This window comes from Eutrigla gurnardus (genome assembly GCF_963514095.1).
Source record: "Eutrigla gurnardus genome assembly, chromosome: 15".
Lineage (NCBI taxonomy): Eukaryota > Metazoa > Chordata > Actinopteri > Perciformes > Triglidae > Eutrigla > Eutrigla gurnardus.
The window spans coordinates 20,382,073-20,513,514 of record NC_139938.1 but is presented as its reverse complement, the minus strand read 5'-3'; the positions used below and the strand labels follow the sequence as shown (position 1 = coordinate 20,513,514).

At 42.2% G+C, this 131,442-nt stretch overlaps 10 protein-coding genes across 15 annotated transcripts in view; 5 read left to right on the top strand and 5 right to left on the bottom strand.

Annotated features, from left to right (window-relative positions):
- The window catches only part of klf8 (Kruppel like factor 8), a 43,404-nt gene extending 29,785 nt beyond the window's left edge, over positions 1–13,619 (bottom strand). For 2 of the 3 annotated variants that reach the window (XR_014598414.1, XM_084028798.1), the window contains exon 1: positions 13,188–13,619. Coding sequence is in view for 2 of the 3 variants with exons in the window: in XM_084028798.1 (XP_083884924.1) it covers positions 13,188–13,214 (27 nt within the window). In the remaining variant the exon portion in view is untranslated. The remainder of the gene's footprint in view (positions 1–13,187) is intronic. The other variant, XM_084028799.1, reaches the window with a different exon arrangement.
- An 865-nt stretch (positions 13,620–14,484) lies between these two features.
- rbm41 (RNA binding motif protein 41) lies at positions 14,485–19,132 on the top strand. The gene is made up of 7 exons (XM_084029019.1): positions 14,485–14,538; positions 15,635–15,751; positions 16,818–17,019; positions 17,412–17,616; positions 17,985–18,487; positions 18,682–18,829; positions 18,945–19,132. The coding sequence occupies exons 1-7, from the start codon at positions 14,531–14,533 to the stop codon at positions 19,064–19,066; spliced, it is 1,305 nt and encodes a 434-aa protein (XP_083885145.1). The 5' UTR covers positions 14,485–14,530; the 3' UTR covers positions 19,067–19,132.
- Positions 19,133–23,352: 4,220 nt separating this feature from the next.
- On the bottom strand, positions 23,353–25,737 carry cldn2 (claudin 2). The gene is made up of 2 exons (XM_084028814.1): positions 25,290–25,737; positions 23,353–24,444 (listed from the first exon to the last, which is right to left on the bottom strand). The coding sequence occupies exon 2, from the start codon at positions 24,434–24,436 to the stop codon at positions 23,615–23,617; it is 822 nt and encodes a 273-aa protein (XP_083884940.1). The 5' UTR covers positions 24,437–24,444; positions 25,290–25,737; the 3' UTR covers positions 23,353–23,614.
- Positions 25,738–28,970: 3,233 nt separating this feature from the next.
- On the bottom strand, positions 28,971–34,556 carry LOC311025916 (hepatic and glial cell adhesion molecule-like). The gene is made up of 7 exons (XM_084029074.1): positions 34,389–34,556; positions 32,257–32,598; positions 31,057–31,338; positions 30,859–30,955; positions 30,697–30,770; positions 30,488–30,555; positions 28,971–30,070 (listed from the first exon to the last, which is right to left on the bottom strand). Exons 1-7 carry the CDS (start codon positions 34,477–34,479, stop codon positions 29,924–29,926), a joined length of 1,101 nt encoding a protein of 366 aa, XP_083885200.1. The 5' UTR covers positions 34,480–34,556; the 3' UTR covers positions 28,971–29,923.
- On the top strand, positions 32,489–37,951 carry styxl1 (serine/threonine/tyrosine interacting-like 1). Its single transcript, XM_084029071.1, has 9 exons — positions 32,489–32,610; positions 35,093–35,348; positions 35,808–35,869; positions 36,056–36,155; positions 36,235–36,368; positions 36,921–37,066; positions 37,154–37,248; positions 37,512–37,624; positions 37,805–37,951. Exons 2-9 carry the CDS (start codon positions 35,141–35,143, stop codon positions 37,934–37,936), a joined length of 990 nt encoding a protein of 329 aa, XP_083885197.1. The 5' UTR covers positions 32,489–32,610; positions 35,093–35,140; the 3' UTR covers positions 37,937–37,951.
- Positions 37,952–39,691: 1,740 nt separating this feature from the next.
- Positions 39,692–47,054, top strand: LOC311025424 (transmembrane protein 120A-A-like). Its single transcript, XM_084028319.1, has 12 exons — positions 39,692–39,857; positions 41,292–41,410; positions 41,669–41,800; positions 42,403–42,462; positions 42,552–42,647; positions 42,794–42,883; positions 42,960–43,025; positions 43,697–43,758; positions 44,102–44,194; positions 45,013–45,077; positions 45,915–45,983; positions 46,348–47,054. The coding sequence occupies exons 1-12, from the start codon at positions 39,780–39,782 to the stop codon at positions 46,459–46,461; spliced, it is 1,044 nt and encodes a 347-aa protein (XP_083884445.1). The 5' UTR covers positions 39,692–39,779; the 3' UTR covers positions 46,462–47,054.
- Positions 47,055–62,484: 15,430 nt separating this feature from the next.
- Positions 62,485–102,401, top strand: mcama (melanoma cell adhesion molecule a). The gene is made up of 16 exons (XM_084029341.1): positions 62,485–62,602; positions 86,387–86,520; positions 86,724–86,952; positions 87,045–87,115; positions 87,202–87,289; positions 87,608–87,790; positions 88,271–88,398; positions 89,128–89,275; positions 89,355–89,470; positions 91,868–92,009; positions 93,001–93,131; positions 93,719–93,860; positions 93,963–93,998; positions 95,942–96,071; positions 96,959–97,076; positions 97,785–102,401. The coding sequence occupies exons 1-16, from the start codon at positions 62,536–62,538 to the stop codon at positions 97,785–97,787; spliced, it is 1,866 nt and encodes a 621-aa protein (XP_083885467.1). The 5' UTR covers positions 62,485–62,535; the 3' UTR covers positions 97,788–102,401.
- LOC311026036 (E3 ubiquitin-protein ligase CBL-like) lies at positions 100,886–116,821 on the bottom strand. Of its 2 annotated transcripts, none has more exons than XM_084029339.1 (15): positions 116,216–116,821; positions 113,749–113,996; positions 111,065–111,211; positions 110,829–110,985; positions 109,915–110,036; positions 109,529–109,666; positions 108,967–109,054; positions 108,752–108,883; positions 106,674–106,880; positions 106,483–106,599; positions 106,114–106,406; positions 105,873–106,034; positions 104,890–104,996; positions 104,612–104,797; positions 100,886–104,435 (listed from the first exon to the last, which is right to left on the bottom strand). In XM_084029339.1, the coding sequence occupies exons 1-15, from the start codon at positions 116,357–116,359 to the stop codon at positions 104,071–104,073; spliced, it is 2,613 nt and encodes an 870-aa protein (XP_083885465.1). In that variant the 5' UTR covers positions 116,360–116,821; the 3' UTR covers positions 100,886–104,070. The 2 variants fall into 2 exon arrangements, with proteins under 2 accessions (XP_083885465.1, XP_083885466.1); XM_084029340.1 differs by having other exon boundaries at positions 104,890–104,993.
- Positions 116,822–117,513: 692 nt separating this feature from the next.
- alkbh4 (alkB homolog 4, lysine demthylase) lies at positions 117,514–120,377 on the bottom strand. Its single transcript, XM_084028665.1, has 3 exons — positions 120,223–120,377; positions 119,609–119,809; positions 117,514–118,836 (listed from the first exon to the last, which is right to left on the bottom strand). The coding sequence occupies exons 1-3, from the start codon at positions 120,340–120,342 to the stop codon at positions 118,309–118,311; spliced, it is 849 nt and encodes a 282-aa protein (XP_083884791.1). The 5' UTR covers positions 120,343–120,377; the 3' UTR covers positions 117,514–118,308.
- Positions 120,378–121,109: 732 nt separating this feature from the next.
- lrwd1 (leucine-rich repeats and WD repeat domain containing 1) lies at positions 121,110–131,024 on the top strand. Of its 3 annotated transcripts, XR_014598473.1 has the most exons (17): positions 121,110–121,155; positions 122,057–122,139; positions 122,277–122,511; positions 123,056–123,175; positions 123,312–123,458; positions 124,052–124,144; positions 124,256–124,615; positions 125,023–125,140; positions 125,237–125,346; positions 125,433–125,643; positions 126,012–126,084; positions 126,246–126,389; positions 127,007–127,110; positions 127,383–127,544; positions 129,439–129,548; positions 129,894–130,797; positions 130,871–131,024. XR_014598473.1 is itself a non-coding variant. In XM_084029862.1 (16 exons), exons 2-16 carry the CDS (start codon positions 122,060–122,062, stop codon positions 130,044–130,046), a joined length of 2,217 nt encoding a protein of 738 aa, XP_083885988.1. In that variant the 5' UTR covers positions 121,110–121,155; positions 122,057–122,059; the 3' UTR covers positions 130,047–131,024. The 3 variants fall into 3 exon arrangements, 2 of the variants coding, with proteins under 2 accessions (XP_083885988.1, XP_083885987.1); XM_084029862.1 differs by having other exon boundaries at positions 125,240–125,346; positions 129,894–131,024; XM_084029861.1 differs by having other exon boundaries at positions 129,894–131,024.
- The last annotated feature ends 418 nt before the right edge of the window (positions 131,025–131,442 follow it).

Sequence of the window (131,442 nt, the reverse complement as noted above, 5' to 3'; positions counted from 1 at the left end):
TGAATTGCTGGTGACGTTCCAGGATGCACCCCATTAATCCCGCAGGCACTCGGCAAAACGCCACAAATATGATCCGTAGGTTTTAGTACGTTTAGTGTTTTTATTGGAAAGTTTAGAAGCGGAGGATAAAAAACACGCCCAAACACCTGAAGGCCGTCGTCCAATTAGAGACGAGACAGGTTCAGTGCAGGTCAGAGAGATCGGGGGCCTCGATATTCAAATATATATGTTTTAAAAGGCCTGGCATCAAACGTGGCTGTCATCTGTGACACCTCGCTGATTGGGTCAAACTGGCCAATGACATTTCATCAGTGTGATGAGTCATCACCTTCAACTCATTTAGGTGTTTCCCTACGTGGCTGTAATACATGAGGAGAGGAAGAGGAGGAGATAAAGTAAAGGGAGAGGGTAGCAAGGTCGGTTCCCATTGGAGGGTCCGAACATTGCACAACTTCTGTAACTGGAATCCCTCACACACAAACACAGATGCGCGCACACACACACACACACACACACACACCCCTCCCCTTGCAGCCTCGGCCCTGAGAAGCGAGAGGACCCCCTCTGAGGGAAGGAGGCTTCCAAGCAGAATGAAGGAGAAGTCAACGTGTGTGTGTGTGTGTGTGTGTGTGTGTCAGGGCGGGGCTTTAGTTAATAAGTCACAGAGATGAGACGGCCAGTTTTGGTCGAGCCACGCCACTAAAAGTCTGTTGTGTAACTTCCTGTGTGTAACATGCTGGCAGGTTTTTATGCCACTCATGTAAAAATGTAACAACAACAACAACCGGCCGTCATGCTGCGTTCAGGTAACAGCGGGGCGATTATGTTTTTTTATTTTCTTAACTATTCTTTAGGGAGCGTCTATAACAATCAATCCCGAGGGGAACACCAGCTGTTAAAAAGTGGTTGCCAGGCAACCAGGTAGCACCTTTTTCCGGTTGCCCAAATAGAAAATATGGTTGCCATTTTTTTTTGTTTGTTTCTTTTAATCAGTTGAATCCATTTGCACGTTCGTTTGTGATGACGTGACAAATATTTGAAAAAGGATGCACTTTTTTTATACAAGTGGCCAATTTCTATAAAATGGTTGCCAATGGCAACCTGGAGCCCTACTGCCTTAGAAATGTGTTAAATTCGAACGCTCTCCCTCTCTCTCTTCATACGTTGTTTGTGTGACCGCTCGCCACATCGGGGGCCGAGGCCCCGGGGTCCATTAGTACCAAGCGGCGCCGTCTCCACATATATTGTGCTGCGAAAGAGGGAGCAAAAACTCCCCGACTGTAAGAGAGAGAGAGAGAGATGAAAGGGGGGGAGGAAGTGGAGGGGAGAAACTGAAAAGTCAAGTCGGTGTAAAATGAAAAACACAAGAGAGAGGAAACTGGAGTAGAAAAGAGGAGGGGAACGTTCTCACACAGCTGTGACCTTAACAAAAAGTTTTGATGTCTCCTTCCCTGCCCTTCTTACTTCTTTGATGCCTCCCTGCCCCTTTTATCGCCATGGTAACTATGTGATCTTGTTGCTAAAATGATGAATATCTATTAACGTAAAACAGCAATGAAACTTCTTTCTTTGTGACAGAGGACAAACTTATCTCCGGCCCTCGACCGCTCCCCGATATCCTCCCTTCCTCCACCCTCCCTCCAGCTGGGGCCGCACCACCGGCCTCTTAAAGGGCCAGCGTCCTCCACCAAGGCCCGGTCACAGAGGTCAGAACTAACAAAGTTGTACATTACTTCTGTTGTCGTCTTACAACTTACACTTTTCACGGTGTGTTTACACTTCGTGGAAGTTAATTGTAACTATTTGGTCGAACCGAGCATTCAGTTGTAGTTAGCTCCGCCCACTCATGTCACGACTGGTTCTAAGAAAAAAAGACCAAAACAGGATGGAGACGAACAAAAAACAAACAAAAAAAAACAAGATGGAGAAGCCTACCTCAAGATGCAGACGGCCAAATAAAAAAAAAAAACAGATGGTGATGGCATAAAAACCAAGTCAGTCGACGGGTCAAAGGTCATGGCTGTTCTACTGTCTGTCTTGCAGACAACATGAAATTAAATGAGATGGAGACAGAGTTGAAGAAGTTGTGAGACGTCGAGGAAGAAGACAGATGGAGGAACTGGAAACACATTTGATGATTCATTCTGCTCCAGCACTAAAACATATTTTGTGTTAAATTGAATTTTCTCTTCATTCACTGTCATTTCCGTTTCTCCCCTTAAATGCAAATGCTTTATAGCACTTTTTTGTTCTCTTTGCCACAACAGAGTGGCTGTTTTTTTTCGCGTGGATAAGCGAGCAGGGTTTTTTGTCTGAATTTAGGTGCAGTCACGCCTTCCTCAGTGTTAAACATCGACAAAATAAATCATACAAACGTATATTTAAAGATGTACTAATACGCTGTCATTCCTTTTCTTTCATGTAACAAAAGCTGCACGCACGTTTTATTCAGACTTCACAAATCATCGTTATTATGATTCTAATCGTTTTATTCTGAAAAAAGCTGCTGGAAACGCCAAACAATCGGCCCCATGCTCTTCCAGACAGAAAAACCACAACATTGAGCTGATAAATCAAGTTTGCAACGGCCTCATATCCAAAAAAAACAGAACTTTGAGCTAAAGGAGGTTGACGAGCTGCTTTCACTGTTTGAACTTATCTTCAATTATTTCAGCCTCACGCGGGGCACCGTTTGTCGACTCATACTGATTGCCGATTGGCTCTTTCACGCCCCGATAGATTCTGCTCGTTGGCAACCGGCCATACGACCCGCCTCTGTGGCAGACTCTACCGAGTCTATGAAGTTTCTATCGGGTCTCTCTCAGGTCTCTACCAAGTCTCTATTGAGTCTCTACAGTCTCTATCGACTCTCTCTCGACTCTCTCTCAAGTCTCTATGGAGTCTCTACCGAGTCTCTCTCGGGTCTCTGTCGACTCTCTATCAAGTCTCTATCGAGTCTCTCTCTTGACTCTCTCTCGACTCTCTATCAGTCTCTCTCTCGGGTCTCTGTCGACTCTCTATCAGTCTCTATCGAGTCTCTCTCTTGACTCTCTCTCGAGTCTCTGTCGAGTCTCTATCAAGTCTCTCTCTTGACTCTCTCTCAAGTCTCTGTCGAGTCTCTATCAAGTCTCTCTCTTGACTCTCTGTCGAGTCTCTGTCGAGTCTCTACCGAGTCTCTACCGAGTCTCTCCTTCTTTTCCTGTAACGCGTTAACCTTTATTTTATCAATGAGTTCAAAAAGCGGCGTCGTGCTGCCGTCCTGTGATTTCTTAAGACGTTGGTTAGAAAAAACGAAACAACAACACACTTACAGACTGTTGTGTGTTTACATGCAGAGCAGAACTGGGTGTGTCTCCATCTGGCTGGCAGAGAGAGAAAGAGAGAGAGAGAGAGAGAGAGAGAGAGAGAGAGAGAGAGAGAGAGAGAGAGAGAGAGAGAGAGAGACGCTGCCTGGCTGTTATCACACCACACCCTGCTGACGCAAAGCTGCAGCCTGGACTTCCCTACACACCCTCTTATCCGCACAAACACACACGACACACTTAGTGTGCTCTAAGTTAAATACATATAGCACACACATACACACACACACACACACCACAACGTTGTGGTCTGAACACTTCCCTAAAGCTCACAGAGAATTAACCTCAAAGTCTCTTACACCGTCAGTATTTCAGACTTTGTTTTATATATATCCTTGATTTCCTTATTGATGTTTAAATACCTCTTTGTGTCTGAATGTTTCACATTTAAAGGTCCCCTACATCGTTTCAGGGGTTCCTACTGTCATGGTTTTCATCCTCTCATTTCAGACCGCTCATTCTCCCCCCCCCCCCCCCCTTTAACTCTCCTGACCTCCCGCTCACCTGGCGTCAGTCCCCATCAGCTTATCTCTACGTTAGGCCGCCTGTAACCTGCCTGAAACTAAAACAAGTCACTTCAGTGACTCGGCTCTGCAGCGCCATGACAACGAAATCTAAAAAAAAGTTGGGTTCAGCCTCAGCAGGTTTCAGACAAAATGTCTAAACGCCGAAATCTGCAGACTCATTTATTTGTGATTGGTTAATGGGTCCACGGGTGCGTTTAACGTCCAGGATTGAAGATATAAGAGCAGCGAATGGGGGAAGAACTGTGTTTCTCCTCCTGCTATTAAAACATAAAATCTAACTTCCACTTTTCCTCGTTACTCTGCTCTTGGTCTTGGTAATGTGTGTTTTTTGTTCACACTAATGTCCGAGAGCAGGGCGTTTGGCGGCGCAAAAACATGACATCATCACTTCAGCGGACGATGTATCTTCAGTGACGCGTGTTTACACCAAGGGGCCCAAATGTGTCATATCATCATATCACATCAATCATATTAGGAACTGGATCGTGAGTTATGAAGTCACTTGTTTTTGCTGAAAAATGAAGCCAACGCGAGAGTGCCAAAACTGCAGTTCCACAAATTACCACTAGAGGCCGTCTCCATAGATCCACATAGACCGTGTTAAAATGTTTCACTTTACTGCAGTAAAAAACACGTTCTGGACCCTTTAGCTACTTTCCTTCCACCAGGGTGAACTTTTATACAACTCACCGGTTTAAAATATATCACGGCTGAAAGTAAGCGGCTGCCTTGAGTGACAGCTAGGTGTCTGCTAGCTGCTAGCTCTTTGCCGACCAGGAATGTGGACGGATGCTCATTAGCTGACCTCCGTCATGTTTGACCCTTGTTCCCACTTCCAGTTCAAATAACCCAAAGTGGGTTTACTGGTGTGAAAATAGATACTGTATTTAATAAGTGCGTGTGTGTGTGTGTGTGTGTGTGCGTGTGTTCGTTCATCTAGAAAGCCTGACCTAATTATCTGATCAGCTCTCTCTCTCTCTCCCCATCATCGTCATTATGTCTCTCTATCAGTCCCGTAACCTCTATCTGTCACACACAAACACACACACACACCCTCTTCACCACTTTCCTCCTCCTCCTCCTCCTTCACTCCCTCTCCTCATTTTCCAAACCTCCCACATCCCCTTTTCTTTTCATTGTCGCCGTTTTTGGCAGCGCGGCCGTGGTTGCCATGGCTACGGGATTCTTTCCCTCCGTTAATGACTGTGGCGTGGTTGGTAGGGGGTCACCCTCCTCCTTCTCTACCACCACCACCACCACGGCATCAGGGCCTAATCTGAGGTGACACGGCCAATATCCTCTAACACACACACACACACACACACACACACACACACACACACACACACACACACACACACACACACACACACACAGGCATGCAGCAAACATTCACAGAAGAATGTGTGTATGTGTGCGTGTGTGTGTGTGCGTGTGATTGCATGCATGCTCCATGCAGGCCCCACCCCTCCCCACTCTCTCACCACACACACCCATTCACAGCCACACATTCCCAACAGAAGCACACACTGAACTCCACTCCACTAACACACACACACACACACACACACACACACACACACACAAACACACACACACACACTTCCTCTCCCCTAAACATCCAGTTCTTTGCTTTTCTTACATCTTTTACAGTCCTGAGCTCTGAATTAAAGGTGTTTTGTCCAAAAAGTCGCTCTGCAGGTGTCTGACCATCATCACAGCGTCGCTGGTCGGCGAAACCATGTGATTAGCTCTTCAGGTAATTAAAGTGGCCTCACCAGGGACTGAAAATCACACTATTGCTGTGGGCCGATAATTCCTAGTCGGTATTCCCAAACTCACATTCTAAATGTGACCTGGCAGCAAACAAAACAGGACAGAAAAAAACAAGCTTAAAGGTGAAAAGCAAGAGTATAAAGGTGAGTTTTGAAGGATGTAAGACATTGCGGATACGACTGGGTGGGGCATTCCAGGGGGGGGGGGGACGCTGCAGCAAAAGGCTCTATCGCCCCGGGTCCCAGGTCTGGATCTTAGCCCCGATGTGGAGGAGGTTGGCATTGGTGGACCGGAGGCAACGGGTCAGGGGAGGAGGAGATGGAGGAAAGGGAAGGTGGGGGTGGGGCCAGGTTGTCGAAGGTTGTGAAGGTGATGAGGAGTATTTGTCTTTTTACGTTCACTTACAATTTAACTGTTATGTTTCTGGGGGAAGATTTTTTATTCCTGTCGCAGTTTGAAACAGTTTGAAACGACATCATCAGGTTTCGACCCTCTGCATAAAAGTGGGAATTGAAGGTCATTCTGCTCGTTGGTCACTGCGAAACGCCGGCAAACTCCCAACTTTTAACCTGTCTGTCTTCTCTAGAAAGCTACACTCTGGTGGGAAAGTGTGCATGCTTACATACTGCCACAGTGGAATTCCCACTCGACACGCATTCCTGAATGAATGATTTCGCTAAGCTCGTCGACTTGATGGTTCGATGGCCTCTCTCCTTGCTGTGGTCCGATACCGCCGGACGACCTCCAGTCTCCTGCAAAATTGACCTTCCACACGCAACTTAAAAGCAACTCTCGATTATGTTTCCAGGGGGGAAAATTATTTGTATTTATTTTTAGGTATTCACAATGCAGTTTTGTTATGTGGGAACATTATTTTGAGCCACAAAAGACTCATATTTTCTTCCAAAAGGGGTTAAATGAACTCACAGAACTGTTGGATAAACCCTCGTTATCGACCACATGACATGTAATCTGCATTCACAGTAAACGAGGGCAAACAGAGGACCTGACACAGAATATAGCCGCAATACAGAATGAGAAGAGAGACACGAGCCGCTATAAACCACAGTGCTAACAAAGCTGTGCTTTCTGAAGCAGCAGCTCACATGATGAGAAACTCCCGGCAGCTTCATGACCTTCAGATAAACTCTCTTCCTCCCGTCAGAGCCGCCATTGTTTATCCAGAAGAGCCAAACCCAACAAACGGCTCCACTAACTGCTCTGACGTGGGCCGACGCCCTGAAAACCAGCTAGTTACATACACAAACACTGGAGCCCGTCAGCAAGCAGCTAGCTAGTTACATACACAAACACTGGAGCCCGTCGGCTAGCAGCTAGCTAGTTACATGCACAAACACTGGAGCCCGTCGGCTAGCAGCTAGCTAGTTACATGCACAAACACTGGAGCCCGTCGGCTAGCAGCTAGCTAGTTACATATACAAACACTGGAGCTCATCAGCTAGCAGCTAGCTAATTACATACACAAACACTGGAGCCCGTCAGCTAGCAGCTAGCTAGTTACATGCACAAACACTGGAGCCCGTCGGCTAGCAGCTAGCTAGTTACATATACCTACACTGGAGCTCATCAGCTAGCAGCTAGCTAGTTACATACACAGACACTGGAGCCCTTCGGCTAGCAGCTAGCTAGCAAACATTCAATCATACTCAAACACACACTCGACAACATGGTTTCATTCTGAGTTTAATTTATCTTCCAAGCATAGTCCCACATTTGCGTTGCTAAAAACATGACAAATATCTGCAGGGTCAACAGGAAGTTAGCATCGCCGTCGCCAATAGGGATTTGTCCGTTTTACATTTTGGAGTATTGCAATAAATGTATGTTTGGGAAATTGTGAAAAATCTAATTTAAAGTCATAGCAATTTGTGGAATTTGCATAAATGTCACGTAAATAGTCCCGATTAAAAATGTTGACAGTATTGTGTCCTCAATAACACAACGAATAAACATTATAGGCTAACATAATTGTTTCTGCTTTTTGAGCAGCACAAACATCACCTCTCTTGTGTCGGGGGCAGACATCTAAAAAAGACAGAAATGTGAAAACCTCAGCAAACACGAAACAGACAGAAATTCACCATGACGACAAGATGAAGGGTCAGAACATGCTGAATGCGTGTCCTCGTCGGTGACTTTCATTTAACAAGTCTGCCGATCAAACAGCTGAACGAAGCTGTCAGAAAATAACTAAGAAAGCTGGTGAATGAATGAAGCAGCAGGCCGGTTTACGTTTCTGTCCTCCTGCACACAATCAGATCATATTTTTAAATCAATAAACTGTTAATGTCCAAGTTTGATCACAACAACACCTAATATACAAATAATATAACCGTTAATGGAAATTTACTTTGTGTAGCAAGTAAAAGTAAAAGTAGACGAAGTGCTTTTGTTTTGTTTGAGTTGGTTGGAAATCTTTCTTCCCTTCTTGTTTTGTTGAATTTTGTTTTAATTGACATTTTACGTACAGTCAACACAGGTGTGTGTGTGTGTGTGTGTGTGTGTGTGTGTGTGTGTGTGTGTGTGTGTGTGTGTGTGTGTGTGTGTGTTGGTGATTTACAGACCAGCAAAGGGTGGACAGAAAACTATCTCCTACTTCTTCTTCTTCGTTGGTGCCAGTAGGTGCGGCAGCGAAACGCCAACTACTTTCTTATCTGTCAAGGTCAAATTCCAAAACATTTCCTGGTTCCGGTTTCACCAAATGTGAAGATTTGCTGCCTTTTATTCTGTTTTATATCTATGTCAATTGAATTAGAGCAACAAAATCCATCCATATCCATTCATATCCATCTACTGATTACTTAGTTGCCAAGTATTAAATTAATCTGCACCTAGTTTGATAATTGAAATGTCAAAATGCTCCGATTGTCAGCTTCTTAAATTGTGAATTCTGGCTTCTTTCCTCATCTGAGACAGTAAACTAAATATATTTGAGTTGAAGCAACACAAAACACATTTTTCTGACATTTTATAGACCAAAACAACAAATCGATTACACAATTGACTGACAACAATCGTTAATTGCATCACTTAATTGAATATCTTTGTGTTTTTGGGCTGTTAACAGGACAGAAATTGTCATTTTAAAAATGTCGCCATGAAATGATGCACTATTTTTAGTTTTTTAGAAGACTTTTTTTTTTTTTTTTTTTTTACTGCAGCGGTGCATCTTGGAACAAGATTCAGACCTGGAACTGAATCCACACAAAAAACGGGTTGACAGGGAACTATCTTGTTGTTATTTATCTCTTTAGACTTTAAAAATTTGTTCAATTTGCACCGATAATTGAACACATCACTGACGCCGGCTGTGATTCGCTGCAATTCCACTGCTTTCAATTTGCGCCCTGATAACAAGACGACACAATTCATGCATTTTCCTTTCAGTCCAGGTTCTGAATCCTTCAAGCTTTCAGCATGTTTGCGTATTGAACTTATTAGTGATCTCATTAGTCACGGTGTATCATTTTGGTATTGTGACGAGAGAACGAGCCGGCTCTGCTCCGCTCTGCCTTCGCCACATAAAAACGGAGCTGTGTCTCTATAAATAGCCTTAAAGCCCCGGGGCAGGCCAGCCTGAGCAAGGCCGCCCAGCAAACACAGAAAAAAAACACCGTGACACCACCACCACCAACGACACCCCCCCTCAAACTGCACCGCTCTGCTGAATCCGGGGCGACGAAGTCCGCTAGCCCTCCTCCAGACGCCGCCGGCTAACAGCCAGTTAGCAACAAGTGGTCTTATTGGATTAATGCAGATAGTGGGGGACCAATCAGAAGCAAGATGCACCCCCCACCCCCCACCCGCCCCAGTTCTGAGATCAATAAGATCCTTATTGTGACAAACAACGTCGTCATGGAGACGTCACCCATTGCTGGTTGCAACCAGTGAAAGGAAGTGACCATATTTGGACTGTGGAGGAGCAACGGGTGGATCCGACGCAGCAACCTTACTGGATCTGGATCCTGGTGTGAATCTGAAGGTTAGCTTCATAATTCAAGGTCAACTTTACAGCTCAGATTTTGCAACCTGGTTTCAGGGGTTTGCTCCCATTCAGCTACATGGACACTGATGATGGGGTCGAAGGTTTTTGGGGACGAGATCAGGACACATTTGCAGATCGAGTTCTTCCACACCAAAACCAGGTTTTTTTATTTGACCGTGTCTTTGTAATAAACGGCCCGCACATTTGTAATGAAAAGCACGGATCTGACACCCCGACCAGGGTCACTCAGGCGGATGTCTATATATATATAATATATATATATATATTCTGCAAACCCAAACATGTTTTTGCAATTGTGTCTCTTCTGTGACTCTCTTCTTTATCTAAAAGACGGGAGTTTCATGAAAGATGTCCCAGATTCACCCGAACATCACACGTACATTGATTATTTGTGTGTATAATGTGCGTGTGTGTGTGTGTGTTACACACAACATCCACTATCTCAGTCACTTCATCAAACTTTGTCCACCATAGTTAATCATTGCCTACTGCGAGGCATCAGGTCACTCTCTCTCCAGTTTGCTCGCTCGCCCTCACACACACCTAAACACACACACACACACACAGGCAGACTTTGTATTCATGAAGGGCCCTTTTCCTGCTGATGCCCTACCCAGGAATGTACAGCTGACCCTGCTCTCAAGTCTACAGCCCAGCTGATCCTGGACACTACACACACAACTGCGCTGCTAAAAAACTAAACCTCCAAAAACGCACACGGCCTTAAGTGTGACGACAGGAAAATGTATTTCCATCTCCTACAGCGTAATATTAATCTGGGTCAAAGGTCAAAGGTCAAATGAGGGAAAAAAGTAAGAAAGTGAGAAAGAAGGAGAAAAACAATTAAAGGTGTAATATGTATGAAGTGACTGTGTGGTCCTACATTTCCATCTCACCTGTCGGCACTTTAACGCCATATTACACCGATTTATGGCGTCTGCTGCGCCACATCATTCACAGGAAATTACCCGCCAAATTAAGAGCGTGTAAATAAACGTCCACCGACCGGCTGATGGATGTCACGTTTAAGTGTCGTTCCTCTGATCTCTCGTTGCGGTTCATGGAAAGTGCTCAGTCACTAATTGTAAACCTCCGTCGCCCAGGCAACGGGTTCCCCCACCGATGCACAGGATGTGAAGGAAATGACTCTTTCAAGTTAAAAGAAGAAGACTAGCCCACACCACACGATAGGAGCTGATCGGTTTTTTTTGGGGGGGTGGGGGTTTGAGTTTGAGCAGGCTGAAGGATAAGTGGATACGACTCTTAAAGCGACTCTTCTTCGGTCACAAGGATCTACTGGTTTCTACTCTTGGGTTAAAAGCCTCCATTGAGTCGGGCCGGTCACATGATTGCCCCGCAGCCCCAAAGTGCCCTGACCCCTCAGAGACCTGCAGCCTGTTATCAACTCGCTAGCGTTGCTAATCCACCTTTAGCTGAAGCTCGGTTGGGGGGAAAGGACACTTAAAAATGAGGAAGTGTTGTTCGCAACAAAAAATAAAAAAATAATAATATTTACATTAAATTTAAAAAAACTTCGCCCAATGACAGCTGGGATCGGCTCCAGCCCCCCCGTGACCCTAAAATACAGGATAAGCGGTAGAAAATGGATGGATGGATGGGAATAAAAAAATATTGATAATAATTCAAATAAATAAATGAAAGTATAACATTTTAAAAATGTATATATATATATATATGTATATTTGTTTTGTTGATTTCCACTGATGGCAACTAAATGCCAAACAAAAACAATCTGTTGTAAATTTCTCAAATATCAGTCTGGCAACCGTCACCGCCAAGCCCCATTTAATTTAATTTGTTGACTTTTAGTTTATTATTAATCAGTTAAACAGGAACATTTGGCTCATTTTCGGTTCCAGAGTCGACACCGCTAATGAGATCATTTCAATTCATCCGCTCTGAGCAGCGTTTGTGTGACTAGCTGACCTCCCATTACTCCCGTTTCCCCGTCTGACCATCAAAATAAAAATAAATAAATACATTTATTACAGTCGACACTTGTAAACTGCACGTTAGAATATCCTCTTGAAAAGTGTGGTGTGAGGCGTTGTACTTCACTATAGTGAATTATAGGCTGAATTCATTTGGTGGTTGAAACGGCAGGTAAGGACCAGAGAGACCGAGCCACACCTGGCTGCCACGCCCCATTCAGGTGTGCACAAACACACCTTCACCACAGTCAACAACGTTTAAATTTACTACACCGGAGCATGAGCCTAAACACAACTGTCAATCACGTGAAAATACAATTATTTATACACATGTACGCTCGATATTTCCAGGTTATAGCTTCTCACAGTGTTCTTCTATTTTCGTAAAATTGTAAATTGTATTCATTTTGGAGGGTTTTCTACTGTTATTTGGACAACAAAAAAACCTGACCAATTTAAAGACATTTAAAACTATTTTCTGACATTTTACATTAACAAAGAAATTGTTTAAATCAAAATAAATCAACAACAAAATAATTAAAATAATTTTAAACGATTGTTAGTTGTAGAGTAAAAGGGTGAAGAATAAGTCAGAGCTGCCATTACAAAAGATTCAAGTACAGAAGTAAAAAACAAACAAACAATAGAGCCAGAGTGACACTGCAGAGTGTGTGTGTGTGTGTGTGTGTGTGTGTGTGTGTGTGTGTGTGTGTGTGTGTGTGTGTGTGTGTGTGTGTGTAGCATCAGGACAAAGTTCACCACTTTATTGAGGAACTTGAACGCAGCACGTTGTCAAATAGTGACATTGTCACATTTGACCTTCCCTATGAAACCATATTTTATACGCAAAACAAGTGTACAAGTCGTGCACTTGTTTTTTGTTTTTTTTTTGGTGGGGGGGATGGGGGGTGCTCCTTAGCCTGGAGGCAGCAGCTAGAAGTGCACCTAGCTGCTTGCTTTCCCATGACCCTCAGAGAGAGAGAGATAGAGAGTTAGAGAGTGAGAGAGAGAGAGAGAGAGAGAGAGAGAGAGAGAGAGAGAGAAAGAGAGAAAGAGAGAAAGAGAGAGAGGGGGGGGGGGGGGGGCTGCTGGCCCTTTAAAAAGCTAAGATGGCGTCCTACGAGCCCGCAGTTACTCTGCCTTCCGCTTCCTTCCTGCCTCTCGAAGATCACAGAGCATTTAAAATTGAACCTGAACTAACCTCTCTCTCTCTCACGCACACACACACGCACGCACGCACACACACACACACACACACACACACACAGAGAGAGAGGTTTCCGTATTACTCTATAACATCACGTTTCTGATCATGCAATAAGGTCGCTGTTACAAAAACTCACAAATAAGCTGCAAGGATACACTTGTAAATTACCTGTCATGTAGAATATATATATATAATATATAAATACATATATATGACATTATAATTGGCACATGTTGAGCTGAACGCTGTCAGCTTAGTGTGTGCATGCAGGTCATCAGCACACACACACACACACACACAGGTTTTTGTTGCAAAGTCAATAACGGTTGCACTTACTTTCTTGTTTCGGGTCTCCGTGTGCATCTCGGTTGCCGGAGCCGGTGCGGCGGCGGCGAGGAGGGGTGGAGCAGCGGGGGTACCAGGAGAGGGAGGGGGGGTCGGCTCGGGCTTTTGGGGTGTAGCTTCTATCTGAATACGAACCGGTAGGGGAGACAGGAGGGGTTCTTTTAGGGGGGTGTGGGTGGGGGAGGAAGAGGAGGGGGGAGGCGGGTTTCGTTTATTCCCACCTTTACAAGTTAAATTGCCGGGGACACAGGAACACGATTCCCTGCCTCTCTTCAGTGTTTCAGTTCATATCCGCAGCGTCGAAGGCTTCCCTTTTGCCCCCCCAAAAAAACACTCACACACAGATACAGCCAGTCTCTCTATGTGTCCTCTCTCTCTCGGCGTGTTGTTGCCGTGTATTCAAGGGCTGGGCTCTCTCACTCTCTCTCTCTTCTCGTTGCTTTTTTCCCTCCTCCGCCTCTCCCTTTTGCTTGTGACCCCACCCTGCGTCCCCCACCCCTCATCTCTCTGTCAGTCAGGAGCTTGCGCAGCCCTGCAGCCCTGCAGAGGAACCGGAGCGGAGCCGAGACCCGACACCGGCTGTAGGGAGCAGAGGCAGAGGGAGCTTGCAGCACTAATATGCATGGGGGGGGGGGGGGGGGGGGTTGTTGTTGTTGGGTTTTTAATTGCACGAATCCACGTATCTATTATGTTGCAGCAGCTTATTGCTCAGAGATGGGTGAGGAGAAAGCGCCCATGTCACCTTACTGACGTCACCCGAGGCAGCAGGCTAATTGAGGACACACTCTAGCTGGGTGGGGAGGGGGAGGGTGAGAGCGATTTGGAGTTTATATATCCAGCGAAGAAGGGCTTTGCAGCATTGCATTAGATATGACCACCACCACTGCACGGGCAGCAAGATAGATGGAAAAGGAACGGCAGCCAAGTATATACTGACACCGGAGGCTTCAACCACACCCTCCCTCCACCAATAAAGCAAGCAAGGGTGTGGTGGTGCGTTTTATTCTTCATCGCATATTTCACGACATAGAAAAAAAAAGAAATAGATGCAATCGATAAAACAGCTGAAAAACACACAATTGTTAACAATATATTATTTGTAATAGTTGTCGTTTCACCACTAACTCCAGTACACGTATATTTATATATTTATTTATTTATTATTATTATTTATTTTAAACACTCCATAAATCGAACTGTGGCATCGTATCCCCGAATAAGAGCCAGCAAACATCTTTTTCAGTTCATTATTGCTCGTGTTGGGGTTTTTTTACTTCATTTCCCATGATGCCACGCGCGGCAGGAAGTTCGGAAGCGGAAGCGGAAGCGCAAGCATGCGAAGGTAAACAAAAACGTCTCGCTATCAGCGTCCGTAGTCTCATATACTGGTTTAATGGGAAGTGATTGTCTCATGCAGTGTTACAAAAAACACATAAACATACGTTTAAAGATGTTACGTACTCGTTACCTTGTTCCCTCAGTCCACGTCGGGCTCCCCGCTGTTGTCATGGAGATAGCTAGAGCCGGCTAAGCTAGCTAGCTTGCGACTGTTGTGCTTTTTGTAATTCGCGATTTTATTTTAAAAGAAGGGAACTTTTATACAACTGATACTGGTTATATGACGTGATATATCTCACTCCAATCCGTCCAATACCCCCCCCCCCCCCCCCCCCCCCCCCCTTAATTGAGGTCTTAATTTATAAAACGGACTGAATAACTGTTAGCTAATAGCTAGCCTTTTCTCAATTCCCTTCACTGTTGGATTCAATAATGTAGCACGTAATGTGTTTTTTACTCCGATAATAATCGATACTATTAATATCGGATTACACAAGTATCGATTCCTACAGTGCCATTGTTTTTTCTTTACATGTGTCGCTAAAAAATACAGTTTTACACAGATGTAGATGTCAAATTCATCTTTTAAAAGGGAAACTTTTATTTCAGTTTACTTTTTTTATATTACTTAAATATTTAGTGGTCTTACACTCCATCAGACAATCTAAAATATTGTTGTCTTTTTTGTTTTTTTTTACCAAAATATGTATCATATAAACACTCTGCAGTTATGTTTCTGTGGATTTTTTTTTTTTTTTTTGCATTACTTTAGACAACTTAAATAAAAGTGTTATTGAGGTTGTTTGTATTGTTCTAATCTTTATTTTTAAAATTCTTTCTTATCATTTTTTTGTCAGTTCCCCCCTGTGGTATTGAAAATGGTATCTAGTATTTTCCTGTGTATCGGTATCGAGTTTCATATTATAGTATTGTGACCTTTTTACTGTTAAAAAAATCCTAAGTAGAGTAAAGACAAGATAGAAGTTTAGTTGTGTTCCCTAACTCTCTACTATCAACCTCCACCAAATGGCAGAATACCGTCCCATGTTCCATAGTGCCACGTTGTTAAAGATGGTGTTTGTGTGCTGATGTGTTGTCAGAGTGAGCCGACAACCGTGTGAGGATGGACCGCTGCTGGAGGAGCAGGAGACGGAAGGCCAGCGGCAGCTGCACGGCCTCCTTCTGCAGCAGCTCCACACCGACGTCGACATCCAGCGGTGAGAAACATCAGCGCTTCATTTTTCAATGTGAACTCAACACTATACAATAGTATTTTTATATTAATGTTTATATACTATACTATATATTTTACTTGTCTTAGCTGTAACTTCCTCTGTTTTGCCTATTGCTGCTGTAATACTAACATTCTCACTATGGACTAGAATATCATCTTATCTTAAAATTAATGAAAATACACATTATATTCACGGTCCAATTTAGTAGGGGGCGACCGATGTGGCTTTTCAGGTCTGATACCGATTATTACAAATCTAGGAGACCAATAACCGATATTTGAAACCGATATATAGTAAAAAAAAAAAAGTCCATATTTAGAATAACACAAACTTTTAACACCAAACTTTCTTTAAATTCTTTAAATAAGTCACAGAATATTTTAACGTGACCTGAACACAAAAATTGCAGCGAGCTATCAGCAGCATTATTATGAAGATGAACAAACAAACAAATACGTAAATAAAAGAGTTGAACCTGAAGTTTTATACCATAAAAATGCTGAATATCGGCCGATAATAGGATCCACCCCTACAATTTAATTTAACATCCTATGGTGCATTCGTTGTACTTTCAGCCGACTAGATTTTTGCCACCGTGTTGCAGAAACCCACTGAGCTTGGGAGCAAGTTCCAGATCCCCAAAATATACTACAATACAATGTGGCAAAACATTCTGTATCCTTACTAATAACAAGCAAAAAATACCCTATAATAAACTTTGAGAGCTCGACGGTGTAGATTAACGTTCCTGTCAAACTATAATACAGGTCTATAATAAACTTGTGGAGCTCGGTGTGAAAAGTAAGCAGCGCCTGCAGCTTCGTTCCCACCGGAGCTCTCTGTGTTACTGTGAGGTGCTTTGGATGAAAGCGTCCATCAAGTTTGCTTTTCTATGTTGCCGTTCACGGCGTCCCTCAGGGAAGCCTGGAGGCTTTCCTTTAAAACAGAACCCTGACGTTTTCATCAGTAAGGATCTGATTGTAAAAACGTCAGAAACCACTCTTTAGCATTCTGCAGACTTTGTGTTGACGTTTCATCTGTCCAACAGATGTGTAGCCAAGAAGCAGTGCTTCGCCCCGGCGGCGCTCTATCGGCCGTTTGGGCAGCAGGCGGCCGGCGTGCGGAGCCTCTCCCAGTTCCAGGCCCTGCAGGACGGGGAGAGGAAGCTGGCCAGCCTGCGAGAGCAGGGTCTCACCGACACGGAGATCCAGCTGTGGCAGAGACGAGACGAGCCGGAGGCAGCGGACAAGGTAGGAACCTGCTGGGGTCCAAGTCCTGGACAAGGTAGTAAACCTGCTGGGTTTCGAGTCCTGGACAAGGTGGTAAACCTGCTGGGGTCCAAGTCCTGGACAAGGTTGTAAACCTGCTGGGTTTCGAGTCCTGGACAAGGTAGTAAACCTGCTGGGGTCCGAGTCCTGGACAAGGTAGGAACCTGCTGGGGTCCAAGTCATGGACAAGGTAGTAAACCTTCTGGGGTCCGATCGTCAATAAAGTGTGGAAGGCTGGAAATGACCAGATTTTTTTATGCTTTTATGTTCAAACAACAAATGAATCCTCTACTCAGTGATTGTGTAAGTCAGATAATCATTAAATAAACACTGATACCTGTACTAATACAAACTCTGACCTTTGATCCCTGCAGCCCCACGGCGTGTTCGCTGCTCCGGGAGCTAAGCAGCAGCGTCTGCAGGTTATCCGGGACAAGATGGAGGCCCGGGAGGAGCTGCTGTCACGGCCGCAGCGCTTCGCCGCCAGCCGGCCGATGTCACGCCGCGAGATGGAGATCGAACGGGCGCTCTTCCAGGGAACGGACCGCCTCGGTTTCCTCGCCGCGCTCTACCACAGAGGTAGAATAGAGCGCTTGAAAGTGCTTGAAATGTATGTTCTATGTGATGACTTATATGATATCACACAGAGAAAAGACAATATTATTATAAATATTAATTGAATATTTATTTATTAATGTTATTTATTAATAACATCTCATTTAATGTGATGAACAAGTGCAATAATAAGTAGACTGAATACTGAGGATTGTGTTGGATACAAATATGTAGTTTACCACAGCTGGAAGGTGCTGGAAAAGCATGGAAATGCACCTTGAAATGCTTGAAAAGTGCTTGAATTTGACTTTGGAAAACCCTGATTAAAAACACTGCTGTTGTGTCTCTGAAGATCTCACCTGTGTTGTTGTTGTTGTTGTTTACCCTCGCAGATGAAGATACCCAGGAGAACCAGGAGGGGGCGTCGTCCTCTGATCCGATGGACTCTCTCTACAGGGACGTTCTCAGTAAAGGGAGAAAACCAGCTTCAGAAAGAACTGGAGCATCAAACCCGTCTACGCACAGACTTTTAACCGACCAATCACAGGGCTCACAGAGAGACAACAGCCAATCACAAGACTCCTCCGACCATCAACCAGAACTGAAGGCTGAAAGCTTGTCGGTGTGGTCAGAGTGGATTTCAGAGCCCACAGACCTGCAGCTCCTTCAGGACAGACCTGGACCACCATCACCGCCAGCTGCTGCTCCAACACACATAAATATCAGCCAGCCAATCGGCAGCCTGCGTGCAGCGGCGAGTTCACAGGGCCCGCTCACCGTCAGAGGGGAGATCGAGGCGATCTCGGACGAGGAAATCCTGAAGAACCGCGAGTCTGCAGAGGAGGTCCAGAGCATCCCGAGGTTCAGGAACTACCAGCCGGGGAAACCGTCCGCGGTACGTGTTTGTTGCTATGACAACCAGAACCGTTTACAGGGTTTACGCGGGTGCTTTATGCTCCTAAAGTGTAAAGTATTTGAATTAAATGAATCATCTCACAATTAAAAGCTTCGGTTTAGGACTCGTTAATGTGACATCAGAGAGCGGCGGCTTTAAATGTGTCGCCCCGGTAACGCCACGTCTCGCTGCAGGTGTTGTGTGTAAAGAACCTGAGCGCTCAGGCCTCAGTGGCCCAGCTGGTGGCGCTGTTCTCCAGGTTCGAGCGGGAGCGCGGCCCGGCGGTGCTCTATCGCCTGCTGACGGGGAGGATGAGGGGTCAGGCCTTCATCACGCTGCCTGGTGAGGAAGACTCGCTCTGGTCCACATTTAACATCCCAACCGTGTGACACACGCGCACGACCTCTGACCTCAGGTGTGTTTTTATTTTAATTTTATGTTTTTCCCCTTTTGGCAGACGCTGAAACGGCCCAGAAAGCCTTGCAGTTGGTCCATGGATACCGGTTGCTAGGGAAACCTTTGGTGGTTGAGTTTGGCCGAGATCGACAGGAAGACGAGAAACGAAAGGAGAATAAATAAATAAATAACCTGTGATGAACAGGGATGGATGGATTGAATATTATAATTTTTTTAATTAAAAAGTTGTATTTTTTCAGTTTGTCGCTGTTTTTTCTCATCTTGATAATACTATATATAATACAATATTATATAATTAATTATATAATGTTAGCATGCAGGCTTAAAAATGACATGTAGAAAATTACCAAAAAAACGAAAGAGGAAGTTTTGTTTATTTATTTTGGCATGAAGAGAACATTCCTCCTTCCCACCTTCCAGGTATTTAATATCTATTTCATTTATTTCCGGTTTGATGGTTTTAAAATCTTAAGTAAATATTTCTCACTCATACACTGAGATTCTGAATTTTTACAAATGAATAATTCCTTTAAAAATGATGACTATAATGATGAATATTTATTTTTATATCCACTGAAAAAGCACTTATTTCAGACACTGAAGCAACATGTGATGTCATGCGCTCAGATTTAATATAAACATGTATAAACACGACTCAACAATCAAGACATTGAAAGCAACTCCTGTTTAAACTCTTCTTTTGGACACTAGAGGGAGCCATTCAGTCATTACAGGCTTTTTAAAGAGTCTTGGCTAAAAAAAATAATGAGAGTTAAATGAAATTAGTTTGCCCTGACGCAACATCCCCTTAAACAAATATTCATATTTTATATCGTTGATGTGCTTCAGTCTCTCGTGCACTTAAAGGTTTTGCTTTTGAATCCTCGTTGTCAAGGAAACCAAACTGTTGACTGAAGGAGAAACTTTTTGTATGTATTTTGTTGCAGCAAACTTGTTTAATTCTGGCAGCTAATCACAAATGAAACCACGGATGGATGTGCACTTTTGCCAGATATTAAATTCTGGCTGCATCTTTTTATTGCAGAGCTTATTTCTAACGATCATGTTGACTGACTTTTAGAACGATCCGGGTTCAACAAGGGGATCGCCCGCTGGTCTGGGGTAAGTAAAATGGACGAGTAAATCACTTGAAGAAAAATGAACTAAACACATGATGATGATGATGGAAGTGAGCATTCTTATATTCTTTATTCATGTTTTAACACAACAGCGCGTCGGTCAGCTTGTTTTTTTTATGCTTTTTTTAAACAATTTATTCAAGGATTATTAATTTGAGCTCATGGAGGCAACAACTCATTTATTTTATTCATTTTTTTTGCTCCGTTCTCAGATCAGGATTTGTTTCTTGCGTGAGATTTAGCGTCTGCATCTCCTTTGTGTTTGTATTGTGATCAAAGTCCTTCATGTGCACAATTATTAAGCAGTTTTGTTCCAATTATTTGTTGTTATATTTCTTTGAAAACTCAGATATCAAAGAGCTGATTTACAGATGATTATATCTGAAAACTGATCTCCAATCTGATAGTTTAAACTCTACATGCTGGTTGCACAGATGAAAGTCTGCTGTGTGTTTTGGGGGGATCGTGTTTGACTTTCCCACAGTCTGTGTGTGTGTGTGTGCGTGTGTGTGTGTGTGTGTGTGTGTGTGTGTGTGTGTGTGTGCGTGTGTGTGTGTGTGTGTGTCTAGTCCACGTATCTCTGGTGTTCTCTCGGTCAGAAGTGTGTCGGTTGGTTGAACCAGTTCAGTTCCTGACTGGATTCCAGTTTCCCCTTCTGGGTTGGACCACCCTGGAACGTGGTCTTCAATATTTAACGTTTGAATTGAGATCTGAAAAAAACCAGCACCCATTCAGTCCAGATCCAGTAGCCATGGAAAGCGTAGTTGACTAGTAGTGCATAATAATGGATTTATTACCCTCAACAGTTAACTGTTAATAAGCGCATAATAAAGGGTTTATTAACTTTAATAAGATATTGTCCTCACTTTGGATCAAATTTCTGCAAAAAGCATATTTAACTGATAATAACTTATATTATTATCTTAATAAAGCAACAACAAAGCTGAGTAAAGATTTAAACCGTTAACTGTGCTTCTTCTTATAATCTAACAATAAACATGTTTATAAAAAATGTCATAATACACATTAACACATACTCATGTTAATAAGCTATTTATAAAGACTTATAAAGGCCTTATTACCTAACGCTTAGTACATGCACTTCAATACAAACCAGTGACCCAGTTCAATGACAGTAAACTGACCCAGTACACTCTGACTTCTTTTCACATGATCCACCTGTAAGTCGAACTGAAACTGCGTATTGATCGGCCCGAACTGTTTGTTCAGGTTTGTTTGTGTCGATCTCATGTTTGACTTGAGTTCAGGGCTGTGATGTTTTCTCCATTTCGGACTGTAAAAACATCGACTATCTTTATTGATTAACAGCTGCTCCATGAGAGAGCCTTCATGTGCCAGCATATACACACATTATATATAATGAGCAGTTTCTCAGTTGCCTTAATTTATCACATTAATTGAATTAATTTTCTTGGTGGGAATGCATCAGAAACTCAAAAAGTGCACATTGTGCAGAAATGTTCTATTCTTATTTATGGCGTTCACTGTTTAATGCAGAAATCAGTCCCACAACCCAGAAATGAGTCAGCATTTTTGCCCTTCCTGTCCCTTCGTCAAGAAGCGTGTTTTTTTTTTTTAAATGTGTTTTTGGTTTGATGCCTGAAATCAGGTCAGTGGTTATAACAAGACCATTTTTACGTGTCTTTACAAAGGCGTTGGAAAGACGAATCAACTTTTAGCTCAGCGGTGGCGACGTGAAGTCATGTGACCGTTGTGTAGTTCCAACATTACCTTTTTAAGCGGTTTGCTCACATTCACAAAAATCGTAAAAGTGGTGATTATCTTGCTGAACTAAACGTGTTAAGTATCACAAATGTTGGTTTGCCACAGAGACTATTTCCTGCAATAATCCAAAATCAAACAATCCCATTGGCTCGTTTTCAAACCGGTGTGATGCTCACTTCCTGTTTGCATACTAAAATTCACTATTTCCGCAGTGCTGTAAGCATCTACGTGTTACTGTGAAACTCTTCCCCACTGCGAAGACTACTAGCCTTTTCGTTAAGTTGAGGGAACATTCAGGTCTCAGAAAAGTTAAGTTCCCGCAGAAAAAACCTGCATCGTGAATCACGTACATATCAAATGAGTCTACGTAGGGAGGAGGTCTGGGTGAAATAAAAACACAGGACTTTCACTCAGGAGGCTGCTGTTAGTGTCATGTGTACTTTTGTTGCTTTTTTTTGGTTTTGTTTCAAGTTCATAGTCATTTTAAACCAAACTATGATTTTTTTTTTTTAGTAAACCTCACTATGTAGTTCTGTAGCATTTCTTTGGTTTTGTTCGTTAACCACGTGTTTCAAACTGCGATCTTTTGGTCCGTCTCCCTGGAAACGTAATTGAGAGTGTAGCTTTCGTTGTACGGGTACGTCATTTTGTAGGAGACGGGGTCAAACATCCAGGTTGTCACCACTCACGGCAGTATTAAATAACAATAATGACAATAACAAAGGATTTTATTTCTTTCCAAATAAAAAAAACATAAAACCCAAACAGTTTTGATTTAGTTTGAATTGAAAAGTTAACAAACGGGTGTTTTGTGTTCTGTAAATACATCCCTGATAATCAGCAGAAAACATCAACTTGAAGCACATTGTGACTTTGTTTGCAGGTGTTTGTCCTCAGACCGGTAAAAAAAATAAAAAGTGATCTTCACACTCTTGACAATATGTATAAATATATCCGTCCAGAGCGAGGGGACGTCATAACAACAAACATTATTCATGTTTTCAGCAACATTTTCACTCTGTAGTAACGATATTAAGGCACCATATTCATCAATATTTAAAACAGAGTTGAATTTTGTTTTTTCTAAATTGTCATTTTAATTTTAGTTCCATGGCGGCAGAGTTTGTCAACAACAACAGACCGTGATGTGTCAATGAAGATGCACGTTGACGACTGCATAGTTTATATTTAGTATAGTTTTATTCATGATTGTCTCCTACAACTTAATTGGATGCTGTCAGATCGGTTTGAAGAAAGTCGGTCATTCAGTGTTAAGCTTTAATTAACGTATTTTTTAATCTTTGGGTTTTTGGGATTTTAATTATTTCCAAGTCCAAGTGAAGTCAGGAGTCATTGGTGTTGAATTTGAGTTTTTTCAAAATGTCTCAACACAGAACTTTTTTTTAAATTAAAAAGGTAAAATTTTACCGTTGTTTAGCGAGACCGTTGTTGTGTAAATGTAGACTAAATTCATCAAATTTGTGTCCGATTCAAGTCCTAGTCATGTGACTCAGGTCGGCAACTCTGGCATAGTATTAATCACCAAAAATCAACCGGAAGTGAACATATAGTATTGTTATTATAGACTTATTAAAGGAGCTAATATTAATGTTTAACAAAGATTCAAAACAAATTCTCACACCCAAAACGTAGTCCATATCCAAAATTAAAAGGACATAAATGTCCCTCGTGAGGCACCATACACCTGCATTGTATGTTGTGTATTTAACTTGTTGCTGTGGCAACCACATTCCAATAAACACACAACATAAATACGTGTAAATGGCGGTACGTCGTCTGCATATTGAGCTGCGATGGAGTGACCTCAGACATATCCTGTGATGTCATATCCTGCCGCGGTGGGCTTCTTGGCTCCCTGGACTGCGTGTGCACTGGACTGGGAGCTGTGACTGGTGCTGCGGACCAGCGTCTGCCCCCTGCCGGCGGCGTTGATGCCCCCCCCCTGCAGCGTGGGGTTGTGGTAGGTCTGCGTGGTTGTCCGTACCCCCACGCCTGGCAGGCCACCTCCCACCGGATACGGGTACCCGCCGCCATGCCGTCTCCCGCGGCCAGCGTCCCGCTCCTCGCAGCAGGACACGCACAGCATCCCTCCTCCCAGCATGGAGACGAGCGCGGACGCCAGACCCACGTAGAGACACTCGCCCAGCTCAAACTTCAGGCTGGAGGGCACAGTGGGCCGGTAGAAGGTCTGGACCACCTCGTGGGTGGTCCACGCCACCGGTATGAGTGACAGGAAGCCCGCAGCGAGGAATAAACCCCCGCTGGTGCCCGCCACGCGACTCTTAACCGCCCCCGAGCCCTCCAGGCAGAGAGTGCACTGCATCCCCAGCGGCGCCATGGCGATGGCGAGTATGGACATCACCAGGGAGATGATCATGAGGGCGCGGGAGGCCTGCAGGTCGGAGGACAGGGCCAGCATGGAGTTGTAGGTCTCGCACTGGAAGGCCCCCGTGCTCTGGTAGACGCACTCCATCCACAGGCCCCTCATGTTGGCCACCGCCGTCACGATGTTGGAGCCGATGTGGGCCGAAATCTGCCAGTACGGCAGCACGGTGGCGACCATGGTGCCCAGCATCCCGAACAGGCCCAGGAAGAAGCCCATCAGCTCCAGGGCGGCTGACGCCATGGCAACGGCTGTGATGGAGGAGACACGGGGTAAGTTTGTCAATGACTTCATTTACGTGCACAAACTGTTTTCACCTTATTGTTCGACCAAATAAGTCCCAAATCATGTGGTCCAAGTCTCAAATAAGTCCCAAGTTATGTGGTCCACGTCTTAAGTCCCAAATCGTTGACTCCGTCTACTTTCCAGTTCACGGTCCAACAGCAGCTTTGTGTTCTGATAAATACCTGAAGTTGTTCTACATCATGCTAACAAAGATAACTGTGGAGGTTTGTAAACAAGAGACAACCCATGAAAACAGTACGACGTGTCCTCAGACGGGAATATTATGAAATACACTGAGGTGTAGCCGTCAGCAGAGAGGGACGTTGCAGCTGTCAGCGGTTCTCTCATGAATTATTATTTACGGCTGCGAGGTCGTTACTTGTCTGCCTGTAATTACAGTGTGGTGGATCTGTGGGATCCAGGCGGGTTTATCTGCTGTCTGGAGAAACAAACGTGACAAAGTCCATCAACCGAGTTAAAACAACAGAGATGTTTCAACACTGACCCGGATAAAGACGATATGGTGGATCGACATTCATTTATCGTCATTCTGTCACTTTGGTTTGTTTCCTATTTGGTGCAGTTTGTATTTGCATCATTTTCACAGACTGTTTCCCCCCACAATCCGTCTGGTTCGGCTGCATCCGAGCGGTTTCTCTCACACTGATTTGAGTGTTGATTGCTACATGAATATAAAGCCGATAAATCCATCTAATAGTGCAAGTATTAATTATAAAGCTAAAGTCCCTGTTTTTAACTGCAAAACATCTATTATTCAACACCCATATACATGCATGCATGCATGCATTACCTGAGACAGCTGCAGGTTTAGGACGAGCCGGACGCCGGAACCTGGTGGAGGATTTGATTCTGTTGCAGCTGGATGTGGAGGACTCGGTGGAGGACGAGGACTCTGTGAAGGACGAGGACTCTGTGAAGGACGAGGACTCAGTGGAGGATGAGGACTCTCTGGAGGACGAGGATTCTGTGGAGGACGAGGACTCAGTGGAGGACGAGGACTCGGTGGAGGACGAGGACTCTGTGGAGGATGAGGACTCTCTGAAGGACGACGACTTAGTGGAGGATGAGGACTCTCTGGAGGACGAGGATTCTGTGGAGGACGAGGACTCAGTGGAGTAAGAGGACTCGGTGGAGGATGAGGACTCTGCAGCCTCACCACTGGTGTTTGTGTTGAACCTGCCTCGCTCTGACGGCTCCCTCAGACCTCGACATAGTCGCAGCTGTTGTGCCGCTGCTGTACTTTTAATGAGCACTTACGAGTCGGCCGGCTGCGTTGGGCCGAGCGAGCCAAGAAAGAAAAAACACTTTTTTTTTGTGCTTTTTAAAGAAAAGAAATTAAATCCTCGTTCCAAAACACGTTCCACTCAAAGCACCGACGCTGCAGGACAGTAGACCCAGATGTTCTGCTGCCTTTTGTTGAAGTCTGTGATCTCTGTCTGACACACACTGACACACACTGACACACACACACACACATTGCCACACACACACATCTCTGCCAGCCAGGTTAATCATTCTCCTCATCCGTCACCGCTCCAGAACCAGGCGGGACCCTATCGACGGCAGCTCGGTCCCAAAGCGTTCAGCGGACCCTGTAAGAGCAGAGATATTAGAAAAACATGCTAAATATAGCACAAAAAAGATTTATATTGCTTTAATGAAAAAAGAAGAAGCAGTTATCCTTTAATGTATTTTAATGTTCCGGGGGAAAGTGTTCAGTGTTCAGGCTGCAGAAATCTCCAAAATTGCATGAGAGCATTTTTCTTTTTTTTGTATTTTTTAATTAAAATCAGCCTGAAGCAAGAAATATGAGGAGTGATTATCATCCTTTTGAAATACTTTTTTTTTTAAATCTTAAATTAATTTAATCTATTTTTTTTGGGGGGGGTTGTAGCATCTTTTTACTTTTAGTTTTACATTAGATACGGGATGGTCGGCCTCCTTCCTTCTTTCCTACATTCTCTCTTATTCTTTTATCGGCTCGGTCAGTGACATCATCACTTTGGTCACTCTTTCAGTCAGTTTTAATTTGTTTATTCACTCTCTGTTGTTCTTGTTCCAGTGACTCAACCATACAAAATATACATATATTATACTCTATATTTTTTATATTTTTATCTTAAGATTTGATTATAAATAATATAAAGACTAAAATGGGCAAATGTAATATATTGTTTTCTTTTTTTCATTGATGCATCATTTAAATGCAAATGTATTAATTTATTTTAAGTGAAAGTTTTTTTTCTAATTTTTTTTTTTAACCATAGTTGATTATAATTAAAACGCCATGCCACCTTCCAGACTGAAAGCTGCCGTTACATGCGGTGAATTTACGGCTCACTTAAGCTTGACACAAACTTGGCCGTCTGCGCTACGTCATCATCCATCAGCCGTTTCCCGGTTTGTCCATTTCACTGATGCTGATGAGAGAGACGAAGACATTAAATCATAAAACAACTACAGTACATACCATGTCAGCGTGTCTCCAGACGTGTCCTCCTCGGCGTGAACATTGTCGGCGTCAGTCAGCCGGGTTTGGATCCCGGAGCCTCGGAGCCTTAATTCGGTTTCTAATCCGGCCCACCGGCCCCCCTCGCGTTGCAGCAGCATCATAATGGGATTAGAGTGTAATCCAGTCACTTCCCCCCGACGGAGCAGAACGAGAGGGCAACGTCCACACACTGAACACTGAGCCATTATTATAAATCACAGAGGGGCATTATCTGGACCTGCTGCATGCTAATGAGGCGGGTCGGGTCTGGCCTGTGACCCTTCGTCATGCTGGCGTGACCGGTCGGCCGTAAATATGGAATACAGCGCTAAGTGAATTCTACATATTGTGTTATAAACACTGCCCCCTACTGGGAAAAACATAAAAACATAATATTTTTTCTGTGTTCAGAACCAGGATGTAACTTTACTCACGTTAACCACTAGTCTCGCTCCTTCTTTTACTTTCTACTGATAGAAAAAGTTGCTGGATAAAAACACATTACACTAAAAAAACGTTACCTAGTGACGGAACGTAGCTAGGTTAGCTAGCTAGCGTTACGAGCTAGCGAGACGAGCTAGCTGCCGTGTTTGGTGACGTACATTGTGTTGAGACGAGAAATGAAGTTCACTGAACACTTTCGCTGTAAACGATACAACGACAAACCTCCGACCAGAGTCATCAAAAGTACCGACGTAACTGTACTCAAGTAGAAGTACAAATATGTGTTCAAACTGGTAAAAGTAGATGTACTGGTTCTACTTCTTTACTCAAGTAAAAGTGAAAAAGTACTGAAATGTACTCAACGTAGAAAATATAAAGTATCCCTATGAAGGATGTTTCTGAATCTCTCTTCATATTAATAAGCAAGCAGAACAAATAATCACTAATTCCCCTCAAATGCATTAAAACTAAAGTAACAAGTCTGTTTTGAAAATGTGAGGAATCGAAAGTAGAGATATTCGTTTTAAAACGTAGAGAGGAAATTAAAGTATTGATATCAAGTCCAGACAAACAGAAAACGAGGCGTTGACATAATAACCAGGACTCAGACTTCTGGTGACTTAGTAAACGTGCACCATGCGGCCGAAACCACACACAACATGAACGTCATTGTTAAACACTCAAAGCTGACGCCGCTGATCCGCTGGTCCACCGCGGCAGCCTCCACCCTCCTGGGAAGGCTTTAGGTAAGATTTCGGAATTTTAGGGTCAAGAGATTTAGTCGAGTCCTGGTTTGATGTTTGAGGGGGATCCGGTCTGGTTTGCCTTCTTTCCGAAGTTTGGGTCTCCGTGACCTTCCTTAAGAATCGCTTCCTGAGTTTCTTGTTTATTTGTTTCTTTTGATTTTACACTTTAAATAATCTGAAGACTCCCCTTCGTGATGACTAAAGGTCCTTGGCCCCCTAAACATGAAAACAACCCACAGACCAAAATGTTTTCCATTATTTTATTATTTTGCCATTATTTTGAGAAAATGTCTTTTTCCCTGACAGTGGCGCCAGTGGGCTTCCATACATCTGAGGGTTTACCTCCAACCAAAAGGCAAGTATGTGATTCTTCAAATAACGTGAAAATCACCCTCATTGGAAAACAGCTTAATAAAATGTGTGTTGTTTTTTTTACGTTTTGATTAATATTAGCAGCTGTGATGTGTGATATGTATTTGTTGTTGAGTGTGAATATTATATTTTGACAAAAATGATTGAATATGTTCAAGAGGGATGAATGTAAAAGGATAGAAACAGCAGGAAAAACAAGGAGATCTTGAGTTTGATGCTCTCTGAGGAGGATGTAGTTTGTGTCTCCTGCCACTAGGAGGAGCCAACGAGCCGGTTCAATGGTTCCTGTACCAATTTAAATGAATGGACGTCCAGTCAAGTTAAATATCTTAAGGTTCACCTTGATGTGATGTCACACTGAGAGATAAAGATCCGTGTTTCATTCCTAGATGTTTTTTTATTTACTGTGTAGATCTGATCCACGCTGAAAACCAGTTTATTATCACAAATCGGCAACAAAGCCCAGCAAAACATTTACATGTATTCACATGAACGCATTTATATTTCTAAAGTGCATTTGAGTCACTTTGAACATCCACTTCAGCTTCAGGTGTGCAGGTTTGCAAACGCTGCACCACCACTCATTTACAGAGCTGCAGAGACCCCTAGTGGCCGGTAGGAAAACTGCAGAATGGCAACAATTAAGAACTCATGTAGCAGAGATCTCAGATTGCTCTAGTTTATGGCTTGTTTCTACAGAAAGAAAATTGAGTATACTATGGAAAATGCGAAATATATATATGAAATCTATACAATAATATTTGACTTATAGTGTCATATAGACTCAAGAGGCACATTGGAAATATCACAAGTAACATTTTATTAAAACTGTATAAAATCGAACATAACCATCACCAACTTAAAAAAAATGCCATCCAATCATTTAGTTTAACCATAATAGTCATTTACATTATTTCACAAAATGTTACAAAGTAACTGCTGTATTCTATTTCTTCGTCACTTCGGGGAATATCACACAACAAAACTGTAAAATAGTAACATTTTGATCTTTTCCATGAGGATTTTTAGCCGCTGTAGTTTAACGGTATTATCTTACCGACCCACCTCGGCTCCACGTGGACTCTGCAGGTCCCGTAACCAACGACGACAGGGGTTTGTGGTGAACCAAAATAGAGGCTTCAAAGCTGTTCTGTCAACAGGTTGTGCTTCTGTCTTCACAAAGCGATTTATAGTTAAACTCTATGTTTACCCAAACAGAAACATATCGATGGCATTATTGTAAAAACCACAGAAAATGGTTTTGAGGATCTTTCCCAGAACTCCGAGTGGAAGTTGTCGCCCATCGTGAAGAAGATCAGTATACAAGTAGACGGTCTGACCTCCTTGTGGAGGGTTTAAGCCGATGAGGTCTCAGGGGTACCTGTGGGGGGAGCAGGCCGGGGACCCATTATGGGGGAGAGGACTGGTGTAGTTGGGGGAACTGGTGTAGCACGGTGGGTGGTCCAGTTCAGAAGGAGATCCGATGCTGTTGCTGGAGGAGTCGTCCATAGAGGGATCCTGCAAACACACAGCAGACTTCAACCCACATCCTTATCAAGTCGAACAAAAGTTCATGTATTAAATTACAATTTAGGTTTCCAGATTGCCTGATATGTTGGCTTACTGTCGGTCCTGATGATAGCTCATTAGTGACGGCCAATCAGGTCGGAGCATTCCCACTCTCTCTCAAATTTAAATTTCCCCACTCTCAGGACAAGCGTGTTAAATTGGGCTACGTTCCACTCGTTACTTTTTTATTTTACACATTTTTTATTCAGTCTGTTTGTTTCTGTTTTAGTTAATAAAGGGATATCGTTTGGCATTTATCTGAATCTGCATATTGATATTTTAGATTTGGTCAAATTTTGACTTGATTTCCCTTTCGTGAGTCACAGAATATTAATCATAAACTCATAATGGAAATAAGAGATGTACCTTTTGCTGCAGGATGTAAAGTGAAGTTACAGCATTTACTCCGTTATGCTCCGTCCTTTTTGGAAAATCTGTGGCAGCAATAAAAACAAAAAACAAAACATTTGAGTATAATTTCTGGATATTTATTATTCCGGTCTCACTTTCCATAAGCGGATCACTTTTTGTATTGACAACCATCACAGTGGAACATTAATGCGGTGTAACTCTACCTGTTTGATCTATCGGTGAGCTGTCTAAGTGGTCGTAAAAGCTGGACGGAGGCTTTCTAGCTGCATGTTTTTTCCTAACAAAGACAAAAATGGTAATGATGCATTAATATTATGTTGGAACTTTATTTAAAGTATTCGGGGTTATTTTTAACTTCTTCTTACTTCTTTTTGGACGGCGTCCAACAGGCACACACCGTTACCAAGGTGATGAGGAGGAAGATGCCCCCGGTGGAGAGGATGATGTAGAGGGAACTTCTTCCTGGTTACGATATTCAAAATGACATTAACCGAAAAATATGGGATTTTACAGCTTTTCTACGTGTAGACAACAGATCCAGGATCAGAGCTAGCATCACTTACTGTAGACCGCCAGCCTGACGGGGGGGCTCGTCACGTTACCCACCGGATTCTCCACCGTGCAGGCGTAGACGTCGTCGTCCTCCATCAGCACCCGCCTGATGGTCAGCACCTTCTGGTCGGGCGACAGCACCAACCTCGTCACGTTGCTCAGCGGCTTCCCCCCTTTGAACCACCTGTAGGCCGTCCGGGTCCCGTTGTCGTGGGAACAGTTGAGGACCACGTTCTCGCTGAGCTCCAGCACGGACAAAGACTCCGTGTGGACGAAGGGCCTGGATATGGTCTCTGGAGGAGGCAGCGATCGGGTTTCAACATGTAAGTAGAAAACACAGGACTTTCATGAAGGAGACCATGGTGCATGTCCTCGGGCGGAGTTGCAGGAGAACTACGGTGACCATATCAGGGTCAATTTCTGGAAAATTCCAGACTTCTGGCTGAAACATTGCACTTTAATGTATCGTGGATTAAACCTTCAGGGCAGGACTCTGATGGGGGATTTGCATTCTCAGCCGTAGAGGAGGAACGGATTCACACAGATCGGCTCTTGTTCTCCTCTCCAGGTGACCTTCACACGGGCCTCCCTGTGGGCTGGAGGTCTAAAAACTCACAGTTCCCAAACAGTCTTCTTTGGTTGGGGCAGGCCTGCGATCCTCTGCCAAATCACCATGGTAACCGCCGTCATACTGTAACGCCAGTTTATATCTACTATATATATTTATAAACTCACAAATTTCCCACTTTATTTCTCTGAATATTGCCCCCCTCTCTCTGTTCCTTTTTTTATCCACAGAGATTTTGGCTTTGAACGCATCACCAAACTGATAAAAGTCCCGCCCCCTCCGTTTAGACCTCTGTTCAAAGCCCCGCCCCCTCCGTTCAGACCTCTATACAAAGCCCCGCGAGTGCAATCAGGAAGTAAGTATTGACAGACAGGCAGGCCGTCCAATCATTTTCTCCGGCTTGACGTTTTTGATTGGAGGGGGTTTTTACAGTCCTACAGACATTTTTATATTAATTGCGATCGATATGTTTCGAGGATTTCAAGTAATGTAACAGAAAGTGTTTCTGAATAGAATTACCTACTCAACCTTTAAGTTGTTATTATTATTATGTTATTTTAACGGTCAAAAACAGTGTTCAGAAAAAGGCGATTTTACCATTTTTCATTTTCAGAAATCGTACAGCAGCGTGTTTTTTCCTCACCGTCCACCGTGAGCGTGATGCTGCCCTCTCCCGTGAAGGTGTCGTCGGTGATGGAGATCTCCACGTCGTAGATGCCGTCGTCGGACAGTCTGAGGTTGTGGAGGAGCAGGGTCCCGTTCTCGAACACCAGGATGCGGTCCCGGTACTCGGGCCTCAGGGTGCCGATGATGTCGGTGCCGATGGACTGGACCACGGTGACGGACTTCTCCCTCTCCAGCTGCCACTTGATGACCGGCAGGTCGAGGCTGAAGCTGCTGTAGCGGACGGAGAGCACGGCCTCGCCCCCCACCGTCCCTCGGACCAGCGAGCCCGGGATCGTCATGTTCACCGCCAGCACGCCACCTACAGTCAAAGGTTGGTACTTGAGTCATAACCCTATAAAAACCATTTGTATTATCTTTCTGAGACTCTATCAACGTGATAAACACTTTCTTTAAAACCCGTTGTATATGACCTGATACATGTATTCTGCCCTCTAGTGGATTATCTTTACACTGCAGACAGAGGAAGTAAATCACACTTTTGGCAGGAAAATCTTTGCTTATTTTCAAGAAGTTACGGTCCTAATAACATTTATATTGTTACACATTTTTTTAAATAAATATGTGTTGTATTGAAACATGCATAATTACGTAACAAGTCATTATTTATATTACAGTTAAATCATGTTGAAATGTGCATATCAAATTTGATACTGCAGGTATATGATGTGTTATCATTGAACGGTCATATTTTATTTAAATTGCAAAAGCTGCATTTTTTTGGAGGGGGGGGGGGGGGGGATTTGGTTTGGTTTAATAAACAATCCAATTATTTTTGATTTGTCAGGCTACACAGGGCTAAAGTAACGATACTTGAGTTTTTGTTTACAAATTTAGTTTGAAGACATTCTGACAATATGTATATATTAAATATTTTTGTCCATGTGCTACACGTCCTAATTTCATGGCAAAAAAGTGAGTTTAGCCTCATATTGTTATTGGCTGATCGGTGACGTATCACTCATGCTGCTGCCTCTCTACTGAACTCTGACCTACAAAAGGATACGTGGTAACCATGGAAACAGTGAGATTGAGGGGAAAAAAAGGTTTAAACTGACTCAAAATGCCAGTTTATTAAAGTACGCCCAGATAAAATTAATGCATTCTTTAACCATTCCAAAAAATGACTTATTACAGATATTTATATGATATCTGAAGGTGCTCTATTCTCAGTCTACGACATAAATATCATATCATATTCACACTTTCATTCTGCCGAGCAACAAAAAGGACACACCGCTATGTTGGACAAAAGCACATTGTGTACGTTGAACGCATCCAATTTAAACATATCTTTCGGTAATAACTTTATGAACAATGGACAGTGATACATGTGGGCATCGGGCCCGTCTCTGCTGCATATACTGAGTCCAGCTATGCTTGGCGGATCCCCGTTCCCATGGGAACAGCCGTCATGTTGTTGGGATGGGCCGGCGTGAGCAAAAAAACAAAAGTGAGGATTGTTTGTTGAAAACGTTCCTTTTCTTGGCAGTTTATGAAAACAAAGAGAGGGCCAGCAGTGGGGAGCGGCCCAGACGCCATGCTAGCTCCATGACTCAACAATAGTTACGGGACGCAGCTGGAAAACCACTGATCCCGAGTCAGTCTGCAGCCACACTCACTGTATTACTGATAAAAAGACTGTGAAAGCATCCACAAAGTCTGATGGAACCCCAAAACCAGGAAATACTGGGATTTGTTTTCAGAGAGTTGAACATGAACAATTATGCAACAAAAATTAAAGAAACATATTGAGTTTAACCTTGTAGATGTTGTATTTATATTCATATTAAATATAAACAACTTAAAAAATCACCATCCTATTGGCAGTCTCACTACTAAATCATACTGTCACCCTCCAATTGTTTCATCCAGTTAGCGCCATTATTAAAATTATATTCACAAATTGTCATTTTTTTATTCCTTTATACTGACACCAACAAACAAATTATGCAAAAAAAAAGATAAAAATAATATTAATAAAAAGCAACAGTTAGGCTACTTATTTGCTACAATGTCAACTATTACAAACTTAATCTTTACAAAAACAAATCTTTAAAGCAAATAATTAGTAGTAAATGTGAGGTATACCTGAGTGGAAGCAGCCGAGACCCGTGAGCAGAAAAAGCTGTGAGATGATGATTATTTGAGCGTTATAAGGAGACTCCGTCTCTGCCTTCATCTTCGGGTTCTGGAGCTTCTGTTTCCCTCGCGGAGGAAAACCAGCATGATGTGAGTCTCCGGGCCGGACGGAGAACACAGCCGTCCATTCAGACTCTCAGTACAAGTTGTTCTCAGACGCCGATGTAGCAGCAGCACAAACGTGTGTGTGTTTGTGTGTGTGTGTTTTTATTGCAATGATAACTGATACGTTCATGAACCAAACAAAAGGCTTTCACGATCAGTGTTGTTTCCCAACATGTGGATTTTTATCATCTGGGGACCATGAATCTTAGTTTTCAGGACGGTTGTGTGAACCCCGATAGCACAGTAAAGACTGTTTGTTTTAACTTTATGTTAATAAGTCATAAAACTTTTTTTTTTAAGATTTTAAATCTAAGAAATACTTTTCATTTGGATTTCTCACCAAATTGTTCCTTTTTAGTGCACATAAATGCATTCATGTTTCTAACTTCTGGAGGGTCCCTGTGTGTGTGTGTGTGTGTGTGTGTGTGTGCGTGTGTGTGTGTGTGTGTGTGTGTGTGCGTGTGTGTGTGTGTGTGTTTGTGTACCCAAGGTCTTCTTCTAGTTTGAGGAAAACCAGGAAAACAATAAGTTTGTTAACATTTTCTCAGCAGCCAGTCAGAGCAGCTCTGGTTGATTACATCATCGCCAACTAGCCAATGAGGGAAGACTCTGAGCTGCCTAGCGACGGGACCCAACAACAAACTGCAACCAGGCTCTTTGAAGAGACTAGGAGCTGCTCGTCTGCCGTTCTTCTCTCGATGGCTGAGATCCAGATGTGTGAACCGTTCGAGCTCTTCAACCTGCTGAACAGCTGCATCCGCGGCGTGTCGAGGCTGTCGGAGATCAACTTCCTCTGTTTGATCGGTGAGATCACTGGATTTGAGTATTGATCGCTCTGCTTTAATTCATTTAACCCGTAAGAGCCCTGGACCCATGTTTCCTTAAAGGAAAATACATTTTTATTGTTAGTTTAATGAAATTGACATTATTTTGTTGCTTACATTTGTTTAAATGTGCTTTGAATTCAACAAAAGAAAATATACATTGAATTGAGCAGCTCATTGCTATTTTTCTTATTATAATAAAATGCAATTTTAAGGTTGTTTTGTGTAAATTCAATTTAACAGGTTGAAACTTTACATTTAGTAATACAAAATACGCTTTATTAATATTAGCTTGTTAGCACTATAGCTTCTTCATGAGTGGAAGTCAAGGAAGAAGCTGTAGAACAAACTTTTACAGGATATATGTAAAGTGTTTGTGAAAATTGTGTCACTGTGGGTTCATTTGGGTGAACTTTAGTTTGTAACTCTTTTTTTCCAGATGCTCGTGAAACCGAAGATTACAGAACGAGTCACATCCCGACAGCTAAACATGCCAAAACCGTACGAATTTAGCTTTTTTTTCAACTTTGAAATACAATTTAAAAAAGGAACAAGGAATGAATATTAATTTGTCGCGTAAACAAAAGTGTGTGATTGAAAATATTACATTATATAAAGTTGTTTAAACTCTAATAAAAGGTTAACATTGTGGAGGATCTACATTTTGTGTCCCAGGACCCCCTCCAGGGTGCAGTGGGCCGGTTTCTGCTGCCCGAGGCTGTGGAGGTGGACAGCATGCAGCATGTGGTGGTCTATGACGGCTGCGCCGGCTGTTTGCAGGAACAAGGTAACTGGCTTAGCCGCGTTCATTTCCGTCACAGAGTGTGTTCATCGATGTTCCTGCTGACGTCGGGCCTCGGTTGCAGGCAGAGCGGTGGACTGTGCCCGGGTCCTGGCTGAGGCGAGCCTCTGTCCGGTCTACGTGGTGAGGGGAGGCTTCCAGAGGTTCTCGGCTCTGTACCCGTTTTTAAGGACCGAGAAGATCCTCTACACCATCAGGGTAAGTCAGAAACACACGACTGCTACACCTGGGGGCTTTTATCCGCTCACCAGAGTCCAGAAATATGAATCCAAATATCTGGATCTACTTGTCTTATAATTGAAGGGCACCTGCACCGAGTTCCTGGACCCCCAGGACTGTTTTTTCTTCACTCATACAGGATTGTTGGAATTGAACTGTGCATGGTTAAAAATTCTCCCCAACAAATTTTAAATTCATAAATTTACCAAAGGGGGCACCAGATAGCTCAGTCAGTAGAGTTGATGCCCCGACCGAGGCTGAGTCCTCACTGCAGCGGTCCTAGGTTTGAATCCGCCCTGCAGCCCTTCCTGCATGTCGTCTTTCACTCTCACACTGTCCTCTCTGAATAAAGGCAAAGAGGTTAAAAAATTAAACTCACGTCAGTTGACCATTTTGCCGGGTCAGTAAGGCAGAATCACTTATACACATTTCAAATATGACATTTTTTTCTCCCAAATAATTCAGTTGATTGATTTCAATATCAAAAGTTTTTCATTCAATTCAATAAACACAATTGAGTGTATTTGTCAGGAGCTGGAGGACCTGAAGCCCTATCCGCTGGAGGTCTTAGCAGGACTCCTGTACATGGGCGACCAGGAACCAGGCTCGGACTCCAGCATCCTCAAAGACCTGAAGATCAGCGTCGTCATCAGCGTCTCGCAGAGCAACACTGGGGGGTAAGACCCGGACCAGACCAGACCGGACCGGACGTTTGAAATATCATTCAATATCATGAATGTGCTCTGAATTTCTTTCTGATCCAGATCCACAAAGGGGGACCAGACCATCGTTAACATCCCTCTGGTCCGTTCAGGGTCTGATTTAAACTCGTGTTTTGAAAGGATCTGTAGCCTCATCGGTGAGTTTAAATTCTTATAAATATAATATTGGTTATTCTTGTTTCCTGAACCAGGAAGGTTTTATTCACCATAAAGGAGCAATGATGAAGAATACAAATATAAACATTTATTATTCCCAAGATCTCAACTTGTTGTGGAATCGATATCGTTCACAACATTCGGAGATGTTTTGTGAGTTTAACTAAAAGCTCACAGGAATGTGTGTTCTGTTCTATTACATGGATTTCTGAATGTTAATCATCATTTATCTCCTCGTTTCCAGACTCCCACGTGAACGTGGGCTCTCGTGTGCTGCTAGTTTCCGAGGACGGCCGAAGTTGCAGCGAGACCGTCACCGTTGCCTTCCTCATGCACAACCTCAAGTACACACTGGAGGCCAGTTGATCCACATGTGACAAGTCTTTTTGTTCAAATCTTTAAAAAAAAAAGGAAAAAAGGAAATGTCAACCCAGATATCGGATTGCTCTAGATCGTTGTAAGAAAGCATGTAATGAAAGAGTATGAAAATATGAGCATTTCCAGTGTTTATAACGACGTTGGTGACGTTGTTTTCAGGAGGCCTGGAAGTACGCGCTCAAATGTAAACCCGATATGAAGCCGAACGCTGGTTTCCTGCAGCAGCTGTCCGACTGGGAGTCTCTCATCGTGGGAACGAGAGTGACCGACATCTCCGAGCCTCCATTCTAACGGCCGATGTTGTCCATCCATCCATCGTCTACCGCTTTATGCTGTATTCAGGGTCGCGGGGGGGCCGGAGCCGATCCCAGCTGTCATTGGGCGCCAGTCCATCACAGGGCCGACATGTAGAGACAGACAATCATTCCCTCTCCCATTCACACCTACGGGCAATGTAGAGTCATCAATGAACCTATCCCCATCCTGCATGTCTTTGGACTGTGGAAGGAAGCCGGAGAACCCGGAGAGAACCCGGAGAGAACCCACGCTTACACGGGGAGAACATGCAAACTCCACACAGAAGGGACCCAGGCCCGACCCGGGAATCGAACCCAGGACCCTCTCGCTGTGAGGCGGCAGTGCTACCCACTACACCACCGTGCAGCGGCCGATGTTGTGATGTCACTTATTTTAAAACATCTACCGGTATATCCTTCAGATAATCCATAAATAAACCATAGTGATGGAAGATCAGATTGTTTGAAAATAAAAGAAAAAGGAAACTGTTTAGATAAATAATAATAATTTTTAAATTATTTATCGACAATGAACCATTCATTTATGCATTCATTATTTACATTTTTTTTTTTACATTTGAACGTTAATTTAATCCATTTATAATCAAGGTGAAATTATTATTATTATTATTATTATTATTATTATTATTATTATTTAGCATTTTACTGGATTATTATCCTTTAAAATGTTACCAAATGTAAGGAAACAAAAGAGAAAGTGGTGGACAGTGACCCCTAGTGGGGGTTTCTTGTAATATTTTTGTGTCCTTGTGTACTAAGTTAAGAATTCACTGGCATTTAAATGTCAGTAGTAGTAGGTCAGTGTCCCCCCCCCCCACCCACCCATCTTTAAAGGTCCTCGTGCTGATTGGCTGAAACGAGGAAACCCCAAATCACCAACGGCCCATCTGATTGGACCAGCCAGTAGTTAGCGCCTAATCACGCGCGACGCTGATGATGAAACGGGATGTTTTACGTGGCCCTTACAAAATAAAAGCACAACACTTGTAATCAGCTAAAACAAGGACAACAAACTGAATAAAGGTAAACATAAACATTTGACTATTATGTACAGATGTAAATATAAGTATATTTACAAGCACAGGACAATGACGTCGTAAACTGTCTGAGAACAGTGTGATAGGAAAATCCTCGAAATGTTTTAGATTGGACTATAAAACTGTTGATTTAATGCAATTAAAGGTCAGCTCAAGTCAAGTTATGTGAAAATAATATAGACGGAGAATAGAAAAGTATTGTTAAAATAGATTATTTTTGGAAAATTATGTAAAGTATAATAACCTGTAGTCCTAGTGTAGGAGCTATTTATTTGTTAGTATTTATTTGGATTGGTGTAATATTGTGGGAGATTATATAGGTAGATGGGCAGGTACAGGGACCAGCTTGCACCTGGGTGGGCCTATGTTGTTTTTGTTAGTAGGAGCTATCTTTTGTTGAATTGTTTGCTTGCTTGTTGTTTTGGGGAAATGAATCCATTAAAAAACACCAAAACCTTGAACGAACAATGGATCTGTTTTGACCACCTCCCCATGCTGTGTCAGTGGCCCACTGATTATGAATTTGATTTAGACTTTTTGTCAGTCAAAGGGTCACTAAACATAGATAAGATGCTGCCTCATTGGATATAGTTGCAATAAAGAAAAAAAACCTAAAAAAGACTCTAAAAAACTCGGTCACTGATGCTTTTATTGTGAAGGCGGTAACCGGAAGTGGCGCTCGTCGGCCGGTTTAGCTTGACGTTGCCCTCGGAACAACTGTTGCACACAGCGGAGCGTGGATGTTGCCTAACTCCGAGGCGGGTTCCTGATGTGTCCGAGATGTTGTTCAGTCCGACGGGTTTCACCGAGTGTTTACGCGAATGGGGCGATTTAGAGAACAGCTACCAACAGATCCAGGTAACGTACGTTAGACACCAGCCTGTCTCACGTCACGGAGGTGTGACGTGAGACCGGGTTAGCTAAAGGATCGGGGAGGGGAGGGGGGGCAGCGGGATCCACCCTTAACAGATAAACATAATAAAACTGATTTAAACATTGTAGTCAACGTGAATTAAAAGCGGATTATTCACAATGTGGAGATCTGCCACCGGAACTAATGACGCGTTGTTCCAGCACGGCGCTGTTTTGGGGAGCACCGCTAACCCCCAACACGCTTTTTTGTAATAAACTTTATTTAGAATTCAATTTACATTAACATTTAATCATATAACATTTACCATTATATGATGGTAAAATAAATAAATAACATTATTTTTATTTTATACATTAAATACTTCGAAGTAGATAGAGAGTCGCAAAGTACACGTCAATTTAAATTAAGAATAATTTAAAACATGGGGAAAAATACAATTTAACAATAATAAAAATGATCATTATTATGACATGTTTCTCCTTTAACTGTGGTTGCATGTGTTGTCTTTTTTTTATTATTTTATTTAAGAAAATTCTTATACAAACAATATGGCTCAAATCTCTTAACATTATTATTAAGGAGCAGATTCTTATAAAATAGGCAAATATAATAAATAATAAGAAGAGAGAAACATTAAAAATAATAATACAAAAACAATAACTAAATGATATGAGATCAGTAAGTTTCAATATCATCACAGAATACACATTTATAATTAATAATAATTCTGCCACATTTAGTGGTTTTAATATCAAAATCGCCGACGATTCACCGGATGGATAAAAACATTTTAAGATCTTAAAATTGATCTCCTCAGGTTTGGGAGCGATGAGGAATTTAAAATATTTAGTCCGTCAGTCTGAATAGTTTAACTACAACGCGTCTGATTGTGTCATTACAGGTCACATGATGCTTAGTGTGGAAACAATGAGCCTTCGTCTGGGAATATAACAAACCTCACAGATGTATGCACATGATTTACATAGTGATGGATGAGATAAACAATAAGAACATATTATATCTAAATATATATATATATATAAATATATTAAAGGTCTTTAGTTGCACAGTCGAGGATTGGAAAAGTTGAGAATTTATTTTCTTCTGCATCGTTCTTATCATAGTAAGATTTTTTTTTAAATCTATTTTAAATTAAATATCTCTTGAAAATCCAAAAAAGTTTTGGTGCACCGACCATGTTATTTAATTTCAATGCTTATAAGTTGGCTACATTTGTGTTGAAAGCTTTCATCTGTTTAATATTATTTGTAATTAATGTTGATATTTGTGGTTTCTGGTGTCTTTCTCTAAATAATCACATCTCGTATGTCTCTTTGTTTTGGGAACGACAGCCGCCATGTGCTCCTCAAACATTAATGCACATTTTAATAAACACGATACGTATTTTACGCCTCCAGGACACTCATCGTCTTTACAAGCAGAAACTTGAGGAAGTCACCAAACTGCAGGACGGCTGCTCCGGAGCCATCGCCCGCCAGAGGAAGCAGCTGAAAGACCTCGCAGCGTCTCTGGAAGAGTACGTGTGTGTGTGTGTGTGACCTCGCAGCGTCTCTGGAAGAGTACGTGTGTGTGTGTGTGTGTGTGTGTGTGTGTGTGTGTGTGTGTGTGTGTGTGTGTGTGTGTGTGTGTGTGTGTGTGTGAGTGTGTGTGAGCGAGTGTGTGAGGTGAGTGAGTGGACCTGCAGAGTTCTTCACGCGACTCGTCTGCTAATTAAACGTTAACTCAAACTTACCGTATACGTAAGGACGTTTTTCTGTTTTCTCCACATTTTTAGATGCAAAGAAAAACATCCGACTCCCAAATTAAATCCGGAGGATGTGGACGCCATCGCAGAAATCCAGGGATCCATCAGAGAGCGAGTGGACGCGTTCTCCGAGATGGAAGCTTTCCTCCCGAAGAAGAACGGGTGGGGTTCTGTCGTAGGATTTATCGTGGGATTTATCGTAGGATTTATTGTGTGATTTATCGTAGGATTTATTGTGGGATATATCGTGCAATTTATCGTAGGATTTATCGTGGGATTTATCGTAGGATTTATTGTGTGATTTATTGTAGGATTTATTGTGGGATATATCGTGCAATTTATCGTAGGTTTTATCGTGTGATTTGTCGTAGGATTTATCGTAGGATTTATCGTGGGATTTATCGTAGGATTTATCATAGGATTTATTGTGGGATATATCGTGCAATTTATCGTAGGTTTTATCTTGTGATTTATCGTATGATTTATCGTAGGATTAATTGTGGGATATTGTGCAATTTATGATTCATCTTGTGATTTATCATAGACTTTATCGTAGGTTTTATCGTAGGATTTGTCATATGATTTATCGTGTGATTTATCGCAGGTTTTATCTTGTGACATAATACACTGTCGGTATTTATCTCTAGGAAATGTTGAATACGTCAAATAGTTGAAAATATTTGAAGTAAGTTTTATTTATTTTATATTCACGTTTTTTAAACAACAAAAGTGTTAAAACGTTTAAATGTCGTCCTCCTCCTCAGGTTGTACCTCTCTCTAGTTTTAGGAAACGTCAACGTCACGCTCCTCAACAAACCGTCCAAGTGAGTCCTTTTCTTACAATCCCCCCTTAAATGTGTTAAAAATAAATATAATAATATCACGTCATATTAACGTAAGTTCATCGTTTCAGATTCGCCTACAAAGATGAATATGAGAAATTTAAACTGGTCCTCACGGTGATCCTCTTCGTCTTCTCCTTCACGTGTCGCTTCCTGCTCAGCTACAGGTACGATCTCCCGAAACATGGTGTTCGTACATTTCCCATGTTTATTTTGATGACGTAAAATTATTATTTCAATACCTGAATCTTAAATAAGTCACCAAAATAACTGTTGAGTGATGTTTTAGTTAATCGGTGAAATGTGTTTTCAGAGCCCTCGACGCGCTGTACAACTTCCTGTCGGTGTGGTACTACTGCACACTCACCATCCGGGAGAGCATCCTCATCAGCAACGGCTCCAGGTAGGCGACACCCGCCGTATCCATGACGACGACCGTTTTTTTGTTGTTGTTTTTTTTTAATTTCCTTTTGTTTCAGGATCAAAGGCTGGTGGGTTTTCCATCACTACGTGTCGACCTTCCTGTCTGGAGTCATGCTGACGTGGTGAGTCATCGTTGTTCTCTAGAGGAGGCGGAGCTACAGGGAGTGATATCAGGGTTACAGGTGCTGGAAATCCTTGAAAACACTTGCATTTTAGTGTGGGGTTTTCAAGGTTTGAAAAGTGCTTGGATGTAGAATAAAGGTCTTGAAATGTGTGTTCTATGTGATGACATAATAGAACAGAGAAAAGAAGATCTCCATATTTGAGGGACTGAAAACAGCATTTTCTGACATTTCTTTATGAAAAATGACTTTTGATGATGAACAGATGATGAAAATAGTTGGTGATTATATTTCTGTGGATCTGTTAGTGGAATTAGTTTTCCTATCATTTGTGGTCCTTCTGTAAAAAGCTGTCTCCAAACATCATGTTGGTTGTTTAGAGGACAATAACATCTCATTTAATGTGATGAACAAGTGACATAATAAGTAGACTGAATACTGAGGATTGGATTGATACAAATATGGAGTTTACCACAGCTGGGAGGTGCTGGAAAAGCATGGAAATGCACCTGGAAATGCTTGAAAAGTGCTTTAATTTGATTTTGGAAACGGTGTAGGAACCCTGCATATATTATATTATAGCTACATAAGTGATGTATTATATATATTATATAGCTGCATGAGTGATATATTGACGGTTTCTGACCAGATGTTGGTGTTTTGTGTTGCAGGCCTGAAGGCGCCCTCTACCAGATGTTCAGGAACCAGTTCCTCACATACTGTCTCTACCAAAGTAAGAGATTTAAAGTCGGGTTAACTCCCAAAACATAAATCTTACATCATGATTAGTAGTTTACTGTCGAGGCCTTTCACCCGTCTGTGTTTAGAGCAGGTTGTTTCCAGCTAGTTATCATCAACGGGGAAGAATAGAATACGTACGGAGTAATCCACGACGAGGAGGTAGTTTATTGGAGAATTTAATCTGACTACAGTTTCCTTCCAAATGTGTGAGTGACTTTACAAACGAGTGTCGAACCTCGTTAAAATGCATCAGAACGCAGGAGATTTACTCAGTGACATGTTTTTACTGAGTTGGGCAACAAATGAGACAACTTCCTTCTTCTTGTTTCTGACAGGCTTCGTCCAGTTCCTCCAGTATTACTACCAGAGCGGCTGCTTGTACCGACTCCGAGCGCTCGGAGAGGGACACAACATGGACCTCACCGTCGGTGAGTCCGGTCCACCGAGTTCTATTTGTAAAAGAAGGGTTTGACCTGGTCTGGACGTGGTCTTGACCTGGTCTGGACGTGGTCTGGATGTGGTCTTGACCTGGTGTAGACCTGGTCTTGACCTGGTCTGGACATGTTCTTGACCTGGTCTGGACGTGGTCTAGACCTTGTTTGGAAGTGGTCTTGACCTGGTCTAAACGTGGTCTAGACCTGGTCTGGATGTGGTCTAGACCTCATCTGGACCTGGTCTAGACGTGGGCTTGACCTGGTCTAAACGTGGTCTTGTCCTGGTCTAGACGTGGTCTAGACCTGGTCTGGACGTAGTCTAGACCTCGTCTGGACCTCGTCTGGTCCTGGTCTAAACGTGGTCTTTACCTGGTCTAGACGTGGTCTTGACCTGGTCTAAACGTGGTCTAGACCTGGTCTGGACCTGGTCTAGACGTGGTCTTGACCTGGTCTAAACGTGGTCTAGACCTGGTCTGGATGTGGTCTACACCTCATCTGGACCTGGTCTAGACGTGGGCTTGACCTGGTCTAAACGTGGTCTTTACCTGGTCTAAACGTGGTCTAGACCTGGTCTAGACGTGGTCTGGAATCGGTCTAATCAAATGAATGAAATTGTAATTTGTCGAATACTTTGGTTAATCAATAATGTTTTGATGGGTTTATATGAGGGGAGTCAAGAATTGCACATGATTTATTGGATTTAAAAAGTCTTAATAATAGTTAAATTTCTCAGATATCTACTTTACATGTAGTCCGTTATGATAACGGGAGATTACATGGATGTCAGTGTCCCCTCCTCTCCTGGTCCACAGAGGGTTTCCAGTCCTGGATGTGGAGAGGCCTGACCTTCCTCCTTCCCTTCCTGTTCTTTGGTCATGTGAGTAGCGTCTCTCGTAGCGGTGCTTATTAATTAGCATTGAATTAATAAATAAAAACGAAAAAAGCTTATATGTTATCACCTGTTCTGAAGATTCAAATCTAGGGCTGTCAAAATGATTAATATGTGGAATTAACTCGTACATTTTTTAATGCATTAAAGCTGTTGGCTCTCTGGGTGGGACGTTCAAGGACAAAAAATGGAAAAAAGACGGAACAATCAATAAACAACGTAATGTTAGCGAGTGTCCGTGAATAAATGCTACTAGACACGAGCTAAGTTCCTCTAACTGTCGTACAGCTGAAGTCAAGGAGGTTAGCCCCGACGTTAGCAACAAATCTGGCTCGGGAACACTTAAGGTGGGCTGCCGTTTAAGGTGGACCAGGCTATTCTCCTTTCAGTGAGGAGCTGCTCCTCTGAGTCTCTTTGCTTTCTTTATCTTTAATGTTTATTAACTGTGGAACTGACAGCAGGTTAAACAGATAATTATTAATAAACTCTGTATCAGGAAAACACAAGGTTGAATGTATTCAAAGGTATTTTTAGAACTGTAATGGTATTATTAAGTACTTATATCGGTACTCTTTCCGTTCCCCAAACAATATACAGAGAAAATTTGATTTTTTTTGTATATATTTACGAATGGAGATGTATCGTGATTAATCCATAGCTACCCTGCGATTAATCTGATTAAAAATCGGTTAATCGGTTGAAAGCCATATTAGAAACTGTGATTAAGGAAACATAATTAAAGGATCCAACCCTTCAGTTTTTGTTTTAAATACATCCTGAACATCGAGGAGGTTCTCTGCTGACCGACCGTTGCTCCTCTTCCAGTTCTGGCAGCTCTACAACGGCGTCACGCTGTTCCAGATGTTCCAGCTCCCCGAGTGTAAAGAGTGGCAGGTTTGTACCGACCAAAAAAATAACAAGGGCAGGTATTAAAACCCGACTATAGATGAGATGAGGTTTTAAAACGTGTTTGCAACGGAAGCTTTTCACATTTGTTTTCTGCAATCACAAATTTGTAATTTAAATAGGAATATTCAAGATTTTTTGGTGGAAAGCTCATCTTCTAAAGTCTTTGTGATTTTTTTAAATTTTGGTTTTATATAACTACTATTTTTGATCACTTTTGATCAACTTAAAGCGTTACTTAACACACAACCAACTCAATTTGTTTTGAAAATAATAATATGTATATATCCAGATGTTGAGCGTTCAGGGAGTCTCTCTTTAAGACCGTGTTGTAACTCTGTCCATGGTGCAGGTGCTGATGTGCGGCTGCTCTTACATGGTGCTCTTCATGGGAAACTTCTTCACCACGCTGGGAGTCGTTTACCAGAAATACAGGAACAACCAGGACAAGTCCAAGACCTTCTAAAGACTGAAATCAGGAACCAGAATCACCAAAACTTTTACGGAATATGCAAAGTCACCTTTTAGCTCGAATATTCTCTTTTAGATCTCTTCATCAACGTTGCTGACTGACTGTTACTTTTAACCATATGGATTTCATTTTGTGTGAATGATGGTCAAAGCAAAACGTTGACGGGTAAAAAACAATGTTACACTTTAAGTTTGTTTCAGTCTGTCTTGAATTCAGACGAGGTAATGTCATTTGAATATGAAAAATAACAAAGTTATTTGCATCATATTCGTATTTGGTGAAGTATTTTTCTCAGCAGCTTCAGTGTGTTTTCGCCTCACACAAAAAGTGCTAAATAAATCACTCCCAAAAAGAGAAACATGTTTTTGTTTATCACGGTTTTCCCTCCAAAACGCTCAGATTAATTAATCTAAAAAAAAGAATAATAGGCTGAAAAGAGGAGGAATTATGGAATATTTAAGATTAGATCCAAGAAATTATTACTTTCTTCATTCCTCTTGCATTAATAATCTCTATTAGTATTCTAATCATATAAAAGCCACAGGGATTTTTTAGCATAATATATTTAAAATATGTTGTAATAAACGCCCCCAATTAACTTCTTTTATCAAGAATTTTCTGTAGTTTTTGGATTCTCCGTTTACTGTTTTCGGACTGAAGTATTTCTTTAAAGCCTGTCTTCAAAACAAAAGTACGGTTATAAACATTTAAACAAGTTATATTTATATTACGACAATCCTTGTTCCATGTATTTAAAAATACTCCATTAGTGCAGTACATCAAGCTGACCACTAGATGGAGGCATTGCTGTAGTTGTTGGTGAACCAAACATGTTAAATAAAATACAAATACATGTTCCTTTAAGTCGACTACAGCAGTTTATTCTGAGTTGCTGCATCATATGTGTATTAATCCGCCGCTGAAAGTAGTCCCCAATCAATATATGCCTTCCTGTTCTCGGGAGTCCTGTTCACAGACCACATAACATTTGATGAGGATTGTCGGGGTCTAGGAAAACCCTGTTGAGTTTGTGACCCTGGTGCTGGTCTGGTTTAGGACACCCTGAGGTGGCAGCCCTCTTTGGGGGTGTTTCTGTGGTTGACTGGGATTATGGATTATGGGGAAATCCAGGTGAATTCCAGATGTGGCTTTTCGATTATCGCCTGGTGTTTACGTGTCTGTTGACATGCTTTATTATCAGTGCAGTCTGGAAAAACTTCACGAGTCTGTGATGAAAATCGAAGGTCGTTTCTGAAGACGGGTGTCCGAAGAAGAGGGACAGGAAGTGAGGTTGAAAGGTCACTGGTTGCCTTATTTTTACATCCCTGGGGTGATTATTCATAGATTTAATTTATGAAGTTTGTTCCGTCGTTGTAGACCTCGAATCATCTTGAATTTACAGTACATAATTATATGAATATATTAAAATGTCAGTTATGTAAGTGCACCTGTCTGCAACCAGGGGGTCCCCATTGTGTTATGATGTTTATTTACATTTACATTTAGAAGACGCTTTTATCCACATCGACTTACAATAAGTACGTTCACTGGAAGAAAGTGCAACAGTAACTAGTTATCAGTACAGTATTATGAGATCAAAGCTATTTCTATATATATTTATATATATACTGTATATATGCATATATATATATATACTGTATATGCATGACAATAATAAAAACTTAATTTTAACGATAAGAGAAGAATGAAAAGATTTCAACAAAGCAGCTTTTCTCCACCTTTATGATTTAAACATACCTGCGTTAGAAATATAGGAGGGAAAGACATTCTGCACATAAGATCAGAGAGAATAATACCTGAAAAATGTAAAAAAAATATGAAAAGCAGCCTCACTCCTCCAATTTGCTACAGTAGAAGTTTCCCCAGCCAGCGAGCCTTGGATGAGTTAGTGCTGCAGGGCTGAACCAACGGGACGAGGAGACTCAGTGCAGGAGGAGGAGGAGGAGGAGGAGGCTGGGGATTCTCCCAGCCTGCACCTCTTTCATCTTTCTCATTAAAGCGTGGAGCGGTGGGGGCCGTCAGGAATGAGCCCAAGGACACGGGGATCGGGGACTCGGGAGTCTGGAGCCTCACATCGGGTGGGGGGGGCAGCAGCCATGGCGAGCATGTCAAACCTTCACCTTAAACTTAACCCACCTTTCCCTGTGGGACCCCAGATAAAGACCTCTTATCAGTGCTCACCTCTCTCCCTGCCTGACTCTGGGGGGGCGAGGAGGGGGGGTGTTCTGCCTGAGTGGGTCTGAAATACACCAGCTTCCTATCAGACAGCGTTATGGCCTCCTCCGTCTGGGAGACGCTGATTAAGAGCGAGCTGATGAGAGGAAGTGGATCCCGATGGCGGGGAGGCGATTCTGATGGAAAAGTGAAATGTGTGGATGTTGTTAGTGAGTTTTCTGTTGTTTGGTACCAAAGTTGTTGCTGATAAAGTCTTTTAGTGTTTGAAGTTTAAAAAAAAAACTTTGACGCATAAACAAAAAGTTTAAAATAAATTGACCTTTTTCGGGGAAAACGTCATTAATGTTTCACGATAAATATGAAGCTAGCGGCGGTTTTATGAAGTTTAGCACAAAGACGGGATTATAATCTGCCTCCCAGAAAACATACACAGTATTTGTTGTGTTATGACGGATGCTTCTGCTCCAGAAACGGACTTAAAAGGTGATGTTGCGCTAATGGTTTCTCTCTGCTGCCCCCAGTGGCCGACCTCAGTCACTACAGTCTAAAGGGTTAAAATATCCGTTCTTTCACAGATAATGTTTGCTTGTTTATCGGCCTTCGCATATGAAGAACAACTGTTTGTGTATTTAAACTTCTTGGAACACAGACAGACTTTTCTTTTCTCAGAAGTTGGGTTTCCTTCGTGGGTTGAGATGAGTTTGTCCTCGGAGGTTCAGTTAAATATTTCAGCACACTGCTGCTATTCTTGACTTTGAGCGACGGTGTCCTCCTGCCCAAATGATTAAAACTGAAGGAGTATTCCCCTTAGATGGTTTGGATGGATCCACGTGGGTCTGGAGGGGTCTAAAGGCCCCTCATTGTGTACCAGACCAGACCAGACCGGCAGCCAAACAGATCGTTTTGCCAATTAGTAAACAGGAAGTGAAATAGACGTGTTTCATTTAGGGTAAAATACAACGTTTTGCCAAAATAAGGACCGTGAAGAAGACCTGTTCCCTGCTCAACCCCCCCCCCCCCTCGTTAGTAAATTGAGTCCCACGACAGCCGACTTCTTCTTCATCTCCTGGAAATTTGAACCGCGGTGCCAAATTAAATATGCATATTTAATAAGGGGGGGAACATGATAACATCCAGTCATTAAATGAGAGAGTGAGGGATGTGGGGGAGAGAGAGAGAGAGAGAGAGAGCTTCATGGCCTGCAGAGTGTGAAGGAAAAAAGAGAATTCATCTTTATTTTAACACAGCTCTTTGGGAGTAACCCTAGCAGGACCCCCCCTCCCTCCACTCTGTAGAGCTGATGATTACACACTTTCTGGCTTTGGGCTGGGGGTTTGGACTGCAGGTTTCCATAGCAACCACATGAAGCAGACTGTAAGGAATAGATTTGCTCGCCATCGGCTTCGACAGTTCTACCTTCTTCTCCTACCATCAAACAGCATGTTGGATGTGCTGCCATGTTTCTTCTTCTTCTTCTTCTTCTTCTTCTTCTTCTTCTTCCTTTTCTTCTTCTTCTCCTCCTCCGCCTCCTCTTCTTGTGCTTCTTCTTCTTCTTCTTCTTCTTCTTCCTCCTTTCTTCTTCTCCTCCTCCTCCTCCTCTTCTTGTGCTTCTTCTTCTTCTTCTTTCAGGATTTGAGAGTGTTTTGTTTGTGGTTTTATTATCTGAGCCTGGTTTGCTTCGAGCGTTCAGAAATGACATTTAAATATTCAGCTTATCTTTCCAGAAACAGCAACTCTGTTAATCTGAGTCATTCAGAGCTTCTTTGCTTTTATTTGAAGAAGGAAGTCACTCCCATTGTGAGTCCCATTCAGGGAGTTTAGAGAGCCTGAAAGCGACGGACTGGATCTGGGACTGTCCTGGGGTCAGCTGTCAGCCCCCAACAGCAAATGCATTATTTTCACATTATTAGTTATGTATTTATTATTAATATATTTTGTTGCATTTTAAAGAGGAAAGTGTTTTTTAAATGATAATCAATTGAGACACTTTGTTTTCTGTGTTTACAGTTTAAACATCCAGCTCTTTTTTTAATAATTGAAATGAATTTATTTAGGATAAATCACTTGAGATGTAAACATTATATAACATTATATATACAAACATTACAACCACTACGTTTGCCCCAATGTGAACAATTCCTTTCAGAAGATAAACATTAAAACTTTACCTGGATTATATATGATTATATATTATTATATTAGAGGTGTGTGTGTGAAGAACTTTGCAGGGAAATCGTCAAAATTTGGAGATTCGAGGTTTTTCCACAAATCGTCCTCGGAGCTATTAAAATTATATTTGATTTTCAGATAAAGTAATTTAAATATGGCAACAAGGATGAATCAATATCCCACAGCAACAATTAAAAAACACTACAGTCCTATTTATCCATATAAAGATATCCATATAACGTACACAATCATACACAACATGTCCTTGACCCACATATATATATATATATATATATATATATATATATTTGGACCCTCAGGGGCCAAAGTATGAACAATGAAGTGGGTCAATAGCCTCCCCCCCCCCCCAACACACACACACACACACACACATGGCCAGATGGCCAATTTAGTCCGAACCAAGAGAAAAAATGAATCAACACGTTTTGTCCTGCAGAATAAATGGCGTCCTGCAGCGTTTCAGGCGTTTCAGCACAGCAGTGTTTAATTGTCAACGCAACACTACAGCTGCTAGTTTTAAATGAAGCTTCAGATTCTCTCTCAAATATCATCAACGTGCAGATTCTTTCATTTAACACTGAGGTCGTAAACGTTTTCAGGCCAAGGACCCCCAAGGCCTGTAGAGACCCGGTGCAGGACCCCCAAGGCCTGTTGAAGATCTCAGATTACATTTAATGTACAGTATTCTGTACATTAAATGTACCTCACAAACTTCTGAAGGCTTTCTTCAAACGTTAGCGGTGACATCATTTCGAGGGAGGAGCCCGACTCAATGTAATAGACGTTTAAAAACTCATCCTGAGGCCGTTAAACCCCGCAAACTTCCCAGAACGGCAACACAGAGGTCACGACCCCAACAGGGTCATAGTGGTTACCTGTCATGAGGAGGGACCGGGTTGCTTCCCCGGTAAGAAGTTGCTTCTATACTAAGAGGCTGTTGGGCGTAGCACTCGTCTGGAAGGCTGAAATACTCAAATTGTTCACGCGCACAAGCTCCGCCCCTTTGTGACAGGTTTAAATATCGCCTCGTTGAAAAGCTTTTTCTTCCAAACATCCGATTTATTGCCTTTGTGTCCATCTTTTCAGCACAAACACAAGTTGCCTCCGCTGTCATTGTTGCTTTCACTGCAGCCATTGTTGCTGAGCGCTGGTCACTGCTGCTGTTTCCAGTTTCCCCGGGTTACCATTCCCCCCTTTTTAAATCATCATGATGCTTTATGTTGTTTCTACCCTGAGTTCCACCAGGTGGGAGGATGACTTGCGTGAACCTACATGTTACATGTTGATAATTGCATGTAGAGTTGAGGCTGGGATCACTGGAAGGCGTCCACATGGGGAAACTGGGGTTGGACAAACATGCGTTTTCAGCAAATCTAATGGAAAACGATCCGTTAGAATGTAATATTAACCTTTTCCTGAGGGCAGGTCAGGGACGGCCAGCAGGCTACCAAAACCATCGGGGGGGGGCAGATTTAATGGCAGCCTGGTCGGTATTTGCTGACTTTTCGGTATTGAACGTGGTCTAAAAAAGTTAGAACTACGAGCAAAAATGAGCAAATCTGACTAATAAACAATGAAATAAAAAAAAAAAGCTGGCAGCTACAAGAAAAGTTTCACAATAAAACAACACAAAACTGTGGTTTCACTTATAGAATAAAAGTTTCTTTCAGATAAAAACCCGTTTTTCGGGGCAGCTAGAACCCAGACATGAGTGGCGAATATTCCTCGTCAATCAGAGCTGTAAACATTCTGAATGGTCCGGCTTCTTCTTCTGAACCGATTTTCACAATAAAATGCTGTCAGAGAGAAGCGGAGGAAGAGATTTTAACTGTAACTGTAGGATGACGCGGCTGTGTGATGTGTTTTTAAATTTTAAATTTCTATTAGCTAAAATGTGTTAAACCTGCATATTTATTTTGTTCCCTCCTCTAACCAAAGTGGTGAAACCATGTAAATCCCTTCCCACTGGTCTGGAGGACTAGCATGATGTCACCTGGGTCCCACCTGGGTCCCACCTGGGTCCGACCTGAGATCTGTATCTGTGTTATCTGGAAAACGTACATATTGTGAGCGTTGCAGGTGTTGGAAGGCATTTTATTTCCTTTATCGTCTCACTCTTTTAAGTATTCCTTAAACGTGAGCTGTGATTATCAATGCTGACTGATCTCATATCGTGGGTCGGGGTCTCTCCGGTCTCCAGATAATAGACGGACTTGTTAATGTGATCAGAGACGGGTGGATGTGAAGTGTGCTGTCTGCTGCCCTCGACAAATTCTGATTCACTGTATTTTGGGGGAACAATTGGCCACCTGGGTCCCTTTGGACTGAACCCCCCCCTCTGTGTCCTCAACGAGACGCCCATGTGTCTGAGCTGAGGTGTGCCAGAGTGATTCATTAGTTCATTAAAGCATCTCGTGGCCATGGTAACAATCTTTCCAAGGGTGGGGGTTGGGGTTGGGGGGGTCATTCAATGTGGTAACATGACAGTCCCCTTCAGGGCAAACCTGTCACAGGATCTGAGCAATGGCAGTAGGTACAATCAGTTATACCCCCCCTCCCCCCCAAACATTGAGACGTCCCATAACCCATTTATACCTTAAACAAACACACACACACACACACACACACCTATAATGTAATCAGAAGATTCTGGGTCGTATAAGTAATGATTGTTGTCCTTTAAGCCTGGAGCCAGTAAACCTCACCTCTGCTAACGGAGCTTGTTGTCTGGTTTCGTACCGGATCGACCGTCTCTCTACTTCAGTCTATTAAGTTATGTTAGTTCAGTGGAAATGAAAAAAACACAATGCCACAATAAAAGTAAAGCCTATTTATATTCTTTTGGTTGAAACCTTAATAAACATTTTTCATATTCAAGTCGAAATAATAACGACGATGCTAATTCTCATTTTACATTTTTTTTTTTTAGTCAGTTGTGTTAATGCCAATAAATTCCTCACTTTTCCCATGAAATATGTCTTTTTTTATAAACATGTGTGCTGATTTGATGATATTTACAAATTTGGCCCTAAAACGCCGTCGCATCCATCTGTTGTTGACTTTACAAAATAAATATTACTAATTGTTTGTGAAACGCAAAGAAATGCACGAGAAGCTTTTCTGCAGAATAATGCACAACTCCAGTCTGTGGGTTGAATTTGATCTTCCCTCTTGTGTTCCTGTAGTTGTGTAATATATCGCTGATGAGGCTTCCACATCATCCCTCTCTGGTCTGGTCTAATCGCTGCAGCAGTCAGCGGTTCATGATGATATACCGTTAGCTGTAATCGAAGGTTCTCTTCTTCTGTCGCCGCCAAACGTTTGTCTTCCAGCGTGATGAAACTGTACGAGACGAGCTTTAAAATGCCGGATTTAGAAAAGGTGACCTCAGCGAAACACAGAAGAGCTGATAAAGGAACGTTTAATCAAAAGGCTCAGCTCGTTTGTAATGCGGTGAGAGTGATGAGGATGCAGGGAGGCGGACGGGTCAAACAGACTTTTTAAGAAAGTAAATTATCGACATGTTATCACATCAGTCGTTTAGAAACATGAATCACCGTCACTTGTCAACTACGTGGTTGTGGTTTTATTGCTTGATCCTAACTTCCTGTGAAGTTTATTTTGAAAAGACACCATGTGCAAAAGTGATGCTATGGGGGTTTAGAGCTATTTTCAGTTTGAATCTCTGCTTCAGCAGTAAACACAGTCTAGTTAACAGACAATAATCCATCCTTGTTAACATCGACGACTAATTCAAATTATGTTTCTCAAATGAGAAATGTGTCCTGAAGCCCCCCTGGTATTTTTTCTTTATGAATGGCACGCTTCCACCCCCCCTTTCCTCTGACAGAGTGGTTCAAACCACCGGCCCTTGTCTTTGTCTGGCATCCCTGTGGTGAAACACTCTGCCCCCCCAATCTGCCAGTGTGTGCGTGTGTGCGTGTGTGTGTGTGTGTGTGTGTGTGTCAGCCTCACTTCAGCCTGCAGAGACGTGGAGGATGATGATGAGGAGGAGGAGGAAATGAGAAGAGCCCCGGGGGCCCAACATTGAACATTGTCCAGGCTCTAGCCTTACAAAAGGTAATTATAAATAATCTTTTTTTTTTTATAAAATATATTCAATAAGCAAACATAAAAGAAATAAACCAGCTGTGGATATAAAGCCTCTATTTGAAGTCCTCTGATTTTCAAAACCATTTTAATGTAAATGAATTCATGCATCGTCCTCTTTGTTTACCCTTTTTATTTTTTATGTCATGGCTCTATGAATTGTGGGTAATTCCCTCAGGCAATGCGGACTTCCAGAAAAGTGTGTAAAATGTCTGCAGCAGAGCCTTCAAGTACTCAACCAAACCCTCACAGACTTTGCAGGAACACGTCTCAAAGTTTGTGAGTGTGGACGTTTGGGATCCAGGTCCCAGATTAAAGTCTCCAGCCACGTCTCACTTTTTAATTTTTATTTATTGTATTAATTTTATTTATTGTATTTATTTATTTCATTTTTTTTATTGTATTCATGTAATTATTTATTTTTATTTATTTATCTATTTATTGATTTGTATGATTTCATTTTTTTTATTTATTTAATTTCATGTTTTTTTATTGTATTCATGTATTTATTTATTTTATTTATTTATGTATTTAATTTGTATAATTTTTATTTTATTTATTTATTTTATTTCATTTATTTATTTGGAACGATATAAAAAATAGATGAAAATGCATAAACAAAAGGAAAACTATATACAGTATATGTAGCCCAGTGCAGTGTTTGCACCTTTCCCGGTCAGTCACCTGACTCACCTGTTTCCACTCTCCTCGTCAGCAGCCATGTTTGTGTTCCCTCCAGCCTTCTGCAGCAGCTGGACCTCGAACCGGTTCCCTCCGCCGGCCCGTAAGCGTATAAATCTAAAACGTCTTCCAGACATGTTTGAACTGTTCCTACCTGCCTTCATGACACACGTTGGAGTCGCACACTCACCTGCCTGACAGCTGCACTGCTGTTTTAACTGTAGAACCCCCTTTTAGATGATCTTCATACAGGTGCTCGAAATCCTTGAAAAAAACTTAAATTTTAATGATCTAAAGGGCTTGGATTTTGAAAGAAGTGCTTGAAATGTTTGTTCTTTGTGATGACATCTATGATAGAACAGAGAAAAGAAGATCTCCATATTTGAGGGACTGAAAACAGCATTTTCTGACATTTCTGCATGAAAAATGACTTTTGATGATGAACAGATGATGAAAATAGTTGGTGATTATATTTCTGTGGATCTGTTAGTGGAATTAGTTTTCCTTTCATTTGTGGTCCTTCTGTAAAAAGCTGTCTCCAAACATCATGTTGGTTGTTTAGAGGACAATAACATCTCATTTAATGTGATAATAATAAGTAGACTGAATACTGAGGATTGGATTGGATACATGGAGTTTACCACAGCTGGAAGGTGCTGGAAAAGCATGGAAATGCACCTTGAAATGCTTGGTAAGTGCTTGAATTTGACTTTGGAAAAGGTGTACGAACCCTGGTTGTAGTCGTGCAGGTTTGTCAGAGAAATGATGAAATACTCGGGTGATTAATGACAGATATATTTAGTTATAATCCTTAATAATGTCAGTGCAGGTTGCTGTATGAACCCCTGTGTTGTTTCTAATGACGGAGGTCGACCATGATGCCTTGCAGGGCGTTTGCATGACAGGCGTTTGTTCCTGCAGCTCGTCATGTAACGGCTTCCCGTCTGTCCTCCTGCTTCCTGCAGGGTTTAAAACTGATCTGCTGTCTTTGATGCACCGTTGATGACAGATTGCTGTCAGTCCTTTTATAAGGTTTGTAGCAAATCCATCATGTTTCCAGGAATGATGGACATATTTTCATGAATAGTATTAAAAAGAAATGTGTTGATTTCAGGAATAACATCTAAAGGATTATAACTTTAAATGAAGATCACAAAATACTAGATTATTAAATTCTTACTTATTTTTTATACAAGCAGAAATTAAGTGTTCCTCCTGGAGTCTCCTATAAAAGGTTTTAATCTGTGCATGTCATAAAGTCACATCAACTAAAGAAATGTATATTTTTTTGGACGTCCAGCGTCGACTTATCTCATCTCTCGGCTTTCAGGTGAATTTATCTTTTATGGAAATGTTTCTGTAGAAAGTTGATGGGAAAGTGAAGATCGTCTGACACCTGCCAACGTGAATGTGTTTTATTTAAATCTGATGATTAAATCCCCTCTCTCTCTCTCTCTCTCTCTCTCTCTCTCTCTCTCTCTCTCTCTCTCTCTCTCTCTTTCTCTCTCCCCAGACACACAACAGCACTCGAGATGGCTGGAATAAAGAAAGAAAAAAGAAAAAAAAAAGGTGAGGTAAAAGGAGATTTGAACAAAGAGGTGCAGCTGATTTTTTAAATACACTAGAAAAAGAAAGATTTGGCAGCAGGACCGTTTTTTTCTGCCTTTCTTCTCCGTTATGGGGGGGGGGGGGGATTTTCTGGCCACTTCAAAGACTTTTCTTCACAAGCTTCTTACGTTTCTTTCCACTCTTTTACATTCAACAGACTTTGTTTCCGAAGGCCGAACCTTCACGTCTGTGAGCCAAGAAATAAAGAGACACATATAGATTTTACAGCAATATCACAGCAACACGAGTCACCGCGATGATGTGTTGACTTTAGTGATTCAACATTTCAAACCACTGTTTTACCTCAGTTAATTAAGAATATTTACTTTCCTTGTTTGAAGATGTTAAATACAATCAAATGTCTCTACAAACGTGACATCACTTTAAGGTTATTTATAGTTTATTAAAAAGCTTATTCTACCATGTATATATTGTACTGTATAATACTGATGATGATACTGTACATTTTCCTTTTTATGATGCTTTATACGCTAAAATATTGTACTTTTTATACACTTATTTGACTTCAGTTGCTTGATTCTTTGCAGATGTAGATTCATACAAACATAAATCAATATTCAATTACACTATAAAAGATTAAGTTACATTCACCAATGACGTACACATTACATATATAATCATAACCCAGCAATGTACTTTATGTGAATCTGAATGATATTCTGCATAATGAGCACTTATTTATCTATTTTAAGTATATTTTGATATTAATATGCATTTTACTTGAATCCAGTGGTTTTCTTTTACTAAAGTAAGTAAAATGTGTTGTTACCACTTCTACCACATGTGTATGGTTAATCAACAGAAAAAAATATGTTTTCAAAAAGTTTAAGCATTCTTTTTAAAAACAGGAGGCTGAGAAATGGATCAGAAAACGAGGGTTTTAAGAGATGATTGACTTGATCTTCTGGTTTTCAACGTTTTACGATCGTTCACTGAAAACTGCCCGGTCAGAGTTGAGTTATGGGGGAGCGTCTGGTTTTGTGAGGCGCCCCCACCCTGCAGATGGGTGTGAGTTTGAGGGGCGTAGCATGAATTTCCGGCATGTTATGCCGCCCTGGCAGAGCCGCTCTCCTACTGTATGTGTGGCAGGTGAAGACCAGAAGAGGCTGGCTAGACCATCTGTCATGGATGCCGGTCCACGCCCTCGCTGGCTCCCGAACGGGGGGAACCCCAAAGAAGCAAAACAGAAATCAATTAAATAAGAATCAGACAGTAGATTCTTAACATCACTGCTTTACAACACCTGGACTCAGTAATATATGAACAAAGGAGTCGAACGTGTGGAGGGAAAGAAAAGAAAACACAGTTTTAAGGAGAAGCCTGGTTAGCATCACGTCTAATGAGCTAAAGGTAGATGGATTTCATATGAGAGATGTTTCCTTTCAGAGCGGAGAGAAGGAATCTGGCTCATATCCAAAGCAAATATCTCCTGATATCAGCTGCTGCTGCTGAGCTCCCCTTCAGCATTAAGTGTTGTACGTTTATTTTGAGTTGACAAAAAGGCCCATTGTGTTATTTTTCATAAAGGTGGAATGTTTAGTTCGTCAAACTCAAAAATGTGCTTTTTTAAAAAAAAAATCCCTTTATTTTTCTCTTTTTTTGTTGCACCAAATTTACTCCTATGAAGATCAATTTTCAATCCCAGCTCTCCATTTTAATGTCCAATAATAAGGTGAAGCACTTTAATGATTCCATTAATTAAATATTGATCCAGGGCATACTTAGTAATGATAATCAGCAAAGTGATCATAAAAGCTGATCCTGTAGCAGCTGGTAGCAAATACGGTTTTGTTTTGAAAAATCTATCAGAATCACAGTAAAAACTTAACCCGTGTCTAATACCTGTATCGTGTCTGACTGCAGGTCGGTGTGATGATGGAGTCGGACAGCTGGGTGACTTCCGGAAGCTTTTTCCTCCTGCAGCTGTTAGACAAGGTGACTCCACGGCTACCAGCGAAAACCCCCACGCCTTACAGAAGGAAGTCCGGTGTACGTAACCTGCTGCTCATCTGAACTCTGCATGTGTTACGTGCATCATGGCTAACGATATTACTATCCTGGTTGATTTTTCATGAGGAGAATATGAATTAGACCATGTATTTACAGGACAAAGTCTGGGGGGTGGGGGAGCTAAGAACAGCTGGAAGTATTAGAACAACAAACATTTAAGCCTTTCATCACTGTTAGATGATCAGATGTCCTCTGGTCTTCAATGGGGGATTGTTTTCTAAGACGATGGTGAAACATAATCACATTTTAGTCAATTACTGGACTCCAGCAGGGACTGCCCACCCCCCAAAAAGTAAAAAATACATGTCTTCCTACATTTAGTGTGGTTTATCAATCTGGATTATTTTCAGTTCCCTATTAGAAGATATCAGCCGTAGAGATGTAACCTCTCCTGAATATAAAGACGATTCTATGGTAAAAACACACATTTCTATTTGTGAATACTCAATAAAAATAGAGGGAATCATGTCTTTCAGGGTGGACAGACCCCCCTACAGACAAAATCCAGAACAAAAGTCCTATCTATCTATGTCTAGCTTAAATGTCACAAGAAAAGGTTTTATATTTACATCCTATAACGTCTGACAGGTTGGGTGGGAATACGATCCCGAATACCAAATACACCTATCCGACCATCTAAAGTTGCCTGTTTGGAATATATGGTTTTGGGACAGTATGCTGTTAGTTCAACATCCTCACATTTAAACACATTGTTGGATCCCAATAAGCTACAAAAGGAGTTTATAGTGGAAACGGGTGTATGGATGGAAGTCTCTGGACTTCTCACAAATATCAAGATATCGTCTGCATAGAGCATCATGCAAGCCCGATGTGTATAACCCGGAATTTAGGATTTAGACAAATGCAGCTAATGGTTGTAGAGGTCGGGACCCCTGGGTGGGTTGCCTCTAAACAACTTAATGAACTTGGAAATGTGTTAATTTGCTGCAGTAAGATCAGGCACAACACATTTCAGGAAACTTTTTCCAAATCCAAAGTACTTGATGACCAAAAACTCTCTCAAGCATCTAATGACGGGACTGACCACATCTATCAGATGAGGTACATTATCTGTTTATCTATTGGCAAGGATTTCTAAGAAGATATGGCTATAGCTACTATGTCTGTATTTCTCTTTTCTTCAGAATAAGTATGATTACAGCCTGAGAGGGTTTTGGTGGAAGCACACACCTTTCAGGGAGTGTCCACTTACATATCACGCATCATCGGGGCCAGGAGCTTTGCCTATATATGGGTAAGTTTCCTATAATTTCTGGAATTTCATCACCCGTTCTAGGTTTTAAACTTTTTCTCGGCAACCTTAACTTATTTTTTCAAGGTTAAGAAGCGGCATATAGGTTTTTTTTTTTATATTGAATTATAAATCCTCTAAAAGGAGATGCTTCCCAGGCTATCCCAGGGGATGTGGAAGAATGAGTATTGATTTCCTTGAATATTGTTGTCTGTTCTTGTAACAGTAATTTAAAATATGCAATCCTGTAGTAAAGAATTTAAAATGTATGAATGAACCGCCGTCTTTGTGATGAACCAGTTTTTGGCGAGCGGCTCTGCATGATCTAAGACTAAAAAATGGACCCTATGTCACATGAGACGCCTATTCTTTCCTATTCTAACTAATACGTAGTTCGGGGGCATGTATGTTGGCTCGTATCGTAGGGTGGCCTTGGATTTCACTTTCAATAATACCGTTCTCCCATTATCTGTAAAATATTATATTGCTCTTGAACTGAAAACGTTTGAACTAGAATTGCGACACGCCTACGTTTGTTTGATGTGCCCAACCCAATCCCTGAGCAGCTCCTTATTCTCTCGTTCTGAGAGGCGTCTCTCCTGGAGGAAGACCATTTATTATTTATCGTCTTCTTGCTCAAGATTTGAGTGGTGAGAAGAACTGCCATCTTTGTCATTGGAGTGACACAAAATGTTAAATGTTAAACGATAAACGAAACTGCCGATTGGTTACCCACAGGTTGAGTAAAACGTCTAAATAACACGCTGATGCCAGGAGCTCTCGATCTAAGAGGACATCATATTCACGCCAATTTCTAGTCTTACTCCTCATTTAATCCGACAGATTTAGGCCTCGGCATTAAGAGTTTTTTGCACAAAGAACATGAAGAACTCATATTCAATTAGCTATTTGACGAAAAATGTTATCGGCAGCTATTTATGTCAAAACTAGCTGTCAAAATGAACGCGTTAACGCAGGACCATGAACAGCGATTGTGGAATTAATGAGTTAACATCACCCGTGTACTACAGCCGTTACGACGTAACGTTAGTGAGTGTCCGGTGGTTAGCTAAGCTAAGTTGCTGTCTTGTTGTCATTCAGCTGAGAGTTAAAGTGAAGGGAGTTAACCCTGAAGTTAGCAACAACTCTGGCTCAGCAACACTTACGGTGGGCTGACCTTTTAAGGTGGACCAGCACTATTCTCCTTTAAGTGACAAGCTGCTCCTCTGCGTCTTTTAGCTTTTTTTATGCTGATGAAATGCTGATTTACAAGTCGATATTGTAAAAGATCTGAATGCTTAAGGAATAATCCACAATGGGGGATTGTAGTTTATTGGAGAATGTACAGTTGTCTTCTCCAATTTGCTCATTGATTTGATTATAGACAGAAATTGCAATTGCATGCAAACATACATAGAGCTTCTGAATGATTCCTGGAATCAATGTATATACTTTTAGCTTTTTAATAACACTTCACACAATGTCCTCATATGTCTTTCTCGGATAAACGTATCAAACCATGTTAAAATGCATCAGAATACAGGAAATTACTTATATGCTATTAAAATATTTGACCCCCCCTTTAAATTGCCCCCTACATTTATCTAGCTTCCTATGGCCCTGCTAAAAAGGTGTGCAGTGAGTGATAAGGTGCGTTTGTTATTGTGACCTTGAGGACTTTTCTACTAAAAAAAAAAAAAAAAAAAAATGTCCATGTGAATTAGGAGCTAGAAAAAAACACTGATAAGCTCCTTCTACCACACACACACACACACACACACACACACACACACACACACACACACACACACACTCCTCCACAATAGGAGGACCCGCCAGACTGAGACTTTAATTGAGCTCCCTCCCCCCCTCCCCTCTCTCTCTCTCTCTCCCTCCCTCCCTCCCTCCCTCCCTCCCTCTGCTGCTTCTGGCTTCAACTTCTCGTCGACACCACTTCACATTTATTTCGGATACGACGAGCAGCCTCTTCTTCCAAGAACATGGCTCTCCTGCGCGGACCGTTTGCAGCCTCGCTCCTCCTCCACGTGAGTCTCCTCCACTGGAGCGGTGAGTTTACGCTAATATTATATACAATATATATATTACATATACGACATTTTTGGCGTTTTTTACGCGCCACAAGTTTATTTTTTGTGTGTTTTTACGCGGATAAGCCGTTGAGTTTTTCCGTGTTTTTCCTCTCAAATGTCGTATCTCTTTTTGTCAACTTTAGTGGAGTGTGTTGTTTTTTTACCCGTTAATTAGCATACATGCTCGGCTACGAGGGTGCATTTGAAGGTTTATTGACATTTCTGTGGGTTTTCCCACTAATGTGACACCTTGCCCCCCCCCCCCCTCCATCTTAACCCTCGTGTTTGCTTGTTTTCACTCAATAAAACATTTCAAAGGTGTAATTAATGACCAGCGTAATTAACGGAACCAATTAACCCCCTTCCAACATGCACGTGCATGCGTGCGTCGACGCATGTTTTTTTTAAAATCATTTTAAAGGCATTTTTTCTGTCATAAAACTGTGAGGCGACAGAGTCTGGGGTAAGTTCTTAAAGGAGTCATCACCCGGAAATCGCAATTTCTCTTGTTAAAACATGCATATCTGTGTTTGACCTCAGTTGAAACTTGCCTGAAAGGCTGGAGTTTGAAAGTGGCGCCGTTTTTTCGCTTCTGCTCTTTTTCCGAACAGGAATAGCACACGCGTGATAAAATCGCGGTACGAAAAAGGGTCAGAACAAGCTCAATGTTTGATTAAAATTTTTTTTTTTTTTTTCTAATAAGTTTTACGAATTGATCCAAAGCGATCCAAGGGGGGCTGGATACGTATAAAACCAGGTGATGACTCCTTTAAAAAAAAAAAAAAGTTTTAACGAGACTATCTGAAGGACCACAGAGACCGCAGGACCAGACTTTAGAGAGTTCTTGCTGCTGAGTTGTTTGAGTCTTTTGTGACGTCATTCATCAGACGCGAAGCAGCCAATAATAGCAATGTGATGGAAGAGGCTGGTTTAATAGAGAAACAGGACAAGGGCCAGTGGGATGCTGGGAACCAGGCTAGTGAAGTTTGGTGGATTTTCCTTAAATAAGTTTTTAAGAGTCAAGAGTTGTAAATTGATTTATTTAACTAATTAATAATATTCTTAACAATGTTTTCCTGAATCCTCAGCCTCCCAAATAGAGGGAGCAGGTCTCCTTCAGGGTTGCATGTTTCTGTTTTTTTTACATAACCTGAATGCCATCGTAGTTTGAGAAACCGCGGTTATGTGAGCCGCGCTGCCAGCTGCTGTCTTCCATCCATCAAAGTCTTGTTGTTGTGGTTGAAGACGGGAACGGCGATGTTTCTGCACTCGGCAGTATCGAGTTACCGCGGTCTTTGCAAAGGGAGGAGTGAGTGAGTGAAGGGGCGTGCAGGTGTCAAATCCTGCACACCGTCCCTTTAAATAGTGGGAAATATATACAATTTACAAGCTGGAGATAATAAAACATGTATTTTTTAAATCTTTAAATGGATTTTTATGTGGAACTGTTTTTCCTCGCCGGTTAAAGCAGACATCATGTTCACTGGTGGATTAGACCAAATTCAATGTAAAACCATCGTAGCATCTCACAACAGGACCACGCTCGCCCCCGGGACCCCCGTCCTGACCCTAAACCTCTTTTTCTCTTAAGTCCCATCAGCCTTGTCTTAATTGGGTTACCGCTATTTAATCCTCATCTCCGCTGGACCCCTCTGGAGACGGGGGTAAAGCTGTCTGTTTTTGGATTAGAGGTTGTTAGTTAGTGATAGAGACCCCCAGTCCCCCTCTAAAGAGCTTCCAAAACCAGGTCTCTGTCCAAAGCTGACCCACTCCCTAATGGGCCTTGAAGGGCACTTTACTCCCAATACGATTTGTGGCTAAAAGCATCTCTCCAGTATGGAAATAAACCCGTCCTGCAGTATGAGGAGAATCCCTAACATGTCGTTTAGCTGATGCATTGTCCCCCCCCCCCCACACACACACACACATGTTATTGATCCCGAAGACCAGCGCTCATCAGAGTGATGGGCACGTTGCGTTACAGGACCGAGGAAAGTGGTCCGGGCTGCGTGGCTCAGCACTTAATCAGTTTTACGATGACATTTACTGGACAGGAAGTAGACGAGTCCTCGCTTGCTTTTAGCTCGTACCGTTATGTAATACTTTTAATCAAAAATGGGTTCAGTTGTCTAAAGTTAGGGGGCGTGTCTTCGGTCTCATCCAAAAATATTCAATGCATTTCTTTTTGTATTGTAACTTTTTTAGCCCCTCCCCAAAAAAGAGGAGGCGTTTAACTAAAATGCTGCCAACTTGCAATGACATCATGTTGGGACGTGTCCTTTTTTAAGGACTTTTATATATAAATAAACGTGTCTGTCAAACGGGTTCACAGAATGCTGATTAAGCAGATCGGAAATCTCTCCGTATTTCTCAGAATAACCGGAGTTGAAATTCCCACATTAGAAACAAGCTGTTCTCAGAACGAGCACATTCCTTAAGGTCACATGAGTCGTACACAATGTGTGGTAAGCTAACCGAGCTACGACAGTTCTTTGCGATGTGGATGCTGTTGCTAGCTCTGATTGGTTACTAGTGTCGTCAGGATACTAGGATTTAAAAAAAAAAGAGGCAGAATTAAAAAACAAAGATAAGAACAATACAAACATCAATAACATTTAAAAGTTATCTGACGTAGTGCAAAAAAACAAAACAAGCAAAAACATAACTATAGATCAGAGCTGCTAGCATAATGATAACCTCACAGACTTAACCGTTTAAAATGTCAATGTTGTTGAAACGGCAGCTTTACTGACTCTAAGTTTCCTGATAAAGACCGGGGTGTCGGATCTTTAAGACGCTTTGCCAACTTTGTTGTGCTACTCGACTTCGTTGCCACCACTTTTGCATTGTTAGCATACTTTGCCTTTTCCCCAGTCGTTAGCCTCGTATGCAAAATACTTCCAAATGGCACTTTTGCCTTTTTAATTTTTCTACTAAAACTGGTAGTGAAGTTGTGCTTTAACTGGAGGGGCGTTCAGAGGAAGGATTTTCTAAATTGTGCTCCTTTTATTTTCAGTTAATCCCATCAAGAGCTCAAAATCTGCATAAATTTGCAGCTACCAACAAGTTTTGTTAGTTATTTGTGTCGGTATCTGAATTCTCAGAAATCAAAATCACTGCGGAGAAAACTGGAAAAAAAAGAAACATTTATTTGACGATATGGGCTCTGGGAACATTTTTAAGACAGTTTTTTCACATTTGAGTTTTGGATTAAATGAAATAATGGTCCGATTAATCATGAGAGTGCATTGTATGAATGCCCTTTAACATAAAAGCCTTTCAGCTCATTATTCATTGTGATTTATTCACACTTATTTACATTCTAGAATGATATCAAGTGGTGAATTTAATTAAACGACTCTAACTGCCAATCTTAATAATTGCGATATTCAAATTTGTTTGACCATAAAGGTAAGACTATGAAGAAACTACACTTATGATATGAAATTCAATGTGTTGTAGCTACAGCTGCTAACTATATACTAAACTATCAAGCTTATATGTTTATCGTATATTCATGCATTATATTCAGGTACAGTTATTTCTTTGCTGTGACTGTCGAGATGTGATAAATCATTCGTTATTAGCCGGATAAGAAAATGTTTTTGTAGTAAAGTAAAGTAGTGAACGATCCCACATGTGAGTCATAAGGCGTCCCGGCGAGCCGATGTCCTCGTGTAAATGATGGCTGGTGCCCCCCGACCTCCTCGCCATCCGTCTTCTTTGGGCCGAACGCCCGAGAATGCCATCGCCCCGCTGCAGGGATCGTCTGGACGTTAAACAGGAAGTGTGCAGCTGTTGGCTGCAGTTGTTCATGTGGGATTAGTGCGTTCGTCTGAGTGATGGCCAAGGCATGACAGCCATGTAATCTAATGTATTGGCTCATTGTTTTCATTACGGAGAGTGCGGCCGTTTGATCCCCGTGGCATTAAGACGGTGCATTAAGGCCCATATGAGCTAATTCTACTGTGCAAGTCAGCCAGTGGACAATCAAATTTGTTGAATGAACTCTTTAGCTAATTATTCAAGCTTGTAAATACATGACTGGGATTCAGAACAGGCGTGACACAGAATTCAAAGCAGACTTTGAATTTGATGAGTTTTTTTGGTGTTTGTGTTGCATCATTCTTTGATTTTAAAATCTCTGTGTGCTCTAAAGATCTACGACGGCGGATCAGGGCCACTGTAGGGAAGGAAAAAAATGGAACCGGGAGAGCGCGGCAATATTCCGAGGGGAAAAAAGTTGCAAATTTGCGAGTTTATTACAATGGTAGCAACCGGCATTTATGCTAGCTAACGTCCCATGAATGTACATTTATGTTTCTAATGAATCCAACGTGACAACGTCTCGTTAAGGTCCTTAGGGTGATGATGTTGATGCTTATTGTTGGTTTTATTTATATGAGGCCAAATTGTCATCTTATGGGTGTTTATTGATCGGGGCGGTTGGGCTAAGATGCTAGCGGTAGCTTTCACTTGTTGTCATAGCAAGCGCAAACATCCGGTGTTAACGGAACCAAGCAACTTCTTTATATATCGGCTATATGTACACGTCATTATTTTCTAGTAGGCCGGAAAAAACGGTGCCGAAAGAGGGTGTGAATTTATAAAGTTGCATATTGTGACTTTTTTTCTTGAACATTGCCCCCTCTCTCGGTTCTGTTTTTTTCCTACAGGGGCCCTAAAACGCCGTCGTACAAGATCTGAGAATTGTAGAAATGAAAAAGCTGTAGCTTGTTTGGCTGGCGGCTGCAGAGCTGACACCTTCCCCTCCAGCCCAGAGGGATTTTTTTCTTTGCGTATGTAGTGGATCTCTGCAGCGAGGGGATTGGTTGATGTCGGAGAGGGGGATTTTTACATCCAACTCAGACTCTGTAGTTTGATCCTCGGCCTTCTGGGAGGGAGTTTCTCCCTGAATCGACTACCTCTCTCTGCAGCCGAAACATCCTCCACTGACTGGCGTGCGAATCAAAGCACGTCAAGGAGGTGGGAAAAAAAATCGATGCGGCGAGCTCGTCCAACCCAGAAGATACTCCACGATGTTTTAAGAGCCAGGGATGGTTGTTTTAAGAATACTCAATCAGGGAAATCACTCACGAGAGAGGATGAGGAGGAGGAACATCCGTGGAAAGCCAAAGATTTTATTATCAGCAACGTGAACAATGTCTGCAGTCTTTGGTGTTTATTTTTAAAAACGCGGTGGAGGTGCTGCAGGGGTTCACGTCTCGATGCGCTGGGAGAGTGCTGAGAGGGTTTTTCACAAAAAGCCTCTTTGAATCCCAAAATATTGGATTTGGCTCCTCTGCTTGCACCGGATTGATTATTTGTGTACAGTTTTGTAAAAGCAGGATGATGATTGTAAGATGTTTTTTCCCTATAATATCATATCGTTGGACCATATATATATAGTTAAATGAACATATTGACGCAACGTTGCATGCAACAGATTGATTGATTGCCACAAGGTGAGCGTATGTGATCGAGCAGTCATCGTCCCCTCGGCTGAATCGAAGATGATGCGTCTCGGCGATTAATTGATCGATCTCATCCATCTTTTATGATGTTCCACCTCTGCTGTTTATGCATTTTTTAAAAAAACGATAAATCACTTTTTAGTATGTAAACAAAGATCCCAAAGGAAGATTTAAAGCACATAAACTAGAAAAAATGTAGTGCAGTGAACATCTTTTACCTACATATTATTACATCACGGTGTATATATGTACTTTGCTTCATTGTTTATTCTTGGGCAAATTCCTTGTATGTGAAAACTGATTCAGATTGCGTCGCTCATTATGAGGCTAAATAAATGACTATTAAATGCACACATAGTATGTGAAAACATATATTTATGATAATGATAATAAGACATTCTCTTTGTTTTTAAAATAAGACATCTTGAGCAGATTCGGCCATTTGTCTCTTCACTCTGCACAGAGGAATATTAGCCATCTGTACGTGACGTCCCCTTCATATTTTAGAAAAGGCCCATCTGTGGGGACACATGGCACCCTCTCGCGCCACCATCCAAAGTCTTGGCAGCGTTCCCGTCGGTGCCAGAGGGAAAGACAAACCTCCCCCCCCAAAAAAACCCTTTCCTTCCTCCTTTTCCCCCACTTCTTCTTCTCTCTCTCTCTCTCTCTCTCTCTCTTTGAGGGCTTCAGCCAGCAGCTGCACACACCTGACGCTCCAAATCCATCGGACTAAGCACATTCTGCTGTCGGGGGTTACGAGGCTCACGTTACGGAGAAATCGTACACCACAATGGTCTTCGCCTCCTTCCCGCCTTTTCTGAGCCGGGTACCCCCCCACCTCTCTAAAGGCTCTTTTTACCCATTTGAGTGCATCGGACAAGCCTGGGAATATTTACTTTGCTCTTGTTGTTGTCAACAAGAGCAAAGTAAACTTTCTGACTGAAAGAGGAGCAAACAGGAAAGCATTGACAGAGAGGGATTAACTTAATACATGTGGTGTTGCAGATAGAGAGAGAGCTCACCATCCTTAGTCCACGCTAATTTAATCTCACAACCATGATTTTTTTAATCTATAAAGACCGTTGCACACTTTGAGTGTGTTTTTGTCATCTGAAATTGTTGCTTGTTGCATGTTAAAGAAAAATAATTACGAGCTCCCGTCGTGTCGATCACGTTTGCACGCTGACTTTCGTCTGTCAAAGAAAGTTTTTTCGCAACAGGTTCGATTTTTCTTGCATCAGTGAAAAAGCGATTTGAGTTGTTTGACGGATCTGATCCACCGTAGAACCACAAGCCTCCAGAATATCAACAGACGAGCTTGAAGACTATGAAAATGCAGAGATGATTGACGTACTGCCGCTGTTCAGGGTCAGTTGGATCCTGGAGGTCTTCTTTCTGATGTGGGTCCAGTCCAGGTGGACTTCAGGATGTTGGTGGTCCAGTCTGCAGCACTACTGGGACCCAACATCAGAAAGAAGACCACTGATCTCCAGGATCCAACTGTTGCGCAGCTCTTTTTAATTTTTTTTTTCCAAGAAGTGAGACGATCACAAACTCTCCCTGACTGTTGGACAACTCTAATCTAATCTGATGCTTATTTTGAGGTTTTAGGAGATAAAGGGTATGAAACATTGTGGTGTTTCGTGGTCTCCGTGACGATACCCAGAGGTCTCTGAAGAGTCGTTGTGGCTCCAACTTTCAGCATCCATCTTTGGATAAAGCACAGATTGCTCCCTTTAATTCCTGAGGGCTGTGGGGGAATGTGACCACAGCATGATGTCACTGGTTTGGGTTTTCACCAGTATCTCTATCTGTCCTGTAATGGATACGAGGTAATATTTCTTCATGGAACAATGCCGATACCACCGGTTCGTCTTCGGCATTTGCTTGGGGGGTTTCCCCCCTCCAAACCTCCTCATTGTCCCGAGGAATTCAACGTCCTCTCGATCTTTCTTCTTCAGGTTTCTGTCAAACTGCCAAACCGTTGTGTCACTGTCGCCCGAAGAGAAAACGCAAAAGTATATTTGGTGTAGCAACCGGGGTTGTCACTGGGGTTAAGTTGCAAAGTGAGATCACAAACGTAACATAGTAGAAGTAGTGGAAGTGATCCTTCACCACCAAATATAACATGTTTATGTTCCATATCTTTTTCAAGCAAAATGCAACTTGAGATCAGATTCTAGAGTTTCAGGTCCTTTAAAGGTTAACAAATATTTTAAAAGATGACCTCAGATAATCGACATAAAATGCAATTATATAACTTTGCCTGGTGGTAGAGGATAACCGGAGTCATTAAAGGGATAGTTGGGGAATTTTGTTTTGAAGTGGTGTTGTATGAGGCAATTATCCATAAAGTCAATATCAAGCATGCAGTAATTAGAATATTTGTCCTTATTTGGTAAATTCTTGATGAGTTAGTTTGCAACTCTCATGCTTTTGCAAGGTAAAAATCTTTGCCAGAAATGGCTGTTTGATGCCAAGGTAGAGCGAAAATATTCAAAATATACATTAATCTGATATTTATTTAATTGGTGGGCCTTTTTTGGTGGCTAAAATATGTTTTGCTGCCAATAAAACACAAAGTATCTCATACAACCACTTTAAATAAACCCAAACTATTCCTTTTAAAGATTAAAGCATTTGGGAACCTCGACTATCTGCACCAAATTTCATGGCGATCCATCCGAATGTCGATATTTCATTGCAACATCGTCAACCTCAGAGCTTCTATTACGGCTCCTAGATAAACGCGTTAACGTCATTACAGACGACGTTCTCGTGACGTTTCCCCCTCGCATCGGCTCGTATCCACGTCTGAAATAAAGGAAGTCTGCTTAAACCCAGGCCGACTTTGATGGTGGGAAGACGTCTTCACATGTGCGTATGAATATTCATGACGACCTCCGGGGCGAACCACAGCAGCTTCTCACGGCGTTGGCTTCTCCTGCTAATGGGCATCGGGTACGGCACACAATCTGGCAATGTGTGTTTTTTTTTTAATTAGTACGAACTCGCCAACGAAGATTTGAGAAATCTGCATAAAAAGCACATAATGTTGAGGACGTTATTTGCTTTTTAAAAAAATAGTCAGTATGAAGTGAGCAGAGGTGGCTCGTCTGCGTATGAAATCATGCACGGAGCATTAAAACGTATTTGTGTCAGTCTGTGAATGTTATTGAACGTTGTCCCGACCCCCTGAGGCTGAACCATCAGTGCTAGAACTCAGGTTTCATGCTTCGTGTGGGACTCTCTGCCCTACAGCTGATTCATAGCGGCTCTCCCCTAATTATCTTTGTCTTTTGCTGTTGTTCAGTTAGTTGGTTGTGAGGCATTTGTTTGGCAGACACCCCCCCCCCCCCCACTCCCCAGAGGACTCATCTCTTTGTTTAAGTGTCCCAGGAGAACCAAGAGAGGCAGAAAATAAGCCGACGGAGGGAAAACCAGCAGCAACTGTTGATCATGCGGTGGAATTTGTCTGGAATATCATTGTTTCATCCTCTGTTAATCTGCAGATTATATTCTGTTCGTTGGTCTGGAGATTGTTAAACAATAGTGGGGAAAATATCCATTATAGTTTTGCATAATTGTATGTATTTTTTTAGAATCTGTAGGCATTATGTCACATTCCCAGCTAGCGGAACTGTGGGATGGATTTTTAGACTAAATCCCTGGCAGTGAGATGCATTTGAATCGGGTAAAGATCAAACAAATGAGTCCTTTTTTTTCTGTCTGTGAAAGTCTTTTTTAATATGGACTGCAACGTGCACACGGAATAACAAGTAGCTGTTTGGTTGTAGAGTTATAGAGTGATTCTGTTGTCGAGGAATGTTCCCGATGTGGGACGTGATTACGGGCTTTGTTCACAGATAAGAATCGGACACCGAAGGGTGACGTGGAAGTCAAAGGAGGATTTATTTAGAGAGCCGCGGTGCAGAGGTGACTTTTTGGGGGGCAATTTTGTGTCTGCCAGAAACACTGCCTGTGTCTCTTTTTTTTTTTGAAGAGCTGTCTGATTAAAGCTGTAATGTGATCCACCTCTGCAGCTCAGATTTAAGGCCTGGAATCTGCCCCTCGGGGATCCTCCTGCAGCCGCGATGTTAGAATAATGATGCGTCAAGACTCCAGACTCAACAACTCTCAACCGTCATCTGATTGCACTTTTTTTATTTTCTGTGATTCTTTACCATCTCAAAAAAATACAATTGGAAAACTATAATACGATGACAACTGTTTGTGAAGCTGGAGATTGCTCAATTTTAATTAAAAAAACTTGAATCAAAACCAGATGAAGACATGATGGACAGAAAACAAATGTGTTCTCCTGGAGCTGTACGATAGAATCTTACATTTCATACAGAAGCCGAACCAAACTAACAAACCAGAGACGGTCTGTGGTACAAACAACAAGGTCACTGCCGTGTTTACGTTATTTTCACTGTTTACGAAGCAGCTACGGTGTTAGCGTAGCCTAGCTCTGATGAAGACGAATGCCATTCAGAAAACAAGCATTTTAAAAGTTATACGTTTCAGACTTTTTACCATTCGTTGTTACTTCGGCATCGTCTTCATCCGTTTATTGCAATTAAGACACAACATAGTTTTTTGATTTTCGGTGCATAGCGACCACTGTAGTAAACCAGCCGATGTGTGTCTTGCTGTTCACACTGAAGCACCTCTGGGATGATTATATTGCACGTTTATGAGGCTTAAAGTTACACATTTTTCTATTCTATTGTGATTTAAGCATATAGCTAATTAAGATATGGTATTCATATCCATTCATGCATCAATCAACATTTCATCATAACTTGTAGGCGCCCACATGGAAGAGCCGTTTCTATGTTTACTGCTTACAGTGTTGTAGAAGTGTTGTATGGAACGACTCACCGTTTGTGTTTAGTGAAGAATAAAGAAGAACATTTTTTCATGGACTCTGCAAAGTGAGGTATCTCTGCAGGCCGGCTAGGGTGAACATTTTCACTAAACCATAACAGTCTTTTGTGTCCCGGGAAACTTAACTTCTGTCCTAAATGGACCTCTCAGGCGTGACAGCGGATAAAACCTCCCAGCATCCCTCGGGGGCGAAGACGAGAACATGAATCTCATCTTAGCTGAAGTCTCCCTGCGGTTCTCCTATCGTCTGTGGGTGACAGAAGCAGACTCTTAGTGTCACGTAGGAGACATCGGAGGTGGGTTTTTTGGGCATCTGGCATGGAAAACCACCCACGGAGCAGACTGGAGGAGCTGGATGAGGTTGCCGGGGCAACGGACGTCTGGGCTGCTCGGCGTGTGACCCCGGTCTGGATGAGTGACAAACAGTGTTGTGTGTTTATTCTTCGGTGCAACATTGTTAGTTTATTGGTTGAAAGTGTGGTTTTAACCAAACAGCAGGACATAGATTACAATTTTATTGTCATTTGTTGCAGAACATTTTAATTTTAATACCATATTTTGACGCTTTTTTACGTTTTATGTACCTCTTAAAGGAAAATTGGCTTTATTTTGAATTAGCAGTTAGCAGCATCTGTCCAAAAGATCACAGTTACTGCTAAAAAAAAGAAAGAAAAACTCACACGACTCGTGTAGTTGAATCAAAGTCTCCTTTATCCACTACTTCCCAAACATGCATCTGGGTGAGTAACTGCTATACAAATATGGTTTTGGAGCAGCATCCTTTAAGACTCCAGCAGAGGAGGGATTAGCCGCATAGCAGTATATGTCAAACTTATCTAATATGCAGTCGTATTGATACAACAGACCCCATCCGGAGCCCCCGTTTAATAAATGATGGCTCCTGAAGTGCTGCGTAGTCGTAATCGGCTCCACTGTGTTCGCTGTATACAGTATGGTCCATACGCTAAGTACATTAACCTAGCTTTCTTTTTGGGGGGAAAATCATGTATATAAATAAATAAATATATACATATATTTATATGGTTGATGGGCAACAAACCTGGTGTAGAGTATCTCTGACTCAGAGCGCCCCCTGCTGAGCCGGAGGAGTCACTTCGCTGCGGGCGTGTCTCCACGTCCAGCCAGCTCGGCATCTGCTGCCCAGTAAGAGACCAGGAACTGTGATATATCGACGACGCCTGGAAAAACACGCCTGTGCTTGTTTAAAGGGTACCCGGCACATTAATCTCAGAGGTGCAAGAAATCAAGTCGTGTTAATTATTGTCGTGATGTTTTTTAAACCAGGACCTTTAGATCATCGATACGTCACGACTGGGGTGAGATGGATTAACCATCGGCTACAAGAACAACATTACAATACAATGTTGGTTCTTGCATTAAAGGAGTGGTTTACCCCCAAAACAGTACTATAAAGTACTCAAGCATATCGATTTCAATAGAAAACTTTTCCTGGGACCATAGAGAGACTACGGATGCTAGTACTATATGCAATTTTTAGATCATTTATGGCTGGACTTTTTATTCCTTCAGATTAGTTGCAAAGAGGCTGCAGCATTCAATGTTTTTATTGATATATGTACATTTCATGAAAAGACCCATCTTATCCCAAATCATTAGAAAATGGTTGGAAATTTATAAAAACATGTCTTCAGCTCAGCGGATTCTTGTAAACGTAACTCAAATGCATAAACGGAAGCTTTTCACACATGAAGTCTGATGAACAATAATGTTTTCTGAATCACAATCTCACTATCGGAAAAAGCTGACAGCGGCGCATCGCGGAGATAACACGTGGAGATAACACGTGGATAACACGCAGAGATAACACGGAGATAACACGCGGAGATAACCGCCGGCAGCACTCGGTGAAATGAAACAAAGATATGGACGGAGCTCTAGAAGCGATGACGTCATGACAAAGATGCATTCATGCTGCTTACTGCTAGCTAGATCGTGATTCATCTGGAACGAGACCAACAGCAGGATGTACGTGAGAAAGTGAAAGTAGAGCTAACGGTGGGACGAGGAGGGCGTTGCCATGGCAACGGGGAAACGGCATCCCCAGGAGAACGGCAATGTGGTTGTTTGACTTTCTTAATTATTACTTATCTAGAAAGCTGTCACCTGTTGGTAATTCAACATATTCATTGGTGATGTTTTTGGAACGCCCTCTAGGGGACAGGAAGTAAAACAACCGCATTGCCGATAATGGCATTGACAACGTATAAGCCTGTGTAGTGTAGATAATATTAATAATAGGCTGAATTTGAGCATTAAATATTCAAATATAATTTGAATATTGAATGAAATTTGAATAGTATTTTAGAGGAACATTGACAGCTCTAGTATTGTAGTGAGTATGTGTATATATGTATGTGGAATTGCCTCAGAACGGAGGCATTATGTTGTCGTGTTGTACGTACTTTTATCCGTACATACTCTGCAGACTGGTCTTTTTAAAAATGTTCTCTGAGCCCAAAGCTGCAATAACCCCAGTGACGACGTCCAGGGTTTTCTCGGCGCCCGCAGATCCACAGAAGACATTATACAACAGTGAGAACTGAGCCTGAGAATAAAATCAACAGCGTGCCCCTTTAATAAAAGGCGTTCTTGCTTTCAAAGGCTGCTGATGTAATACACGCAGACCAAAACAATGAGCTCATACTCTAGAACTTGAATGGACTTTAAACTACTTGATAAGTGTTTAAACTTCAGATCTTTTCAGGGTTACGTTGCCTCCTCCTTCTCTGTGAGCGTTTCCTGTACGGAAATGGGAGTGTAAGTGTTAGCTGATGGTCCGTACGTGTTGGACGGAGGCGTTTCGGTGCTCGAGGGTTTCACAGGCTGAAATCTTGTGGTGAAAACTGAGCTCAAGATATGTTTGTCTGGGTGTTTGAGGAGGGGGGGCAGTCATATATATCTGTTTATTCTGTTCATATATTTAAAATCACCACACATTTCTGTCCTCCAGACTCTAGATTACTAGACAAATACTTTAAGGTTAAGTTTTATTTATACTATATGCAAGAATTAGTCTAGAATGGATCACCAACCTCATCAAATACCTCTAAGCATGTAGTAGGGTTGAATATTTGGTGCTTTCACCAAATATTTACATCAGGAATGTGGATATAATGACTAAGTGGGTGAAAGCAAATTATAGAGAAGGCTCTCGTTCAGTATCTCGCTTCACTGCAATGCAGCCTTTTAAAACCAGGACAGGACTTATATCACAGCGTCGTATACTGTTGATATATTGCCCAGCCCCCATCTCCCCCTGTGTGTAATAGTTTTTTTAACTGTTTGGCACATCGATGTTATTTTCAGTGCGTCGCCTGGTTTGGCTCCGGTTCAGCAGGACATCAGGCTCCTGTTTGGCTCCAAATGAACTGGCACTACTTCATTTCTTGGCACATTCATCACTTTCCTTCATTGCAGAGATCAGAACCTTTTCATATTTTCCTCTTTTTTTTTAAAGGAATGACAGAAACAACAAAAGGATGTAACACACCGCGGGGTGTAAAGAGAGACCTGCTTGGGAAAGTGTCCTAATTTAATGAGTTAAATTCAATTAGGAATAAAAAAAAAAGCTCAAACGCAAAATGAGCATTTCGTCTCAGACCAGAGCACGAGGAAGCAAACATCAAAAAGCCGTCTGCAGACTTTAACGTAATCACGGTTAATAACACTCCATGTGCACCGCGTTGTGAGTCGATGGCGGTTAGCACTTGTCGGGTAATACTCTGGGTCGTCTTAGCTCACAGATCAAGGCCGCTGGTCTGGATCTTTGAACTTGACATTTCAAAAGGGGAGAGGATAAAGAGATGCTTACATATCAACCCCCCCCCTCACTCCCTCAGCCTTGATATTGGACGCTGTTAAAAGATCAACCGTCTAATCAAAGAGGAGTGTTCTGAGCGGAGGATTTTCCCCGGCGTGCCGGCCTGTGGGAGTTAATTTATACATGTTTCAGCACAAAACCGGGTTTCTTCTCATGAGTGCTGGAGTTACACATGAAACTGTCATAGTTGACCAACACTCTGCCTTGTTGTTCCATTGGAGAAACTTAAAATATGGGTTAGTCCAATTTTAGCTCCATTTTTGGTCTCCACCACATCCTGTTGAGTCTCTTCAGCAGCCGAACTCTCTGCCGTTAATTGCTAGTTTCCTTTCATGTTACGTAGAATAATCTGGGGCACAGCTTAACACAAAAGATATTGATCGGTGCAGCTTTAACATCCCATGTTGAACTATCAGATATTTGCACGTGTAGGCAAATAAAGGTGGATTAAATCCTGTCGGTGAGGCAGTTCCTGGCCGGCAAGATCACTTAAAAACATATATATAGGGATTTCCTATTTGATTTGACAGCGCTTGAACATGGCGTGAGATGTGATGAGGGTAGAGGAAGTGCAAGATTTATTCTTCCTTATAGATGCACAGGTGCGTCTAAAGGGGAAATCTGCAGGCTTTTCATTGTGTGTGGTCCCGTGATGATACTCTTTTAAGTTCCCCCCCTCCACACACACACACACACACACACACATACACACACACACACACACACACACACACACACACCCTTATTTGCCTCCCTTTTCTCTGCTTCTGCACTTCTTCCCACAAATCACTTGACAAATGGGCGGCCCACAGGTGTTGTTGGAGGGCCCCCCTCCCCAGCTGCTGCTGTCCTCCACACACCCTGGGAAATGGAGGTGGGGGTACTATTTGTTCACAGCTGCTTTTTTGGTGGCAGTGTGACCCCACACACACACACACACACACACACACACACCTCCCTCCATCCATCCTCTTCCCAGCAGGACACGGTGCCACCCCCGACGACGACCGGGGGAATCCAGTCATAACCACGGCCCCCCGGCTCAAGGTCACGCCGAGCCCTGAGAACTGGGAGTCCTCCGGTCTGGGAGTCCTCCCAGGGAGTCCTCCCAGACCAGATCAAGATAAGACGTGGGCGTCTCAAACAATGCGGCCGGTTATTAGTCCTGAATACAGATGTGTCGTTGTGTCTTGACATTGTGTCCGACCGACTGCAGACATGTGACTCTGATAGAAAACGGAGAAAGCGGGTTATTGCCTCCTGGAGGCTAAACTCTTGTGTTTTGACTTGAAATACAGTCGAGGGGGTTGGGGGGGGGGGACAAGTTTGTTGTGAAAATATCCGTGTTTTTTAGATCCGTGAGACGCGTCGATACGGACGCTGTGAAGGTGAACGCCGTGTTTTGAACCTTTGACTCACAAACCGTGTTTACATGCAACACGGCAACCCAGGTCACCGGGAGAAAACATGGTTGTGTAATAAGTGCATAAGCGGAGCTGAAAGAATGATTCATTGCTTAGTTCGTAGCGGTCGGTGAGCAGGAATGAGGATTTTTGTGCTCAAACGTTTGCAGCGATGCAAAACTCCTCCGTCCTGCCGGTCGTTTCCACGGAGGATTCAATGAAGCCTCCATAACTTCCCAGAGTTGTTCAAGTCCCGTCAATCTAAAGCCCACATGTGCTTTGTTCTCTCCCCGTTCCCGCCCTCCCCCACTAGTCCCCCCTCCCCCACCATCGCTGCCTTCCACACATCTTAACCTGCATATAATTGCCGTTCACTCAACCTCAGAACATCTAGAAAGACAATCATTTACTGATTGAGTAGACAAAACATTGATATCCTAAAATCTTTGCGAATCTGCTGCTTCAGCTTTATTGATTTTCCTGATAAAATTCCAGAACACAAACATTTCACTGACCAGAACGAACATATCAGTGTTTTCATCTTCCTCTCCTATCAGGACAGCATGTCGACTCAAACACTTGAGATATGGAGAAGAAACTGAGACGGTCCTCGGAAGTGAAACCTTTTTTTGTTTTTGCAGTGATTTACCTGCATTCAGTTGTCCAAATGTTTAATCTCATGTGATTAAGAGAACGTTGGTTTCCTTAAAGCTACAGTGTGTAGCATTTAGGGGGTCAATTGGCTTGAATGGAATATAATAAGTTTGTTTTTTAGTGTGTGATCAGTTTAGGATCAACCATCTATACCTAAATACTGAGCCGGTCCTTTTTTACGTCTACATGACCGCAATATCTCTACAGTAGCCCAGACACAGAAGACTCGAGCCAAATTAAATGAATGGATGGGCTTATTAAAGTAATTTATCAGAGTGTTAGATTTAATGATCTCTTTAGGAAAAGGTAATTTATTCCCATCCAATGTAATAATGTAATAAATCTTAGAATATGTCCAAATTCAACCGTCGGGTCTCGACCACAGAACAATCTTTGGTCTGCAGATAAGGAATCTGCCTCTAGGCTGATTATCCATTACTTGTTTAAGTCATTTTTACAAGCAAAACAACCTCAAATTTACTGGTTTGAGGTTTCCAAACGTGTCCTCATGCGTTCTTTCTTTGTCTTATGTCATTTCTTATTGAATATTTGTTTAATTTTAAGCAGTTTGTGAGACAGAAACGAGCAGTTAGATAGAAGAGATGTGACGACGTTTATTAGAACCGATTTGTCAAGAAAATAATCGGGTGATTTGCAGCCTCACTAGAGGATAATGTTCAGAAACAGTCCATTGGTTTAAGTTGAGGCAGCCGATGGGTGATGAAGGGTTTACTGTAGTCGGTGGCATTTATTTTAGATGGTTAGCATCACAGCCCGATCTAAAAGAAGAAAAAAAACCAACATAAAATATGTGCTGTTGATCCGCCACACAAGTTCTCAAAGTCTCTGATCCGGAGGCTCTGCTCCCTGAATGTGTGCCACGTCCAGCTGGATCCGGTCCAGGTTTCTGTCACACGCGGTCTCTCGTCGCTGCCAACGCGGTCGGGATCATACGGTCAGTTGTAGAATCAGGAATTTGTGGGGCGATTGGATCTCTGCCCGTTTTTTTCACACCTGGTCCGCCTCTGTGGACAGCAGGCGGGATTAATGGACTCTGGGTTTCAGAGGGTTCCTGCCATTTGAATCGACAGTATTTCATAATAAACAGGGAGTGTGTGTGTGTGTGTGTAACGTAGGACCGGCCTCTCCTCCTCATTAACACAGCAGTGCACCTGTGATCACTCTGATATTCTCTTTGAGAGCATTAAGGTTCTCAGTGGGGGGGATTTGGGGAAAAGGGGGGGTCGGGTGTGGTTGGCCTGTTGGATCCCGGTAAATGAGGTGTGGCGTGCTCGGCTGACAGCTCGCCTCGTGTCTGGTCGATGGGGATGAAACGGGCCTTTGTTGTCGTACGGTCGGATATGAACAGACAGACACAAACAACGTAAACGAGTTCTAACAAAATATGAATATGCATACTTTTACAACTATGGATGTGATTGTCTTTGTGTGATGGAGGCTCGGCTCATAATCACCATTACAGCTAATTGTGTATGATTTTATGTAAAAACTGTCTCATCGACTACAACGTGAGGCTGAAACAGAACATTTCCACTGAATACATTCAGCCTGTTTGCATAAAGAATTATGTGGTTTTTGTAGATTTTATCGCTTGCTTTTTGCCGCAGTTTGTTAAACAAAGACTTTGGCGACTAAACTCCAACAATAAGCTGCAGCAAAACGACCATGAAAGGTGAACTTGAATGCATCATATACAGCGACCGTTTCTGCTGAGCTGATTTAGTTGGCACTAGTTTGTAGCTTTTCAAGGATTTTCAGCCGTGATGACGATGTGGGGCGAGCGGGATAAGAAGGCCTTTGTTGGAGTACAGCGTGCTGTCGTCAGAGGTTTGATTGGAAAGAAGGTCTCCTATTTATAGTGTTAGAATAACAGCGTACCTGGGCCCCTCTCACCTTTAAATGTCTCGTCTCTCACACACTTTAATATGAGACGGACACGTTTCCAGATTAGTGACGTGCGGATCACTCGACACGTCAACGTTGGATTAATCGATATGGTCGGGACGTGCTTTCGTACTTGTGTTGTTGTTTTTTTTGTCCAAACGTTGCGACATTTAAAGGAAATCCAAACGCGTCTCCTTGAATTGATATTTATGTTTCAAATGGAAACCAAACCGAGTTTTACTGACGTGTTTTCCCCCACAGAACTGCAGCGTTGTGGTCAGGGAGTTATGTCTGGATGTTTGGCTCCCAGCTCCAGCATTAGTCACAAACGATGTACTATATAATGATTAATCCACTGCAAGATGAATTACTAGACAATCAGTGTTGTATTTCCACGTTTTTAGCTGCGGGGTCGAGTTTCGAGGACTGCTTAATGAGCATTTAGGAAAACGTATTAACATGCGCTCACTCTCCGAGCTCCCCCCCCCCCCCCCCCCCCCCCCCCCCTGATGTAGACACAGTGTTTTAACCTGTTGACCTTTAATTAGTCATCCTGTGGCTACACAGCAACCCGCATGCCGGAGCCCTGCAGCTCCGGAAGGGGGTCCATCGATGAGGACTGGATGCAGAGGAACACAACTCACCGCCGAACATCAGATACAAGCATAAATAAAACATCTGCGTTGCTCCCCTTTTTAATGAAGTCTCGCCCATCGGGGTGTGATGATGCAATATTAATCCGGCTGCTGGAAAAAAAAGTTGCCAACCAAGCGGGGGGATGATTAGCAATTCTTTTTTAAAAAGGCCGGCGTCGGCGGAGTGTTTTGTCGAAGGTTTTTGGAAGATGCGGTAGAGAGACATTCCCAGCGTGATCAGCATAACTCAGAAACACAGATTGCATTTAAATGACGCATTTACTTAAAATATATTGATTTTTTTTAGATGATTTGGGGCCTTCATCTGTCTGTGGAGGGTATATGATTCATCTGGAATGAGACCCAAATCTGTCTCCCTTTAACCTCCGGTAACCTGCCGTGAGTCCAACTAAACGCCGATCGTGGCGGTCATGGAGGTCCCTGACCCGGAGCTGTGATATGCTCCGCTGCCGGATCCAGCGATGCATAAAAATGGTGCCTTTTGAGGAGATTTGCAGCACTTCCTTATCTCTGTATGTGAAAGAATAAATCCCGGAGCCCTTCACTGCGACTGAGTGTCACCCGGGGAACGGCCCTGCTGGGAGATTTGTGCCAGACGCTGCCTCTGAAAGACGAGGACGAGGACTTCTCATCTCCACTGTCTGTTTCTCTTTGAAGTACCCGGTCCCCCCCCTGCAGGTGTTAGACACCACACAGGGGTTGGCGTATTGAGAAATCCTCCTCCCCTGTCATCCACACTTTCATGCTCGCCTTTTTACACCTTCCACTCTCCGAGGGAGCCTCGGAGTCCAACTTTTTATTCAGTCGTCCTAGAAAAGAAAGGTTTTTTTGGCCTTTTTGCCTTTATTGTAGAGGCCAGTTGGATTCCAACCTTAGCCTTGGTGGGGGCACCAAGTCTACCGACTGAGCTGTCTGACACCCCATCAAGCTGATTTCTGACTGTAAATACTGTTGATGACACTGAAGACACAGGTGCATTCGGGCTCCATTTTTTCGTTTTTGGCATGATTCAGCCTTGCAGGGTGCAGTGTGGGCGGGACCGAAGAGGTACTAGACCGTACTTCTGTCCCTTTTATAATAATTACGCCAATCTGTGCAAAATCTGACGGTGTTTACTCTAAATATGTGCAGAGGCGACTGGTCAGTACAGTCTCAGTCATGTTCTCTGTGTTGTTTTCTATTGTGATGACTTTGAGACGCAGCTTCTTGGAAACTACGTAAAGCCACTGTTGTCTTACAACGTGATGACATACGTACGAAAGGCAATCGGGCCCGAGGCCCGGTACGGCCCAACTGGTGTGAGTCCCCCTGAAACTTATGACATCACACATTCAGAATATGTGATCCTCATATTTTAATATTCACACCCCATATACCATGTTTCTCTTGGCCTCCAATGTAAACGTTCCCGATTTGTCTGTTCATCTCCAAAATCAGCTCGACTCGTTCAGTGGACACAAGGGTTTATAGATGACTTATTACCTACCGGACATTTTAATGTCCTCGGAGGCATCCCGGTCTCATTTCACGGCCCAGCGGGCGTGCGAGGGATTAGGGCCGAGTAAATGAGGCTGGTGTGTTGTGTCAAAGGTGATTTGGACTCCCTTATCAGTGGAGGGAGCTGCAGATCTGCCGAAGACTTAAGCCGACAGCCTTAATCGAATAGGAAAAGCCAATAACGGTGAGCGCTGTAGTTAGTGTCAGAGGGTATTTGTGTCTGTGTTGGGCAGATAATGAGCGACTGTATGCAGATGATGTCCCCCTCATTATGCCTCTTATTGTCTCATTTGGATTGTGTGAGTCTCCATTTGCCTTGAATAGAAGGACAGAAAACTAATTTCTTGGTCTCATAATTCTCTCTGTATCTCCCGAACAAGCCCCGCCTCCCCTCGTAACATTTTAAGGAGGTTAAAACGTACAACATAACATACTTTCTAAGACTTCACAGTAAACAAATTAGATCATATTCAATAATGAATCTGTGGCAGAAGTGAGATCGGATCAGCTGAATTACTTTATAACATTAAGGGTGATTTTTTTATTGTAAAGGAAAAAGTAGTGGCATTGCTCCTCCTGTAGCTGGAGCAGCTAAATCCCTTGTGTCTTGGTGTTTATGGGAAATGTAGTCCTAGTTTTGAGACGCTGTGTTCTTTCAGACTTTCCTCTTTCTTCTCTACCTGAAGCCCAACGGTGTGAGGCAGGCATTTAGAAGTGAACTCTGTCTGTACAGACATTCATGGTAATCCATTTGATGTTTTTTTGAGAAAGAGCTGCTAGCCTGGCTAAAACATCTTACTGAAAGCTGACCTTGAATGTTATGACTTCCTCTTCATTCATAACGCTGCCAGTTACATCAGTTTAAAAAAGAGAGAGAGTTGTTGTACGGCTGCTTGTGTTCAGACATCAGCAATTTAAATGAGAGAAGTTTGGCTTTGAATAAACTACACCAACATGAATAATATTGGAATAAGGTTCCAACCCTTTTACTTACTTAAACTCTATTTCTTTTTTTTCTTTTTTTTACTTATTTTTTATTGAAACTTTGAACTCTATTTGTAATATACATGCAGGTATGACCTCAGCACTAGACCCCCCCCCCCCCGACAGACCAGTGGTTAGAGGTCTTGTTGTCCAATTACAGGTCTGATCCTGTCAACACATCCAAATATTCTGGAGTGGTGCATGTTTTTTTCTGAATGAATTAGCTCTGTATCACCCAGACAGCAGACAGACAGGCACACACACACACACACACACACACACACACACACACACAGACACACACCCTGGTTGTCAGGCTCCGTAGATCACGGGTCATGTGTGCGTGTGCTTTTTTTTTTCCTGTTTTTTTGTCCATGTGGCATAAAGTCACAACAGGAACAGATAAGACCAGGTCCCAGGTTTTTTTGGGGGGGGGCAAATCCCCAGCGACCCCCCTCCACCCCCCCAGCGCTAATCGGATTAGCTGAAAAGTTAGCAGCACGGCTCCCGAAGAGACACGACATTTCTAACACCGACTCCTGTGACTTTATTTTTTACTCTCCGACCTCCTTAATCTGCTTCTTGTCTCGAAGCTGTCTCACATAATCTTCATCAGAGTAAACAACCCCAGGACGAGATGAACTGTTTCTAACCTTTTAGACTGTGTGTGTGTGTGTGTGTGTGTGTGTGTGTGTGTGTGTGTGTGTGTGTGTGTGTGTGTGTGTGTGTGTGTGTGTGTGTGTGTGTGTGTGTGTGTGTGTGTGTGTGTGTGTGTGTGAGAGAGGGATCTGGTCCACCCAGGTGGGGGAACAATGGCGTGCCCCGTCTTAAAGGGGATGGTTGGCTGAGCATAGATGGGGGAGGACAGAAAAAATGAGTTGTGAAAATGATTGGTGCTGAGGTTGGTGGTGGTTTTCAGGGGGGGGGGGGGGGCAGTAAACTGAATGGGGGCAGCAGGGTGGCAACTGGACTCTTAAAGCTCCTTTCATGCTTGGTCTGGTTCAACCAACGCTGAGAACACACATGAGGACTCCGAGGTCGAGACCTTGCTAATTGTTTTTCATCCGTTTTTGGAAAACTATTAAACGGTCAACAACAATGCTTTTTTTTTTTTTTTTTTTTTGCCCCACAGTATTTTTTTCCCATAATGCAGCTGCACAGTGGACCTAAAACTTGGAAGTACTATACTAGAGTACTGGACCTGAAAATGAAAATGTGAAAATAAGAAAAGCAGAGAGAACAGGAGAGTTGCTTTCTTCTTCTTCCTCATCCAAAACCTGGTGCCTACATTACCCACAATGCTTCTTCTAACTGACAGTTAGGGTCAGACATGTGCAGTACACGTCTGTAGGCTCAACCAACGCAGACTCAAGTACTTTTCCGAGAACTGTTTGTACAATCTTGAAGTACTTTACTTTGAGAATTTCCACCTGCTGCTAGTTTATATTTCTACTCCAACAATATTGTACTTTTTTACTTTATGTTTGACGACTGGACGCTAATCGGTTATTATGCAACTTTTCTTTAAGTTATGTCAACAAATGAATGACTCGACCTGCAAGAATCCAAGTGATGATCAACTACAAGCAGAATCTCACGTAAAAATGAAAGTGAAACTTAAAATAACGCTGAGTGGACGGACAGATGTGCTTAGTTTAGTCACGCAAAAGTGGGCGGGTCCAAAGTTATGATTTTAAAAGTGCCCATGAATGTATATAATACTGGATTTATTGTGAATTAAAAGAGTAACACATTTGAATGCTAATTGAATGTATTTATTGAGACTCCCCCATAAGAAAGTGCACAAACATTTGCACATTTAAGCATATTTGCATGGGCTACTAGAAGTTAAACACATTATTAGACACCATCTAATGGAAAACATGCTCTTAAATTGTAAAACACAGAATTTTGAAAAATTAAAACAGAAAAAGATGGAATCTGAAAAACTTGGTGTGCCATCTTCTTCGTTGGTCACTGTTGTGTTTTTACCCACCCCTCCCCTCCTCTATACGGCAGAAACCAAGTCCAAAAAGCCTTAAAAAAAAGCCTCTTGGCTCTCTGGAGTGTGGAGCTGGCTGGCCTTGCCGGGTCTGCGTTCCCCCGACGACGCTCAGGGGAACCGGCTTCTCTGGCCAAGATGTGGTTTGGTGGTTTACAGTCAGCCGGGCAGACGGGAGAAAACGATGCCATGTGGACAAGGAGCCTTTTCTTCTTTGTTCTGCCTCAACATGGCAGACCGGCTCCAGGTTTTGGCTCCCGGGAACGCGGCCTCTCATCGGCCAAACACAATGTAGTCTAGGATTACATCGGGGCTTCAGGGTCAGGACTAGAATTCAACGTAGAGTTCAACATTGTTGTTCTTTTAAACAAGGTACGACACCTGCAGGAAGGCGTCCGCGATGGTTTAACGTTGCGTGTGTTTTATTTCAGCGTGGGCGAAGGTGGAGCTGACCATGCACGAGAGCACCGAGGTGTACCTGGGCGACGCCGCCGCCATCCCCTGCCAGTACAGCTTCACCGACATGGACGCCGCGCCCAGCTTCGTCATGATCCAGTGGTTTGTGGTGAGTCCTGGTGGTCCCGACACCGCTTGTTTATGTCGGCTATGACAAGTGGAAGCTACCGCTAGCATCTTAGCCCAACCGCCGCTATCAATAAAACACCCATAAGATGACAATTTGGCCTCGTATAGATAAAACCAACAATAAGCATCAACATCATCACCCCAAGGATCTTAACGAGGCATTGTCACCCCCCCCCCCCCCAGAGAGCTGCAGGAAACAGCGGCCGGACGCGGATCTTCTACGGTGACGATAGTCAGCAGGTCGTCGACAACAACACGGACTACAGCGGCCGCATCGCCGTGACCTCGGACCAGCACGGCGCTCGCCTCGCCATCCAAAACGTCCAGCTCGCCGACGAGAGGGAGTTCTTCTGCCAGGTCAACGGGCTGGCGGCCGGGAACGCCGAGGGCAAGACGCACCTCCGGGTGTTCGGTGAGGACGGGCTCACTAAACACCTTCCTGGGGGGCAGATAATCATTGTTTATTAATTCTAACAAGAACTGACGTGATTCTTCCTGATGCAGCTCCTCCGGAGGCTCCGGTGATCGAGGGAGTCCTCACTGGAATATCTGTGACCAATGAGATGCCGTCCAAGGTTTGTCTGCGTCCTCGTAGATCCACCAATACGATCTTACTCCTCGTTACTTTTGTAAATGTTTCTTTGTGTGTCTCTCCGTCCAGATTGCGTCCTGTGAGGCTCGTAACGGTTTCCCGAAGCCCAACATCACCTGGTACAGGAACGGGGCGCCGCTGGCGTCCACGCCGGGACGTAAGTGTTACCATGGAAACCATCCTACACCTTACCTGTTAAACATCAGTTGGTGTTTGTTTTCAAGGCTGCACAGGTTATTTTATGACATCCCCAGTAAATATATTGTAATTAGAATTAATATAAATGTAATTCATGGTGCTGCCAAACTAATTCTACAAATAGTCTAACATTAATAATATTATATCATTCTGCAAATGTGCAACAATGGCAGGTTTGAATAGTATATGCAGAAATAAAAAAATGGCATTTCCTATTGGGAGCCCAAATCTATAATAAGTTGCCCGTCGTTGCCGACGTCCGTGTCGCCCCGTGCAGAGGTCAACGTGTTGACCCTGGTGACCAACATGGAGTCCAGCGGCCTCTACTCCATCCAGAGCACGCTGGAATTCAAGGTGGTCAAAGAGGACAAGGACGCCCGCTTCTCCTGCGAGGTCAGCTTCTTCGTGCCGGGCGCCATCCGGACGGTGGAGTCCGGCGCCGTCAACGTCACCGTCCACTGTGAGTTCAATGCCCGATGTTTTATTTGATTTTTTTTTTTTTTTTTCTTGCATTTCTATTGTTTTCAGGGGATTTTCCTTTAAGGTTTAAGAGGCAGAATTCTGTCCTGTTTTCATCCAAATTTGTATTTTTAATCGAAATCGGAGCACATAATACAGCATTTACAACATAAATACATACAACATTTCAGACCTTTTTTAAAATCTTCTCTCGATATAATAATTGCTGGAATACCCCTTTAAATCTTGTTGTTGTCCCTAATGCATTTTTAATAGTCACATTATTTGTCTGTCGGCCCATTGTTTAAAACACAGTTTATTAGTGACACTGTGGTGGGCGGAGCCAAACAGTCTGTGCTGTCAGCGTTATGGTAATGACCTCTTAGAGTGACTTTTAACAGCTCGCTGAATAAGCCTGCCTCATTGATTGTGTGTGTGTGTGTGTGTGTGTGTGTGTGTGTGTGTGTGTGTGTGTGTCTAGACCCCACCAGCATGGTGGAGCTGTGGAAGGAGTTGCCCCAGGGCTTGGTCAAAGAGGGGGATACTGTGGAGCTGCGTTGCCAGGGCGATGGCAACCCCCCGCCGCCCTTCATCTTTAACAGAGAACAAGTAAGAATGGGAGAGGCATTTTCTCACCCTTAAAGTCCCACGACAGCGAGAGAGAGAGAGAATGGGCGACACGCGGGAGACATGTAGGGAATGTTTTTGATATGCAGAGCTCAACAGCCCCCCCCTCTCTCCAGCTCTGATCCTGCAGATCCAGACCGGGGTCTGGGACCGGAGACCACATTGACGGATGTCAGACATCACATCCTTTTGTATACGTGTACACAAAAAGACTCAGCTGACTGCCGTTTTATGGTTTCCTAACTAAGGCATCTGGTTAGCGGTTGCCACGGTAACCGCGGCGTAGTAAAAGGCTCTAAATCGTCTTTGTTGTTTTGTTTTACAGTCTTATTGAATCATATTTGACTCCGGGCCGAGAGATCGATGGATCAACTCACATGAAAGTCACAACGAAACATTTTGATGTTGTGACTCAGAGTTGTTTACGTCCTCGAGTTCTCTGAAATAGTCGAAAACTCTCGGAGAGTTTTGCAAAAATATAACAAGACATTTCTGTGAGCGCTTTTTTTCCCACTTTTCAAGTGTGTTTGGATGTTTTACGGTTAAACAGTTTGGGTTTCTGTCCGTTTTTTTAGCGCTAATGGACTCCAACGTAAATTGTTGCTGCTTTTTGGTTGCCGGGTATTATTAATATTATCTCAGGAAGAGAGAAGAAGTCACATTTCCTTTAAAAGCTCCGTACCTCCTGACGAGTGAGCGTTTTGTTTGCAGGAGCCGGACGTGGCCCTGAAGAGTAACCATAGCGACGTGTTGACGCTGTCGAGGGTGTCACGGAAAGACAGCGGCATCTACCGCTGTCGCCCCCTGGACGCCGACAGCAACGCGGACGTCAAAGGGGAGATGCAGCTCTCCGTGCACTGTGAGCAACAAACGCATGAAAACATCATCATGACATGAATTCATATTGATGGTTTAAAATCCATGGTGCTTGTCTCCAGACCTGGATCCGGCCGTGGTCGTGCCCAAAGACACCGAGGTCATGCTCAACGGGGAAGATTTGACGGCGACCTGCAACGCTCTGTCTTCCCTTAAAACAGCGACGGTCTGGTACAAGGTACGACACTTTCTTACGTTATCAGTGAAGATTAGACGAGGAGATTCAGCACCTAAGAGAAGGAAACGTGTTGTAATTGTTGCATCAGCCAGTTGTTACATAACCAGTACAGGATCATTTAATTGGTCTTTTTTACAGTACAAAATACTTCTCTGGAATTGAATAAAGTGCCTTCAAACACAGATTTTTATATAGAGAGAGTATTTGTATTGTATCGTGTACTGTATTTTGTTATATCTACTTTACAGATGGAAATCTGGTGCACGCATCTTTTTAGTTTCGGAATAATCAACGTAATGTTGCACGTTGTCCCTTGACAAATAAACTTAAAAAAAAAAAAAAAATGTTAGCATGCTAAGGATAGGGTTACTTTCACCGTAACTTTCACCGTATCCACCTTGATTTTATTGACTTAATGTTTTTAGCTTAACTAAATTTGTTTTGTTCATATTTATGTTTTGTTCAGGGGTCCTTGAAAGGCGCCAACAAATAAAATATATTATTATTATTTTTCTTATTATTGTTATTATTATTATTTTGCACTATTTGGACTTAAACCATAGTATTGTTGTGTGTGTTTTCTTTAAGTTATAACAATTCAACCTCTGGGGAACATGAATTTTAAAAAGTAAAGACTAAAATAGGGATGTCCCGATCCAGCTTTTTGCACTTCCGATCCGATACCGATATTGTAGCTTTTAGTATCGGCCGATACCGATACCGGCCGATCCAAGCATGTATTAAAGATGAAAGATATTTACTTATTTTGTCAGACTCATGTTGAAAAGGGTTTTACTCTTAACAACAACTAGCCAACTTAATTAGGTTAGTTTGAATAATCCACAATGGTTGGTAATGAGAAGCTGACCTGTTTATTCTTAACAGGGTTAAATAAACACAAAATAATAAATAGTCAATCTTACCGCTTTACCACCACGCTTGACTTTATTGTGGCAAGTATTGCACTCCGCCTCTTCGTCTTTTTCGTCTTTTAGGGTAAAATAATCCCACACAGCTGACATTTTTATCGATAACTTTAAATTCTTAGTGGGACATCAGTGTTTCCCCTAGAATTTTTTTCAGGCCCGGTGGTATCCACCGAAAAAACCCTCAACAGACGAGACGCGTGGGATGGTGTATTGGTGCAGTTGGATTAAGTCAGGTGGCACAGCAAGCAGTCTGCAATTCTGCAATTATTATATTTGCATTCAACATTTTTGTTCAACCAGAGTGTATTCAAGATCACAAGGAGAGAGTGACTTATTAAGGTGCTGGTTGATGGAAATGATCAGGGTCCAGAAAAATATGGCTGGAAAATGATGAGCATCACATTAATAGCTACAGATACTGTAAAACACTACAACGACATATGAGTGCATATATTGTCTTATTTTATCAAGTAAAATATAAGTTATAGGTTTACTCAACAGCTTAATAGTTAATAGAAATTCAGGTAGAAATAGGCTAACTCAGAGTTCCACAGCTTATCAAAAACAATCCTCCCCCCACAGACGTCATCACGTCCTAATACTACACACAATATGGCTTGATGTTGTTTTGAAGGAGTGCATATATTTATCGACAACACTCGACCTGCATCAGCGCATGTGCGCACGAGCGGATCTGTGCGAGCAGGCAGCGCGGAAGCCGGTCCGGTTCCGCTCACACCACGAGTCTGAAGAGTGCAACAGCTTATCAAAATACAGTGTCAACTCCGTATTTCAAAGTAGAAAGCGACATCGTGGTGGTTTAACGAGGCGGAACGGCATCAGAACAACATCAAGCGTGTAAAGTACACGAAGAAGAACGTAGCGGGAGCGCGCGGCGAGGATTGTTGTGGCTGCGCGTCTTGCGGAGCAAGTCTACACTGTGCTGCGCGGAGGCGCTCCTAATGTAAATGTTTATTTTTGGCATATTGATTTTATGGCCTGTACAATGGTAGGGGAAACACTGGACATGCACAGACAAGTCCGTCTTGTTGTTGTTTAGTGGATGCTGGACAGGTCGCGAGGTGTGCGCTAGGTGTGCTGGAAAACGCGGACCGGATTTTGGGGAAAAACTGAAAAAAACTGGAATGGATTACCTACATCGGTGCGCTGGAAAACAGAGTTTTGAAAAAAAAACTGGATCGGGAGTTCCCGTGCAGGCCGATCCGATATCGATATGCATTTTTTGCTAATATCGGCGGCCGATCCGATCCAAATATCGGATCGGGACATCCCTAGACTAAAAGTCGGGTGATTTTCTCGAAGACTTTTATACAATCAGACTTCTTTTTTAAAGTAGCACCCTGCTGGCTGTCGGCAAGAATGCAGGATAAAGGCACTTCCACCTTGGCTTCACTTTTGTGTGTGTATGTATGTATGTGTGTGTGTGTGTGTGTGTGTGTGTGTGCAGGATGGGAAGCTGGTGGGTAAGGGGAACACGTTGCACCTGAGCGACGCCACCTACGACACGGCGGGCGAGTACAACTGCGAGGTGGTCGTCCCGTCGCTGCCGGCCCTGCACACCAGCGGCTCCGTCCACATCATCGTCCAAGGTCAGTCGCCATGGTGATGTTATGGTTTTAAATCCACCTTAGAAATATTGGGGGGCAGAAAGGAAACAAATAGATATTGATTTTATGGAACCTGCTGCCTCTTCTTGTATTCTTCAGAAGAAACTGTTTAAAATTCAAGACGAGAACGCAAGTAGGGACGCGTTGACAAAATTGGCAAATATGTGGATGTGTTTATGTATCTAATTATGAATTATTATTATGATTATTATTGTTATTTTATGTTTTTAGTTATTTATTATGTTATTTATTATTATACTGTATATTTTTATCTTAAAAATAAAAACAAAATGATGTTTATATGTTGTGCTGTATAATGTACTCCAATTTCGATTTCAGTAAAAAACATGGTACAAAATCAAAAAGGAAGAATTACAATTTCAGTGTAAAGTTTTAAATTTAAGTTGAATAAAGATGTATAAGAATAGATCGACCTCCATCGTAGCAGATACTCCAGCTATTTGAGATATTGGTAAATAAATGATATCAAATCTCTCTATCTGGATTTTTACTGCGTATTTCTGTCATTTGATCTTGCTGGAGTTTTAGATATGAAGCCATGCTTTTAATGCAGAACTTTTCTTCCCTGGAGAAGTGGGTTTGTGTTGATCTCTTGAACTTGAAATGAAGAATTTAATCAGTTATGAGCTTTCTTCCCCCTTCAAACCCCTCCAGAGGAGGATCGTCCCCCTTTAAGGCCGCTGAAAGGCTTTTAATGTGAAGCTTCTGGGCCGAGTGTCACGTTCACTTCGACGGCAGTTTAACGTTGAATGAAAAGTGACTGGAATGTATTATGAATCGTATTCCTGCTGAAAAGAGAAGCTCAGAGGATCAGAGGGAGGATTATTATAACGCTGATGTTGAAATGAGACACTAGATCAGTGCTGTGGAAATGTAGTTTATCCTGAATTCAACAAGTCGCTATGCTACTAATAAATACTGTGTGTGTGTGTGTGTGTGTGTGTGTGTGTAGGTGGTCCCCAGCTGATGGGGGCGGAGCCTGAGGTGCAGCTGGAGGAGTCGACAGGTCGGATGGTGAACCTGAGCTGTGAGGCGACGGGTCATCCGCTGCCCAGCATCTCCTGGAGCATCGCGGGCAGCCAGGTACCCGAACTCACTCTCACTGTAGCTGGTTATCAGGTGCAATGCATCATGGGAGGGTCGTGAGCCGTAGACCTTGGCGAAGTCCTCCAATTGTAGAAACGCTCCTGGTTGATTAGTTATTGTAGTTTTTTCTTACAGTTTTCTGTTGTTCGTCTGCATGAAGCGTGAAATATGGTGTTATGCAACATTTAACCTGCTTTATCATAATATGTTGAGATTTTTAATACACATATTTGGGAAAAAAAAGACCATGCATCTGGTGCTGAACAAAGACAAAAATAACAAAAATGTGGACTCTTTTAGGCTGTTAGTAATGCTTATATGATCTAATAAGTTTTATTTATAGAGCCTTTCAAAACAAAGTTACAAAAGTTCTTTTTCAATAAAAAATTATCAAAAAGTTTTACAGCAACTTTTACATGCAGCGGTTAAACTGATGAGGAGAGAGAGAGAATGAAGTGTGATGTCACAACATCTGAGATTATGATCTTAAATCGTATTTTGGGAATATGCTTAGTTTGCAAATCCTTAATGCTCTCGAGTGTAAAACATAAAACATGTTTGTTTATTTATTTGTGCGTTTACAGAACTGGCACGAGGTGGTGAACCGGGCGAGCGAGCACACGACCTTCAGCGTGGTGTCGGTGAAGGTCACCGCGGACGTCAGCGCTCAGTGCAACGCGTCCAGCGACATGGGAACCGTGGCGAAGGCCTTCAGCATCAGAGCCAGTGAGTACTTACTATTACCACACAATGTACACAACGCTGTATTTATTGTGTTTATGTTGTTGGTGTTTATTGTGCGTTTTCTAAAGTTTCGTTCTCCTTCAGTTCCCAGAGTCACCTCGACCGCTCCCTTCTCTCCCGGTAAGGTCCATGGTGCTGGAAATCCTTGAAAACACTTGAATTTTAGTGTGGTGTTTTGAAGGTTTGAAAAGTGCTTGAAATGTGTGTTCTATGTGATGACATCTATGATAGAACAGAGAAAAGAAGATCTCCATATTTGAGGGACTGAAAACAGCATTTTCTGACATTTCTTTATGAAAAATGACTTTTGATGATGAACAGATGATGAAAATAGTTGGTGATTATATTTCTGTGGATCTGTTAGTGGAATTAGTTTTCCTTTCATTTGTGGTCCTTCTGTAAAAAGCTGTCTCCAAACATCATGTTGGTTGTTTAGAGGACAATAACATCTCATTTAATGTGATAATAATAAGTAGACTGAATACTGAGGATTGGATTGATACAAATATGTAGTTTACCACAGCTGGAAGGTGCTGGAAAAGCATGGAAATGCACCTTGAGATGCTTGAAGGAACCCTAAAGATCGTCGCTCTGCAGATTTTACCCCCTTTTTTTTGGGTTTCTTCTTCTTCCCACTTCAGTTTCTGTCCGGGACAATGAAACACGTCTGCAGAGGATGAATTATTCATACGAGGAATGTCTCTTTTAGTTTGCCGGCAGATCTTCGGGACGGCCTTCGGGCATATTAAATATTCTGTTTGAGAGAGAGAGAGAGAGAAGAAAAAAATCATAACACCAGCAAATTCAAGCCCAGCAACACTTCTTTAATGATACGTGGAGCGAACGCTCTGCAGTGGTTAGAAAGGAAAAACAAACACTATTTGTGTTTCCCAGAATCGGTTCAACAAATATAAATAAGTGACGGGTTTTTTTCCAGACGTGTTGAGGTTTTTTTGGTGCCAGGTGAAAATTGGGGGGGCATCGCTTCATGCCGTTAAAACCTTCACGAGACCTTGGGGGGACGCAACGGGCAAATAAAGAGAGACCCTTACCCACAACCACTAAAAATACCAGTGATTGTTGACTTAAGTTATTAGGGTCTGTATCTAAACACTTGGGAGAGGAAGCTTCTTACAAACTCTTAATAAAGAGCTGCAGATCTACTTTAAGGTGAATTACATCACTGTTTTATGTTCTATGACATATTTGGAAAAAAAACTGGCATCTACTGACTCAGTTTTTGTGGTTTCAGCAGATTTAAAAAATGGCTGATGTGGATAATTTGTTGCAGGAAAAGCAAATAAAATCCAGACAATGAGGCTTAAAGCTGACAATTCTAATGTTGGAGTCCCCACAGTAGTAATAGTACATTGATTTCTGTCCATCATCATCACTGAGTTGCTGTGCTGCATGTTTGATGGCATTAAAAAGACTATAAAATAATCTGAAAGCGTAATAAGTGAAGCCTTTTTTAAACCTGCATTCTTTCTAATAGCCAACAGGGGGACCCGACTTCTCCTTGATTTATTTCCTTAGTTAGCGTTGCAGCCGTGGGTTTATGGTCTCAATCTCCTCCTAATAAATAAATACGTCCCGTAGTTCTCGCCATTCGCTTGCCAGATACACTATATTATACTTCAACATAGTGAAGTAAAAATGAAGCGTTTCCTTTTGGGGAAAAACAGAAACTGAATCAGCAGAATATAAAGTGTGTCGCCTCTTTTTGTTTTGGGGAAAATAAGAGGAAGAGGAAGAAAACCTCAGCTTTTCATTCTGGATGGATAAAATAACCAAATATAAAGCTGGTTATTGAAGTTAAATAGTCACAGATGCTGCACAAAATAAATGACATTTTTTTCGGCCACTTTAATAACAAAGTAAAATCTGTAATAAACATAATTTCATGCCCAGCCAAAAAGTTCTTATATGAAGAAAGAGCTGCACTTCGTTTAATTGGCCACTAATGAAAAAAACATTTAAAATAGTTCTTCATTCTAACGTTATTGGTCTCTAATGAATCTGTCTGTCTCTCTGTGCCTGTCTGTCTGCCTGCCTGTCTGTAGCAGAGGGCAGCGGGGTGATCATCGTGGTGATCATACTGTGTCTGCTGCTGCTCGCCGTCCTCGGCAGCGTCCTCTACTTCCTGCACAAGAAGGGGAAGATTCCCTGCGGACGCTCGGGGAAGCAGGAGATGTGAGTGTCGCTTTGTTTTCTAAATCTGTCCGATGAAGAAGAAGAAGCTTCTTCCTCCTCTTCGTCACAGTCGTACAAACGCTTGGTGCTCCTTGATTATCCTGAATGCAACACGCTGTAGTTTATTTTTATCATCCTACATGCAGCTTCCTGTAAACATTCACTTCAATACCAGAATGCATATTAATCCACGACTGAAAATAGTACCTGAAAAAACACGAAACGATGTCGCCCAGCCTTTTCAGAAAATATGAGTATATTTGTACGACGTATTCGGGCCACTGTAGGAAAAAAAAAAAAAAAACGGAGCCGAGAGAGGGGGGCAATATTCAGAGAAAAAAGTGGCAAATTTTCCACTTTATAAATATATCTAGCCGATATATAAACAAGTTGCTTGGTTCCGTTAACACTGGATGTTTGCCGTTGCTATGACAAGTGAAAGCAACCGCTAGCATCTTAGCCCAACCACCCCAAGATGACAGTTTGGACTCATATAAATAAAACCAACAATAAGCGTCAACATCATCACCCTAAGGACCTTAACGAGACGTTGTCACACGTTTCATTAGAAACATAAATGTACATTCATGGGAAGTTAGCTAGCATAGATGCCGGTTGTTAGCATCGTAATAAACTCGCAAATTTGCGACATTTTTTCTCTGAATGTTGCCCCCCCTCTCTCAGCTCCGTTTTTTAAAAACGATTATTATTTTCTACAGTGGTCCTAATATGCTATCGTATATTTGAGACCTTTAAAAAAAAACAACATTTCATTTAAGGAACTTGCAGATTGCAGAAATGTTTAGAACAAACTGGTTTAATATAACAATGTTCAAATTGAAATCATCGTCGGTTATCTGTGTTGTTTTCTGTGTTTGTGTCTGCAGCACCAAAGAGAAGACCACCAAAGATGACATCGTCGTGGAGATGAAGACCAACGCGAAGAACGAGGACGCCGTCCTCCTGAAGGCCGTCAACGGGGAGAGGAAGAGCCCCAGCGAGCAGGTAACGGTTACATTACATAATAAGGGTTTATTATTGGGATTATGATCTGGGAGATGTAAAGTTTGTCCTGAAGGGAGACAGGAAATACAGAGCTGTTTTTAGATGGGTAACATGATGCATCATGGGTAATAACACAGTCTTTCTCATCAATTAGTCAGCGGTTATAAAGCATGTTGAGTGTTTTAATTTAATGTGAGAATGTGGATGTTTTTAAATGATCTTCAAAGAGGCCTGAAAGTAGACATTGTTTGATTTTTCTGCATCAAAAATGGTTACTTCTATAAAAACAGGGAACACAAAAGTCATTATGTGTAGACATTTGAATTATTCTGTCATTTGTTGTGGAAAACCCACCTTTTTGAAAATTGCTTTTCCGTGATATTATTTGTTTGTTTTACTTTTTGGTTCTAAATGTTATTTTATCGTTCATAATGCTGTTACCATTTTTTTGAAGTACTATATATAAATATATTGATTATTCACAGAAAATGTGTTTGTTGTTGTTGTTTTGTATTATGCCACTAGGGGGCACCAAAGTCATACAGTGTTTTAAATGAGATGTTCGACAGCCGACTTAGCTTAGCACAAAGAGTGTAAACGGCTAGATTTAATCCGTCCAAAGGACACAAACAGATTCAACACTAACGTGAGATTTTATTCCCCTTTAAACAAACAGATTTTGATGACTTTTAATTTTCTGCCCTCCAGTAAACGTCGATGGCGTGCAGCAGACGGCAGCACACATGAAGCCAGCAGTCAGAGAGTGTGTGTGTGTGTGTGTGTGTGTGTGTGTGTGTGTGTGTGTGTGTGTGTGTGTGTGTGTGTGTGTGTGTGTGTGTGTGTGTGTGTGTGTGTGTGTGTGTGTGATGCTCCCACTGATCTGAGATCTGCAGGGTAACACTCAGCCCCCCCCCCCCATCATGCTTGTGTTCTCAGCAGTATTCAGTACTTTTACACACACAGGTATGTACAGATGTGTATGTTATTTTGAATTTTTTTCCCCACATTCATTTGTTTTCTACTATTTTCCTCAAACTTGTGTTTCAGCTTCTTGGCTGTTTGTTCACTGTGTGTGTGTGTGTTTGTTTTTGTTTTTTTAAGAAAGTGTATATATTATATATATTTTGTTATTTAAGATATTTTGGCACTCTGATTTTTTTTTTCATTTCCACGGTTAGCGTCCGGGTCATGTGCATGTTGATCCGTGTTCACGGGGGTCCAGGTGGACGTTTTCTTTTAAATTTAGGAAACGGGATGTGATGTCAGAGACCAAAATGGCGGCTTCTTCTTTACTGTCTGGTTCACAGTCGCACGAGATGAAGCTCACTGGCGTGTTTGCTCAACGCCAGAAATCGATCCATTTTTTTTCTCCCAAAAAACGAACAATTCTGAGGCTTTAAAACGCCGGATAACCATAATAATATCTAATACCGCCGCCAAGCCCTCGTCCTGTTGTAAATACGTGGTAGTGTACAGACCTGCTAGAGGTCACCTCGGAATGTTCCCGAAGGTCAAAAGGTCAAAGAGTTAGTGATCTGCTGTGCCTGTTTTTGAGAATGCATCATACACTGAATTTGTTCTGTTCCTCTGGTTTGTTTGTTTTTCTTTGTGAGAGCTCGAGGAAGCGTCCCGGTGTGTTTCTGTGCACGTTGTTTGGTACGTTTCTGCAGCCGTAGACGTTTCCAGGCCGTTTTCTGTTTCTGTAGTTTAGAGAATCAGCTGTTCAGTCGAAGCTGCACAGGAAGCGTTTAGTTTGAATCCCTCCGTGGTGACATGATTCACTGTGGAAGGTAAAGAATACATCTGCAGCGTTGTATCATCAGCGTAGCATTCAACTTTATTTTGGGGGGAAAGAAGAGAGAAATCCTTGATGGATGTTTGGAAACGAGGAAAGGGAATTTAATGTTGTTTTGAAGGTGTTTCCAGAATCTTTAAAGATTCAGCAAAATATAACATTTCTGGCTACAGTTTTTCTTTTTTACTCCCTTTTTTCTTCACTATGTTTATATTGTTGACCGTGGTACAGGAGTTGTTGCAGGAAAAAGAAGATTGATATTAAAAAGATACGTTTGGGGAATGGTAGTGTATTTTGTGCTTCACATTCACACTAATGAACATTTTAGCTTAATTGGACACATTTGTTTGGACTAGGGAATATCACCATTTTCTTTTATAAAATTTGAGATTCATTTTTAAACATCAATAAGTAAATATTTTAGTTTTAGAAGATACTGTTGCCTCTCGAGTTAAAATGATGTATCTGGTATATTACCCCCTAAAATATTTCATGATTGGTATTTTAAAAGAATTAAACAAGAAGAAATAAACAATCTGCAGATTCTTGAAATACCTTCAGAACAGCAGTAAGTGTTTTAAAAAGATTTTCGGGGGGTTTTAATTCATATTTGAATGTAACAATAATAATTTCTCCAGAAACACATCTGAAACGTGCAGCAACACCGGGACGCTCCTCCAGAAGCCGCGTTGTGAATACGATGTTCCGATTATTGCTCATTGTGTAGGTTGTCGTGAGAAAAAGAGACATTTTTGTTGCTGAGAGCGCTACGTTTTTTTGTTTTTGTTTTTTTTGCCCAAATGACTTGCAACATTAACAATATATTTTTCTGAGATGTCGAAGCAGAAATGTGTACGCGGGACGTCTTCAGGGCACGAAGCCATAACACCGACCGTAACTCTGCACCTCGTCTTTCATACGACTTTAAATATGACATTTCTGGGTTTGTTCTTTTTCTAATTGTGTGTAAATTAAGTACTGTGTCTGTACATGTGATTCTTTGATGCTTGCGTTCTTTTTTTATTTTTATTTTATATATTTTTTTTTTTTGCAAGAAAACAATGCCAAATAAAAATGTTTCTTTAAAGAGATTTTTTTTGTCGTCTCATATATATATATATATATATTTCTTTTTGCAGAGCTATGAAAGAGTCCTTTTTCCTTTCTTTTTTTCGATTGCCCTCGAGAACAAACAGCGAGTTCAGTGTGCTCCACGCTAGTTAGCACGCTCACAACGAGGAGAGACAGGAAGTGGGAGCGCGGCGTCCAAACCGCTGTCAGCACGAGCTGGAAATGACAGAAGCAGCAGCTCATATTTCCAGCTCACATCTGCAACAAATCCATGCACCTCTGCAAAACCTCTCACTGCAAAACCTATCAACTAGTCTATTAATTTAGTATTCAGGGTTCCTCCACCTTTTCTTAAGTCAAAGTCAAGCACTTTTCAAGCATTTCCAGGTGCATTTCCATGCTTTTCCAGCACCTTCCAGCTGTGGTAAACTCCATATTTGTATCAATCCAATGGTCAGTATTCAGTCTACTTATTATGTCACTTGTTCATCACATTAAATGAGATGTTATTGTCCTCTAAACAACCAACATGATGTTTGGAGACAGCTTTTTACAGAAGGACCACAAATGAAAGGAAAACTAATTCCACTAACAGATCCACAGAAATATAATCACCAACTATTTTCATCATCTGTTCATCATCAAAAGTCATTTTTCATAAAGAAATGTCAGAAAATGCTGTTTTCAGTCCCTCAAATATGGAGATCTTTTCTCTCTGTTTCTCTTCTTCTCACAAAATGTTAGGGATATTTGGCTTTTCGGGTGAAATTTATGGAAAATGTAAAGAGTTCACCCTATAGTGATATTATTCAAGGATTTCCAGCACCGTATCAACCCCTGAGTATAAAGCGTAGAACCACAAAAAGGATCCTCAAACGTAGACAATTTAATACTTTTGCAGACTTTTTTCCACCGCGACACAAACCCACACAGATCAGATCAGTTAAAGAAAATACTGTTTAATTAAAAATCTTAATGGCTTAGGCATGAAAACATGGCAACGCAACAAAAGAACGCTGAGGATATTAAAAAGACAATAAATAAAAATCATATTTACACAGGCAACGATGAAGCGATGAAGACAACTTTTTTCTTTTTTTTTTAGTAGGCGAGTTTGTATTGAGAAAGGCGAGCTACCATCGATTTACACACACACACACACACACACACACACCATTAACCAGTGGATCTGACCCCAACACACACCAGCGACTGAAGGGAACGCGTGTTGCTTTAAGACGCTTTTTTGGTTTGAGGCTAAATTAAAAGAGACTTCCGCCGAATCACAGCGAAGACGGAAACCTCAGATTCTCCAACCTCAGTAATCAGCAGGGACGCCATCAATGTACAGATATGAAGTTTATTACTCATAGTTTGTAACTTATCGTCCTACATTAATGTGCATGTATGCTTCCTTTACTACTTTAGTTAAGCACACTTCTGTGTGAGTATATATTCTACATATTTCAAACCCCTAATTTTAGAAGAAAGATTTGCAAGCTTGACAAAGACCAGAATCAACCAGAGAGGGCGCCACCGCAATATTTGGTTTGAATCCGATCACTCGCATCGATACATTTTATTAGATAAAAGCAGCCTGTGTACGATCGTGTGAGAGGAAACATGTCATCGTATTAGGAAAGTGCATGCATCACATGCACGTATTAACTATTTTTAATTCTTTTTAATAATCCCACGACACGTCGACAGCAGCAGAGGTGCAAATATGGCGGCGCTAAGAACCAGGATGTGATCTAATATATGATGTCTGCAGCCCTAACGGCAATACAAAACAAAAATTGTAACATGACAGTGTGTATCTATGTGTGTTTGTGTGTGTGCGTTTGTGTGTGTGTGTGTATATATATATATATATATATTTGAATTATTAAAAAAGTACCTCACAATTGCAATAAGTCATACAAATAAGAAAAATGTTGCATTTATTTTTTAACAATCTGTTTAAAATGGTGTCAAAATTCCGTAGTTTGTCCACTAGGGTCCACTAGCAAGGTTTTTTGTTTAAAAAAAATGCCCATTTAGTAAATATCCTGGTTCCAAATCCGTCCGTATCGATGTTTTATTTCTTGAACCCCTCAGATGTACATTTGTGTATCGATTGGTCAAACTGCACTTTTAATTTAATGTTTAGTTCACGGTTCTGGTTCATCTGCTGCTGGCGTGTGCAGGTTGGGATTATTGACAAAAGGCACATTGACGTGGTTCTGCAGAAATCAACACTGATAACTGAAGATCCGTTTGGGGAAAAAAGATGAAATTGCACTCGTAGTTAAATGTGTGTTTTATATGTGAGCGTGTTTCTGGGTGTGACAGCTGCGCGTTATTGGTCCACTGGAAAGAATTCTAATCTTTACTTAAAAGTTTCTTAAAAGCCTACAAATAGCAACGATCAGCACTTAAAACCCGAGTTATCGTGTCGCTATCACATAACACAAAAATATTAAAAAAAACGCAAATCCAAATTGAGAACTTTTTCATCTCAATCTTTTTTGCGTCACAAACTTTTTTTAAAAATCTTAAATAAAAATGTTAAATCTAATGTAATCTTAACAATAAGCGAGACAAAAATCCCATCGCTGGAATGTCTCCATAACAACATGAACATTATATCATCTGTACTTTTGTTACATTCAAACCCCGGCTTATTACTGAACGCCTGCTCACTGGAAATCCCTTCAATCTGATTGGTCAGCTGCAGATCAACGTGGATCACATTAACGTGTGAGAGGAAATCTTAACGGGACGTGTTAAACGGTTGGTTTGGGGATTTGTCTTTGGAAGTGGAGCGAGTTGAGTGAGGTACTTGTACCTTTTCAGTCAGTGTATTACAGTACAGTACATGACCAGACTTTCCTTTATACCTGGTCTACGACGACCCCGGATCGGATTAGTTCGTCTTTGTGTGTTTTTAAAGGGTTAAGTTCGGTTTCAGGAACGAACCGATCGAGGCACCGGCGACTTGTGAAATGACTTAATATGAATTGTTTAACGGCTCCTGCAGGACATCGCTTTGTCCCGACGTAGGTGAAGTACCTCATACAACCCCCCCACGTCAAAACAAATCCAAACTATCCCTTCAAAGTCCTTTTTTTCTTATTAGTAGAAAACTATGTGAGTATACAGAAGCTTTTTAGAGTAAATGAACCAGCCTTCAGTGTCAGACCACCATCAGACCAACGGGGGAGGGGGGGTGTCGGCAGGCAAATCATGGAGTTATTAAATGACAAAAAAAAAAACTTCTGAACATCCCGCCCACTGTTAGTACTACACAACAAGTCACGAGAGCACTGTTAAACATTTGAAACTTTGTCGTTTTTTTCGTCACAGAGCCGTTGACGACGAGAGCGAAGGCCACGGCGACGCATTTCTACACGACACGAAGCCCCGCGATAAACTGCACCGCAACTGAATATTCACATTCATCAGCATCGACGTACACACACACACACACACACACACACGGCTAATTCGACCCCCCCGTCGCTACATATTCGTACGCCACAAGAAGCCCGTAAAAAAGCACCAAACTGAACGGGCTGCCGGGTCGGACACGGCGATCCTGCAGAGGTTTAAGAAGCTTAATGAGGAAAGGGGCCGAAGGGAACCAATGCCACGGCACGAGTGGACCTCGTCAGCGTACGACGGGGGTCAAAGGTCACGTTAAAATGCTTCTATTCTCCGTGTATCCTGCGTTCAGGTCATATCAGGACTCGCCAGCCTCGCCTGCAGCTGCTCCTTTAAAACCCGACTGACGGCGAAAACAGAAAAAAAAAAAAAACGATTATGAGTAAACCAGAGATTTTGAGGCTTCAATGTCAAACACTTTCACACCAAAACGCCACTTAGGGAAAAGCAAGTAACACCTGTCGCACTTCTCCTAAGACTAAAACTCCCAGATGATGATGTCATATGACGTGAACGCAGCACGGCGACTCAGCACGGCGACTCAGCACGGCGACTCAGCACGGCGACTCAGCACGTTTGTGGCGCTGCAGGAAAAGTGCTCGTTAAATGCTATCCACGATAATGGCACAGACGGGTACGAGACGGAGACAGAGAGAAGGGGGCGTGGCCTGGAGAGAGAAAGGGGCGTGGCCTGGAGTGCGACTATGTGGCGATGTGGGCGGCGGAGGGGATGGTGACGAACTCGCGCAGGATGTTCTTGGCCGTCTCCAGGTTGTTCTGGGCGATCATCAGGGCTTTCTGGATGTCCTGGATGGAGTAGCCCTGGGAGACCAGGCATTCGATCTCCCCGTTGAGGGTTTGGCTTCCGGGGTCTGCGGGGAGAGGGAGGGAAGGAGGAGGTGGAGGAGGAGGAGAAGCAGAAGGAGGGGAGGCGGAGGATGTGCTGGGGAGGTCCGGCAACGGAGCCGAGTATTCGCGGTTCACGGGCCGAGGCCGCCGGTCGGAGTTGGCTCGCCGCGGGAGAGGTTTGGGGGGTCGCTCGGGGTCGACAGCCGCTCCGAACATACCTGGAAACACACAGGTGAGCAGACGTCGGTCAGGGCGGTGGGAAACATGCTGGATTTAAGCGTGTGAGTTGCAGCAGTGATGTCACGACGGCGTTTCAAATACTGAATACTGCCCCCCTCTCTTAAAACAGGAGACGATCCTTAAAAAGCATAAGAGTAAGGAGGGAAATACGTACCGGATTCTACTGCGCTGTCGATGCTGAGAGTGCTGAAGGCCGCCGACGGACCGACGATCTCCGAGAGCGTTCTCCTGGTGGGGGCGGGGGGGATGACGGGTCGGGGACAGTCGTACTCGTAGATATCCTCCTCGCTCGTCTCCTCAATCTTGTCCTGAGGAACCACGGCCGGATGTTGAGGGAGTTCTGAAAAACAATAGACGTAGTCGTCAACACGCAGAAAAGTAATACAGCAGCTGAGAAATGACTTTAAATCAATGATGTGATGTGAACGTTACCCGGCTCCGAGGCCTGTGGCGTCTCCGAGGAACCCGCCTGGGCCTGGATGTTAAACATGGACTCGTAGACTTGGGGGTCCTCGGAGTCGCTGTCAACCACCTCACTGCTGGGACGAGAGGAGAGAAAGAAAAATATTAGATTTCCAATGTCCAATCCACAAAATCTAGTCCGTTCTTCAAAAAAAAAGGTCAAAATAAATAAATAAATAAAGTTCTCTGCCTGTAACTTCAATTAATATTAATTTTTTATTGAAAATATATATTGCATAATAAGGGATATATTTCCATGTTTCTAAAACATTTAACTAATTAAACGTCTTCTTTTATGTTATATAAATAAATAAAATGCCTTTTTAATCTGCATTTTTCCATCTCTACACTCACAATCACTTTTTAATTAACTAATGTTACATAAATTAACTTCATCAAAGCAACAAGCCGAGTTAACGTAGCTGCCTTGGATTCACATCGTCCCTTTTAAATTATTTACCCAAATATAATTGCAAGTGGAGGTAGTTGTGAGTTTAGGAATGAGACCTCCATAGACAAACAAAAACTGAGGCTCCAGAGCCCCCTGGTGGACTAATCACAGTATTGCAGTATTTCCATCCAGTATTACGGTTTGCACCTTTTTCAAAAATAAACTGTGTGATTCTCAAAACACAAATGAGGTAATATAAAGTACATTTATACTGACAGAAAATAAATCCCAAATACAATTTATCTCTGTCACATTTTAATTTGTTGCCCCGGAGATTTGAGGAATGCCTCTGAAAACGTCATCTTGTTCTCTTTGCCCGTGTTCCTACAAAGGCAACATTTGTGCTGTATTATTATACGGGTAATTGTAAACCTTGAGACGGGGCAGATAGCGGCTATCAAAGGGCTGCAATCCCTTTTTTATGACCTCTCCTGTCAGACATTTAATAAATCCTTCATGATCATTACAGGGCAACGAATGACCCGAGGGGGGGGCTGTCTACCTGATGTCATTGTGGTGGTTTGCCGGTGTCGGAGGCGGGGGGACCAAGGAGCCCGTTATGACCCAGGGGGCCCCAGAGGCCGGGAGAGAGGTGGGACTCATGTACTCGTTCTCCTCGCTGTCGGACGACGGCTTCTCCCCGCTCGACGCCGCCGACAGAGATCTGTGTACAGACATGGAGCATGATGGGACTTTTTTTTTATACCCTTTTTCAGGTTCTCTCACATTTGAGACCAGCGTACCTCACAGCCAGGCAGTAGACGGCGTTGGTGGCCGCCTGGGGTTTGCTCGCCTCCCCGACGGCGCCGTTGCTGCTCTGAGAGGTCGGGGTCATGGCCGGCAGGGCCTTGGTGGCGGGACGCGGGACCATGTAGTTGGAGGCCCAGGCGGGCTGGTCCGGGGTGGAGGGCAGCGGTCTCCTTTGGAGTCTGGAGTCCTGGCCCACCATGGAGGGGCGCTCCGGAGGGGGAGGAGGGGGCAGCTCCCTCAGGGCCGGGGGCAGAGGTAGAGGCTTGTCTCTGTGAGTGGCCGCCATCTGCAGGACGGAAGGTGAAGATGATGATGATGACACACACACACACACATCCTTTAACGAACCAGCGAGGGTTTACCTTGGCCGTGGCTCCCTGAGCCTGGGGGCTGTGGGAGCCGGAGGGTCTCTGCTGCAGGAGGTCCAGGCGGGGGGGCACCGGAGGCAGCTGGGACACGGGAGACGGCGGGCGCTCCACCTGCAGATTCAGAGACGTTGCATGAGTTAAATGATCTCGATAGACCTGTAAAACCCTTGTTTTGACCCTCTCACCTTGGTGCAGGCCATCCTGCTCATGACGAGGTGGTCCTCCATGCGATCGTCCTCGTCCTCGTCGTTGCCGGCGGCCTCCGCTCTGCTGGACCCCTGGAAGCCGGCGAAGGAAGCCCCGCTGGCCTTTGGGTGGAAAGGGTCCACCACGATGGGCTCCGTGCCTTTGATCTCACAGCGGCAGAACGGGCATCCCTGACCCTCCGACTCCTGAGACACACACACACACACACACACACACACACACACACACACACACACACACACACACACACACACACACACACACACACACACACACACACACACACACACACACACACACACAGAGAGGAAGCAATTATTATCAAGTTAAATCTGAAAAAGTTAAATTCTCAATCAATGATTTAGTAACAATAACATTTTTGTTTTGACACTCATAAAAGTTAAAAAGCATAGTCTCCTAAAGGTCACACAGGTCATGTGATCCGTTTCCTCCAGGATCACAGGTGTAAGGGGGCGTGGCCTGGAGAACAAAGGGATTTGTTTGGAGGGCGAGAAGAAACAAGGTGCTTCTGGAGTTATTAGGGAGAAAATAACCTTTTCCAGTGTGAAGTGAACATAGAAATCAGTGTGATTTGAGGAGAACTTCTGAGCAGACCACTTGAAATCCAGCCAATTCTACATCCGGTGAGTTTGATTCTTTTGTTTTTGCACTGCTGATCCTGATCTTTTACATTTAGGAAGGAGGTTCTCCCGCTCGCTGCATACAAAGGGAAGCATGCAACTGTTTATTTATACACTACAATATGATAAATACAACCTATGTTTTATATATTTGCTATATTCAAAATTTAAAAACCTCATTTGAAGGTTTGGTAAGCCCAGGCTGTCAGGGAATTTCCTCATTTAAAATGATCTGAATGAATAACTTTGAAATGACAATTATAACTAGGATTAAGAGTATTTCTTAGAATAAAGTGGTGAATTTATAACGTGAGCCAACAGTCGTACTGATACTGATATACTTAATCTTTTGTAATCACTAACCCCCTTCCTGTTACTGCCATCAATGTTAACACTCAACAGTTCTTGCAGACCTTTCAAATTAAAAGCCTAGAAGTAAAATAGTGAATGCTGGAGGGGAGAGCTCGTACTGATGGGGGAGTTTAAAAAATGTTTGTTATGCTGAATTAATCAAGACGACAAACTAATACAGAGGAAGTTCTGCTTTAAAATCAAACGCCATCAACGTGTTTAAACGAGCCATCGGGTCAGAAAGCCATCAAACTTCGACTTAAATATGAGGAAATATAAAAACGAGGAATTGAAACTTGGAGGCGCAGACAGGAGTCGATGCAGGGAAGCAAAGCCATGTGTTACTGTTAAGCCACCTTAAAAAAAAACCCCATCAAGATGCGTTTAACGTGAAGGCTATATTTAGAACGTTATCTTCAGTTTACCGTGCCGTGAGAAAACAACACGGTCTGTCTTTGATGGGGAACTGAAACCGCCGTCTCTGCCCTTTTCAAAGCCACCAGAATAAAAACTAACTTCACCTCCCATAAACTCTGGTGTTGGTGGTCCGACGCTGCCTCGGTCAGTTGGTTACCTGGTGAGTCTGATCGAGGCATTAAAGCAAATTACTGCTTTTTGTGTGGAAAAAGTGGAAGCTGGTGGCTTTTGGCGAGAGCAGAGATGGATACAAACTCTCCAGCTTCCCATCGGGGAATGGTTGTCACACGTACACTTGAATTTATATCATTTCTTCTTATGGATGAGTACAACCCCACTTCAAAAACACCCGAACTACCCCTTTAAACCTGGTTCTCTCTGCAGTTGAGGTTAAGAACGGCCACTGAGCTTGGTTTTAAACACCTTCAACTGGCGGATCCGGGACCCCTAGGGGCTCCGCAGAGTTACTGCAGGAGGTCCCCGAGATTATTTAATCCCAAACTTAATTTCTTCCAAAAATGTAAATATATCCAAATTTACACATTAACAAGAATACAAACTATAATAAGCAAGTATAATTCGTATTTATTCAATGTTAATGCTTCCCTGGCCAGAAAACATCCTAATAAAACTAAAAACCGTCTCACCTGCCAGGCAGTCAGACAGGAAGTGCACATCAGGTGTCTGCACGGCTCGATCTTCACGTCCTTGTCGTTCTCGGCGCAGATCTTACAGAGCTGGAAGGTGGAGCCCATCTCGCAGTACAGCTCGTACTGCTCCTGCAGGGAGGTGGAGGAGGAAGAGTGGTTTTCGTATCGCACAGTCTTGACTTTTCACAGAAAACGAACGAGCGGAGACGAACCTGAGTAACTTTGATGTGGTCTTGTGGGGACGGTTCACAGAGGCCCGTCAGGTCTGGGTTCTGAGTACGACCGTCTGGGAACAGATAGCTAGAGAACCACACACAGAATAACGGTTACGTATCCGAGGATCCCTTTGATCTCTCAGCTGATTGATGTGCATTTAAACGTTGACTTCCAAACACTCGTGCAGTTCCTAGTAACGCATCTGTGATGTGGTGATTGTTTGATATGGATCAAAGTTGTATTTACTCTTTTATTGTTTAATTACAATTAATCCAAGTTTAAGTCAAGCTGCCGTCCTCCACCGAGAAGCAAGACACACATTTTTTGTTTTCATCTTTGTCGGCCACAGTTGAGGAATGTTTGATTTTGTTATTTGGGTTGCAAACACAAATTTTATTTTTGTGGACTTTAACGAGACAAAAACACGCCTTCAAAACGGCGACCAAGCAGAGCCGATTATAGGAGTCATTATTAGGAGTGTGTTGGTATAGTTGACTAACAATGAACCCTTAAACGTATAAGTCGGTGCATTGACACCGCGCAGCAGCGCAGACTCACAATCCCTCTCTGTATCCGTCAATGAGGGCCTGGAAGAGCGGCTTGTTGTGGGGGATGGTCTGCAGGATGTTCCCGTCGGCCGTCACGTAGCCGATGGCCCACTGGCCCAGCCGGGTGCAGCTCAGCCTGAAGATGTAGCTGAGGGAGGAGAGGGCAATCTCAAAAAACACAGTGCATCCTGGGAATTTTTACTCCTGGTTTTTTTTAGAATAATGTAATTCTTTTTTTTTTCATTCAAATGTTTTATTGAAATCGAAATTGGAGTACATAATACAGCAAAACATTTATATACTGTACATATTTTTTGGTAAAAATAATATTAAAAATAATAATTATAATTATATATAAAAATATAATTATTCTAAGGGGTTTTTTTTGTGTCTCACCTGCCGGGTTTGTGGATGAACCTGTGCAGTCGAGCCTTGACCTCGTCGTAGGTGAGGAAGGCCATGTACCCGGGGTGTGTGACCGCCAGACTGTTCCAGTTCCTTAAAAGAGACGACCATGGCTAGACCGAACACACACACACACACACACACACACACACACACACACACACACACACACACACACACACACACACACACACACACACACACACACACACACACACACACAGAGGAAGCAATTATTATCAAGTTAAATCTGAAAAAGTAAAATTCTCAATCAATGATTTAGTAACAATAACATTTTTGTTTATATTTTATATTATATTTTATTGCTTTGTTTCAGCAGTCGATTGTTGTTCTGTTGAGCTATTTATTTATGGTTAGTATTTAGTTGTAATAATTACATTATTATTGTTTGATTGTTTATTCTAAATGTTTGTCTATCCAGATTAGATCTTTGATAGTATTTTCGTTTTGCTAGTTATTCGTTTAGTGAAGATAAACCAGACCAAACCTTTTTTGGTGTGTGTTTTGTTTTTGTAAAGGCTAAATAATAAATAGACTTATAATAGGAATAGTTATAGGTAAGTAGAGAGGGTACATGTGGGTAGGCGGGTCTTTGTAAAGTAAGTCTGAACGGTTGGAAGGGCGAAGTGAGGATGGGGGTCTGTAAGAGTGATTCTCACTCTATGCTTATGCAAAAAAAAAAAGAAAAGAATGTATTATTATTAAAACTGAGCTTCAAACTATTTAGTTGCAGCCCCGTTTGAAAGTAAGCTGTTTTAAATAGTACTTTATTTCTGGAGTTGCGCCTGAAAGAATTTGTTTCCTTTAACTAAAAACGTGAGAAACGCTTCGTTGAATAACCTCACTGATCCGTAGCAGAGCGCTGTCGTCGTGGCGAGTCTTACCTGGAAGAGTCTGGTGAAGATGTCGAACTCAAAGACGGAGATGTAGTCGTTGCACGTGAGGTCGATGGTGGACTTCAGCGCCATCGCCTCCAAGCCGGAGCTGATGGGGTGAAACTCGTGGAGAGCCTGGCGAAACGTCCTCCACGGCACTATGGTCCTAAAACACCAACCAGAAACAAACATCAACTTCTGAATATTTAAAAAAACCTATAATAACCTAAAGGTCAACAACTCACTTGTCCCCGAACGACCTCCTCCAAAACTCGGCAGCGTCGGCTTTGGTGATCCTGAAGTTGTCGCCCTGAAATAATCCGTTGGGGAAGATGGCTTTGAGCTCGGCGAGCATGTGACTGAAGATCAGAGACAGCTTGGTCAGGTTTCGCCTGAAGTGAGACGGAGAGAGAAACAAATACGAGTAAGTTCCAATATTCGTACAAATTCAAAGATCACAGGCATTTTAATTACATGTGTATCAAGCAAATCGCTTGATTAAATTTGCATTAAAAACTTGCAAATTTGCCACTTTATAAACATGTATCTAGCCGATATGAACGAGTTGCTTCGTTCCGCTAACACCGGATGTTTGCCGTTGCTATGACAACAAGTGAAAACTACCGCTAGCATCTTAGCCCAACCGCTCCAATCAATAAAACACCCATAAGATGATTTTGCCTCATATAAATAAAACCAACAATAAGCATCAACATCATCACCCTAAGGACCTTAACGAGGCGGTATTACACGTTGGATTCATTAGAAACATAAATGTACATCCATGGGAAGCTAGCTAGCATAGATGCCGGTCGTTATAGACCTCCGTTTTTTTCTTTTTCTACAATGGCCATAATAATTTCTCTCTAAATTTTCAGGATATCTTTTATTATTCTTACTGCTTTCTCTAATATGCTTTTCAGTCATACAGAACGTCCACTTACTTGCTTAAAATATCTTAAATGCCATGAAATATTCTGCTTTATAATAGCAGAATATTTGGTGGCAGGTACATTAATAAACCGAGTTGTTGATGCGGAGCATCTGTGAGGAAATGCTCGATTTAAAAAAAGAAATCTGAGGGCGTCAGAGGAAGGATGGGCTTTCGCTTAGTAATCACTTTCTGAGAAATGGAGGAAGTGGATGCCGTTGTGAAATAGTCATGCATTGACACTACATTTGAGAGATTTTTTCTTTAAATATGTTGGATTTCATGACAGTGATGGAAAGTGTAGCTAAAGTTCTTAGCGACCTTATATGGCCTTTTAATTAACAAAAAAATATGATAAAGAGGACAGAGCAGTATCTTTCAGTACAGCTGTTATCTGACCTGTTTAAACTGTTTAGATTAATAGCTGCTCAAAAATGACTTTCATGTGTTTTACAATGTATAACTATCTAATAATAATTTATAATATGCGTTTTTCTTAGTCTAGTTGGAAAAACTAAGACGGTAACAGAGCGAGGAGTCTTTTGACTCCTATTCCAGGGTTCCTACACCTTTTTCCAAAGTCAAATTCAAGCACTTTCCAAGCATTTCAAGGTGCATTCCCAGCACCTTCCAGCTGTGGTAAACTCCATATTTGTATCAATCCAATGGTCAGTATTCAGTCTACTTATTATGTCACTTGTTCATCACAGAACCTGAATAAAACCGAACTCCTCTTCATCCCAGGGAAAGACTGCCCTCGCATGGACCTGTCGGTCACTGTCGAGGGCATCACAGTATTGCCGTCGTCAACTGCGAGGAACCTGGGTGTAATCCTCGATGACCAACTATCCTGCACCCCCAACATCACTGCTGTGGCCCGATCCTGCAGATTTGCCCTCTACAACATCCGCAGGATTCGGACCCTCCTCACAAAGGATGCAACGCAGCTCTTGGTCCAAGCACTGGTCATCTCCCGCCTTGACTACTGCAACTCTCTCCTGGCCGGACTCCCGGCCTCTGCGATTAAACCATTGCAGCGTATCCAGAACGCTGCAGCACGCCTTATCTTCAATCTACCCAAATTCTCCCACGTGACCCCCCTCCTCCGTGACCTCCACTGGCTCCCTGTTGCAGCACGCATCCAATTCAAGACGATGACACTGGCCTTCAGGGCCATCAATGGAACGGCACCTGCCTACCTTCAAACACTGGTCAAACCTCACGCCCCGAAGCGAGCACTTCGCTCCTCTACTTCAGCTGGCCGGCTGGTACCACCATCGCTGAAATCAAACAAATGTCGCTCAGCAAAGTCCAGACTCTTCTCTGTTCTGGCGCCTCAGTGGTGGAACGAACTCCCGACTAATGTCAGGACAGCTGAGTCATTTGCCATTTTCCGAAAAAGGCTCAAGACTCACCTGTTCAGACTTCACCTCGACTAGCATGACCCACTAAAACACCCTTACCTATAGCACTCTGATCGTAGCACTGTTGCTCTTAAGGTGCTACTTTACTCAGATGAGGACCTAACACTTGTTCTATTTTTAGCTCTTACTTTATCGGCAATGATTCGTTGTGGTTTCCTTGTTTCCTTCTTTTGACAAATGTACTTATTGTAAGTCGCTTTGGACCAAAGCGTCTGCTAAATGACCTAAATGTAAATGTAAATGTAAATCACATTAAATGAGATGTTATTGTCCTCTAAACAACCAACATGATGTTTGGAGACAGCTTTTTACAGAAGGACCACAAATGAAAGGAAAACTAATTCCACTAACAGATCCACAGAAATATAATCAACTATTTTCATCACCTGACTACGGACTAAAAGCATTTAGATGAATCTACCTATTTTAAAACAACAACAACAATAAGTTCAACACTCTGCTGTAAAGTCATGTAATACATAATGAATTAACTTCCCAGATTAGATTTTATTGCTTAGAACCAAGAGATTTGCTTCAGTCAGCAGCAGCGCTGGTGATCCAGGACCCGGCCTACCTGGGCTGGGAGTTCTCCTCGTACATCCGCTCCTTGGCCTCCTTGAAGAGGCTCATGGTCTGCTTGGTCTTGTTGGTGAGGTTCTCCATGACCACGCGGAAGTACTCGTTCTCCCCGAGGATCTCCATCTTGCCCTCGTACCGGGACAGAACGGTGCGCAGGTGCTGGTAGGTGTCCGGCAGCAGGTCCAGGATGTAGGGCGGACTGTTCTTCAGCGCCACCTTGGGGTTCTGGCACAAACGCACCACCTGGGGAGGACACACAGGGAAGACTTGTGATGGCCTGAATTATCCAAATCCAAACTTCTGTGAACTTCACCAGCTTCCACACATAGTCTGCTTCATTCAGATTAATGGAGTCTCAATCTAGTTGTACAATATTTTCCCGAGGGATTTTACTTTTTGCTCGTGTACAAGAGAAGAGACGAGGGTTTGTTTCTCCACAGTAATGTACAGTAGGTGTTAATCAATAAGCTGCACGAGGCTGTGTGCGTGGTTAATGTTTGCTCTGCAACATGACAATTTATAACAAAGCTCTTGTTTACTTTTAAGGCCTGCAGGAACAGAGTTCCGTACAACAAATGTAAACGTAACGCTTTTAGTGTTTGCTCCAAATTAACGATCTCAGACTTTTTCTACGTACTTAAAAAAAGGTCCTATTTCTCTCAAAATTTGCGCACAAATTTGTTTCTTAAATTTTGTGTCGGCACGTAATCACGATGCTGATTAGACGGCATTATTAGTGCACGGGTGTCCCTCGGCCTGGTTAACAATAAAAAGGCCGCTCTATAAATGTGTTCGTTGACTTGCAGGAACGTCCACCAGAGCTTTTTATTTTATAAGAATTTGGCACAACAGCATAACAACACATGTAACCACACACGAGACCAGCCACAGATGATGCAACGGTCGGTTTGCTTAACCAAAGAATTGCTGCACAAACTGTCAGAAAACGTCTCTGGGAAAGCTCATCTGTATCTTGACCCGACTGCTCTTCCTTGTAGTCTTTTTATGACTACAACCTGTGCAATAATAATGCCATCTAATCAGCATCTTGATACGTGCCACACCCGTCAGGTGGATGGTTTTATCTCGGCAAAGGGGGGGGGGGGGGGGGGGGGAGTTCTCACCAACATGGATTTAAACATTTCTTTTTAGAGAAATAGGCCTTTTTTAATGTATGTAGTAAAAAGTCTGAGATCTTTGAATCCAGCTCAGCAAAGAATGGAGCAAAATAAAGTGTAGCGTTTATATTTTTGTTCACTGTATTATTACACTATTGCCAAAAATACAGTTCTACTGCAAGGCTACTGCAACACCGTATTATCACCAAGTCCTAAGTGGAAGCATATGACTGGAGGTTAAAAAAAAAAAAAGTTTTTAAAACCTCCAACAGCTAAAACGGATCAGTCAGCGCCATGTGACATGAAGACACGTCGTACTGTAGTGTGAACGAGGCCGGCGTCCTTCTGCAGTGTGTGTGTGTGAGTGTGTGTGTGTGTGTGTGTGTGTGTGTGTGTGTGTGTGTGTGTGTGTTCTCTTATTGTCTAATCTGATATCAGCATTGATTCTTCTGACTCTGGCCCTCCTGATATTAATCTCTCTTCACGTCATCTGCCACGGTCTACGTTCTTCTTCTGTCTAGCTCTCAGTTGAGATCGTGGAAAAGATGAGCAATACGCAATACCACACACACACACACACACACACACACACACACACACACACACACACACACACACACACACACACACACACACACACACACACACGCACACGCACACACATCCTCCCACAGACGAGGTGTTTCCACAAAGTCATCAACAGATTGATGTCACTGTGTGACATAATTATTATTATAATTCACTATATTAATTCATTATACTATTATTATATTCCCAATTAGATGATCCATTAGCAACACTATCATCCTCAAAATGTTGGGGGTTTAAATGTTTCAGACCATGTAGACGCCTCCGTAACTTAATGCTTTTATTTGTTGTTATTATTGTTTATCTATTTGGATGTCTGAGGCTAACTCTAAAGATGTGCTTATTAAATGAGAATCTGCAGGTTGTGGCTAAATGTGCATTACCAGTTAATATTAAAGTCCAGATGTTACGTTAATAAGTAAGCAGATGTTTGCCCCCTATAAAGGAGATTAGAAGTTATTATTTTCTATTTATTTGGATGCCTGAGTGTAATTCGAAGCTAATTAAATGATTACCGGCAAGTTATGTTAACTGTGTATTACTAGTTAATAATAAAGCCTACAAGTCCAGATGTTACAGCTGTTTCCCCCCTGATGATAATGCTAATAAGGGAAGTTAAGAGTTAATTCTTATTTATTTTTTCTCGAATGGAGCTACATCTACTTATATCTGACACACTAAACAAAGTGACTCATTTTCACTTCCATGTTTTTGGTGTTTTGAGGCTAAAAACACACACACTCGTATCAATAATACCTTATCCATGAGTTTCCAGCATTTCTCCACCATTTTCTTATCGACCACCGCCGGCTGGTGAGGCTGCAGAGGCTGCTGGTGGGGCTGAAAGGCGTCCTTCATCAAGCCGATGAGACCGGCGCCCCTCCTCGGATTTCCGGCCATTAATTCGGGGGTTTTAGCCCCGGAGGTTGAGGGATTGACCAACCGGAGAGGAGGGGGGGATTATATATATATATATATATATACTTTTCACACGTTTTCTTAACGAAACAACCGCCCCGTGTATACTTAACGCTAGTGATGATTTAGTCATGCAGAGGCTGCTCCGAGAAAAACAAAAAAAGAAAAAACTGTACGCGACGCGGCTAACGCTAGCTTAAGCTACATTTGGGGAAAAAAAAAAAGAGAAGAAGAAGAAAAAGCCTATTCTCAGTTTAATTCCGTCGCCGGATAAAAGCCGAAGACATACTCGTTGTGTTGTCGTGTCAGACAGACAGCTAGCTGTCTCTCTCTCTCTTCTCGGCGAAAGAAGTGCCCCCTTTCCCCTGAGAAATCAACCCGGCTTACGTTAAACTCGGGGTGTTAATAAAGCCACACAGAGCGATCAACAAACAGGTTGTGTGTGCGGCACTTCCACCAGCAGAGTAAACACGGATGTCCGGTCCGCACCCCTTCGAAATAAAGGTCGTCAATGAATATGAAAAAAAAACTGCGATGTAAATACGAATTCTTACTAAACTAAATGCAACAATATTGTAATGTCAAAATGCTTTTGTGTAAGATAACAGTATTTATTGTTCTTGTTTTTATTGAATTATTTAATGTTTATATTTATAATCACATTTATAACATAAATAAAAGCAACACAACAAATGTATCAATGGTAAAAATCAAGATGAACTCCTACATTAAGATTAATGGCACAGAATGTAACTAAGCATTGAGGTATTGCACTTTTTATTATGTAACTTTGGCTCCACAACAATTCAGGGGTCAAATATTTTTTTTATATTACATAACTTCAGCTACCAGATTCACATTGCTAATACCAAAATACATTAATTATGATTGATCGTTGTAGATTAAGCTGCCTGGCAGTATGTACAGTAATTTAAAAATAGCCACACCTTCGATTAGTGCAATAAAAAGTGATAATAATTACACATTAATAAATACTAATTATACTCCATAATATATATTATTCTGAAATGGGACATGCTGCATCACAAGTACTTTAACATTTAGGACTTTAAAAATTAAAATAAAATAAATGTTCAACCAAAAAGCATTGCCAGATGTGTATGATTTTAACAAACCACTACTTTACTACTTCTACAAGAGTAAATGTTGGTGCTTTTGTTACTAGTAAATTAGCTAAATCGTAAAACAAAAACACTCATATTGTCCTTTTTTAAAATGCGTGTTTAGTAATAGGGGAGCTGCAGAAGCATAGGGGAGCTGCAGAAGCACAGCAGATAGATGTCGACCTTCATAGCAACAGTCAGCTCTTCATGCAGGTAAAATGTAACTTCACATTCTACATTTAAAAAAAACAAAACAGGGAGAAGTTTGTATGAAGGAAGATATTTTTATATTCTTTTATTAAAAGACAAAAGTTGGAAAAAGATTGAGATCTGAAAAAATACTGTATGTCTTTTAAAGACAGCTTGGTCTTGAGCCCTCATACATTGAGGAACTGGATAGTTAAATAAATACATGGCTAACAACCTTTAATTATCATAATTACTAATCAAATAACCTGTTTAAACATTTGAGAAGAACTATAAACATTTGTTTCATGTGACAGAATGTTTATTCTGGCTTTGACTTTGTCTTTTAATTACATTTTATACATTCTTAGTTTTTTTTTATTACTGGTAACATATTGTGGTCGTATATTTTTATGTAATATGATAAGGCAAAATATTTTTGATATTTTCTGGATGTTTTAACAACTGTATTTGTGAATGTAATCATTTTATTACATCTTTATCATTCTATTTGACACAAATTTTAATGTATCAAGCCCCCCCAAGGAGTCTTAACCCCCCACCTCTGGTAGAACACAGATGGGAATATATATATATATGCTATAAAAATATAATTTATAATTATATCGGAGTTCCTCGGAAGCTCAGAGAAATGTCCAGCAGCTGAGCCCCCAGCGCCGCCTGCCCCCCTCCAGGCAGGAACTCTGCAGACAGCTCTCGGTAGGTGCTGCAGACTCTGCGCTCTCGAACATCGTCCCGGCAGATGCCGTGTTTCCACCTGTGCCGCGCCTCGCCGTGCAACACCACCAAAGACCTGCGAGGGAGACGCACGGCCACGCGGACCTCCTCGCCCGCTGCCGGTCCCGACTCGGGCGGACCCCGTTCGAGGGACATGGTGAGCGTAGTGTCTGAGACCAGGTTGACGGTGACCAGGCGTTCCCCCCACAGCCAGGAGTCGTCCAGGTGCGGGTCGATGGCGGAGCCTCGCTCGGGGTGGTAATCCAGATTGCACTGCTCCACCGGCTGGAAGCCGGCTAGACTCGGCTCTCGTTGCATTCGGAGCACCAGCTTTTGGCTCAGAGCTGGAAGTCCACTGAAGCTGCTGATACGCACCTTCCTTTTCTTGAAGTTAACTTTTGGGCCAAAGTCCTGCAACACCAACAAGAAATAATACTTATTTTATTTCATCAGAATATAACAATAACAATGTTTTACAGAATAGGTAGGTAGGTAGATAAAGAGGTGGATGGATGGGTAGGTAGGAAGGACAGACATTTAAAAGTATTTGGGGACTGTCCTCCTACAGTTTGATTGGGTGTGTTGTACAACACATGATTCACATCCGTGAGTGAGTTTTGATTCACTTGTCAGGGCGGGACACGTTAAATAATTTTGATTCTTCCAAGGAAATCATCTAATCAACCGAGATATACCTGCAAAAACATGTTCAGGTGTGCAGGGACTGACTGAATTAAAACAACACGTACACGATGACCTTAAATAATAAGATTAATAAATTGTTTTGAAAAGCTATCAATGATTTATGATGAACACAAATAAAAAGGGGTGCCCTCTTGATTTGGGTTCATGTTGTAATCAGCATAGTTAGTGAGAGAAGGCAAATGTTGCATATTTCAGATACAGTCAATGACCTTCAGGGACCCGTGAGTGATATGAGAACTGCTACTATTTTTTAGCGTTAACTGGTCTGAGATCAGAGGGGGTATAATAACTGTAGAGTGCAGACAATTGACTGCCTGAACCAGTAAGGCAGCTTTGTGACACCGTCCAATTTAGTGTCCTCAAGCCTTTGTTTTCTTGTAATGGGGGAAAGGTTTCCCTGGAAACCCAAAGACATATGTGTATGTGTGTGTGTGTGTCTTCAAGCCATTAAGAAACTACACAGTGAGTTCCACATCACCTGTTTCCTCCGACCGGACTGAGACTCGCTCCACACATCCCGGTCCATCGTGCTTATCAACTCCTCCTCCTCCTCTTCGGTTATGAAGTTCTCCTGCAGGATGACGCCAGGAAAGGGGAAGGACGCCGCGGCCGTTGCATCTTGGCTAATGGCAAGCTCCTCCTCAGGATTGTAGAGAAAATGGTGCACTGTCTTCAGAGGCTAAAACCAAAAAAATTAGAAAAAATGTTAGGTATACAGTCAACATTGATTGGTATTCCTGATAATTTATTTATTAATAATTAAATTTATTTATATATAGTAATTTTAAAAAAATTGATAAAGAAAATATATTGTTGAGAATATGACTGTCACTAAAGTAGGAGAAAAAAGTACAACGTTAGCCTCTGATGTGTTAGAGTATAATATATGAATTAGCATATGCAAAGTGAAAGTAATTGCTTATTAAGTCGGTATGACGACAATTCTGAAACGGAAAACAAGAGGATGTCCTGTGCGGGCACCCGTAGCTGTAATTTTTTAGTGGCGCTAGCAGCAGCTGCGTCCGTTTCCTGCTGATAAAAACAACACGACGTCGATGACAGCTGTTTTTTTAATAAGTCAGATATGTTTACCGTTGGTTCATTTGCCTCTAATTGTCCTTTTCCCTTTGAATTTTCACACTTGAGACACCGCCGGATGCCTTTACAGCCACATAAAGATACGCCGTCGCTGCTAGCAGGAGCCATTAGCATCTTCTTCTTCTTCTTCTGCTGCTGCTGCTGCTGCTGCTGATTCTTCTTCTTCTCTTAGTTTACGCAATATGACGATCCTGTTAAACTAGATAAACATCGCCCCCTAGCGGAAAACGTTGTCAATTGCCTGCCACACATTCTATGAATGTTTAGAAGATTATACATACATATTTACATACATATAGGCATGGCTCGAATAATGATACTAATACTACTACTACGACTACTACTACTAATAATAATAATAACAATAATAATAATAATAATAATAATAATAATAATGATAATGATAATGATAATAATACAATTATAATAATAATAATACAAATAAAAAAATAAAAACGTAATTTATATAGCACCTTTAAAAACAACAGTCTACAGTTGGTGCTTTTTTCAGAATATACACACATGCGGGTCTATACACAAATACGACACACAGCAGAGCAGGAGAATTGATAGGTAGAGTTGAGATGAGGTAAAAACACATTAGGAAGTCAATATTAAGTAAAAATAAAAATATATAAAAGTGTGTTTAAAAAAGTGTTTTAAAATAAGTCACTGTTTCAGCAAGCAACTCTACTTTACTTGAGTACTTGTACTTTATACTTATAAATGATGCATAAATCATCTAAGAGGTTATAATATTATAGGTGAAGCACCACAGGAATAGAGTAATTATTAGAACTCGGGGTAAAAATAAAAACTTCCGTTTTAAAGTCCAGCTAAGCCACGCCCACCGGATGTACGTAGAACGACTTTCCCCGGGAAAGCTCGATTGCTGCGAGTTCACGAAAGGTTGTTGAAGAAGTTTCGGTGAGTAGTTTTATCCATGAATATTAACACATTCACCAACTCAACGTTGGTTTACGTTAGATCAACAACATAGAAGTGAACTAAAAGCGCAATAATATTAGTCTGTCGCGTGTAAAGCTAACGATGTAGCCTCGAGAGTGGCTAGCGCCTCACCTGGCTAGCTAACTCTCTCTGTTGTCGATTTACCTTCATTAATGTATCTTTTTCTCAACAAACGTAACCTAAAACAGACGTCGTCTCAGCTAAATGACTTCTCTGTGTTAACGTTTACACTTGCATTAAACATTTTCATTCACAAAATAAGCTAAAACTCTCATTTTACTATGTAAACAACGAAAGTATTGGTGGAAACATGAAGCAGAGGATTCCATGCAACCACGCTTTGACTGTATCCCTTATATGCATTTAGAAAAAAGGAGATTTGTTATCTAATATAATGTTATTACATTTTACACATTCGATGGTAGCTTATAGAGCAGTATTTAGGATGTATTCTCATAGTGACGTCAGAACTACCTCAGACAATAAACAGTCTTAACAGCAACAGTCCCAGGATTGCTGTTTCCTATATGAAACAAAACAATTTCAACTGTATAATTAATTATATTAGTGAGATACCAGTATATAATTGATTAAATGTAGCTTGTTTAAAGTATATTGAGGGGATGTGGAGGTACGGCAGCCTTGCTGTCCATTGTTGGGACAGACTGGGTGAAACCATTGAGCCATTTGCACCCTGGGGGGCCGTTATGGATGCAGCAGAGCACCCGGACACGCCCACCAGTGATACCTGGGGTGTGGTCTGTGTGTATAACAGACCTGAGCCTCACACGTGAAGACGCTTTCAGACTCTTCAGTTGTTTCTCTGGTATCTGATTAATTGTCACGTATTTTATTACAGATAATGGAGAAAATAACAGAGACGCTTTTACTGGAGAAAGGATCTCCAAAAACCAGCAAACTGGAGCAAATCACGACGTTGAAGTAAGCATGTTTTTTTAATTTTTCACAGTGTTTGTTTATTTTGTGTCAGTTTATTAAAGTAAATTATGCTGAGCTGGATAGAGGAGTTGTTGTATGTTTTGATCGCCCACCTTGTGTGTCTCCTCTTCCGTCTCCAGTCTATCCCGGCTGGGACTGAAGGCCCAGGACTTGCCGGTCCGGCTCCTGTCCCGTCTCCGGTCCCTGGAGCGGTGGGACTTGTCTGGGAACGCGCTGCAGGATTTGCCCAAGAAGCTGGAGCTGCCTTCGCTTCGCTGGCTGGACCTGAGCGACAACCAGATGGAGGACGTCACCTCTCTGGAGTCTCTGCGCGGTCTGGAAGAGCTCAAGATGGAGGACAATCTTTATATCACGGTGAGGACACGGTTGATTTGCTTATAGTTTAATGTTTCAGGGGGGGATATTTTTTCGTAGATTGCATTGTCATCTCCACCATACTTTAAAGGAGTAGTCAGGCTCCGTGAACAGAGTGTAACGTGTTTGATTTCATTGTCTGGGTGGGTTTCTGTCCCCACAGTTCAAACACATGCAGATTGTGTGTCCTGGACGCTCTAACGTGCCTTGTAGGTGTGAACGGTTGTCCATTGTGTTTTGGGTGTCGCCTGCCTTTTTTTTTGCAAATGTGAACTGAAGAAAAGGCTTCAGCCTTTGACTCCCTGCAAGGGATAAACGGCCGTAGATGGTGATGAGGTGGAGCAGACATTACTGCTGGTGAACACTTTGGATATCAGCCGGAGTAGATTAGGAAGCATACATCATTTATAAAGCCATGCAGAACATTTTTAGGTTGTTTCAAAAGGAGCTACATTTGTTCAAGAACAATGAGTATATATATAATTATTATTATGTCTTTATTATTATTATTTATTTATTTTTACGTTGCCTTTTCCTTCCTCAGGTGAGTGATAATTACAAACTGATGGTGTTGTTGCCCAAACTGAGGATTTACAATGGCAAAGACATCAGCACTACTGGCAACCACCTGCGCTACGTCTACAGCGACAACTTGAGGACGCGGGTACGAACCTGTGTTGATTTTGTTTTATGATATTATTAAGACTGCATGGGTAATCCGGTGTTGTAGTCTCAGGCTAGGAATGCATATCTGCTAGTGTACTAAACGCTCTTTGATTATTATTATTATTATTTTTCAGATAATTGCAGTTTGGGAGAAGAGCTTCTCTCTCCCGGATCCCGCCACGGCGGGGAACATGTCGGACCTGGAGACGAACTTTGTGAACGCGGCTCGTCAGCAGGTCAAATACGGGCCGAGTTCAGTCAGCGACTTCACCAAATGGAGGGTGAGTGCAGGATGTGGGAGGCGTTCTGGAAGACAGGGTTCCCAGGGTGCTGGAAATCCTTGAAAACACTTTAATTTTAGTGTGGTGTTTTCAAGGTTGAGAAGTGCTTGAAAAGTCTGTTCTATGTGACGTGACATATATAACAGAGAAGAGAAGATCTCCATATTTGAGGGACAGAAAACAGCATTTTCTGACATTTCTGCATGAAAAATGACTTTTGATGATGAACAGATGATGAAAATAGTTGGTGATTATATTTCTGTGGATCTGTTAGTGGAATTAGTTTTCCTTTCATTTGTGGTCCTTCTGTAAAAAGCTGTCTCCAAACATCATGTTGGTTGTTTAGAGGACAATAACATCTCATTTAATGTGATGAACAAGTGACATAATAAGTAGACTGAATACTGACCATTGGATTGGTACAAAGATGGAGTTTACCACAGCTGGGAGGTGCTGGAAAAGCATGGAAATGCACCTTGAAATGCTTGAAAAGTGCTTGAATTTGACTTTGGATAAGATATAGGAACCCTGGGAACATCTTTATCTTTTGTGTTGCCTTCAGTTAATTTTCAGTAGCTTCCTTTTGTTCTTAGGTGGAGATTATGGCTAAGGAGTATCTGAGCTCGCTGACGGATCCAAAGGAAGAACCAGAGATCCAGGAGTCTAAAGACCCTAAAGAGCACTGTGTAAGATCTTTAAGGATGGCCTGCTTCATTCATAGACAACAGACCTCAGAAGTCATTGCAGTAGTGGTGGTGAAGTAAAGTAAATGTAGGCTGTTGGGTTTTTTTTCCCAGGACGTCTCAACGCCGACCAAGAGAAAACAAATCACATCGCCGGACACGACCATGAGTCTGACGCCTCGCAAGAAATCCCGTGCAGAAATCCCGGCTGAAGCCAGTCCTCGCAAATCCGGCCTCGGCCGTAAACTCCGGACGCTGACGCAGACCGCCGCGGTCAGGATGAGCCCCCGCAAGCTAAGTCAGCCGCCTTCGACCCCCACCAGAGGAGAGACGAGGGCCGAGACGCCCAGGAGAGGCTCCAATGTGAGAGAAAGCAGAGAGGACGATGTGGCTCAGATAAAACAGGAGAACAGAGCGGAGCTGCGGAGAGACGCCGACTTACTGTCCACGACTAAGAGCTGCGGGAAGTCCCAGGTAACCAATCTGCTCCACAATCTGCAGTTTTGATGGTTTAGTATCACATTATGTCGAAGGAACCAATACAATACTCACTTCTATCTATAAGGTTTCCCTAATAGCATTAAACTGACCACAAACCTGGTGGCATTTGAGATCATACTGAAACAAAGTACACACTTCGATGGAAACTAAGTCCTGTGACTTTTGTGTGGGTTATTTTTATTGTGCATATGAATTTGGTGTTTCATCCAAGTGTGAAATAAACAAGAAACAAAAACATGAACTGTTAGAATCTTGAATCTGGCTGGATTCTTAATATACGTACAGATTGTTAAATGTCCAGTTATTAATACTGTCCTGACATGAAAACCCATCTCTCTCTCTGCTTATAATCCTCCTCTCCTCGCCGTGTTTCCCATCAGAGGCCGGTGTGTCTGAAGCCTCTCCACGTCCTCCAGTGTCACAGCAAGCAGGACAGCAAGGAGGACTTCAGCACCCAGCTGTGGGCCTGTGCCTTCCAGCCGCTGCCAGCTTCCACCGGTACAAATCCCATCAGATTCACCAGGGCATCTAAAAGACATAAAGCTTTCCTATAACTCTTTGCATCAAAGAATAATAAAAGTCAACTCTTCCCAGCAGGCAGCGGGGCAGGAAGCCAGCTGGTTGCAACCTGCGGAGGAGACTCTCTCTGCGTGATCAACTGTGAAACCGGGATGGTGATGAAGAAGTACAAAGTTCCCGGAGAGGTTCGCTCCGTTTATTCTCTTTATAACTCTTTTCTAAACGAAGTCAAACATTCATACTGAACATGTTCCCCGCCGCTATCAAACAGGAGTTCTTCTCCCTCGCCTGGTCCACGGTGCTGATGTCCAGGGGGGGCGGAGCCTCGGCTCAACACTGCAGCATCCTGGCGGCCGGCGGGAAGAAGGGGATGGTGAAACTGATCCACCCCAGAAACAACGTGGCCTACGGGGAGTTCAGGGCGTCCCGCAAGGCGCTGTCCGTCCTCCGCTTCAACCACCACCAGGGGAACTTCCTGTTCAGTGAGCCACGCCTACTTCTTATAGATGAAAGATGTTGTCTGTCATCAGACAGATTTAAGGATGCATTTGTTTAAAACATGGACAGTTTATTTTCCCTAATAACAGGGTTGGTACGGGTGCTGGAAATCCTTGAAAACACTTGCATTTTAGTGTGGTGTTTTCAAGGTTTGGAAAGTGCATTGAAAAGCACAAATACACCTTTAAATGCTTGAAAAGTGCTTGAATTTGACTTTGGAAACGGTGTAGGAACCCTGGAATAACTTCAAATAACAAAGAAGCCAAACGGGTTCTCATTTATTGATTTATTTATTAGTCAATTACTGCAAAAATAGTGTTTCTGAGTGGAAACGCGTTGTTTTCTCTTGCAGCCGGATCGTACGATAACAAGATCGTGATGTGGGACATCGGCGGCGTGGACAGCCAGTACAACTACAAAGTTGTGTGAGTATTTATGTTTTTATATCTGACGGCAAATTACTTTTCTTAAAAAAAAATACATTTTTTAACCTATGCAGAGAACTGATTCTTCTGAAATTCTGTAATTAAATCATAACTTTATCGAGGTTTATGCCGTGATATTAATAATATTTCTTTCCCCACAGTCAGCTGCTGATGTTGGAGATCAGCACCACCCCTCTGCACATCTGCCTCCCCCCCGCCTCCCCCGGCTCTCACCTGCTGACCGCCTGCGAGGACGGCCTGCTCTGCTACAACACACGACTCAGCACCAACAACACCACAAAGAGGTAACGGCTTCCACCACCTTTCTCCTCTGCAGCCGGCGTACGGCTGATAAAACATGGTTTTTCCTCAGCCTTTTTGGTGTATCGTGGTTGCCGAGGCGATATTCAGTCGTAACTGGTCATGATTTCAGCATTTAATGGAGGGAGGGAGCATATTCAATCATTTTAATTATTATACTTAAACGCCGCCTCAGCAACTTCCTGCTCATATTCATGAATTCAACCTGCTGAATCTGTTGTATCGCCTGCAGTTTTTCTAACAAAATATGAAATAAATATTGAAATGTGCAAATGATATGTTCACGCTTCTAACTATACAGTCCACTAGATGGCGCCCTGAGGCCCACCAGTTGGTGTGTAGCTGCTTTAGAGTGCAGATAGTTCATTTGGCTGATCCACGCCCCGGTAAAAAAAAATGCTGACTCAGTCATATCCTGTTGACAAACAGCTGGTTTCAGTTCTGTGTTCTACTACACCAATATAATAATGACATTACACTGGAATGTACAATGGTTGTCTGTTTAAAAAAAAAAGAAGGAAAAACACGCTTTATTTGATAATGTCATGGGAAACTATATGAAATGATTCATAACATAATAGTGTGTTTTTGTTCTCATCAGGTCGAAGGAGATGGAGATCACCTTCCCTATATATAAGAAGGAAGACAAAGACAACGACTACCACACCGTCGATGGCCTTAGTTTTCTGACGGATGACATAGTGGGTAAATGAGACCCTCACAGTCCACCACAGTCCACAATGGGACTCATCCCACCCTCATACAATGGGATCCGACGCCCATGAGTCTCTCTGCTCATTTATAGCCGGCTATAAAACATCTTGGTGTATTTTTTCATTCTAACCAATCACAATCAGGACAGTTTTGTCGGCTGTGGAATCTCAATTTCAGTGTAAAATGTCTTAAAATTCCAAAGAAACACCCTCATTTTTACTGGATTTTCTAATACTTGTAGCACTTCTTTTGTGATCCTCTAGCCTCCAAGAACTACATGCATACTTCCATTTACCTGTGGAGCTGGACCAGGACCAGGACCCAGCGGCCCGACAAGAAGGAGGGCACGGTCTGTGCCGTGGTCCTGGCGGAGCTGCAGTGGGCCAGCACCGAGATCCCCTACCTGGCTCTCAACACCTGTCCGGGTGAGTCCCAAGTCAACGAGTTTAGATGCTGCCTCATTACATTGTCCGACTTGTGTTAATCTTTGATAGCCGACGCTGCCTTCAACGCTGTTGAAGCTTCGGCTGCGTTATTTGGTCCAGGAAGGTTAGCAGACGACACCACGTAATTTATTCTTAAAGAACACAGTTGATTCCAGTGGTGCTTAATTAGGTTTTATTTTCCAAAGCTTCTGGTTTTACGGTTAAATATGAAAAGGTGCGAGTTATTGGTAGTGATTCATGATTTTTTAAAATAATATTCCAGTAAAGAATTACGTTAAATACTTAGAAATTGTAATTACAAAAGAGAAAAAACATCTAATATAGAACACAGTATACAGTAGAGTTGTTCTTAATAGTTGGCTGTAAACGGACCATTAGGGCCATACCTTACAGATCCATCTAGAAATGGACAATTTCAGTTTACGAAGAGGCGTCTAAATGCAATCAACTCAAATTAAAATGTTTACAACATTTCAGGAGAAAAGGTACAAGGTGTTGTTGTTTTTTATTTTCTGAACATATTTCTGAACATTTTTTTTCCTCAAGGCCACGGGTGTTGATTGTGTTTCTAAGATACGCCCAAAAACCAGTTGTTTTTCGAGCCAAAATAAATGAGTTACCCGGATGCTGGCGTGCCACATCGATGCATGACTAGATCAGGCGTGAACCTGCGGGGGCTCACAGTGCAGAGGATGTCGTTAACAGCTTGCTGGTAGGTAGATAAACATGCAAGCTGAGAGAAACCAGTTAGGTACGTAACACCAGTATATACAGAACGGGGGTGTGGGAAGTTTTTTTCTTGACTGGCATGCAAGAGAGAGAGAGATAAACTAATGGAGATATTAAAAATGCACTTCTGTTCAAGCAACGTGGCGATATCATCAAACGGAGACGTGTGCAAACAGGTGCAGCTGATTTAAAAAAAAAAAAAACGCCCCTAGCACGGTGCAGCAAAACAGCTGTAAGGCTGTGGAGCGACGATCCATCAAATGTGGAATCACTCAGACGTGAAGCTCTCGCTGGTCATGAACTTGTTCCTGAAACCTGTTTCCTGTAAATATAGGCCATGTATGGGATATATGTGTACTATTGAAGTTATTTTAAAGTCAACGTATTGATGATATGTGCTGCTCAGAATAATGAAATAAGAGATGACCCCTTACTTAGTCTTTTTTTTATTATTAAAATTTATATTATTTTAAACTCACGAAGATATCGCACCTGCAATCACATCTCCGCCTTGTTATTGGTTAAATAAACTCAATGCTGTATGAAAAAGTGAGTTTTAAAAAGGTCATGACGCACTGAAAAAATATAGAAGCCATCGCACTTAAAAAACAACACTAATATCACTTCTTTCCCTGTATTTGCCATCGTCATCGCCAAGTGGTTGAATAGAATCGCTGCAGCCTGAATGTGTGACATTTGATAGGCGGCTTGAAAAGTTATAGAATAGAATTACTTTATTATTACTGGGACATTATTTTGACACAGCAGCAGTGGGTCAGCAAAAAACACTACAACTATAACATAAATATAAAAACAAGATATATACAGTGTATAAATACAGTGCAAATTAACAATAATAAGCTATACAAGACATAAACAATACCTGGATATTTAAACTTTTTTATGCACGCCTTATATCACCTCTTTTCTTTCGCGTTGCGTCGTGGGTCAGATAAAGACGAATGCACGTGCACGCCTACCATCGTCTGTGAAATCAGGCGGGCTCACTGGTGAAACGTGCTCCTCGAGCTGCATTTCCAGTTTGTTTACGTTGTTGTGATGTATTCACTAAACTTTGTGTTCAGATAACGAGACTCCATCCATGTCTGAGCTCATGTATGTGCGCTCTTCCCTCTGTCTTTAGGCCAAGCTTACATAGTATGCGGTGACGACAAAGGCAGACTGTGGACATACCACGTCAACAACCTGCAGAAAACCAGTTTCCAGACTGGGAAACCCATCCTGCCCACTGAGGTATCCATCTGCTGCTAGTTATTTACTTAAAGTGTGATGTTGACCGACGTTTTACTTGTTTTGTCAGATTTCAAGGAATTGATTGTAAGTTCTTGTTTATGTACGCTTTGGCCCGCGTGACGTGTCTGGGAGGTTCACCGGTTATTAGTCAGTTAGCAGACGACACCACGTTGTTTATTCTTAAAAAGACTTCTTAAAGATTCTGGCCGTGCTTAATTTTAGTGTCATCCTTTGATTTGTTTATTATATCCCAGTAAATAATTATTATGCAATGATCAATAGTTAGAATCTCATCATATACCGGATGATTTCCTTTTGTTCAAGTTTTTTGTGTGTTTTTGGCAGGTGCTGGAGTGGCCGACCCCGGTGAGGGACGGCCTCGGCCAGGTGGAGGGCCCCTCCATCAACAGCGTAGCGATGGACCCCGAGCTCCACTTCCTGGTGGCCCTCAGCGACAAGAACATGGTGATCGTGTGGAAGAGGGAGGACGAGTCCTGAACAAACATAAACTGTGACCGCGACTCATGAAGCCAGGTTTTTACACACAAATACCAATTTTTTGGGGGTATTTGAAGTAACTTTTTTCCCGTAAAGAGCAACAGAGACGGACTGCATTGATCCGATCTGGCTATGATTTAAAAAAAAAAAAGAAGCTTTTTCCTTCATCTTCATATTAACTCCACAAAGTTTGTGGCATGAAATGTCAACTTTTGAATTTGCAGACTTTATTACAGATATACAGGAACGTTGCTGCCGTTGGGAATAGAATTGCCTATTGTCGCCATGTGACACGCAATTCTTTGTCGTGCATCTTAAATATTTTCATGTAAATAAATGTTGGGTTATCTTTTTGCAAAATTAGGGAACACAATGTTGACTGAGCCTACGTGAATGTAAAGCCCTCGCAGTACAATATGGTGATCTACGAGACGGCTGCTTTAAAAAGTTACAGCATACAAAATCAGCTAATATCAAATATAAATTATTCAGTTGCTCGTGAGACACAGAAATTGTAAAAAAAAAATAAACGTGTGTAAATTTGAAATATACCTCAACAACTACATTTAAGTCTATTATTATTATTATTATTTCAATAATGCAACATTGACTGTAAATGCAGTTTTAATGGTCTCGAGTGTTTCATTTTTACATTTTTTACAGTCTGCGGTTTTTTAATTTGCAGTTTGTGTATTAACTGTCTCCCCCCAAATGTACATAATATGTGAATAAATGTACGCGATTTGTACGCGTTATTTGAAGTCGTCGTTGCTTGAAGTAATTTAACGTAATGTTCCGATAACAAAAATAAATGCATAAAAAAGTCAGGAGACTTCTGAGAAAGGAAAAAAAACCAGTAAAGTGTGCTCCTACTGTTTTACTGTACAGTACTTTTACTGTACCTACATTTCTGTGTTCTGTTTTTTTTTTTTTCATTTTGTGGAGTTGTACAAATGTCTTGATTTTAATAAATCAAATACCTGGAGAACTTGTATTTTATTCCAACAAAAACACAGTAAAGCTGAAAATATACTACATACATTAAGCCTGATTTATTGTTTTTGTTGTGTTGAGTAAAATAGACTTTTATGAATTATTCACCTGTCCTGCAATGCGTACATTTACTCAAGTACTGCATTTGCTTGAACTGTACTTGTAGTATTTACATTGTAAGCTCCTCTGTACTTCTTTTTTTTTAACATTTTGAATGCAGGATTTATATATAGAGGTTTTTTTTTAAAATATAATACTTCTTCCACCACTAGAGAGGACCAAATCAAGTTCTAGTTTTGGATGGCCTACTCTTATATCACAGAACTAATAAAACATGGGGAAAAAAAGTACATTTTAGTGGGATATGTTCAGTTTATTCTGATTGCATTTATTTATTTAAGGT

Bases quoted from the DNA above. Each gene is read 5' to 3' on its own strand.
- rbm41 (XM_084029019.1), top strand. The intron at 17,020-17,411 runs GTAGGAACCTGC...TGATCCCTGCAG, and splicing joins AGCCGGAGGCAGCGGACAAG to CCCCACGGCGTGTTCGCTGC. The intron at 18,830-18,944 runs GTGAGGAAGACT...CCCTTTTGGCAG, and splicing joins GGCCTTCATCACGCTGCCTG to ACGCTGAAACGGCCCAGAAA.
- cldn2 (XM_084028814.1), bottom strand. From the start codon at position 24,436: ATGGCGTCAGCCGCCCTGGAGCTGATGGGCTTCTTCCTGGGCCTGTTC.
- LOC311025916 (XM_084029074.1), bottom strand. From the start codon at position 34,479: ATGAAGGCAGAGACGGAGTCTCCTTATAACGCTCAAATAATCATCATC. The intron at 31,339-32,256 runs GTGAGGAAAAAA...TGCCTCCTCCAG, and splicing joins CATCACGCTCACGGTGGACG to AGACCATATCCAGGCCCTTC. The intron at 30,956-31,056 runs GTAAGTGATGCT...TATCGTAACCAG, and splicing joins CGTCAGGCTGGCGGTCTACA to GAAGAAGTTCCCTCTACATC.
- styxl1 (XM_084029071.1), top strand. From the start codon at position 35,141: ATGAGGGAAGACTCTGAGCTGCCTAGCGACGGGACCCAACAACAAACT. The intron at 35,870-36,055 runs GTACGAATTTAG...GACCCCCTCCAG, and splicing joins CAGCTAAACATGCCAAAACC to GGTGCAGTGGGCCGGTTTCT. The intron at 36,369-36,920 runs GTAAGTCAGAAA...TGTATTTGTCAG, and splicing joins AGATCCTCTACACCATCAGG to GAGCTGGAGGACCTGAAGCC.
- LOC311025424 (XM_084028319.1), top strand. From the start codon at position 39,780: ATGTTGTTCAGTCCGACGGGTTTCACCGAGTGTTTACGCGAATGGGGC. The intron at 41,801-42,402 runs GTGGGGTTCTGT...CCTCCTCCTCAG, and splicing joins TTCCTCCCGAAGAAGAACGG to GTTGTACCTCTCTCTAGTTT. The intron at 43,759-44,101 runs GTAAGAGATTTA...TGTTTCTGACAG, and splicing joins CACATACTGTCTCTACCAAA to GCTTCGTCCAGTTCCTCCAG.
- mcama (XM_084029341.1), top strand. From the start codon at position 62,536: ATGGCTCTCCTGCGCGGACCGTTTGCAGCCTCGCTCCTCCTCCACGTG. The intron at 62,603-86,386 runs GTGAGTTTACGC...GTTTTATTTCAG, and splicing joins GAGTCTCCTCCACTGGAGCG to CGTGGGCGAAGGTGGAGCTG. The intron at 87,290-87,607 runs GTAAGTGTTACC...CGCCCCGTGCAG, and splicing joins GCTGGCGTCCACGCCGGGAC to AGGTCAACGTGTTGACCCTG.
- LOC311026036 (XM_084029339.1), bottom strand. From the start codon at position 116,359: ATGGCCGGAAATCCGAGGAGGGGCGCCGGTCTCATCGGCTTGATGAAG. The intron at 111,212-113,748 runs GTAGGCCGGGTC...GTCTCACTTCAG, and splicing joins GAGGAGAACTCCCAGCCCAG to GCGAAACCTGACCAAGCTGT. The intron at 109,055-109,528 runs GTGAGTCTGCGC...GTGGTTCTCTAG, and splicing joins GACGGATACAGAGAGGGATT to CTATCTGTTCCCAGACGGTC.
- alkbh4 (XM_084028665.1), bottom strand. From the start codon at position 120,342: ATGCTAATGGCTCCTGCTAGCAGCGACGGCGTATCTTTATGTGGCTGT. The intron at 119,810-120,222 runs GTAAACATATCT...TTTTGGTTTTAG, and splicing joins TAGAGGCAAATGAACCAACG to CCTCTGAAGACAGTGCACCA. The intron at 118,837-119,608 runs GTGATGTGGAAC...TTGGTGTTGCAG, and splicing joins AGTCCGGTCGGAGGAAACAG to GACTTTGGCCCAAAAGTTAA.
- lrwd1 (XM_084029861.1), top strand. From the start codon at position 122,060: ATGGAGAAAATAACAGAGACGCTTTTACTGGAGAAAGGATCTCCAAAA. The intron at 125,644-126,011 runs GTGAGCCACGCC...TTTCTCTTGCAG, and splicing joins CCAGGGGAACTTCCTGTTCA to CCGGATCGTACGATAACAAG. The intron at 127,545-129,438 runs GTGAGTCCCAAG...CTCTGTCTTTAG, and splicing joins GGCTCTCAACACCTGTCCGG to GCCAAGCTTACATAGTATGC.